The 142,032-nt window shown below is 48.8% G+C and overlaps 2 protein-coding genes across 5 annotated transcripts; one reads left to right on the forward strand and one right to left on the reverse strand.

Moving 5' to 3' along the window:
- Positions 1-4,778: 4,778 nt before the first annotated feature.
- Positions 4,779-74,020, forward strand: SH3PXD2B (SH3 and PX domains 2B). Of its 4 annotated transcripts, XM_064671755.1 has the most exons (14): positions 4,779-4,955; positions 16,427-16,507; positions 34,642-34,717; positions 42,496-42,572; positions 46,696-46,787; positions 56,246-56,271; positions 61,920-62,054; positions 63,540-63,644; positions 64,331-64,414; positions 65,676-65,793; positions 66,963-67,189; positions 68,013-68,062; positions 68,275-68,400; positions 69,281-74,020. In XM_064671755.1, exons 1-14 carry the CDS (start codon positions 4,884-4,886, stop codon positions 70,775-70,777), a joined length of 2,766 nt encoding a protein of 921 aa, XP_064527825.1. In that variant the 5' UTR covers positions 4,779-4,883; the 3' UTR covers positions 70,778-74,020. The 4 variants fall into 4 exon arrangements, with proteins under 4 accessions (XP_064527825.1, XP_064527826.1, XP_064527827.1 ...); XM_064671756.1 differs by lacking the exon at positions 64,331-64,414 and having other exon boundaries at positions 4,797-4,955; positions 69,281-70,893; XM_064671757.1 differs by lacking the exon at positions 61,920-62,054 and having other exon boundaries at positions 4,797-4,955; positions 69,281-70,893.
- Positions 74,021-74,966: 946 nt separating this feature from the next.
- On the reverse strand, positions 74,967-108,086 carry NEURL1B (neuralized E3 ubiquitin protein ligase 1B). The gene is made up of 5 exons (XM_064671759.1): positions 107,966-108,086; positions 84,193-84,753; positions 80,703-81,410; positions 79,679-79,804; positions 74,967-78,816 (listed from the first exon to the last, which is right to left on the reverse strand). The coding sequence occupies exons 1-5, from the start codon at positions 107,994-107,996 to the stop codon at positions 78,572-78,574; spliced, it is 1,671 nt and encodes a 556-aa protein (XP_064527829.1). The 5' UTR covers positions 107,997-108,086; the 3' UTR covers positions 74,967-78,571.
- Positions 108,087-142,032: the final 33,946 nt, after the last annotated feature.

The raw sequence follows: 142,032 nt of genomic DNA on the forward strand, positions 1-142,032 counted from the left end.
TAGGCGTGGATTTTTCTTCCTATTTAATTAGCTTGCCTGGCTTTAGCAAGAGATTTCAGACAAATGCCTCAGCTCCCTTCTTTGGTGGGACAAGGAAGTCTCAGGGATGCCTCTTTGTCTCTTCCCACGTTGACCTCTGCTGGGGAGTGCTTGGGAAGCATTATAGGACCAGGATGCAAACCATGTCTTCTCCTGTCAGCACAGGGGCAGACCTCTGCCTCCTCCCTCAGGTTGTTCAGAAAAGCTCCCACCACCTGTGTAACCAACCACAGGGCCTGTGTGGCCTTTGTTCTCTGCTCAGAGATTTTTACCTGCCAGTTTAATTATGATTTCTTTCAAGGACACACAGTGTGCAAGGGCAGATTTTACATGAGCCCATGGAGCAGGCGTGGGTTTCCCCTCACTTTTGGAAGGTTGCTCCAGAGTCTGCCAACTTTTACCTTGGATTTCATGCAGGAAATGACCCTGCTACCAGTGTCCACCATGGTAAGTAAAACTGCAGGATGTGAATTCAGGTGAGATGCTGAAAGGGAGATGGAGTTGGTACTGTAAGTTGTTCATGGTGGGGTTTTAAATAGGCAGCACTGTGGTGAGAGGACAAGCAAAGCCCGAGGGTGCCTGTCTCCTTGCTTCACAAGATTGTAAGAAATGGAATAGCTGAGGACACATAATTAGTCATCTTTGTTTATGTGTACCAGGACTGCACTGTCTCCTGGGACACACTGGCCTCACTCGGTGTATCCCAGTGAAGCAGAGGATCTCATGGGAATATTTAACTTCATCTGCATGTCCTTGGCAGTGCCTGAGGGGAACTTCAACCATGAGAATTCAACATATATTTTTAAGTACCATGTATTCCAGAAATAACTGTTAGCTACCAATCTGTCCTGGTGCAATGCTGAAAACAGAGCAAAAATAAAAATATGTCTTATTTTTTAAAAATAGAGATGACAGCCCTGAAAACTTACTGGTGCTGCAGCAGATGTAGCATTCCCTGTGGTTATACCCTGTTACATCTGGGCTCCAGACTCCTCTGAGCTGCCCAAGGGCTTTTGCAGCATTCATGCTGTGATTGGGATGATAAAACTCTCTAGGGAGAGGAAAATCAGGGCAGGCAGGGAGAGTCATGGAGCTGGAGCTTGTACCTAACTCCCTTCCTCCTGTGACTGCATATGGGCTCCCTCCATTGCTGCAGGAGGGCAGCTGGAGGTGAGCAGTGCCATAGGCATGTCCTGCAAAAGTCACCTGCACCCTGTTAAACCAAATGCTGTTGAGTGTTCTCCTGCTGCACTGGCTGCTGGTTTAATTCTCCAAATGCCAAACTACCCAGTGCTCGAGGGAGCCCAGCCTCTCCAGAGGCTGTGGCTCTGCCTTGCTGACGGGGTTTGTCGTTGCTCCTCTCCTGGATGGGATGGGGCTGGGTGCCAGGGGCGTGTTGCCCTGCCACCCCACCTAGGACTCCCCTGGACTTGATTTCCAGACTTGCAAGGGATGGAGGGGAGATGTCTGCTGCTCTTTCTCTTGCTCACTAGGTGGCATGACACTGAAGTGCTGGAGCTGAGCTGTCCCGTTGCACCAAAAGGATCACTTGCTCTTTTCCCTGGATTTGTCACTCTCTATGACATCCCTTTCACCAGATCTCTGCTTCTCAGAGCTTCAGTATTTTGTCTCCTGCTCCAGCATTAGCCTTAGGAGTTATCCAGGTTTCCCCTGCCCACTGTGTGCCAGGAAAACCTTCTAATTTGAAGGCTGAACATCCCTTCCATGGGGTCTGCTTCTCCCTGCTGCCATACCCCTGTGCAGGGTGGGTACAACCTGCTGCCAGGCGTGCTGTCATGGGTGGCATCCACACCACGCACCTAAAACCTGCAATAGAGGGGTCACAGCAGTGGAAAATTGTTCCTGGTGACAGCTAAGAATCAGTGAGATCCAGCCCCAGTGAAATGGTGGGAAACTACTGCTCTGATGGGCTTTAGCTGCAGAGATTTGCCCTCTGTTGGGGTAGGAGCATAATTTTTGACTAATCTTTGTGAGGAAGCTCAGGAAACATGGATGCATTTGTTCTGCACACAGGGAGGACCAGGACCATTTAACCACCTGGCACACACTCTTAATTTTCAGATTTAAAAGCAAGCAGTAGTAGTGGGCTCTCCATGTCAGGATGACTGCAAATAGCGTTTCCTCTGCAATTTGGGGCTGACAACAGGGCACTGCTTTCTCATTCTATTCCATCTCTGACACCAAGGAAATGTCATGGACCACACAGCTGTGCCCAAACAACTGGAGTCTGCTTAGAGCCATGCAGAAACCCATTTGCACATCTGAGCTGATGGCTGGCTCTTCAGAAGTCATTTGCCTTCTTGCTTTACATTGCTTAGCTGATCCTGCCAGAGAGAAGGGAGAGTGCACATGCTTGACCCTGGAGTAGGTGGTGAATTCTCCTGTACAGTTATTTTATTTGGCTTAACAACACTTCAGCCTCTGGTTAGGCAGCAAGAGGCGACTTGTTTCTCCTAAAACTCCACTCAGTTGCACCTGTACCACCCAGCTTTATTGTGGGACATGCTGCTGCCAGACCTCTGCTGCTCCTGAAGCCATATCAGCAGAGGTGTGGGCCAAGCATGACACTCCCAGGTCATTCACAAGCCCCTCATTTGGGCTCCCTTAGCAAATGCTTGGCAGTTTCCTTGACAAATTATCGAGGCACACTAGAGCCCAAGCATCTCTACAGTCGCTTCCCAGTGTGCCTCCCTTGGGAGGTGATCTGGTCAGCATGCAAAGCCACTCTGCACTCATCTCAACAGCTCTCATCAGACTTGTTAATTAAACACAGGAGCCATTTTTCAGCATTAGCTGTGGCTGTCTCTGCTTGTTCCTGGGTGCTCATTAGCTGTCAGGCTGCAGCCGCTGCCTGGTGCTGTTGGGGCCCAGGAGCAATGGAGTCCCTTCACAGGTCACAGTGCTGGGAAAGGCCATGCAGATGTTTAAGTACTTCTGTGACTTAGTTTATCCTTTTAGCACGTGAAGACCAGTAACTGTTTCATTCCTCTCTCAATCTGCTGCCTCTGATGTTCCACATCTCAGTGTGCACTCCTTCTCTTACCAGCCTGAGACATAGCTGCTTTGGATGTTTTCCTCACCATCCTTTGGAGGACCTCTGCATTTTTCAGGGCTTTTAAAACGAGTATAACTCTCTCTGCTCCAGCCTGGGCAGTCCACACAAGGTCAGAAGCTGCAGTTCTGCTGCCTGTTGGTGCTATTCCAGGTTGTTGATTAGCCTCAGCACCCCTCCTGAATGTCAGGGCTTTCCTGAGAGGAGAAGGAAGGGAGGACTCTACAGGTCCTATCTATGGCCTCCTGCCTGCCTACCTTCACCACATGTCTGACTGAGGAGTGATGACTGAGACAAGGATGGGAGCAATGTGCAGCTGGTCCACATGTAAACCAGCCCTGAGTCTTCACACCAGGAAGCACTAGGGAGGTCATCAGTGGCATGATGTCCCCTTCAGGCAGCCTAGCAACCTTCCTGCAGCCAGCCCTGCAGGGGCACCGTGGGCTAGGGCTTTGCTGAGGGGGAGCAGGATGAAGATGAGCCCTTTGGGAGGGGCAATAAAGCACTGGCAACCTGCCTGCACCTCCATTAATTCTCTAGGGTGGTTGTAGCAAAGTTAATAGTGTTTAAAAAGAGCCACATTTAAGGAGCCGCTAAGGAGTGGGATGAGTTGTTTATGATTAAATTAAATTCATATGAAAACTAATGACCTGCCAGTGTAAGCCTTGAGTAACTTTATAATGTAATTAAAAGCCCAACAGGGAAGAGAGCTGTGGTTATGCCACGTGTTGAGGAGCCACTGGGAAAACGGGGGCCGGGGGTAGTGCTGATGCAGAGAAGCGTCTGGTCACTGCCTTGTCTCCTTTGCTGGCCCAAGGACAGAGCTGGGCACGGAGCATGTCAGGAGGGGTGAGCTGCCTGGGAGGAGAGGTGGATGTGGTGGCTCAGCTCCTGACTCCCGGGGTAGAACCACAGGATGGTTTGAGCTGGAAGGGACCTTAAAGATTATCTAGTTCCAATCCCTCTGCCATGGGCAGGGACACCTTCCACTAAAACAGGTTACTCCAAGCCATCTAACCCGGCCTTTAACACTTCCAAAGATGGGCCATTTACAACTTCTCTGGGCAACCTGTGCCAGGGCCTCACCACCCTCACAGTCAAGACTTTCTTCCTAATAGCTAATCTCAGCCTACTCTCTGTCAGCTTGAAGCCATCCCCCCTTGTCCTGTCACTACATGCTCTTGCAAGTAGTCTCTCTATGCAGGTATGTGGGTTGTCCTGGGCAAGGCAGTTCTGCTGATTTGACCACACCAAAAGCCAAGACAGACTTCTTCCTGCTCATTGCCTGGATCCTTTAGGGTTGTGGTTATTGGTAGCCAAGCCGGAGCCACCTTGGGGGCCGCTGTGATGGGACACGAGCGCGGTGAAGAAACAAGAGCTGGTGATGGAGCGCACGCACAGGCAAGCGGGGCAAGACCGGACCCCTCCAGCCCCTCCAACCACGTCCCCGCGAGGGACAGCACTGTGCGCTCCGGCACCGCTGGGCTCCGAGACGGAGCGGGGGCACCGCGGGGCTGGACGGTCCCTGCCGGCGGAGACGCGCGGGGCGGGCGCTGCCGGCAGCCCCTTTAAGCGGGCGGCGGTGGGGCCGCCCCGCCGGCCGGGATAGGCCGGGGCGGGCCGGGGCCGCCTCCCGCCCCCGGCAGCGGGCGGCGCGGCGGGGCTCGGCTGGGCTCGGCTCGGCGCTGCAGGCTCCGGTCCCGGCTGCGAGCGCCAGTGCCTCCCCCGCGCCTCCGCCGCTCCCGCGGGCTGCGAGGGGCCGAGCAGCGGCATGCCCAGGCGGAGCATCGCGGAGGTGAAGGTGCTGGACGTGCAGAAGCGGCGCATCCCCAACAAGCACTATGTGAGTGGCGCGGCTCCGGGCGCCCGCTCCGCCGAGCCCGGCCCTGGGCAAACAAAGGCCGGGCGCTGCCGGCCCGCGGGCGGCCCCGCTCCCGCACGGAGCTCCGGGAAGGGAGGAAGGAGGAGGAGGAGGAGGGCGGCAGCGCTGCCGGGTCTGCCGCTCCCACCCCGGCGTCTCCCGTGCGGGTCAGTCGGTGTCCCCCGCCAGCGTGGGGATGTGCCGCCTCTTCCCCCCAGACCCCGCTCCCGGGGCAGCGCCGGTGCCGACCCTGCGCGGGACCCGCCGGGGGACTCCCGGGGGCTTCGGGCGGGGGTCGCTGGAGGCGCTCCCGGGGCACCGCGCACCGAGGAGGCGGCTCCGGGCACCGCCGCCGAGCGCCTCCGCTTCGGTGCGGGAGCAGCGCTTGGCAGAGGGGGCATGGGACCTGTTGGCCGCGCAGTCCTGGGGCGAAGGACCACCTGGCTCCTGCATTCTGCGTCCTGGAAATGCTCTATCCCTGTGAGGGATCCCTCGTGTCCCCTGCACCCCTGCTGCGTGAGCTGCCCAGGCAGCGCCTTCCTGCGTGCTCCAGGGCATCTTCCAAAGTGCTGTGGGTTTGTCTGTTTTTGAAAGTGGTTTTCTTTTTTTTTATTATTTAAACTTTGGTGTGTTTCCAGGCATCCGTGGAGAGCTGTGGGTGAATCCTGGCAACAACCGTAAAACAAAGACCAAAATGTTCTTTCTGCCCCATTTGCCCTAGACCAGGGTGACCCAGTGACACGCTGTTCATGGTGCATTTTGGTTGTGCAGATGTGGTGTTCACTCTGACTGGAGTGTGTTGCGTCAGAAGAGCCGGGGTCTCAAAGTTTTTGGGAGATCAGGGGCTTCTCAAGCTCTCCTCAGCTGGTTTGTGTCAATGAGCAACAGCTGGAGGAAAGCTGAGGGCAGGTCACCTCTAGGAGGGGAGAGTAAAGGGGGCTGTTACCCCCTCTTTGCATTTGGGGATGTAGTGTGGCTGCTGCTGCCTCAACCCCTTATCACCCCTTCTTCCTCTCCTGCCCTGCCTGTAGCTTTATCTGGCCCCAGCTCCAGATGTGCCCCTTTTCCTGCTCTGTCCATCCCAGCCTTACTCATTGTGGCTGTGTTAGGCACCCGATCTGGAGGAGCATGTACGTGAGGAGGTTTGTGAGCTGCGTATGCTTCTGTTTGTCTTGGCGGATCTGTTGCATCGCTGTCAGGTCCCGGAACAGGGCTCAAACGGGATCGCCTGCAGCTGCTCCTCTGCTTTCCCTTTAGACCCTCTTGTACCCTTGCTAGGCCTGGAGTCTCTCTGCACCCCTCCAGGGCAGTGTCCCCACATTTGGGACATGCACCCCAAGTGCTGGACACAATTTGTTTTGTGTACTGTCCCTGCTCACTCTCCACCCGCAGTGTGAGTCAGGTGGAGTTGGGCATAGCACAAATAATCCCTGTGAGGCTGGAAAACTGGGACAGAAATGTTTTCTGAGAAGGGAGCTGTATGGTGGGGCAGCTGGGTGGGGACACTGGAGCAGAAGCTGCTGGGGTGGTGGGCGAAGGCGGCTGTGTGCAGCTCATGACAGCCAGCTGTGCAGTCCGGCCATTCGGCCTCCGCTCCCTCCTCAGCTGTGTCCTCTGCCTCTAACCTTTCCCTGTACTCGTCTTGGACCAAAATCCAGCAGCATGAGCCAGCGTGGCTCACAGCAGGGCTGAGCCCAGGGAGGGGCCAGCAGCTTGCAGGCAGCTGCCTCCCGGCGCAGCGCTGGAGTGAATGGGAGCACTCGCCTTGTTTGAGGAATCGATAGGAACCAGACACATTCACAAAACCAGTTAATTATATGAAACCAAAACCTTTTTTTTTTTTCCTCCTCCTGCAAAGAGGGAAAGGAGGGGCAGCAAATCACGGCTGAGTCATCTTTAGGCTGTGTTTGCTGGCACACTGCAAATCCGAGTCAACCACAAAGTGTCTGTGTTAAACCTTTGCTCTCTGGCTTCTTCTTATTGAGCATAGATGTGCTCTGCTCCATCCCCTGAGGCAGTGCTCACTGTCCCTGGAGAGGCTGGAGGACCATGCTGGCTTTTCCTCCTGTTGCTTCTGTGCTAGCCTGAGCAGTGACTGACCTGCACTGCTCGGGCTCCTCTCTGTATCGACGAGGGCTTTTCTTTGCTGGACAAAGGTGCAGTTGTGTTGCTTGTAGTGAGGCCACAGCAGAAAGTTGTGAATTCCACTTTCCCAGAAAAGAGAGATCAAAGCAGTGTTTCAAAGTCCTTATTGATGGCTGTGATGGGGAGGGCTGTAGGAGAGGCTGGGTCTATTCAGGCTAGTGTGGTTTGCCTTTCACCTCGATAATTGATGCAAAAAGAATTGTGTTGCCTGAGACAAAAACTTGTTCTATTTTGCACAACAGGAGGCACAATATTCCACCAAACTGCGGGGCTTGGGCTGGGCCAGGATGCAGCAAGGTCCAGGGCGGGGTTTGAGTAGCTGGATACCAGCTTGAATGTGCAATGAGCTGTGTCAGGGTTCAGCTGGGAACCCAAACACAGCCCTGTGCCCTCAAACTGCATTTGTGCCACTTGTGTCTTTAGGCTTTTTTTCATGGGCAGTACCTGGAAGGGGCAGCAAGAAATGATCCTTGTGCAGGTGTTTGTTGCAGGATGCTCTGGGTAGAGGCAGCCCATCGTCCGAGTGAAGAAGGGGACTCCGTCCTTCAGGCAGTGGCTGGAGGGTCACCCTGCAGTAACATTTTCCATATAATCATATATTAAGTGATCACAGCTTTTGCCCCTCAGGAACACTGCTGGCAAGGGCTCTGGGGCTATATTGCAAATCTGAAAAGGCCAAGTCCAAGAGTAAAGTTTAAAAATAATCATTCTGAGTGACAGAATAGCAGACTGCCATTTCTATGGTCTGGCCAAGTCTCTGATAAATGAATGTTTATTCAGAAAAGACCCAAAACAAAGGCATAGTCGAAACAGACTAAATTTTCCTTTAAAGGACTTCACGTAGAATCTTTTTATAGTATTGTGTTTGTTATTCTCTAGTAGAAGCCCTAAAATAAAGCTTTTCCCTACTAAATCCAGATTTTGGTTGTTTTCTTTCCCTTGGGCAAGCTTCAGGATGTTTCGTTTTCATGCAGCTGCAATGTCTGTGTTGTTCTATGTGTTAATAGCAGAGCTGTTGAATCACATCTTCATTTCTACATCCTGCCCACCAAGAACATTTCCATAGTTCATATAGTTTTAAGTGGTTGTTCTAGAGCACAAAGCAAAATTATATGTATATGTTTGACAGGAAAGAGAGAGCAGCATGCTTTAGGTTGTGTTAGTTTATTGGGAAACCTGGACTATGGTCTTGCAGGACTTCCATTCCCAGCCTCCTTGCACACACATATTGCTTTGAAAAGGGAAACTTAAACAGTGAGCAGCATAGTTTTATTTTGCAAGCTCAGTTTACAAGATGGCAAACTTTAAACAAGGTGAACACCTCATTTGTGGCAGCTGCCTTGCAAAAGTAATTAACAGTGCATGTTGGAATCTGGTTGATAGCATCTATAAATATTTTAAAACCTGTTTGAGGGGAAAACTACATTCAAAAAGTATATATATTATATATTTGATGTGGAATTTGTGACGTGGTGGTAGGTGTCTTCTGTGTTCCTGTTCCTTGTAGTGGTGAGGCCGTTTGTGGTTTCATGGGTTGTCCAACCCAACCCAACTGCTTATCTGGAATTGATTATGGAGTGTTCAGGGAAGAGCATTTGAATGGGCAAGTGAGGCAGGAGATCTGCCAATCTACACATTCAGTGGTTCTTCAGTGCCTTATATGTATAGAACAGAAGGTGCCTTCTGACAAACCTGTGTCCCATGGACTGTGTGTCATGGTCCTCTGGTCCTGGCTTGCCTGGCTGGAGCAGAGTTCTGTGGGGACCTGGCACAGTGTCACCTTGCGTTATTTCTGCCGTTGTGAATCATACTGATCGTGTGGCTTAAAAAGGGCATCAGGGGATGACTCCCCCTGTGCTGTGCTCTCTGGGAAGGGTGACCATGCTCTTGGTATGGTGGGAATGTCCTGTGGGGAACCAAAGGAACTGGGTACATTTAGATCTAGGAAGCAGGAGGTTACAATGAATAGTGTGAAATCTATGCAGGAGCCGTTAACCAAACTAGGAATGAAAGAGAGCAAATGTATGAAGCAAGAGTGAGCCCAGGAAGCTGGAGTCTGAGTATTGGTGGCCTCTAGAAGTTTGAGGGCTGTCTCAGCATCCTTAGTGATGTTTTGCTGTTATATCCTGTGGTTCTGCCATGTCTCATCCCATTTCCTGCTGGCTGGTTAATGCTCTCCCACTCCAGGCAGGCCACAGGGCATTTGGAGCCTGTAGCTGGTAGAAATTTTGACCTGTCCTCATGCATCATCCAGCATTACAGAGCCAACAGTCCTTGCCACCTCACCTCTCAATAGAGTTGGGGTTTAAGGGAGCCCCGTTAGCCTTGTGGATGAAAACCAGCACTCAAATGCAAATTCTGCTTTGTTTTTCTTCCCTAATCATGTCAGTCAAGGCTGCTGAGAACCTTGAATGTCGCAGTTCAGTGGAAGGGCCAAATCCTGCCTGTCACACGGCCACTGAGGCGGGTGCAGCTCTGTGTGGAAAGCTGATGCTCATCCTCAATTCCAGCAGTGAACTTCAGCACTGGGGGCCATCCACTGCCTCTGCCTGCTCAGAGCTCTGGTGACCTTGATCCCTCACAGCTTTGCTTTGGAGGGTATCCCTGTCTTCCGGCCGTTTCATGTAGCAGTGGGAAATAGGAAACAAAAGAATCCATATGTTTGACCTTCAGTGTGACTCAGAGCAAACGAGCGGGTGCATATGTGGTGTGACTGAGAGGTCTGAGCAGGGCTCAGTGGGTTGCCCTTGGGGTTCCTGTGCTTGGCATAGCCTTGTGTCATCCCAGCAGCGTTGGCTGGTGTGCTCAGGCAGTGCTGTGCCCTGGTAAACTGTACAACAGTAGAGTGGGAAGAGGGTACGGTCAAAGGGATGAATCGGAGCGAGGGGAGGTGGCTGCTTTGTAGTCCCGATATCTGGGCAGGCTGGCTTGGGGAATATGCTGTGGTGGGGAGGATATGCCTGTCTTGATGCTGCCTGCAGCCCTGTTGCCCAGCTCCCTGTAGCTCTGACTTGTTGCTTCTGCCTGTCTCCTTTGCTAGAGGGACCACAGCAGCATCCCTGATAACCTGCAGTTGCTGCTGGAATACCTTCTCCGTGCCTTTCCCAGTGCTGTCTGAGCCAGCATGACCCTTCTCCCAGTTCTCTCTGTGCACAAAGCAGGAGTGAGGGGGTGACAAGTTGTCTGGGGACGGAGCTAGGGGTCAGCTCTCCCGCTCCAAGCTTTGGCATCCCATGGCACAAGAGCCCCTTCCCCAGCTCCACACGCCTGAAGCAGCAAAGGCTGATGGAGAGAGGCCAAGCACAGCAGCTTGATGCCAAGAACTTTCTTTGTTTCTAGCCACCTCCTTCCTTTTTTTTCTTTTCCTCTTACAATTTCCCACTCCCTTTTCTATATTAAACCCGCTCTGGTTTGGCTCAGCTGTGGTCCCTCAGCTGCTTTGGTTTCTCTGCCCCTTTGGATTTCTCGGCACTCCTTTCTCATGTGGTGGCTGAAGGGAGGGTGCGAGGCTCTCACACCACTTCCCTGTGTTTCAGGGTCGGAGTTAGCATGAGTGGAATAGAAAGACTGATGCTTTTGACTGATGCTTTTCCCCTTCGCTGGCGAGAGATGCTTTAAATATGTGGAGTTTTCCACAGAGAGGTTTATTGTACAGTCTCCCTGGACCCGAGACCACACAGGCTCCAACCCTTTGGAAACAGCTCTGCAGACAGCTCTGCCTCCACTGGAGGCTGTTATGTCTGGCTCTGCTGTAGGAGCTCTGCTGGAGGTTGGGGACCTACACTGGTGCCCATCGGGCAGAGCTGCGTGTGCCTGCATCCCTGTGGAGGTGTCTTTCCAAGTGACAGTGGTGTTGCTTTCCACTCTGGCATTGTCCACGTGCCTCCAGTGTGGGAACAATAGGGTGTCGGTGTGTGGGAGCTCTGGGCACAGGGATGCTGGAGAAGCTGTGGGGTTTTTGCAGAGCCACACAGGGAGGGCTGTGCCATGCCAGGGGAGCTGCTGTTGTTATGGCTGTGCTGCTCTTGGGCTTGAACTGGCATAGCTGGATGGTGCTGAGTTTGGGCTGGGCTTACTGCCTGGTTCAGCTGTGCCAGGCAGAGAGTTCCCAGGCCAGCCAGCAGCTGCCCCCTCCCAAAGCTTCACCTGTGGGCTTTATGGGTGCCCATCCCCAGCCAGGATGCCTTGCAAGTCTCCATGCAAAACTTAGGAAAACTGCTCCTGTGGAAGGAGATAGGCTGAAAATGTAGGTCTAGGTTTTCCTGTAGCTTCATTCTGCCTTCTTCCTACTCAGACTTAAGCAGTCCAGGCTGCTTCCCAGCTTGTCCATGGTGTGTTTATGCAAGGAGCCCAGATCTCTTCTAAGAGGTCACACAGCCTCGCGTTTCAAGAACGGGAAACTGTTTCTGGTTTGTTTTTTTTTTTCAGTGTCTGTTCTTAATTCTGTTGCCTCAAGTCACCCGCTTGAATCATCTCCTCTCTCTACGCACGTTGTTGTATGGGACGTGCCTCCTGGGGAAGGTGCAAGACCAAGGGCTTGTGAAGGGCTCTGGAGTTCTCGGTCCCTTTGAGCAGTGGAAGTCACCAGGAGCCACTGCTGTCTGCAACACCGATGCTCTTCAGCAGTCCCTGGAAAAATATTTCTGGTGTTTGGTTGCTCCCATGGCTTATGCTACTTTGTTTCTTCAAGAGGAAAAGAAAAAAAATAATTAAGTCTCTGGCTGCCCTTTCAGATAGAGATGATTTGCACTGGCTTGTCTTCCCCTCTGTTCCGCGCTCTGGTCCCCGTGACTCTGACTGCTCTGGATGTGGATCTGAGCTGGCTCCTGCAGCCTCCCTGCTCTTCTGGTGATGCCCAGCACTGGAGCTTGCTCCCTGCCTGGGCTGCCATCCTGCCCAGGAGGATCTCCCTCCAGCTTTCTCCTGCTGTGAGTTGCTGGTGTGTTTCCCCCAGGGCTGCAGAGCCCTTGCTGCCATCCAAGCTGACTGGCAGCTCCCTTTGACAGCTCTGTTACGGTTGGCCAGGTGCCATTTGCATTTATTTTAGCAAACTGTCATTTTTTGACAGTTCCCTTCTGAGGGTTTTCAGTCCCATTTTCCACTGTCCTGTTCTCCCTCTGAGCTGCCTCTCCAGAGGTGCTGGGGAGGGGAGAGCAGTGACAGATGCTGGGTCATGCCAGGGAGGACCGAGCTCATGGTGTCCACTGGGTGGACTGCAAGATTCCCTGGGCCTTTTTCTATGTTATGTTTCCATTTAGGGCACTTGGTTTCTAATGTGACCAAGGAGAATCTTGGGCAGTGCTGGTCCTGATGTTACACTTCTCAACTGGTAATTTTTAAGCAGTTGGCGTGTGACCAGTTACTTGTAATTTAGGGAGTTTGGAGATCCCAGGGAGTTTGGGAGCCAAATGCCCATGGAGTTTGTCATAATTCCGCCTTTGAATCTGCAAGTTTCCATTTTCTTTGAAGGATCTCTTCCATTTCTGCCCTCCAAGGGATGGGAGCATGGAGAGCTTTTGGTGTTTGTGTGAAATGCTCCTTTCATCTGGCATTAAACAAGATCCACCTGCACCTCCAGAATTGTCCCTGTGGCCCCAGGATTGGAGGGCAGGCCTTGCTTCTTTGCTTTGGCCTTTGCTGAGGTTCTGACAAGGTTGTCCTGCCAGGAATGCCTCCATAACATGCTGTGATGGAACCGTAGTTTCATGGTGCAAGGGCAGGGAAGCTGGAGACTGGGAGATGAGTGATGGGAGATGGAGGGCCTGTGTGTGGCTCCTTTAAACCTGAAAGCAGGATTTTGAGTGTGTTTGAGTGGCCCTGAAAGCTCTGTACCTCTCCTCTGGCCTTGGTCTAGGCGGACAAATGCCGTGAGCTGCACCTCTAGGATTTTGGGACCGCCGACATGAATTTCAGCTATTCCTCCCAACCCATGACTGAAGTGAAGCTGAGGAGGGTTCAATCCTGGTGGTTTCTGCCTCTTCCAAAGCTCAACTTGACCCACTGCCTTCAGGCATCAGCCCTTGCTGCACAGTTTGGCGTGACACATGTGCAGTGATGGAGGCTGGAAAGGAGGGATGAAGGCTTTCAGGGTTGGGAGGGGGGGCAGGGCAGGGTGTCCTTTCCAGAGGGAGGGAGAGGAGGTGATGGTTTCTAAGTTTCACCAAGTCAGCTAGTTCCCTTCCCTGGTGCAGACCCTGCTGCTGGCCTGGAAAAGGCTGTAAATATTTAGATAGCTCTGCCTGTTGGTTTTGGCCAGGGGCCCATCCCACGGGATGGGGTTGCAGAGCCCCCTTCCTGGATCCGCCCGCCCGCCCGCTGCCTCCTCGCCATCTGCTTGGCTCTCCCCAGTCTGCGAGGAAATGTTGGAGAGGGATCCAAGTGGCAGCCCCCCCATTCCCAGCAGTGCTCCCTATGGGTTAATGTCCCAGAGGCAGTGCCAGCTGCAGCCCTGGGAGATCCCCTCGCTCTTTCCACGGAAAAGGCCTGCTGGTGGTTTCTCTGTGTTATTTCTTTGAAGGACCGTAGAAATCGGAGCTGGAGAAGACCCATGAAATAACTGTTTCCACATGCTCTCACCCACACAGCCAGGCTGAGAAAAGCCTGTCCTCAGAGCAGCCTCTCCAGGACTGGGGGTTGAGGGAGCAGCTGAAGGGGTGGCTCCTCTCAGTACAAAATTTGGATTTTTTGGGCTGCTACTTCATGGTGGCTGTTCCTGGCAGGACGTGGTGCAGTGCCAGGCCAGGAGGGAAAACTTTAGACCAAGTGCAATGTTTTCAAAACTGTCTTGATTGTTGCAAGTGTCTTCCAAAAGCATCTGAGAAAGCGATGTGTAGGTGCTTGTGTGAGCCCTCTGCCTCATCATCTCCAGTCCCTCTGGAAACCATTGCTGGGTGGCCCAGGGCACTGTTCATACCTTTCCAAATCTGCACTCTCGTTGTTAGTTGAGGAGAGCACCTGAGCTGTGTTTTCTGGTGTCTTTTTTTATCCCTAGGACAGCACAGACTGGATTAGGTATTGGCAGAGACCAAGATCTGTGATGGTTCTGGTCAACAGAATCCCTTGGATGGAACCGTTGGAAGGACAAGGGATATTCCCAGCTTTACTGAGGCAGTGATTTTGTAGATACTGTGGAGGTCCCATTCCTGTGGGCTTCCCCATCTTTTCTGCTTTCCATAAGTAGGTGAGGAGATACCCCTGGAGACCTTTCTGCTGTTCAAATGGGATGTGCAAGAAAATGTAACCCTGACTCCTGGGAGATGTGCATTTCAGCAAAATAGGAGTGAGCTCAGTGCGTAGGAGAAGTATTACTTCCCTCAGTAGCAAAGGGTACAATAAAGTGTGGTGTGCCCTCAAATCTCATGGCTTTATTACCCTTAAGAGCTCTGAATACATTTTGGCTTGAGTAAATCCACATCCTGATTAAAATCCCAGTCTAATAAGCTGTTGACTCCAAATAAAGGCAGGATAGGAATAAACAATGAAGAAAAGTTGGCTCTTCCTGCTGCCCCAGTGGAAGGCTTTCTCCAGGCAGGCAGCCAGCGGTGATATAACCCCATGAAGTGCTGTAGACTGGTAAGAGAGCTGGGATATCAGCTGAGCTTCCAACCCAAATGAGCTCATGCTGGCCTGCCGGCAAGGCCTGGGGTGAGGGCAAAGGCAGCTTGGACGCTTACTTAGCATCAAGTTAACGCTTAGTTTGCTGATGCTGTGGTGCCTCCCTCATAGCAGAACGTGGTCTATCCGGGTCTCCACAGCTGGCACAGATGTTGTCTTGCAGGAGCTTTCTGTCTTCCTTGTGTTAATGTGTAGAAAGCGCAGGTCTTTTGGCTCAGAACAAAGAGTTTGTGAATGAAAGAGATTCAGATTTTGTCTGGGAGAGGTTACTGGTGCTGTGACACCCAGCCAGCTCACAGCTGTGTTTGGACTCATCATCTGGTTTAACAAAAGTGGATGTTGAATTGCTGGGTTGAAAGTAGGGAAGTTCTTTATTTTAGCAATAAGAACTTGCTTCATCTTTCTGCCTCATTTTCTATCTTAATTTGGAAGTGATTCCACTGGGAAGAGTTTGACATTCCTCAGGAGTCTCCTCACCTCAGTGGGTCATGCTGAGTCAGCCCTCTGAGCAGCAGAGTGAGGTTTTGGTTAGAGTTTTAGTACAGCATTTGAGTAGGTTTGATGAGCTCAAATGGTTGAGTGTTGTGTTATCCATGTGATCTCCTGGTTTTTGAGTTTCGATATTGGGCTGGGATGTTGGTCACATTCTGGAATCTGGAAAAATGGGCATTTCAGTGGGAAAACTTGTGAAACTCTTGAGGGATTCTGTTTTAAATACCAAAGCATCAGCATTCTAAGAGCCTTCATGCCTTATTGTGTTAGCTGAAGTTCTAGCAGGTCCCTTCACCTGGGCTTTTTAATGTTTTGTTCCTGTTACAGTGAGTCGATACTTGAATTTCTGGTGGAAATGAGGACATGAGTTAGGAGAAAAAAATGACTGTGCCCTCATTCTGCTCAGTCAATCTGTTATAAATTTGAGATTTGCATCACTTGAGTGTTACACTGGCACCTCATCAAGGGTTATCTTTGATTTCTGTGAACAACAAGTGAGGACATTAGATAAGGCGTTGTCTCATTCTTCTATTTCCTTGTTGTCTTTCATAGAAGAACAAATGATGAAATGGGCTGGGTTTTGGTTTTTTGTTTTGCATTTGTCACCAGTAAAAGCCTGGTCATATCGTCTGTGAATAACCTGCAATTACGAGGATTGATTGTATATCATTTTAAGGATCAGGAGGGTAGTTTGCACCCCAGAAAGAACCCAGAACCTCAGAGCTGCTTATGGCAGAACAGACGGAGTTTCAAACTTTGGGGGCTTGAGCTCTTGCAAACCCCAGCCCCAGGAGCCAGGCTGGTGTGGGGGCTGCTCTGGGATCTTGACATCAAACTTGATGCTGCAGCTGTAGATGGGATGGCAAAGCTCAGTTATTAACTCATAATGTGTCTGGAGGGACTTAAACTGTGTTTTTACATGGAGGTGCCCTTTCATGTTTGGTGTGTGCCCTTATTTAGGGCTGGGGAGCTATCTCAGTTCACAACCATAAGCATTTAGTAAACAGTTCAGTTACAGCAGTGGAGCTTAACAATTGAAACTTATGTATGTTCTGGTATCTCTGAAATGACTTTAAGGGCTCCTGTGAACTCCCTGGTTGACACCCAGCCTTGGGGGCTGTGCTGGCAGCTTTAGCAGCGTTTGGGTTGTGGTGTGGGTTGTTGAGTCACTCCTCTCTGATTCCTTCCTCTGTTCCCTACAGGTGTACATCATCAAGGTCACCTGGTCCAATGGATCCACAGAGGTCATATACCGACGGTACAGCAAGTTCTTCGACCTGCAGGTAAGAATTTATCCAGTTCTTGGGGTTTTAACTTAGGAAAGTCTGTTGAGCTGTGTGGTTTCTGCCTTATGCTGTGATCTACCAGTAAATGCTTTGATTTGAGGCAACCTAACCACAATTTTGGGCATCCTTGAGAAAGCAAGAAAAAAGCAACCTCAAAAACTGGATAGACTCTTCGCTCCAGTGCCTCTTGCACATCAGTGAGAACATCCTGGGTCTTTTGCAAGTCCCAGCTTTAATGTTCTGTTGTCAGTTTCTGGGCTAAGTGTGCCCAGGGCTGCTTCTGTGTGTTTGAGTTTCTGCAGCAAAAATCTGTGCAATTGGTGGGGGTTTTATTGGGGACTTTCTGTTTGCTTTGGGGGAGGATTTTGTTAAAGTTAGGCCCAAATTCCTTTCCTGTGGAGCTCATACCATGCCTTTCCCAGCAGCTGTCACAGCAAACCAGGGCTGCTGCTGAAAAGTGCCAATTCCCTGGGTTGGTGTCCCACTGACATTCTGGGGAGGGCCAATGCCAGCCCAGAGGGCAGCTGGCAACATCTGCTTTAGTACCTGAAGGGAGCCTAAAGACAGATGGAGAGGGACTTTTTACAAGAGCATGTAGTGGCAGGACAAGGGGGAATGGCTTCAAACTGACAGAGAGTAGTTTAGACTAGATATTAGGAAAAAATTCTTCCCTGTAAAGGTGGTGAGGCACTTGCACAGGTTGCCCAGAGAAGTTGTGGCTGCCCCATCCCTGGAAGTGTTTAGAGCCAGGTTGGATGGAGCTCTGAGCAACCTGGTCTACTGGGAGGTGCCCCGGTCCACAGCATAGGGGGTTGGAACTAAAAGATCTGTAAGGTCCCTTCCAACCCAGGCCATTCTATGATTCATTTACCTCCTGGTGCAGGGAGGAGCCAGGAGGAAAATGGAGCTGGGAGGGAGGAGGCTGGAAAGGCAGTTGGGACAGGCTGGGTTGCAGAAAACCGAAGCCAGTGTTCTGGGTGAGCAGGCAAAGGGTGTTTTCCACCCCCTCCTTGGTGGAGATGAGCCAAGGGGTCTGGCTGAGCTTTATGAGCCAAAACACAGACTGAGCTGCTGGAACAGGCTCTGTGCAGAGGAGAAAAGAAAATGCATGAAGTGATCTATGGAGAGGCAGCAGCTGCCAGAAGGGCCACTGGCATGACCCTCCTGGGCTGTGTGTGGGACTAGGAGAGGAGCTGGGCATCTTCTGCCTCCAGCATCCTACTCACATGAGGCTGAGCATTGCTATAGGTTGTATTTCAAAGGGTGCAGTGCTTGCCTGGGAATGAGGATGTCTTTCCTGAAGTCGCTGCATCCAGACACTGCTAAAATTACAGCCTGCCCAGCAAAGCAAGCCCCTGGGAATCCAGATGGCTTTCCCAGGTTCAGCCTGGCTTTAGGTCAGCCTGTGGAGCCTGGGATTGTGTGAGATGCTGCTCACGTCAGTGGTGCCCTGTCCCCTGCCCAACAGGGCACTCTCTGCAGAGCTGTGGATCTGACCATGTAGAGGCCACGGTCCAGTGAGAGCCCAGCTTTGGCAAGACCCTGGGTGTCCATCCCCTGCCCTGTGGTGCTGCCCTGCACCATCTTGCTGGGCAAGGCCAGGTAGGGTGGCATGGGCAGCTTCTGGTGCAGGCAGGGGTTAAGCTGTGTGCAGCTGCTTGTGTAACCAAGGAAATATTAAAGTAAATAAACAGGGAACAGCTGTTGGGCAGCAGCCAGGGCTGGAAGGAAATGGAACTCGCGCTTCCTTCTCCACAGCATCTTATCTTCACTGGTGCTCCAAGGTGGTGGCCAAGCTCATTCCGTTGTTTGCTGCAAGGAGGGCACAATCTTTTGGGGTTTATTCAATAAAATAGTGCCTCCCGCCGTGTTGTTTCCCTGGGCTGCCTTGCTCCTCGTGAGGAAGGAATGTAGGGAATAGTGGCCATTCTTCCTGTCTCCATCCCCTTCCATCTTGGCTGGATCTGTGCACGCTCCTAAATGGAAAGTGTCATCACTGGAGGCTGTCTGGAGTCAGAGCCTCAAACTGGCTCTGCAAAATACCCTGGAGCACCTTTAGAGTCAGAGGTACATATATATATATATATATATATAATTGTGCAGATGGGAAAGTTTAAGGCAAACATCTCCCCCCTTCCCGGTTCCCTGCAGCTTTTTCTTAAAAAATAAAAAGTAACCACTCCTTTTCGGCTCTGTTGAAAGAATGAAAGAATCTGTGGGTTTTCCCTTCCTTCCCCCTTATCACACATGCTTCCTGGTGTCCTTATTTTAAACTTGTGGTGCAGTACAGTGGAAATTGGATTGAAAGGCGAGGAGTGAAACAGATCCTCCTAGCACAGTGGAAAAAAATGCTCTAGGTAGGCTTGGTAGCACTGACTGTTGCCATTGCTGGAGGGCTTTATTGTGTGACTGTTGGATGATTCTATGCCAGTTTTAGCTCTTTAGGCAGAAATTTTCCATGCTGGAAATTATTCGTGCCTCTGGTTATTAAAAGGAAAAAAATCCCCAAAACCCCCACAGAAAACCCTGATTGACTAAAATGGTTCAGCTGCTTCTGAAAACAGTAAGAGAGGAAAATATTTTTCCCGGGTCCAGGTCTGATGATCTTTTGGTGCGTTGGAGGAAGAATTGGAAACTTGAGTCGCAGGTGATTTCTGTGTCAAGAATCTGTCTTTCATGTTATCCAGTGAAAATCCATCCAAATTTATTCATCCTTACAGCCTTGAGCAATTGCAGTACATGCATGTTTGGGTAGAGATATTTGTTAATTTAATATCAGTGTTCCCAGTGATTCTGGCTGAGCTTTTCATGCTCCTGTCAGAAGCTGAGCAGGGTTTTGTTTTTTCAAGAGCAGCTCTGGCCACATTCGGGTGAAGGTTGGTGCACCCTCTTTTGCTCTCAGTGACTCTTCCTTGTCAGTGAGACGGAAGCCATTTGATCCAAAAGGAGAACTTGGTGGGACAGGAGTGAGGGCTGGCGGGGGCTGACCCTGGGCTGATGTGATGCTGCAGTTCAGAGCAGCACAGCCACAGATGTGTGAGTGGTTGGGGATTTTCTCCTGATATTCCCTGTGGGGCCACAGCTGATTTGCTTGTCACCTTCCATTGTGGCCAAACAATTATTTTAGGAGTAGGGCCAAGTAAAACACGTGCACACTTAATACTGACAGCCTCGCCGGCTCCCACTGCAGCCGGAGGGCAGTGTCCTTCCCTCCCCAGCCAGGCAGGAATGACACTCAAAACAAACCGTCTGCTGAGCCAAAACAGGAGTGAAGCCTGGAGTTTACTGATCTCTGACTCCATGGAATCATTTTAGTTTGGAAAAGACCTCCAAGATCGAGTCCAACATTTGACCGATCATCACCTTGTCAACCAGACCAGAGCACTGAGTGCCACGTCCAGTTGTTCCTTGAACACCTTCAGGGAACGGTGACTTCTGACTCCCTGGGCAGCCCATTCCAATGCCTGACAACCCTTCCCGTGAAAAAATCCTTCCTGCATCTGTCTGGATGCAGAGATGTCAGACCAGTTGTGTTCCCCCTGCTGAAATGGGGAATGTCTAAAGCCACCTTGCTGGTCGCAGCAATGCCCCAAAGGCTGTGCTGTTACCAGCTGGGAGCATTCAAGGTTTGGCCCAAGTACTGTGGATTTGCAGAGCTCTTCCCTTTGGTGCCCAAGCCCAAACCTGGCTCTCTCTCCAGGTTTACATCTCACTGCTGCAGCAGCCTTTCCAAGCACCACCCTGCATTTCCCTTCCAAGGCTGGCAAAACATCCTCTTTCTGCCTAATTACCTATTTCCATTCCACTGACCACACCAAGGGCCATTCACTGTCACGCAGGAGGTTGTCACCTTCTCTTTAAGGGCTGGTGACCAACACTTCTTCCCCAACTGATCTCTTGTATCCCAGCACAAGGTACAAGCTGCTGCTTCCTCCTAGTCCCAGGCCAGTGTTTTAAGCAGATGAGGTGGTGGCTCTCATCCCTTGGGAATTGTGCCCTTTTCTGCTCTGGGGTCACCCCAGGGAGGCTCAGTGTACCATATCAGGTGGTGAAATTGGGAAAAGAATGATGAAACCAAGGATCAACTCTATCTCCCACACTACTCATTGCAGAAGAAAGCTCTCAGTGACCTGGGCAGTGCTCAGGAGCATTTTTCCTGTGTAGATCCTCTGTCCTCAGGTTCCTTCTGCCTCTCCTCCTTGTTTTCTCCGTAAGTGTTTTCCATCATGTGGCAATTTACGTGAGGGCAACTTTTTAGGGATTAAGAAAGATAAAATTGTAATTCTAAAGCTTGCAACTGCCTGTAACTGTATGATTTGTAGTAAATTTGTATCTGCAAACACCAAACTCAGTTCTGCGTGAATCTCTTGGCTGGAGGAATAATTTCCTTCAAATAGGATTGAGGCTCTTGAATAACACTCACTATGCCAGATGTGAGCTATTGGGAGCAGATGGATGCTGTTCCTAAGAAATAAAGGCAGTAAGATTGATGCTTGCAAGGATGCCAGTTGTATCCAGGACACTAATTGGGGCTGGCAGGTATGCTGGGAGTGTTTGCTGGCATGGAAGTTGGCGATCAGACATCTGAGTGGCTTCTCTGGTGGACAGAGATAAAGGACCAGGGTCTGGTGTGCCTGAGAGATGCTTCCAGCCGTGCTGGCAGGGGAAGAGCTGTACAGTGACTGCAGGGCTCCATTGGATCACGTTGGATGCATCACTCAGCAGGAGGTTAACAAGTTTCTTGGAAGGATTCTGTTGGTTAGAGAACAGATTCTGGCTTGTCTTTTGTGTTTTTTTATGGAAACCCCCAAAAAGAAACATTTTTTCCCCACTCTGTAATTATGAGCTCATCAGCCACGATGGTAGTCATTTCAAGTATTCATGTGACCAAGAGCCGCTGGTGTCTTGATACCCTCCTAAAACATCCTTACATCCAAACCTAACCCTTTTATACCTTTCCTGATATTACCAGTCCCCTGTGCCATCCCTGGGCAGGAGCCTTGCCATGTCCTTGTCATCTCTGCGTTTCAGCTGCAGCCACCTTCTCAGAATCATTGAGGTTGGAAAAGACCTCCAAGACCATCAAGTCCAACCTGTGACTGATCCCCACCTTGTCAACCAGACCAGAGCACTGAGTGCCACGTCCAGTCGTTCCTTGAACACCTCCAGCAACGGGGACTCCACCACATCCCTGGGCAGCCCCTTCCAATGCCCAACAACCCTTTCCATGAAGGAATTCTTCCTGATGTCCAACCTTAACTTCCCCTGGCACAGCTTGAATCCAATTCCTCTTGTCCTGTCACTGGCTGGTTGGTAGCAGAGCTCAGCCCCCACCTGGCTACAGCCTCCTTTCAGGCAGCTGTAGAGAGTGAGGTCTCCCCTGAACCTCCTTTATTGAGTGAGCTGAACATCCCCAGCTCCCTCAGCCGCTCCTCATATGACTTATGACTTCTTGACCAGCCTGGCTCTTTCCATTCCTGCCTTGTTTTCCATCCTGTCATGTTTCAGGGGTGCTCTTCTTGGGGGCAGGTTACCCCAGGGCTTTTCCCCTTGCAGTCAGAAACATTTCCTTCAGTCCTTGTCCCAGCTGAAGGCTGTAGGAGCAGGCAATGCTCTGTGGCTGCTTCTCTGCACAGAGGTTTAATTTTGAGCCCAGGGTTGGACACTTGACATAGGCTGGAGTAAGGGCGCTTGCAGCATGATTCAGGGACAGAAAAACTGAGGATTTTAAGCAACATTAAAATTTACTCTGGCTCTCTCTCCCACTCCAGTCTGCCTGTGCATTGAGTGTGTTTCCCAAATTGTCCATATGTTTAACAAATCCTTCAGGTTCTTAGCTGGAAGCTTTCAGCTTTGACCCACCTGGAACCATGTCATCTTGGACAGTCATGCAGCCCTCAGGCCAACAGCTTTCTGTGTAACACCAAAAAATAAATTGTCTGTTGAAGTGGTGCCTACTTCTGTGAGAAAATTGGCAAAAGGCAATGGTCTGTGCCTGCTGTCTCGATGTGGAAGACAGATTAGGCCTTCTGGAGGGGGTTCCTCACCTGTTGTGTGAGGCGCCAGGCAAAGGCAGGGAGGGGGGGGAAAGTCTGTATCTTAGTGATTCAGACTGTTTTTAAATAAAACAACACATTAAAATTGGCTCAGATGACTGTAGCTGGCACAAAAAGATGAATTGTTCTCATCAGCTTGTTTCAGGCTGTTGGACTCTTGAAAAATGAAAATGAACCTCTTGCATTTCTTCCAGTGCTGTGAGCCCTGTGCTTGCTTTCCTCTGCCTGTGCTTCACCTTCTCCTCCTCCTCCTCATCTGCTCTTTAACCTGGGCTTCTGGCAGGGCACACAGTTCACAGAGGTGAAGTGTGTGTTATCTTAATTCAGATGTGGAAAACAAGGGGCAGGCGTGCTGAATAATGTGTCCCAAACAGCACAAGGCTCCTTCAGGTGGGAACACCAGCCAAGGAACTCCTTGGATTTCACCCTTTTCCTGGGTGCTGCCTGGTCTGGGCGGCCTCTTTGAAGGAAAAGCCCTAAGGCAGCTCTGCCAGGCTGTGGCTTCAGGAGATGGATGCCTTTTTGTGTCCAGGGATTGTAAACAGGGCTCTTTCAATAGCTATTTCGTAACAGGAATCTTATTTCAACACTCTGGGGATTTCTTTTTTCTCCGGGGTTTGTGGAGTTCAGCAGAATTCTGTGCAGTTGCGTGTGCAATGTACTCTGTGGTTTCACCCCGCCACAAAAATAAATCACCAGGATCTCACTCTTAGGCAGCTGGATCACAAAAGACAGGCCCTTGCGTGACCAAGGACAAGAAAAAACCCACAGCTTCCTATGGTGAGGTTTCTGCTACAAAGCACTAGCAACTGCTTTTTCCTCTGTGCCCAGACTGCACTGAGAGCCAGCAGCCTAAACACCACAGCAGAAGTGTAGAAATAGTGAATTCCCATAATGGGACTCAAGAGAAGGAGAAACACTTTCCATTAAATAAGGAATACCTCTGTCTGTATAAGAAACCACCAGTATTTTTCCAGCAGTGCATCTAAGATCTTCATCGTTCTCCTCCTCTCTCCCTCCACAAAGAACATGTACAGGCCAATGCACTTCAGCCTAGTTAAATGTTGGCTCCTCAATGTTTTCTCTTTCCAAATGTCTCCCATTTATAGCTTTCCAGCATTTGGCAGCAGGAGTCGGCGTGTTCCCGTGCGTGCTAGTGCCGAGGCAGGTCACTGAGTTATAATTGGCTCGGGCTGGCACCCTGACTCGCTTTGAATTCCATGCCTGGCGGGAGAGCAGGGCTGCCGAAAGCTGTGCCTGCCCCTGGGAATCAGCAGCTTGTCCTCCCTGAGTGTCGGTGCTGGTGGAGGGTTCCCAGGCCAGAGTACACCTGGGGCGTGCGCGTCTGCAGGAGAAATAATTTTCAGTTCTCGTAGCTAAAGCCTTTCTTGAGCAGCTGCTGAGAACAGCACTCAGTGGCTCTTGGTTTATTCCAAGGTGATTGCCCTTCCCTTTTTCTCCAAGCGTGCAGCTCCACGCACTCCCACTTTGAGCCCATCTCCGCCTGCTCCCATCAGATTGTCCCTTGTTCCCAGACACGTCACCTGGCGCTGCCATGATGGACCGATGGCTCCTGAGCCTGTTCTCTGTTCATTCATCCCTGTTGGCACCCCTGGTCTCCTTCCCTCTGGAAACTTGGCAGAGCAGCTGGAGGAGACAGCATTCACAGCCTTTGCTTCCGAGCCCCAGGGGAAGTACATCTCAGGAGAAGCATTGCAGGATGAGAGATGGGGAGGATAAAAGTTCCATCCCTTGGGGATGGAGCTATGGTCTCTTGCTGACAATCCAGTGTTGTTTTATTTGGTGAGTCTTTCGATAATGTAATGTTTCAAGGTTGTGGTGTAACGTGAGGCGAGGGGTTACACCCCTCTCCCTGAGTCAGGGGTGAGCTGATGCCCTTCCACTCCCCAGCTACTTATTGAAAAAACTCTGGAAATTCAGCTGCCTCATTCCTGGGAGGGCTGAGTAGGATCCCAGGAGGGATGGTGGTCCCTCTCCTCCTCACTGCCCACAGGGTCTGTCTCTGGGGAGGTGCCCAGGGCCCTGCTGCAGGTGCCTGTCTGTGACTGGGGTTTTTGGTGAGGTTTTGTGGGTCTGGGCTGATGCAAGACCCAGTGTCTCCGCCTGCTTTTAATCAATCTAACACAGCCCACTTTTCTGGTGGAAAGACCTGCAATTTATATCATGTGGCAGCAGCCCTGGATCCAAAATGAACCACTTTCAAGCTGATTGATGCTGCCTGGGGAGAAGCTGAGGATGGATAGCAGTAAATCAGTGTAAAGGAGTGCTGCATCTCAGAGTAGTGGATTTTTAGTAAAATGGTTAGGACCTGTTTATTTTGCTAAATCTATATGATATAGTACAGACAGTAGCGTGCACCACCCACGTATCATGGGCATCAAAAAGTGGAAGCAGTTTTATGGTGAGTGGAAGATGGAAATAAGAGCTGGGAGATGGTGGTTCTGGGCCTGTCCTTGTAGAGGAAGGTGATAAAGCTGAAGAGACAACGTGTTTTTCTGCAGTCCTGATTTCTCACTCTTTTCCATGCCTTTCAGTGGATTACATCAGGCTGTCACAGGTCTACCACAGTGCTGTAAATCACTGCTCCAGCACTGCCTGTTGGAAGTGCTTTTGCTGGAGGATGTCTTGCAGTCTTGGAGTCCCCTGGCAAAGCAAGGTGTGAACCTCTGCAGTGATCTCCTGGGGTCCTGATGGGCCTGGGCACAAGTGAAGGATTTAACCACTTCCTCGCCCTTCCCAGCACTCTGCTCCATCCAAGTGATGCTCCTTTTTTCTTACTTTCCTGCATGTTTTTTGCCCTTCTCCTACACGCTCTCTGCCCCGAGGCTTGTCTGTCTCCAGATTCCCATCACCGGGATCCAGCACAGAATTTTCCTGGGTGTGTGGCAGGCACCCTGTGGCAGGGACGAGGAAGGCAGGTCTGTGCCAGCTGCAGAGGCTGCTCCATTGGCTGGACTGGTGGAGGCCATGTGGGTGAGCAAGGCTGGGTGTGCAGGATCTGCCCTTCCTCCGTGACTCAGGGCTTCCAGGCAGCAGGGAGGGGGACCTTGTTAGCCAGAAACTGGAGAGGGAAAAACGTGACCTGATGCCAGTGGGTGGATGCAGCAGGGCTCTGGCAGCCAGCCTGTCCACTCTGTGGTGCCATGCTGACTCCATGGTTTTCCTGCCAGTGGCTGAGGCTTTGCTCCTCCACTGCCACGGGGGTGTTGCAGTGCTGTTGTATTCGTGGCACCACTTCTGCTCATCTTCCCATTGCCTTGTGGCTCCCACACATCCCTGGGATATGGGGTGCTGCTCTACACTCTCTTCTGTTGTAACTTCTGTGTTCTGTTGTTACCTGGGATTGCAGTGTGAGCAGTAACCTATGGGGAAAATGGTCTCTGGGGGCAGTAGGACAGCCAGCATTTTCCCTGTCATAATTCCCCTTCCCTGAACCTTTCTGCCTTACTGGTACCATATCTCGAGGCCTTTGCAGTAGGGGTGAGTCACTGAGTAGTGAATTATAAATGATGTTTATGGCTGTCTTTACCTGGCAGTGTGGAAATTAGATCTTGGAGATTTGGGAGGTATAATTAAGGGAGGTGAATTTATTGTTTTAATACTGCCTTTGACAGAACATTTAGGGTTTGGGCAAGAAGCAGCTTTCATTTGTATGTCATTTTTCAGTGCTGATACCATATTACCTTAGCCAAAGCAGGTATTTTTCAATACAAAAGGTGCTGTTGTGCACCTTATGGAGAATTCCTTGCACTCCCATTTTCCTCTGCAAGCTGATCATTTAGCATCAACCATGGTCTGGTACTTGACCTTTTTGGAGAGGAAGAGGATATTTTGTTGTAGCAGACTTTGAGAAATACCTCCCTCAGCGAGTGGTTTGGATGCAAAGAGGTTTGAGACCCTTCTGGGACTGATCCCTCTCCCCAGGTTGGTAGAAAAACAGCTCTACAAGCTTGAAGTGGCTCCTGGAGAGCCAGGAATGAGGAGGAGGATGGAGGTGAGACCTGTCCCTGTCTTGTGCTGCAGGCTAAAGTTCTCTTGGTTTTTCACTATTAATTTTCTTTAAAAGGCTTTCCCCTTGATGAGTCACTTAAAACATTTAAAAAAAGCCTTTTAATATTAGCAGTTAGGTTTTAGTGTTTCAAATTGAAACATTGATTGTAATGGATACTCATCTGGTGATTTTCTTCTTGGCAAATCAGCATTTTCCAGTTCTCCTCCTCGCTCCAGGAAATAAAAAAGTCCCCTTGGAAAGTTCCCAGGAGCTCCAAGTTTTCCATTCAGGGGTCAACTGCTTTCCATGTGCCAACAGGTGGCTGCTTTAAGCCCCAAAACTGGGGTGGTTTTTTGCCAGTCAGTGCATTTGGCCAGAGGTTTTCCACAATTTCTCTCTTTGTGTCTCTGTGGTGAGATGACACTTTGAGAAGAGCTCTCAAAGGTGCTGCCAGGGCTCATGCTCCTTAGTGGTTTTGTGCTGGAAAACCTTGGCATTGCTTGGTCCTGGTTGTATCCTAAAAAGGCAGGTGCAGTTCAGGTAGACAGTTTGGGCTGAATTTTGTGTGAACTCTGCATTCTTGTGTTTAAATGCACAGAAAGCAGCAGGGTTGCTGCACTTTGCCTGCTGCTGGGGTTCCTCCATGGTGCCTCTGTGTTTGCTGGCTCTGGGCCCTGGCAGAGGGCGAAAATCCTGGGTTAGGATGGCATTTCCCCTGGAGTTGTGCTGCATGTGCTTTATGCAGTCCCGAGGGCTCCCTGCAGGGCTCCCCATTCCCCAGCTGCTTGGCACTGCTCAACCCTCCCTGGTAAGTGCATTAACTCCTCTGTAAGCCGTGGGCGCCGGTCTCCTCCACCAGACAGCGCTTAGCAGTCTGGGTTTGCAATAAGTGGAGTTTCTTGGTGAGCTCTGGCCTTCTGGAAGGGACTGTCTGAACCCAGAAGTGCTCCCAGTCCTGTCCTGCTGTCATGTGGGTGGTGGCAGTGCCCAGCTCCTGCCCCAGCACTTCCCCACAGTGGGAATGCACTATTTGCAGAGGCTTCCTGCCCAAGCTGGAGTTCTTGGGCATTTCTGAGCTTGGCGTCTTTCAATCCCACCCTTTCTGGAAATGAAGGAATACAAGGACGGGTAGTGCAGGTGTGGTGGGGATGCTGGTGGGTTCACAGAGGAGCTGGACTGATCTGTGAGGCTTCAGGGCTCCAGAGCTCCATCAGCTCCTGTCTCTGCTAGACAGAGAGTTTTATTGACAGCTGGGAGAGGGCACAAATGAGCATGGTCATGCTGAGGACTAAGGTGTATCTATCTTCATATGGAGACCCTGGTTTTGAGCAGTTATGCCTCAGGGAGCTGCAGGACCTCTTTTTCCACTTGTGTAATGGTCCCAGCTGCTGTGGAGCTGCTCTCGATGACACCACCATGAGCCCAAGTGGAATGAAATCCTCCCTTGTGTGGAGACAAAAACTCTCCATATTGGCTTTTCTGCTGACTGTGTTCATTTGGAAAACGGGGTTTGTGTTTAGGGAAGGAACAACAGGGAAAATAGAGGGTTAGCAAGAAGTCTGATGCAAGAAGAGGGTCACGAGGCTGGTGTTGCTGACCAACAGTGCTCTCCCAAGGGGCTGGCCTGTAGTTTTGCAGCCCTACCTGTAGCTCAGATGCTGCCTCCTCCTTTGTCTCATCATGTTCGGGCCTGCCACAGATTGAAGATTTTGCATTAATTTCGGAGAAGGAATGTGCACTGCTCTGCTTCCCCTCATCTTGAGTGGGGAAGGTTTTTGTGAAGGGAGGGGTCAAACAGAAATCAGATTATGAGCTATTTGGGGGAGGAGCTGGGGCAGGTCATCCTGAGGTTCTGGCAAGCGTGCAGCTCGGAGTGGGGTGGTATGTGCATGGAGCTGCTCTGTGACCCATTGCTGAAACAATTGACTGGGGTTGGCAGTTGGTGTGAAGCACCATGCCAGGTGTGACACTAACTCTGGTTGGAGTATGTGAGCACAGCCCTGCCCCCTGCTCCGCCCCGGCTGCTCAACACGTGAAATAGGGCAAATGTGTTGGCTTTTCTCCACTGTTGTTTCCATTTCCACAACAGAAACTAAATCTTATGACTTCCTGCTCTTCCGAGCATGTCTGCTTTGGGATGCTAGAGAGGAGGATGTGGGTGAACACAGATTGCCTGTGCAGCCTTCCCTGCAGCATTGACAGCGCCGGCGACAGTTGTGGTGGTGGTTCTGTGGTCTTTGGCACTGGGCTGTGCCAGCTCTTCCCTGCTCCCATGCTCCTTCCAGGGGTACTTCCTGTGTGACACAGCCCCAGATGTGCTGGAGGGATGTTCCCATGGATGGGATGGGGAAGAGGAAGCGGCGCAGACCGGCATCACCCCCGGGTATTCCTGTTCTGTTCCCAAGCACATCTGCCGGCAGGAGTCACTTCCCACAGCTGGGTCAATGTGGTGAATCATGGATGCAGGGTTGGTGCTTTGAGGGTGTTAATGCTCTGTTGCTGGTGCCCACATGGAGTGCTGCCACTTTCTGTGCTCATCTCTGCAGCCTGGGACCTGCCTACCCAAATGCCATCTAGAGGCTGCAATGACCAGGAATTAAGTGGAAAATGGATTAGTAAAGTACTGTAACAAGAATGGTGACTTCCAGGACTTGGTACCAATGGACTGAATGGAAAAAGCAATATATTTTAAACACCCAAAAAGCAGACAGAGGGATCAGCAGCTCTGTGAGGGGGCTGTGTAAATGGAGATCACTCAGCGCTCTTCTCCAAATACGAGGTTGTTTTTTTTTAAAACTACACTCTCTCCTTAGTCTCTCCCAAATATATTCTTTAGGGGCTTGCAAAAGGAGGGAAAGCAGACAGGAGTTGTTTCAGCCTTCCAAAAATCATAGAATCATAAAATCACAGAATGATTTGGATTGGAAGGGACTTTAAAGATCATCTCATTCCACCACCCTGCCATGGGCAGGGACACCTTCCACTAGATCACGTTGCTCAGCACCCCATCCCTGCTCATGGCACGGGGTTGGAATGAGATGATCTTTAAGGTCCCTTCCAACCCAAACCATTCTGTGATTCTATGAAATACTGGGTGCTCAGGATGGAAACATATCCTGCCCTGGGCAGTGGAAGCTTTTTGCCCGGTTGCTTTTGGAGGACCATTGCACTTGGACCAAACTACGCGAAGCTGCCACATCCTCCGAGCCCCCACATGCAGGGAAACCCACATCCCTGAGTTTGATCCATGTGGTTATGGGCCAGCACCTGCTGGGGTAACACAGACCTGGCTGTGGCTTGGTCCTGAGGGTACCTGGGGGGCAGCATGAGCACAGAGCTCCGTCCTGGCCCAGCCCTGTGCCCACTGCTCCCTGTGCCAGGGAGCTCTTCACAGGCACCAGTGTCTGTCTAATGCTTCCTGTGATTTAATAGGAAATTTCTCTTGCAGTGGCAGCTGCTGCCAATTTGTGTGGCCCTTTTTTTCTCTGACCTCAGTTAATTCTTTTTTTGTCTATTGCTGAGCGATGCTTAAAGTTTTCCATCAGGTTTTCACAATCCAGCCTCTGTGATGCCATTTCCTAGTGCTGAGGAGGCCAGCTTTGCCTCTGCCTCATAATGTGTAAAATGCACTTGAATTCGTCACACTGCTTGGTTGTTCTGCCTTTCAGCTCCCATTCCTGTCTGTGAACACCCAACTCTCCTTGGCCATGGAACAGCTGTTACGTGGTGCTGCAACCCTGGAGCCCTTCCCCGGGACTGACCTCCTGAGCTCTGCTTGGGAGCTGAGCTTGCTCTGTGTTAGTCCTTCTGTCTTCTGGGTGGTTGTATTTTTCACCCCCTTTTTTTTCACGGGCAGTCCTTAAAGATGCAGGGAAGGTGCCTCTCATAGGATCGCAAAAGATTAAACAACAGTAGCCTGTGAGCTGCTGCCAGATGTTGTTCTCTTCCCCAGACTATCTCCTTGGCAGAGATTTCCCAAACCAGTTGATTCCAGGGCTCAAGAGCACTTTGATCTGCAGGAACACGTTTACAAAGTCTCTGGTTCTCAGCATGCAACTGTGTCCTTCATCATGTCCCATGGGGACGGGTGCTCCCATCATGGCAGGCGATCGCTGGACCTGCGTCCCTTTCCCACTGCATCTGAGGATCAGTGAGGTGCTGTCCTTTGGTGAATCACATTTGGAGGAGGACTCTTCTTCCTGTAAGAAGAGACGTGGCTAATGGCCAGCTGAGCACGTGGAAGTCAGGGTGAGCAGTGCATGGGAATGTCCTCATCTGAAGTTCACCACCGCAGGGACGTCGGGACATGTGGTGTGCCTGGCTGCCTGTGGCATTCCCCAGCTCATGAGGGATGGGGCTGATGGGGAGTTTGGGAGTGTGGGATGAGAGCAGGCTTGGCTCAGACTCATCTTTTCCCCATGGCAAGCTGCTGCCTTCTCTCAGCAGGGATGCTGTTGCTCTCACAAAGAGTCTCTTGTGATTCTGCCACCGCACTCAACCAGACTATGAAGCTTTTTGTTGAACTCTTTTTAATTTTTTTTCCCTTCGGGTGATGTCAAAAGCTGGCTTCTCTGCTCTGGATAACAGGCATGTCTGCTGGAGGCATGGATTAGGTCAGCTCTCTCTTGCTAGACCACAAAGGGGAATGTGGTTTTACGCCTAACCTCTGTCAAGCAGGCAGAGCAAATCCCGGAATCACAGGATGGGTCAGGTTGGAAGGGACCACAGAGGCTCATCTGGTCCCACCCTCCTGCTCAGGCAGGGTCATCCCAGAGCACATGGCACAGGACTGTGTCCAGATGGTTCTGGAATATCCCCAGTGAGGGAGACTCCACACCCTCTCTGGACAATCTGTTGCACAGTAAAGAAGCTCTTCCTCATGTTCATATGAAATTTCCTGGGCATCAGTTCCTGCCCGTTGCCTCTTGTCTTAATAAAAAATCCTCTTGATAAGAGGGGGGAACTTCCTTCACCCCATGCCTGCAACTGTGGCTCATGGCCTGGCTCTGACATCAGCTCCTGGAGTAGTGCAAGAGTGGAAGAGTTTGTTCTCCTTGCTGGATATTTCATCACCCCCCAGCCTGTGGCAGTATAACTTGTTCAGGGATATGAGCCACCATCCCCTGCAGAAGCTGGCACAGACTGGCTTCCTCTTCCATAGCCCTGGTACGTGCCACACAAGCCCTGATGATCAGTGATGGAGAACCTGGGCTTTAGAGCAGCTTTGCAAAAGCAAATCCTCCAGTCCCCCTGCTGCCCAGGACTTGCTGCAAGAGTAATTCTGTACCCTTCTGGTTCGTTGTTCTTGGGAGAATCAGGACCTCTGTGTTCACCATTTTGCCCTGACATTTTACTTTAAACCAGATTTAAATGAAAACCTTTTTTTTTTCCCTGTAACCTCTATATTGTAGAGGGAAAACTCTTCCACTATATTGTGGAAAGCAGAGAAGAAGCAAAGTGATGACATACCTTATTACCTACTGGCACTTGACTTGAGGTTGTGATTTTTTGGCAGCAATTTCTCCAAGGTTATTCCAGCTGGGAAATGATATGGCCTGCTTGCAGGCTGTTAGACCTGGGGCCCTGCTCCTTCAGCAGACATATCTCTGGGTTTATGCCATCTGCGTGGTGTAGCCCTCTGGCAACTGCACCATCAGCTCTGATTTGGGCAAAGCCCTCTGCTTCCCGGGAATACTGCTGAGCCTGTCCATTCCCCTCTCCCTGGGATCCCCTGCAGCCTGCAGCACTCTTAATTGATTCAATTAGGATATTATCTTACGAGTTTCCTGTTGATGAAGGAGCTGTCTGCCAACGTGTTGGCTGTTGACACAAAGCTGCTTTTCAAAGGCTCCCCATCCCCAGCGGTGTTATCGCCTGCCCTGTTAATGGACAGCTCGGGATGGGGACAGTGGGATCCCACAGTGTGCACAGACCTCCGGCTCCTCCAGACACACTCACTGCCCAGACATTCCTGGGTTAATAGGAAAAACGGCTAATTGATAAGATAAATTGGTAGTGGAGATAAATGTGGATAAACATGGGCTGTCCTGATGTTCTGTTGTGGGGAGCCTGGCTGTGTACTGGATATATCACTTGGACTTCCCTGCCCCAGTCCTGGATCTGGGAGCCACAGTCTGGCAGCCTGTGATCCCCCTCCTTTTTGCCAAGGGATCATTGAAGAGTATGATATAACAGCTTCCCACGTAATAAAAGCAGACCAAAATGCTTTAAACTACATCCACTCCAATCTTTTTTTGCTATTTTCTCGTCTGTCACAAATATTTAAAAATAGTCCTGGAAGGGTAGAAACAATGGAATTATTGTTTGAGGTTCTTTCCCTTTAATTTTTCTTCCCAACCTGGCTGAGTGCATTGTTGAGAGCAAGACTTGGCCTCTCTGTGCTCTCGTGTGCTCGGCAGGGAAAGCACTGCTCTAGAGGGCTGTGTGTCTGTCTGCCTCTTGTCTGCCCATCTCCCCAGGATCTTGCATGGCCCCTTCTGGGAATGTGATGTAAGCAGTGTTGTTTGGAGTTTGGATGGAAACCCTCCCGCAAAGAAGATTTGTGGGATCTCTCCATGCCAACCACCTCCCTTCTACAGTTTTTGCCTGGTGGGGACTGTGTTTCCCTGCCACAACTGGGGAGGAGGGTGTTCTCCCAGTAAACCTGCCTTGGTGCTGGAGTCTGCAGACCATCTCCTGATGCCTCTCTGTGTATCCCCCCCCAGGCCTGGTGGAGTTGCTGCACCTTTACCCTTTTCCCATCCCTTTTTCAGAGCTGGGCCTGCTTCCTTTGGCTTTTCTGGGCAAGACCAGTGCAACAACCTGTGCTGTAGTCCCCATCCTGCAAAGTCAACAGGAGTAAGACAGGCCAGAAAAGACACAGGGGACCTCAAAACCTGGAGATCTGCCAGCTTTCTGGAGACTTTCCGTGTCTCTGGGGCATCTCTCAGGTCTGGAGCTGATATTTTCTGGTCACAGTTTCGTGCTTTTGTGTGTGTGTGTAGCACTACAGAAAAACCATCAGCCACAGGCTGCGTTTCTGCAGATGTGTGCTCCTGTGTCTGCTATCCCAAACTGCCTGCAGTGCTTACAGCCAGTGCTGGGCTTGTTTTCTTTGGAGTGAGTGTTTTAGCTGTTCTTCCCACAGGCTCATGCGTAGGAGAACTGGTGAACTAGTATTTGCTGCTGCCTCCTCCAGAGCTGCGTGATGTGGCAGCCAGGCTGTGTGGGATCCATGGGACTGAGCCCCTGCCTTGCCACTTCCCCACCTTCTCCTCTTCCTGTACGTGCTGGAGGGTTCTCCAGGCACCTCACAACCTCTTTTCCTCCTCCAGCAAGAGAAGAGAGATAGAGCTTGTGGCTGACAGGCATAATGGTGCCAACCCACACAAGCCCTGGTGTGGGCTCTGGTCTGGCTGGGGTGTTACTGGTGGCACTGGGCTGGGCTGGAGCAAGACGGGGGGGGCTGCAATGAGAGGGTCCCCACGCTGAGCAGCTGCTGCAAGAGGCACTTTCTGTCAAGTAAAAGGAAATGGAGATGATCTGGGCTGAAGTTCTGGATGGGTTTGGTGGGATCACATGGTTGGGAACAGATCTGGCCAGAGGGTCAGCCCAGGCACGTGCTAATGGGAGAAAACACAGCTTGCACCGTTCGTGCCTTGGAGGCTCACAGTGCTCCGGGGGCGAGAGATCCTCAGCTCAGTTCAAACAGAGGCGGGGAAAGCTTCCAGTGACTCAGGGATTGCGTTGCTTAACAGCAGTCAGATGTGTGACTTGTTTTCCTCGCCCTTCGCCTGTCACAAGCTTTCCCAAGCTCTTCCCCCCAGGCAGAGCAGAGCCAGAGGCACCTCTCCACCATAACGCAACACAGGTGTTTTATGGGGTATCAGGGATGTGGTGTCCTCCTGTATTTTCATGGATTGATGGAAGAGCAGGTGATCTTGGCTTGCCAGGGAGGCTGGGGAAGGAGCGCTGCCCTGGGAGCCTGCAGTGCCTGGGGGAGGCAGGTCCTCCTCGGGCTCGTTTGTGGCTGCTGGTAACCTGTCTTTTATTTCCTTTTCTAGATGCAAATGCTGGACAAATTTCCGATGGAAGGAGGGCAGAAGGACCCCAAGCAAAGGATCATCCCCTTTCTGCCAGGTAGGAGAGTGGTTTTGCTCCAGCAAAAACCATGTTGGTTTTGGCATGGCAGGAGCTTTTTCCCATGGCAGGAGCCATCTGAGCAATAGCAAGTTCTTGGCCTGCACTGTGTCCATTAAAACATCTGTATTAAACTCCTCAGTATTTCTCTTTCCCTCCAGAAGTCACTAGTGGAAGACCTCAACTAAGCAACCCCCCTAGCACAGCTTCTGCCATGGCACAGGGCTGAGGATGGTGTGAGGCTCCCCAGGAACTGCTCATACACTGTTTTTCCTGTCCCGTGCAACTCAAAGAGCCATCCAGAGAGAAGGAAATAACAATGGCATTCAAGCCAATTGACAGCCTTGGCTTCCTCCTGTGATGTTTGGGGCTGATTGCTCAAAGACAGGATTTCTGTGGCATGATGTGTGCCCTGTCAGCCCAACGTGCAGCTGAGCAGATGCAATGGGCCGTGGCACTTTGTGGTGTGTGGGATTGCTGGTGGCTGCTGCTATGGGGAATAAAAAGAACTCTAATATGCCTTGTGAAAATAACCAGCCTGAGGGGAGTTTTTCATGCACCCATAGCTAATGGCTTTGACCACAGAGTTGTCTTACCTCTACCCCCAAGTAGCTAATGAGCATATTTAGAAATGTCACAGTGCCATAATCACTTCCAGTGACTGTCAGGTCTGTTTAGTGCAGCCCTTTGTGCTGTACTTTGCCTCCTGGCTCTTCTAGAAATGTAAAGGCATTTGTGAGCTTTGCTTTTCTCTGACTGGTGTGAAGAAAATAATTTACACCCCTTTTTAAATAAGAGAATCTTGTCTGGGTTTTCCATAGAAGAGTTTCTGATTCTAGCTTGTTGTGGCATTGTAACATCAGCAAAAGCAAAGCACACCTGATGTGAATACAACAGAAAAGCCCTTGCTGTACAAGTACTCTTGCCAGCAAGGGAAAGTGGAAGCCAAATTGGCAAAGGGCATAACTTGGAAAAATTGGATATATGCTTTGGCTGTGCTGCACTTGAAGAAAATTCCCACCAAAATGCTACTATTTTCAGAAGGCCATGGCTTGGGAAGCCCGGTCGGAGCAGTGCTCCTTGCAGCACGCTCGTCAATTCTTGTTTCTCCTTCTTGGTGTTGAAATAGTTTCCCTTTGCTGGGAAACATGTCACTGGGATTTCCACTGGAGGAAAAAGGGGGTTGAAGTTGCTGGAAAAGAAAGCCTGGCTCTTGTGTAAGCAAGCAGTTTTGGGGAGTTATGATGACCTTCTTCTAGAGAAGCGCGTGCATTTGTGTGTGTCCTCTGCAGAGATATTTGCCCTTTTGCTTTTGTTCCCTTTCTGCAACAGGCTTAAATAATATCATTTCAGAGGGAGTCACATGTTGACTTGGAAAACTGCTAGTCCATGCTTCTCCCAGAAATATTTCTTGGCATTTCATTTTTGCTGTGGCTTGTGATGGCTCGGGAGACTATTGATGCCTGACAGCTGGTACCTGCAGCTTTACCACGAGTGCTTTGAGGTGCCAGCACAGGATAAAGGATGGTGTAGTGTGAAGATTCCAGCAGGGGATGCTGTCCCGCCTCCAAGTAGGAGGTGGCCACTGCAAATCTTGCACCTTGCCTGTCCTCATGGGACAACTTCAGAAGTCCTCTTGCTTGAGGGAAGTTATGGTATTAGAAGTGGCAATTATGTCACCTTTGCCCTCCTGCCTTTGCTGCTCATTATGGAGTGATCAGGAGCTGGTGGCTTTTCCTGGAGCAAGACAGTGAGCCATAACCTCCCTAGTGAGATGGCCTGCAAGCTCTATCTGCTTATGAAAGAGGACTTTACTTGGGAGTAAGGCCCTTTTAATAGTTGCTGGATATATTAGAGCATTTCCTCTATCGAGCAGCTCTTTGCCTTCCCAGTTTGGGATGACAAGTTTTGCTACTTACAGCTGAACCCAAACTTCGTCTCTCTCAGCCTAGAGGTGCTGTCCAGGTAAGCTCAGTGCCAACAGCCTGGGTCTGTTTCTCTGCAAAACGTGGTTCTAGTGTGCTTAGACTTGCTGGGCTTTGATTGTGTTCAGCTTCTGTTAGTACTGTAGTTTGCTCCCAGTCCCATTTTGAGCAACATTTTTAGCATCTGAATTTCATTACCAGGGGAGATTTGGCTCCAGTGGTTTACTGCAAGTACACTGCTTTCTGAGAAGTCTGTTGTAGAGCAACATTAGACATTGTGGCCACTGCAGTTCTCAAAAATGTCTCCTGTGACCCTGTGCCTCTAGAACAGCTCTGGCTTTCTTAGCAAACCCTGAAGCCCCCTAAACCCAGGGTCACCACCACAACCTGACAAGGTGCCATCTGGGTTTGTCTGTCAGACTGGTTTCCTGGAATGGGAAGAGTGTTCCATGATTACTCCATAGTTACAACACCCAGCCCACAGGAACTCTGCTTTGTGTTACTTCGTTTTGTTAATGCCTGCTTTGAGGGTTCAACTTATGGGAAATTTCTACAGACTTTGGTCTTTTGAAGTAGATCTTTGATAGTATTCAGAAGAGGCTTTTGTAAGTGCAAGTCCTTCAGCCTACTCAGGTCTTCTGAAGTGGAGTCATAAAGGTGGGTCCTCTGAAGTGGAGTAGATCAATTACACTTGAAGTTTGGGACCAGGGCTTGTCCCTTGCTGGGTGGTGGCACCACACTGATCCCGTAGCTCAGCTTGGTGGGATCTGGTATTGCCTGGTGGGACGTTGCAGTGCTCCTGCACTGTGCCTGAAAAGCTCTGCTGCCACAAAGGGGAATTTGAAGTGGACTCTTGGATCCTTCAGCTGGCTCTGAGCCACTGGCACAGCCTGCTCAGCTTCGTGTGGTGCTGGGATGGCTCCTCGGAACAGCTCTGGCAGCACCCAGCCCTTGCATGGCATCGACTCTGCTCCCTGGAGCAGAGTTGGGAACAGCTGGTGGGAGAGCAGAGACCTGTCACTGCCCAGCTGGGGAATGTCCTCGCCCGCAGGAGTCCACACCAAGGGTTACACACTTGTTGGCTGGGAGATGACGGTATGGAGACCCCAGGAAAGAATGAACTAAGAAAACAAATGAGCTCAGTTGGGCCTGCTGTGTAAGGGCCGTGCCAGATCTTTCAGGAAACAGCTTTTATAAGGAGAGTGGAGCCTTCCAAACTCTGTACAGCCCCACTGGCCTGGAGCAGATCCTGGCCAGTCTGCTTCACTGGAAACGTGAGCCTCGGCAAGGAGGGGTTGCCTGAGGCTGAGCTAACCTTGGCTGTAAAATTGCTTTTTAGGAAGCTTTAGCTACAGACAATAGTGAACTCCCAAGAAGGGAGGAAGAGAAAGGGGGGTTTGGTGAGATCATTTTAGAAAGAAGAATTATACCTCCTTTCTACTCCTTTCCCAGCCCACCAGCCTGCTCGATATGGGCATCAGTGCCACCCACAAACTTTGGGGCTTTTTTCCCAGAACAACTGTGGGGATGCTCATAGCTCCCCACAAAGGCCCTGTGAAGGAGGTGGAGGACAGCTCATCTGTTTTCTAGCTATGGTGCCTGACTTGCCCCAGTCCTGTTCCATCTTCATCTGAGCTGGAGATGGCATCCTAATTACTACTTTCTGCTCTAGTAAGATGGACATCACTCCTGTAGCATGGTTGGGTGGACAGTCCCAGGCTGTCTTGCAACCCCTGTGCAGGACTTGGCCAAACAGATGTAAGGGTAGGACTCCTGGAAACACTGCCTGATCCCCCATCCCAGGAATAGCCCACGTAGCTGGCTGCTCCATGGGCTGGGATTAATTATGTGTACATTTGGGGCTGCCTTTTTTTGAAGTGAGTTTGGAACCTGTGCCAGGGAAAATCTGGATGTGATTTGAAAGGTGCAGAGAAGTGAATTCTTTCCGAGGCAGTGGGGCGGGGGCAGAGGGGGGGGAGTCCTTCAGGGTAAAGCAAGAGGCACAGCTGGTTTTCCACTCTTGAAATATCTGGCTGGGTTCACAGCCATGGTGGGCAGGGTGATGTGTTTCAGGTTCTCTGCCCCTCCAGCTTGCTGGAGATCCAGTAACAGCCTTTGGCTCAAGAGAGGTCTCCACCATTTTCCTTGTTGAAGTCCCTCTGCCTTGTGTTTTTTGGCTCCTTGCTCCCCAGTATAACTTCAGCTCTTCATGAAGAATTCCCACAGGAGGGAATAATTTGCAGAGCCCTGTTACCCTGTTTGTTTGTTTGGAGAGATTAACCCCTCCCGTGGCCTGCCTGCTCTCATACTGCTGGAGACACAAATTCCTTATCAGTCCTTTCCCCAGGCTTTCCTGGCACTTTTCAGTCCTGATGAAGGGCTGGGGCAGCAGGGGCCACACTACATTTCTTTGCAGCCCCCTCCCCCCCCTTCAGAGCTGCTTCAGCACTCTTTGCTCTGATTAGCCATAGAGGAGTTTGGTTCCTCCAGTCCTGGGAGAATGGAACCTTTCTGGCACCAGAGGAGTTTTCACGGCCAGACAGAATATTTCTAGCGGAGCGTCTCTTTTTCTTTGTAGGTATAAACAGGTTTTTAAGATCCAGCAAAAGCAGGCATAATGTCCTGGAGTCTGAGTGCTTGCACAGGGAGATGTGCCAGGGCAGCCATTCTGTATTAGTGCCTTATCTCAGCCCTCTGTTTCCAAAATCAACTTGCTTGACACATTCCCAGGTGATAAATGTTCAGTCCACTCACAGCTTTGTTTGTGTGTATAAAGGACAGTGTATTTTACCACGCTTCCTTTTGCAATGACTTTCTTGTGCTAGTAGGGCTGGAGGAGACTCACTGCTCTGATTGCTCATGCATAACATTATGTATGTAAAAAAAAAATCTAATCATCTCTGAGTCCTGGATTTGTGACAAGAGTGAGAAGCTGGTGAAGTGGAGTCTGCAGCAGCACTGACCTTTCAGGCTGATGGAATGCTCCACTATCAGCAGGATGTGCAGAGTTGCCTCCCCTCACATGTCTTCCCCTTGGTATTCCTCGTGCTGATGTTGGGGTTGAGGCAGGAGCACTGCTGGGAGGCTGTTAGGAGGAAAGTGAGTCTCTGAGGATGTTAGAAACATGGAATGACAGAATGATTTGGGTTGGAAGGGACCTTAAAGATCATCTCATTCCAACCTCTTGCCATGGTCAGGGACACTTTCCATTAGACCATGTTGCTCAGAGCTCCATCCAACCTGGCCTTGAACACTTCCAGGGATGGGGCAGCCACAGCTACTTCTGGAGCTACAGTGCTACGTGTTGCAGAGACCAAATGAATAATGCAATGTGTTTCTCTTGTGTTATATAGTCCTTGGCTATGTGAAAAGCCCTGGTGGACAGCACTGTTATTCCCATTTTTAGGTATGGTCTAAGGAAAACATGCCCAGGAAAATGTTGCATCTCACTGACCCAGCAAGTTGCCCATCTTTCCCTTCCAGGAGGGAAGTGGTTTCCTGTGCTCTCTTGCCTTTCAAGTTGAGGATTTATACAGCTGTATTTGGCAGCACTGAAGGGTCTGCAATTATGTTAATTAGGCATTTTGATTAAAATCAGCTTTTTGTTAGAAAATAAACTTCCTTGTTGAAAAATACTAGATTGAGAGCAAATGAAGAGAGGAGCTGGATTTCCTGCTGGTTCATATGCTCCATGCCTGGGCTAATTTAAGATCACTTCAGTTGTGGTGATGTATTTATTCCCCAAACCTATATTATTTTTATTATTATTATTCACTAGCATATGTTTGTTAAACATTTAAATATTCCCACACCCAGAACTTATTTTTTCAGACATTTATAACATACCCACCCATCAGTGATTTCATTCTGGCAGACATAAAACCAAAACAGCTATTCCTTACTACTGCCAACAGAACTAGTGTGATCCATTCATCTTTTTTAAAATCATCATTCAAATAGAATCCTCTGCAGCAAATATGCTGTGATTGCTGATGGAAAGAGAAAACTGTTGATCATTTGCTTGTCTGATGGAAAATAATTGCTAAGGGCAATGAATGGAGCTCTGACCTGGTGGTTGTTCCCAGTCTTTCCAGACAAATTCTGTGTTCCCAGGCTATTCACCATCAAACTCTAAAAGACAGATTGAATAGAGGGGTGATTTTTTTCACTGTATCATAAGAACTGCCAGACTTGGCTCTCGCAGGCTTTGAGAAGGAATGCACTTCAGAGCAGAGCATTTCCCACCATGAATGTCTCAGCCCCTCGCTGTCAACAGGACATAAATGAGGAGCAATCCTTCTGGTATGAGTTGGTCTGACCCCATGCCTGTCACTGGAGGGCAAGGATAGACCTAGCACTGAGTAGGTTTGCTGTGTGCTCCCTTGGACAGTCCAGTTTCAAAGGCATTCTGCATTAACTGAGCCTAGCAGGAGACTTGGCTCCTCCGAAAAGTTCTTGTTCGTTTTCTTTGCCAGCTGAAGTTGGGTTGGCTTAGTTCATCTCTGCTTAAAAAATGCACTGGCAGGCTGCACAAGTCATGCGTGGTTCAGATCCTGGCCAAGTCAGGGAGAAGCAGAGGAGGGTGACCCAGCCTTGGATTTAAAATTGCGATAAGCATGTGGCCATTTTCCCATGTCCTGTTCTTGGGTAGCTTGCTAAGATCCAGCTTCTGGCTTGAGCAATGCCACAGCTCCTGTGAAGACTCACAGTAAGGGCTGAAGCCATGGTGTGACTCTCCAGAGTGCTTTTCCCTGTTCTCATGTTGCTTGCAAAGAGGGTGTGCTGGTATTTGGTTATGATGGGAGTTTGGGTTCTGGTTTGCCCCTTGGTGACCTCTTTGATACATGAAGGGGTTGCATGGATGGGCACGTTGCTTTCCCTGCATTCAGGGGTGGGATTGGAAACCCAAGCAGGGACAAAAAGAGATGAGAGTTTCCTGTGATATTGGAGAACTGTCAGGAAGAACTTGAGGGGACTCCATTATCACCCATCTCCCCAAAGAGGAGTTTTCCGGGTGATTGTGTCGCAAAGCAGTGCCAGTTCCTGGTGCTCTGGGAAGTGGTCTGAAATCCTACCACATACCAAGCCTTTTGATCACGAGTCTCTACCTGTATCTGTTTCACTGTCTGCTAATGGCTTTTGTCTCCTTAAATGCCTGAGAATCTGTTCCCTCTGAGAGCAGCTTGAAGCATTTAGGACTCATTAGACTTCAAAGGCAAGAGGCCCGTACCACAAGCCAGAGGGAAGGAAACAGAGTGGCAAGAGGATCCCATTAATGGAGAACAAAAATAAACCCCAGACAGGAAGGAAAATTCTATAGGTCTGACTCAGAGCTGCAGTCCCGACACAGTGGCTTTGATGACCAGTTTGTCACAGGAGTGACACAGAGAGAAACCCTCTGGTTTGGCTGCTGCCCACACTAGACCTGGATGCCCTGAGCAAGCTGGGAGCCTTCAGCAAGGGTCCCACCTGCACTGGTAGCTGCAGGGATGTCATTTGCCAGGAATATTGTTCTCCCAGTACTTGCATGCCAGCAAGTTGTGAGGTATCAGGCATGTGCTTGGATGGGGGCTACTCCTGCATCATCACCACACTGGCAAGAGACCATGGGGATGCAGTTTGCTGGTAGTTGTTTCCTCCTCTCTCTCCTTGAACATGCTTGCCACTTTAAATGTGCTTTATTCTGACAAGGTGTTTAATCTGTGGGAGGGAATAGGCTTTTTTTTTTTTGAGCTACGGTGCTTTTGTCAAGAAGAGGACACACAGGAAATAGATCCTGACAGAGTGATTCAAGAGAGTTGTGCGTGGGTGTTGTGCTGACCTGCTCTTCTCTCTCCATCTCTCCTGTTTCAGGGAAGATCCTCTTCCGCCGGAGTCACATCCGTGATGTTGCAGTCAAGCGCCTGATACCTATTGATGAATATTGCAAGGTAAGGGCAGGTTCCTTATATCCACCAAAGATAAACCCAACCTGATCGAGCTCGATCCTGATTGACTGATACCATATAATGGTGTGCCAGTGCTGGGAGAACAGGGAGTGTGGGTTATCCACTGCTATCAAACCCTTCCTTTGATGAAAACCCACATGAAAACATTCACTTTTCACTCCTCATGAAATGCAGAGGGCTTGCACATGCTGCTGGGCTTTCCCTTTCTCTTCTCCTTTCCTAAGATGTGTTGGTATTTGTCTGGTATAAGCCAGAACCAGCTTTCCAGATGGGCTGGAAAGGACCTGGCTGTGTCCTGTCTGGTACAGGCGGTTTGGAGCGAAATTCTTGTGCGCAGGACTAGGCTTGTAGGACTCAGTTCCTCAGGGAGCCTTTCCCATCTATTGGGAACATACCTCCTGTTTTATGTAGAAGACAGCACTTTCTTGGTGGGATGGTTCCAAACTGGGATGTAAACTCCTGTTACTGGTTACATAAACCAGTTATTTACGCAGGAGTGAGATGAGTTGTACCTGAAGAAAATTATTGGGAGCCAACAGAGATAAGGCTGAGACAATTTGTTCCATACTCTTAAAGAATATAAAACTAGACTTAAATTTAAGGGGAATTGTGATTTTAGGGCATTTTTTTTGGTGGGGGGAAACAAAATACCAAAGTCCATGAAAAATTATTTTTCCACAAATAAAGTATGCCAGATCTCATCATGCCGAAGAAGGACATTAGTACTTGCAGCAGCTATGAAATGGCCTGAAGGTAGGACTGGTACCTCCAAAATCCAGTCTGAATGCTGTTGAAAATATATACAAAGACTGCAAAACCTAAGGGAGGAGATGAGAAAATGGTGAAATATCCATTGCATTCCTTAGACACAGGAGGTGTGGAAGTGACTGTGTCCTGGGACTTTGCATGGTGGGAGAGGCTGTGGGTTTTGGGACTTGGCCAGACCTATGGAAGGGATTTCGTGGCTGGAATAACAAGTACAAGGATAAAGGTGAATTAGTAAATGCATCTTGACAGCTCTGCAGTGGGGCTGCAGATGAAAAACCACTGCAGGCCAGGAGAGCAGGTGAGAGCGGAGTGATGGAGATGTACAAGGTGTGCTTGGAGCTGTCGGGGGGGAAGCTGATGGTGCAAGTAACTGCTTGATTCCATCCAGGCATGATCAGCCCCTTGTCTTGTGAGTCACTGAAATGTGTCAGCTGCATAGAGACGCACACAACCGTAAATTTAATTTTTGGGAAGAAAAAGTCCCTAAGTGATAAGATGCTGCTGCTGACTCTTTCAGAACGATGCCATTAATGGCATAAAATATAATGAATCCATTTGACTTAACAACTGGAACATAATGGCTGATGTTATATGACCCACTTAGGGAGCTGTGCCTCCTCCTGTTAATGCATTACCAAGGAATACTGTGCTCGCCATGGCCTTCCAGTTGCTGCTGCTTAACCGTAAAGCAGCTGAGCTGAGGGTGGGTGTGGGACCAAGGAAAGGCTGCAGAGATGCAGAATGAGCAAGGAATTATCAGGAGCAGGAAGATGTCCCTGCTTGGGCACGTCATGCTGCAGATCGCAGGGGCAGTGTCCCAGTCCCTTGCTGCCATGTCTGTCATTGGAGGTGGATGTTGCTCTTGCTTGGAGGGTGGTGGCACAGAACAGAAATACAAAATGTCTCCTCCAGCTTTAGCCCTGCTGAGGGAGAGTTGAGGCTCAGGAGCATATGTTGAGAACATGTTCCCACAGAAAAAATTTTTGCTTTGTTGCCATCTGCTGCCAGGGAAGTAGTGTCTTTGTTCTCTGGGAGAGCCCTGGACAGGTGGGTGAAATCTAGGGTAGAAGCAGGGAAAAGGAGCAAGGGAGAGAACCATTGATTCCCAAGGCAGTGTTTTTGCTGGAGGGCTCTGTTTCAGGTCCCACCATACTAAAAGTTGTGCAATTTAAGATAAGGTGCAGGAAAAGCAGCAAAAGAATCAGAGCAACTGGTAAGAGCAGTCATTTGCTAAATGAGACTTCAAACATCCATAGGGATAACAAGGAGGGGGACTGAGGGTCTGTCCCATTTCTCCGGTTTGTTCTCTTTGTGTTCTACATCTATTGGTCTTTTTCCTGGTGTGGGAACTGCCTTCCTTCTGTCTCAAGGATTTTGAGAAAGTGTTATTGGAGAGTTGAGGAAGGAGCTGCAATGCTGTGGTGCTCTACCCCAAAGAGACAGGGTGGACCACTAAAAATATCACTGCCAGAGAATAACCTTTTCTCACTCTCTGGAAAATGGATTTTGATGCAACAAGGATTTTCTGTCTTTGGTCAGTAGCCTCTCTCCTCAGGCTTGCAGGCAACAGTGTGGGTGAGGTGACTTGCTGTGCCTCCAACACCATGGACTGAAGCCATGTTCTGATGGCCTTCCATAGTTCACTCCTTTGGGTGGCAGAGCCAGAGGTGGGACAGACATCATGCTATTTGTGCCACTGATTTAGTGGCCGTAGCTGCTGTAGACCATGGCCAGCTGGATTGCAGGGTGGCCTGCTTGACTCAGCCAGCACTGTACCAGCAGAGTCAGCTCGGGGTGGGCTTCCTTCAGAATGTCCTGGGAAACAAGCTATGGGTCTTGTCTTTCCTCCTTCCAGCACAAGGTGTTTTCTGTGATAATCCCCTGCTTTCAGAGGACATGGAGCCTTCTCTAGGCCACAAAATGGGAGTGATTTTGGCGTGGGAGAATTGCATAGATCATGGGATGCTGGAACTGGGGAGTGGTACCATGTGGGTATGGTGAGCGATACCACATGGGAATGGCATCCATGCAAAACTTGATCTTTGAATAGCCCTTCCCTGGACCCAAAAGCCGTGGAGTGAGTAGTTTTCTCTCTCCTGTCTCTCACATGATCTTGTTCGCATCTGGCCCGTGATTAGTGGTCTGACTGTCTGCTGTGCTGGCAGTGAGTGACTGTCTGCTGAATGGCTGGAAGGGCTTTTAGGGGCCAGCAGTTAGGTCAATATGTAGCCACATCTGATCTGTGTGGTAACCCTGGGGCTCTGCAGATGTGGCTTCGTCTCCAATGCAGCAATGAGTGGAGGTTTGGTTGCCCACACTGCTGTCACGAGACTGCTGTGACAGCATGTAGAGGGGAGTGGGAATTATACAGAAAATTGGTTAAACATCTGCTCCAGTTTGGGCTGCAGCACTGCTCCCTGATTTCAAATGGTCCCTATTTTAATTGCATCGGGTTCTTTTACTTATTGCAGTTGCCATCATCTGTGACTCCATTCCCTTGCACGAGCAGAGGGCAGGCAGGGCTCTCTGCCAGGCAGCTGCCGTCCTGCAAAGCCCTCATTGCAGCCCACGTTGGAAAGGACCTGCAAGAGCTCTGGCCAAGGCAAATATTGCTGCCCCAGCCTCTGCCCCCAGCCCCCCCAGCCAGACCCACTTTCATTCTGCAAGTCCCACTGTTGAATCTTTTTTGCAACAGGCTTCCTCAGAGGGAAGGGAGAAAAGTAGAGGCAGTTTGTATCTCCTGCCATTCCACAGCAGCATAGTGGCCTTCCAGCCCTTGCCCTGATGAGCTGGTGTCCGTGCTTTTGCCTCCTGTTGCTTCTCTACCTGCCTCTTCCCAAGCTGCCATTGCCCAGCGGAGCATTTTTGGGATGTGCTGGTCAGGGCTGATGGCACTGGGAGTTTGCCACATGTAAACTGCCCAACCTTTCCCAAGAATAACAGCTCCATGCCCCCAGCATGGCTGGGAAACTGAGCTCTGCCACAGTCAGAAGGCTGGATGCCAGGATGGACATCCCTGTGGCTCTTACCCTGCAAGGGAACATCTGCCCAAAAGGCTGGAGCTGGGCTAGGCAGGGCCTGAGCAGTCTCTGCTTATTCTCCTTTAGTCTTGTTTGTGGTGAGTGTAACTGGGGGGGCTCCCTGGGTCTTGCTCCACTTTGGTGTGTGTTTGCTGTAGCTCTCCCCAGCCTGGCTCTGTGCTCCTGTGTGCAGGAACCATGTGGGTGCCAAGCTGGATGCCATGTCCCAGGCCCCTGTGCCCCGAGGGCCTGTCCTCACCCAGCCTCTTGCACAGCCTTGATGCTTCCCATCACTGTTGTCTCTGTTTCCTCCTCAGGCTCTGATCCAGCTGCCTCCCTACATCTCCCAGTGTGAGGAGGTTCTCCAATTCTTTGAGACGCGACCTGATGACTTGACACCCCCCAAAGAGTAAGTTGGTTGGGCAGCTGCTACCTCTGGGATGGTGAGGAAACACAAACTGCCTTGAACTTGTTGATATCTGTGAGTCTGACGTTCATCAACTATTCCCCCACAAGTCACAGATCTGGGATTAGGAGACTTTCTTGGAGAGGGAGCATGGGCTGTGCAGCTCAAGGTGGACACCTCTGACCAGTCAGACAACTCCTGTCTTAGCCTTCTCCAGTGGGGAAGTGGAAACACTTCTCTGGGACCCCATGAAGTGCTGGTCTCCTCCTGAGCCACTTCCTACCTGCAAGTACCTGTTTCAGAAACATGGTCAATCTGAAAAGCCTCATTTCACATGGTTACTAAGAACCTCTGCCTCGTTTGAAGGGCTCTTTCCCTTAGCCAGGTCCATGAGCCCCATCCATATCAACGCTCCGGAGCCTTTCCATGCAAACCGAGGAACATTTGCAGGGAATTTTGCGTCCCTTACGCAACTCTGTGTGGTTATAAGTCTTGTGACTATGAGCTGCTTTGGCCAGGAGCCACCCATCTCTTACTAATCACAAGCAGCATAAATCTGAGCAGCCGCCTCCATCTCCTGCTATGCTGCTCTCTTTTTATGCTGCATGTGACACGGTGCATGGCTGTACCAGGGCTTGAGCAATGGAAGAGGCCTGATTAATTGTGAGAGAAAAGGCAGTAAATTGATTTGACAGCACTCTGTATTGGGTGTGGAGGTAGATAAAGGCATTTTGTTTTTGTCTTCTGAGAAGCGACTGAGCCTGTCAGGTCTCCAGCTAAGTATCATGCTTGTGTGGACTGTATCTTCTCTCTGGGTTTTTGATTATTTTTGTTCCTTTTCACAATTCCCCCTTCCCCCACCCCTACTTTCCTCCTTTGGCTCCTGTTACTTTTTGCCTGGCCTGTCATCATTCCTCCTGCAGCTCGTGGTCACTGATGAGATTGGTCTGAGGGCCCCAGAGCCCATTAACTAATTGCTTGCTGTCAGCTGACGCTGTCATCCATCCTGCCCAGCCATTGCTGACCACTTAACCTTCCACCCCATTGGTCATCCCTCAGGGAAGGCGTCACCTCAGGGACAAGTGAGAGACACAGGAGAAAGATGAGTTTGCCAAGGACATCGGGGGGGGGGGTGGGTATCATGGGGGTTAACAGCCCCTGGGGCTGTTTTGGGATGTGGGGTGCTGCCTGTGCATGGGTCTTTGAGCCCTGAGTGAGGGTGGTGAGCTGCTTTGCAATAGGAGTCAGCTTTGGAACCTGCCTGTAGCTGAGGCACCTTCAACCATAGTGGAATGAAGGGCTGCTTCAGTTTTGCACCCACTTTCCTCACCTTTATTTTGTCTAATAGGCTGAGCCAGAAACCAGGCAGGGTGTGGGCTGTGGCCAGAACAAGGAGCGTATTCCAATGTGGAGGGAGATGTATGGGTGCTGAGCAGCAGCCCCAGAGTGGTGCAGCTCTGTGCCTGGCTGTGTTTGAAGCTGTAGCTTTCAGCCCTCCGTCCTTGCAGCAATCAGTGCCATGTCCCTCATCACCTCCCTGGTTTGGGTCTGAGAAACAAGGGGAGCCAGATGCACCAGCCCGAAACCAAATCCCAAGCACATGCTTGTATTGTGGGATCCATCCTCAGGGACATCCCACAGCATCCTGTAGCACCACTTGGCAGCTCCTGGGTGCAGAACTACTCTGTGTTGTATGAGCGTTTGGCCTTTGCAGTTCTGGGTGGGCGAGCAGGTGATGCACCACTGAATCCAGTGGTAGGCATGCCTCCCCCTTGCCTGCTCCTCTCCAGGGAGGGCAGGCAAGCTTGCAGCACACAGAAGGACTTACTGGGTGGCTCTTTTCCATCTGCCTCCAGCAGCAAAACGCTACAGCATCTCAAGGACATCTCTATTGTGTTCCCCATCCCCTTCTGAATGCCAGAGGGGTATTTATTAGCTACAATACAAAATGCTAATTAATAAAAGTCCTTGACTCTCTCTCCTCTGGAGAGATTGGTGGGAGCCTGTTCCTGAGCCCCGAGTGCTGGCAGGTCGCCAGGTTACCAATAACGAGATGGGAGCTGTGATAGACGGCTGGGCTGGATCAGACGTGATGGCGTGTCTGGGGTTTGGCCGGATGTCATCATTCATCCAGCAGATAAATACTTTTCTCCGGGAATTTGAAAGGGAGCCAGGCCATGAACGGAGTGGAAAAAAAAAAAAAAAAAAAAAAAGGGAAGATTTTTTTATGTTGGGTGGTTGAAAGGCGGGAATGAGGGAGGGTAAAAGGACTGGTCAGCACGCTCGGTGCCAAGCCAAGCAGCCATTCTCAGGGCTCTCAGGGCTCCGTGGATGGGAGCCTTCCTGCTCTCTGTCCTCTCCCTTGGCTTCCCTGGTTGACACCTCTGGTCCCAGCATGCCCACAAGAGTGGCAGCTGGTGGCACTGAAGGGGATGTGCCTTTGAGTGCTGATGGATGTGCCTTTGAATGCTGTTTTGTCTGGGATGCAGGTGAGGGTCCCCCTAACTTGCATCACCCCAGGATGTCAAACCCCTTTCAGGGGCCACAGCTGACTGCAGTCTGTGGAGCTCTGATTTAGCTGCAAAGGGTGAATTTAGTCCTTGGATCTGGCAGTGTCTGGGAAAGGAAAGAGGAGGTTGGACAGCCCATGCATTTGCCTCCAGGCCCCTGTGGTGTCTGCTTTCCCCAGCACTGGAGCTCTCTCTGGGCCGAGCCAGGGCTCTCTGCTTTCCTGCAGTGCAGCTCCCTTCGGTGTCCCTGTGCTGGTGTTGGGAGCACCAACACAAACAGGTCACTGCTGGATCCCATCCCTGTAAGCTGAGTTCCTCACCCCTTCTCAGTCTCTTGCTTGCTCTGCAAGCTCCAGCCTGTCCTGTGGAGAGGGAAAGGGTCAAATACTGACTTTGTGCCTCCTTCTTCCGCCATCACTTCCAATTGTGTGGGACATTACAGCCAAAAGTGGAGTTGAGACAGGAGTCTCCAGCAGTTGGAGGGTGAAAGAGGGAGGTGAAGCCCTTCCTCTATCCCCTCTTTCCTCATCCCCAACTTTCCTGTGTACTCCTGCCCGGACAGACCACTTCAAACAGGAAAGCAGATGGAGATTGCAGTTTTTCCACTGGCAGTGACAACTGGTGGCTTTTGTGATGTGGATCCCTGTCCAGCAAGCTCTGGACTGGGATAACTCAACAGCTTCTGCCCAGTGGTTTGTCAGTGAGGCTGAATTTGGAGGAAATTTGGAAGAGCTGACTCTACTGAGCAATGCAAAGGGGGCAGGGGAAGGAGAAGAGAAATGGTTATAGAAAAAGAAATCTCCAGAAAGTTGCAGTCTGGGGGGATGTGGGATTTTTCTCCTCAGTGTTGGATGGAATCCCTATATTTTCAAAGAAGAGGAGTCATCAAATTCCTGCTCCCCACATATCTCAGCAGGTCTGACCAGCAGCAGGATGTCCGGCTGTTGAGGTGGGAAGTTGCTGTGCATACCCCCCTTACCTCCCACCCACCCTTTTTCAATTTGAAGCTGTTTTTAACCGCAGCAGAGAGTTTCTGGAATAAGGCTGGGGAAGTCTGAATGGCTGGGCACAAAGCCACTGCTGAGTCAAGGCATTCAGCTGCTCACTCTCCTCGCCAGCTGAATTTCGGCTGTGCAACATGAGGGAGCCCAGGTTAACTCTGTAGTAAACAATACAATAGTAGTTATTAATAAGTTATTAATATTCCTGAGTAGTTTTTTAACCATTCCCCACAGTTACAAGTGGGATTTGGTGGGGAAGGAGCCGTCTTGGTGGAGCTTCCCAGAGGCTGGTGACAGGAGAAACCTCTCGAATTTAAAGCATCTTTCATTATTTTCTTTTTGGTAGTTGAGCAGCCCATCAGGTATAAGACACTTAAAGTTACTGGTTTGAACCTTTTGGATTGTGAACCCCCTTTTTTTTTTTTCCAGTGGGGGCACAGGCACAGCTTTTAAAAACTATTTTCTTCCTTTCTGTATGCCTGGGTATCCTCTGAGCTCACATCCACAACTCGCCTTCCTGCTCTTTCTGCCAAGCAGCCCGTGGCTGGAGGGAGAGGATTTTGGGGCGTTTCAAGGGCAGTTCAGCTCTGCTGCTGTGTATATTTTCTTTGCTGGGGTGGAGGACCAAGTGCAGAGGGAGTAACCCTGCTCCTCCCTGCCAGGGAAAGCATCACTGGAGGGAGCAGGGGATGGGCAGGACCCAGGGTTCAGCTGAATCCCAGCTGCTGCTGAATCAGCAAAGGGCTCTCAGTGCCGGGGGCTGCCTGTGCCATCCGGGCTGGAAGGTGCCTGGAAATGAGGTGAGAGCTGACCAGATGAGGAAAGGGTGTGCTGCTAATGAGGTTATTCCTGCAGCAGCCTCACTTTGTCAGTAACCCCTCGAAGCCCTGGTGCTGTGCAGTGATGTGGGGGTGGCACTGGCAGTCACAGTAGTAGATTGCTTCCCACATGGAGACTGACAGGGAATCCAGGCAGGCACCAGCCCCAATAAATCAGGGAAGGGAGAACTGGGCTAAAAGGAGTCTCAGGCCTGATGTGATCTGACTGGGCCAACTTGTCTCTCGTACAGGGAAGGATATTGATCTGTTGGAGCTAGTCCAGAGGAAACCACCAAGATGTTTAGAGGGATGGAGCACCTCTCCTATGAGGAAAGGCTGAGAGAACTGTGTTTGTTCAGCCTGGAAAAGAGAAGGAAGGCTTCAGGCTGACCTAATTGTGGCCTCCCAGTACCTGAAGGGAGCCTACAGGAAGGATGGAGAGAGACTATTTACAAGGGCCTGGAATGACAGGACAGGGGGGAATGGCTTCAAACTGACAAGAGAGTTGGGTTAGATTGGATATTAGGAAGAAGTTTTTTCCTGTGAGGGTGGTGAGGCCCTGGCACAGGTTGCCCAGAGAAGCTGTGGCTGCCCCATCCCTGGAAGTGTCCAAGGCCAGGTTGGATGGGGCTTGGAGCAACCTGGTCTAGTGGAAGGTGTCCCTGCCCATGGCAGAGGGTTGGAATGAGATGATCCTTAAGGTCCCTTCGAACCCAAACCATTTTGTGATTCTATGAAAGGTCCTGCTTAGGACCATAGTACTGGCAGCCATTGTGGGTAAAAGATTTGTGTTTGGTCCAAAGTGTCAGAAGAGGATGATTGACAAAAGCATATTTCCATCATTAAACCAGGGAGAAAATCTGTTCCTTTCCCTCGTTTCCATAAATTGGAAGTGTAGACTTGTAGCCAGTATCTTCCTTAAGCAAATCTCTTTTCTTCCTGCTTCCCTGTAGCTTTTTGTGTGCTTACCTTTCCTTGTAGTTGAGCTGTGCCAGGAGCAAAAGTTTTCCTTGTCACCTTTGTGTGGTGTTTGGGGAGTAATAGGGGCATGAACTAGAAAAAGGGGAGGCTCAGGTCCCTACTCCAGGATGGAGTGACTGCCCCATGGAGGAAGCCATTCCAGGAGTTTTTGCTGGTCAACTAGAGATCCATGCATTGATGGCTTTTGGTTTGGATACTTGCTGGCTTGTGGCTTTTGGGTCGTGCCCTGCTATCCAGACAAATTACAGCTTGTGTACTGAACTGTTTGTTTCACAGTTCTCCTGATGCCTACGTGCAGATTCACCAGGATCTCAGCTCCAAAATAGCCATCTCCTTCCCTTTCTGCTGAGAACTATCTTTCCTAGATGACAACAGACAGAAATACCAGAGGGGTTGAATTCATTCTGCAAAAATACGCTTTGTGCCAGTTGCATGGGCAGAGCACTTGGTTTTCTGTGCTAACAGAGCAGGTTTCTGAGCCTGAGGGCTCAGCTTGGCTGATTCTCCAGTGGTTAAACACAGGGGCAGCCCTGGCACTGGAGTGTGGGGACAGGGGCTCCATTCAGAGCTCACTGGAGCGTTTGCTAAACATCAGTTCTCCCAAACTGAGAACAGCTCTGTTGTACCCCCATTTCTCAGTCTCTCTTGCCTGCATAAATTTTTCTAATATCTCCAAGCTTGCTGAATACTTAGAAGATGAACTACCTCCTGATAGCTATTTTGGTGACCTTACTGTATTCCAGAAGGAATTTTTTCTTTACTAAGAGAGGTTTTTTTTATGCGGGAGATGTTTTCTGGGAATGCTGACCTCAGATCCATCTCATCTTGATGTGGCTCCTGTGTGGTTTTGCAGCAGCTGGAGTTATTTTCCTTCTGTTAGTGTTCCACTGTCCTTCACCTATTCCATGAGCTCACTGAGGCCAGGGCTGTGGGGCAGCAGGGATGGTGCTGAAGTCCCTGAGCCACATGTTGGGGCACCTTCCTCTCATGAGTCCCACTGCAAGGCAGGCTTTTCTACATGGCAGCCTCAGGGCCACCTGCAGCTCAGGGCCCTGCCTGGCCTAGCAGCCACCAAACATGCCTTAAGAAAGAGTTTAAAGCCAAGCAAGCCTGTAACAACTCTTCTTCATCACTGTTCTAGCCTTTAGGGTTTACCTGGTTTTATAATTAATGACTTAACTAACATTTCTTGCCTGAATTATGACCCTGTAAGACCATGCAGACTTTCAGTGTCCCCAGCATCTTGCAGTAAATAGTTTAACAGTTCACTTACATATTGTTGAAGAACAAAATCTTTGTGTTTGTTCTCAACCTGCCTCCCAAGCTCTCCACTTTGCCTCACACCCTTGCTGAACCCTTGTGCTCCCCACCTCACTCCTTCCCATCACTGGATCCAGAGGGATGCTGTCTGATACACTAGAGAAAATGGTTGAGAAACCTGACCCTCTTTTTCTAAAAAGAAAAAAAAAGTGCCATGGAGATTATTAATTGGTGCTAAGAATTCTCCATGTGGAGAAGTTTCCTTTCAGGATTGCTCCAGGGGATTATTAGGTTCTTGAAGAACACTGAACTGAGCCCACTGAGACTGTCCTGTTGGCTCAGAGCTTTAAGTGAGACTCCAGACACATAGGAACCCTTGCCATCAGTGGCAGTGTTATGGGAAGCAGCTGGAGAACCATTCCTGAGTTTTAGCACCTGGGAAGCTCTGTGGGGCTGGTTGGTGGCACACAGCCATAGCTGTGTATTGGTGCCTTGTAATTGTGCTGTGGCTGCTGATTCATCTGCACAGCCTGGCTGGTGTGGGGGTTGGAGCTAAATGAGTTTTACAGTGGAAGGCAAAGTGGCCTTTCCTTCCCTTCTTCTGGAGCCTCCAGTTTCCAGGAAGCCGTGCCTGCAAGCTCTGGTGCGTGACTTTCTCTGGTCCACTGGGATCGGAGGAGGAGGAGATGCTGCCGGGAGTTTATTGCTGTTTCCTGTCTTGTCTGAGCTCTTGTCCTCTCTGAGGTGGTGGGCTGAGGCTGCTGGTCTTCAGACCTGCAGCTCTTTGTAACCCTGCCAGGAACAACCCAGCAGCAAAGTGAAATTGCAGCTCCTTCCTTGCCCCCTCACTCAGACGGAGCAGCCGGTGAAAGGAAACAGGGGGATGAGTTACAGTAATAGGTTTAGCAGAAGGCAGGGGAAAAACAACAGTTATTTCCATCAGCACCCTGCAGTCAGCATGAGGGTGCCATGCCCACCTGCTGATCTCCAGTGGGTTCATCTGGCCTTGCTTTGCCTCCCTTCCCTGCTGTACCATTGAACTGGGATGAATTTAATGGGGCTTATTAATAAACTTTAATTTAGTTCTGCAATGCAGTCTCTCTATAGAAATAGAGAGTCTTTGGGATACTCTGTCCAGTAGATTCCTCCATTGGTCTCTGTACCTGGGACATGGCATTCAGGTCTTTGCACAGTCTGTGATCTCTGAACTCAACAGTCTACAGTTTCTAGGTAACGATGTCCCATTTGTTTCTGGTCCAACTTCATTGCATTTTGTTTAATTTTATTGATACCTCCATGGATGAGTACCAGAGGTTTAAGGTGCAGAGGGAGAGAGGGACTGGGAGGAGAAGGCATTGCCAACAGAACATATTCCCAGGATGGGTGGGCCCTAAAGGCAGCCAAGTCCCCACATCACCCCGTGGCTCTAGGGGAATAAAATGACTACAGCTAATTACAGTCTGAAAATGCAGATAAGCTTGAAAGAGAATGAAGCATAGCCCAGCTCTGGCTTTCTCACTGAGCATGGAGGGATTTCTCTGCATAGCCTGAAAACAGGGAGGGAGGGAGAGTTTTGCCAGTGGACATGATAAGCAGATGAAGGGGCTCCTGCGGTCCATCTGGGTTGGTCCAACCAATTTTGGAAGCAGTGGTCAGGCAGCTCAAAGTCTGAGGAGAGTCCTCTTACCACCAGGTGAATGTTTTCCTCCTTGGAAGCTCTAGTCCCTGCTCTGTGCTTGTTATTGCTCCTGGAAGTAACAAGAATCAATGTATTATCTCCTGGTACCAGAATATTTTGCCTTGGTCAGATGGTCTTGACCAGTCGCACGTGTGAGTCTGAGGAGTGGGGAAAGCAATGTCTTCTGTAAGTGAAGAGGGAAATGGTTACCATCAGCCCATGCTACCACAGCATTTTGAGGCCAGAGTGGTGAATTATGTGAAAGTACTGAGAGCCCTTTTGTGGCAGCATGGACTGCTGTGGCTGAGCTGGGAACAGGGCTGGTGCATTTGTTTGGATTTCAGGCTGGTTGGGTGTCTTAGTCTGTTACTCGGAGGTTTTTTAGGTTTTTCTGGGCCCATATTTTCCTTGGTTTGGATTTCATTGTGCCTGCAGAGTTGTGTTTGTGCCCTGGGTTTGAGGCTGTTCAGCAACCATGTTTCTTGGCAACATTCAGATCAGAGAAGGGACCCAGGACCAGTAGTTTCTAAGCCATCTCATCAGTGGTGCGGTCAGCGGGCCAGCCAAAGTGAGAGGACTTGGGCTCAAGCTCCCCCATTGCCTCCTCACAACCACCAATAGCTCCTGCTTGCTCTGTCCTGAAGGCTGCACAGCCCTGGTGTTCATCCTTTCAACAACACTTTAATGACTTGTCCTGTTTTGGGGTATAAATGATTTCCCCTTTCCCTCCACTCCCCAACCTTGTCCCTGAGAGAAGCATGAGACATGGAGGAACTCTAGTATTTCCCTCTTTGTCTGTTTTCAAACTGGCACCCACTTCTGTGGGAGCTGTGGTTTGTGCTGGGAGCAGTTTTGGGGGTTTTGGCTTCCCTAGCTCCTGACTGCTGCCTTATCATCCCTATCCACCCACCTTCACCAAGTGACATGGTGGGAGTTGTAGCTGTCAGACCAAGCCACCAAGGAGGCCAGGCCAGAAACTCAGACTTCCCCTGGGAAAGACAAAACATTAAATTACTAAATGAAAGGAGGGGAGAGATGGGCTGTTTGCAGGGTGGGTGGTGCCCCATGTCACCTGTGGAGACATTAGCTGGTTGAGGGAGGTCAGTGGCCCCACCAGGGCCAAGCACTGCTGTGCTTTCCTGGGTGGTTTGTCACTTGACCAACAACCCAATTGCCCCATCCCTCTGCTGATGCTCTTCCTTCTCTTTTTCAGGGAGCCCATTGGAAAGAAGAGGTCTGGTAAGGACTCCTTTCCTCTCTGCTGGTTACACCAACTCCTCCTTTCACCCACAGCTGTGGTCTCCTGGAGCAGGGCAAGGGCCTGGCCCCATGGCAAGACAAACCCCTGCTTTGCTCCCCTGTGGGGCTTCCCAGCACAGTGTGTCCCCTCCATCCACCTGGGATTTCACTGCAGCCTCCAAGTCCTGATCCCATGTCCCCTGCGCCTCCCGTGGCGCTCCCAAAGGTGGGTCAGATGCCCACAGCTCTCCACACTGTGCTGGCCTCCCCCTTCAACCATTAATTGAGCTGTTGCCACCATTGCTGCCGCCCCCAGGTTCATTTCCCTCCCCGCCTCATGCCTTGTCTCCCGTTCGTTTTGTTCCTCATCAGGGTTTATCCAGAGAACGGCCTCTTTCCTGCAGAGAGGTACTAACAGCTGCTCGCTGCCCGGCCCTTGCTCCTGCTTTGCCTTTCTCTGGGGGGACACCTGCTCAGACTGGGTGGGCAAGACCCTTGCAAGAGGCTGTCACATCCCTGGTAGCTTTCTGTGGTGGCTGGTGGACACGGGGCAGTAGTGGAGCCGAGGTCCGGCGGGCTGGGGCTGGGGCTGGGGCTTGGCTCTTGGTGCAGGGGATGTACCACAGGTCCTGGGTGAAGGTCTGCAGGGATGGGGATGCAAAATTTCAAAAATCCAGAGGAATGTCTGAGCTGCCTGGTGGTCAGTGTGAGGTGGAAAGTCTCCCAATGCAGCAATAGGTCCTGCTTTGTGATGGCACTGGCTTTGGGAAGACAGTTGGGGCTGGGATACTTTACCCCTGCTCCTCATAGAGGGAAGCATCTCTGAAGTAAACCCTAGTTGGTGTGTTTTAGCCTATAGAGAGGAGAAGGAGAGAGGAGTGGAAGAGCCTTTGATCTGTGGATTAAGGAGGCATCTTTTAGCTACTGAAGCTGCAGATTTAAAAATAGTGTGAGGTTCTTTGGGAAGGAAGTTCTGTGCCTTGGCTGGATGGAGATTCTTCTGAAATAGGTGGTGGAAAGGATTTTGGCCAGAGAGTTGGCACTGCTATAAGCTGTGTAAGCAAATTCACCTGTAGATGAGTGGGTTCCTCTTGGAGGAGAGAGAAGAAGTACAGGGGAGACTCAAAGACTTGTTTCCGCTTTTTTTCCACTGGAGCTGCAGGTCATCCCTCCTTCAAGAGCTTATGGTGTCCCAGTGTCTTAACTGAGACTAGCTGTAGGAGGATGCACGTGGAAAGCCCTGATGTTGTTGACTTGAACAGTGGCTCCTGGTTTTGGTCTGTTCTCACAGGCAGGTCATAGTTGGGTGCTCTCCTGATGGACTAACGGGGTTTTACGAATGTGGTTAAATCTTTGGACAACATTTTCTCCTCAAACTCTGACTGCTCTCTGTCAAAGCAGGACATTGGGATGGTCATTTTAAAGCTCTCATGGGCCATTTGCAAGCACAGACTGCAGTACTGGCTTTCTTGTTCTGAAGTGAATCTTCACCTAGCTTTGGAGGCAGAGAGAAGCATCTGGCTGTGGGTGGGAACAAAAAAAGACTGCAAATATTTTCCTTCTCCTGTTTTGATGAAACAAATGTAAAACAAAGATACAATCTCCCTCATCCTGAAACCTTCTCTTGTGTGCTGCCTCAGCAGGAACATTTGGTGAGTAAGGGAAGAGTGTTGTGTTTCCCTATGAGATCAGTATGTGCTTAGATCACTTTTACTTCTGTTCACTTACATAGGCAAGAGAAGAGAAGGCCTCTCTAGGGTTGAGAAGAAGAGGAAGAAAATTTCTGCTGCATAACTCAGTTCTTTGAGGGCAAAATTCAATTTAGGAACACTGGCTGTTAAAGAAGCAGGAACTTTTCTCCTGCTCATGTAAACAGCTTCATCCTGCCTTCCCACTGCATTCATAGACAGCTTCACTCTGCCATCCCTTTGGCATGGTGAGTTTACAGGGGTCACAGGGATGTTGCTGAGGTCAAAGAGAAAACACTCTTTGGGATGCTGTTCACTTGACAATATTGAGAGGGAGAGAATGGTAAGAGTTCGGGTAACAACCAAGCCAGAGCCTGCTCTGGCAGGGCAGGATGTGAAGTTCTGCCCATGGCAGCTGGCATATGTGCAGGAGCCACAGGGAAAGGTGTTTGCTTGCAGCAACGGTTGATGCCTCATGCCAGACATGTTCAGAGACTCCTGTCACTCTCTTGCATTTTCTGGCAGCAGAAACAGAGTTTGGTTCTGCTGCTGTCACCCCAGTTCCTCGTATACCTTGAGGAGATTCATCAGGTCCTCAAGCCAGCCCTGCTCCGAGGTGACAAATATGCAGCAAGGCACAAAAGAGTGCTAATCCAGGATCTCCCTGAGGAGGGGTCATCCAATAGCTGCTAACAAACAAAAGTCATGAGAATTTTCTAATAAGCAGTTTCCCAATTGCTTATTTCTCCCAGCATTGCCAGAGAAGGGGTGAACTGCTCTTGAGGAGAGCGTTGGAGAGAACTCTGAGCTCCTGCCAGCAGCAAGCCCTGGATTTAAGCAAACACTGGGATGCGAAGTGGGTTAGAGTGCTGCCTGCCCTCAGCCTCCTGTGGTGACCAAGAGACTCAGGTGACATTTGCTGTGTAGAGGAGGGTACGGTGATGTGAGCATTGGTAATAATATCTGCTTTCTTTGGTGAGGTTTTTTACCAGTGTTTGTAATCCCACATGTCTGTGAGCCTCAGGCGTGGGCCTGGGCTCTGTTCAGCCTGCAGCTTGAGAGGGGTGGATTATCCCTCAGTCTCTGGGATTCTGAAGACTGACTTGGCCACTGATTTAGGTACATCTAAAAGTAGTCATCATATCAGTCCCCAAGGCGTTTCTGTTCTCTCCTCATCTCACAGTTGAACAGAAAGCACAGATGGAGAGTCATGGGTTTGTTGCAGCACTGATTTAGTGCAGGGGATCCTGAAACTGTCTCCAGAGTTTATATTTTGTTGGAGCTGCTCAAGGAGGCTGGCAGAGACCTCAAATACCCTGCTGCCAGTTTTGTGTTAGATGCTTTCTTATGTGGCCATAGTAGTAGTGTGGCTGCAATGGCAGAGGGACCCCAAACCACAGTATTCAGTCTGTTGAGAAGCAGTGAAAACACAGCCCTCAAATCCTACAGCAGCCATAAGGGACCTTTCTGAAAATCCACTGGTGAATGATATTCCCATGTTATTATTTTCCAGTTCTGGAAAAATCCCCGAAGAAATGAGAGGGTTTGCAAAGAGTACAGTGCAGCATCCAGTGCCCATTTCACATGAGAGCAGTGAGAAAGTCACTTGTGGTACTGATCTTCACAAACTCCTCAGGTCTGAGAGAAGAGGGGCTGTCCTGAGAGCTCTGGGTCTGATCAGCACAGGCAGAGGAGTGGGAAGAAACTTTATCCAAAGTATGACATCTTTGGAAGATGAATTAGGCAAGGGCTGGAGTGTACAGCAAGGGCAGGTTTCAAAACCAAATACCTGTGCCCCCTGATTTCAGTCCTGAGCTTTTTTTTCCCCTCTGGAGGCACCAGTGTCCAAGCTCTCAAAGTCCTCACTTTTGGCCCTTGCAAAGCCAGAAAGTGGAAAATCTGGAAATGTCACAAGCAACCCCATATCTGTGAAATTTCCTGCTGCCTTTGTACATATCAACACTTGGATGAATGACCAAGTCTCTGGTCAAACAAAACCTGCAACAATTTTTGGGCTGACCCATCTGCAACATGCCTTGAGAGCAAGGTCACTGCACTGAGCAGCCCTTGGGTTGGTTCTGGGATGTGCTGAGCATCTCCCCAGTAGCTCTGCTGCATCCGCAGCAAGCATCAGTTCTGCAAGTCCAGTCCAGGGGCCTCAGTGGTCTTTTGGCACATCCCTTCTCTAGCCACGTTTGTGTCAGTCTCACAAGTGGAGAGTGTTGAGGATGCACAGTCTGTACCCCTGCCTGAGCTGTCTGCAAAACTCACTCTCCTTTGGGACTTTACTAATCCTTCCTCCCCTCCCCAGGTGCAGAGCTTTAGTGCTGTCTCCCATCGTAGCTGGGAAGCTTTACACCACTGCTATTTTTGAGAAACCCAAGTCTGTCCATATACAGGATGTTGTTGTTAACTGTAGTGTGTATTTTTGTGGTCGAGGACGATTATGCCAGGTGAAGATGCTCCTGAAATTACCACCTACTTCTTCCTCCAAGCTCAGTTTACCACTTTTGTTGCTGGTTTAATAGGTACATTGGAGGATCCAGAATTGGCTGCTGAAACTACAAATAGCCTCAGAGCAATGGGTGTAATTACAGCAAAGGAGGCAGAAAGGAGAGTACTTATCTCTTCCTATAGCTGTTATTCTTCTCTCAAGGGCTGGGTAGATCCTCAGATCACTTTAAATACAAACCTTTAATTGAGCTAGTAGAACAGATAGTCCTAGCATCCACCATTCACTTTAGAGGGCTATTTTTAATTCTGTCTGGTGCCCCACCTCTGGGGTTTGGTATGGAGGAAGCTTTCTTTAGCAGTAGCAGATCCTCTGCACTTGGCCAGCTCACCTGGAGCTCTGCAGAGTGCTGTTTATAGCAGATTAACACAGACAATTTGCCTCCTCTTCCTTTAAATAGGAAGATGTCTCGAAAACACATTGTTCATTTAAATCTTGGTTGTGGTCTCTTTCTCAGAACCAGTTGAAGAGGTTGTGACCTTGTGCACAGAAGAACTTCTCTGTGAGGCAGCATCCTAGGAACCCTGAAGACTTGCTAGGTCTTGTCCATCTCTACTCATACCCTTTTGGGATGAGTATGGCCCCATAGGTTTCCTATGGAGGAACCTATGCCCCGCAATAGGTTCCCCCATAGGAAAGATCTTTCACCGTATCCCGCGGCGTACCCGTTATCCCAGGGTTATCCCGCAGTGCTGCCCGTGTCCCGCCATATCCCGCAGTGCTCCCGGTATCCCGATCTTATCCCGCAGTGCCACCTGCCGCCGGCCCGGCTCCGCACCCGGCGATCCGGCCGCCCCCGACTCTCCCCCGGCTCTCCTCCGGTGTCGGCCTCCTGGACACAGGAAGGCTTTGTTCCCGGTGCGTCCTACCAGTTCGCTCCTCCTTGGCCTATTTTTTTTCTTTTTCTGACACGAAATTTGGATCTGCAGCAGGAGGAGCCGGGCAGAGAGCAGAGCAAACCAAGGTGTCTGAATACCCCAGGGCGATGAGGACAGAGGATGCTGCTCTGCCCTACACACACCTTCTACCTTCTACTCTTTAGCCCAGCAGAACCCACTGCAGTTTGAGTGTTTTGAGCTGGGGTCAGAGCTGGTCCATGCACTGGGGCAGCTGGTGCTAGTGCACAGGAAGGTCCCCCAAACCCCCTCAGTCTCTGAAAGCAGGTCCAGGCTGCTGTGAGCATCTCTGGTGGTGGTGAGGTTGCTTGGATGGCTCTGTTGGTGAGCAGGAAGGTGGGCAGCGAGCAAAAGGTCTCACCTGGCTGTACCCATCTCACCTGGCTGCTGGTTTGATCTCTCTCCTCCTCACTGTGCCCAAGCCTCTGGCTCACGTCTCTCACGCTGGGGTCCCCAGGGTGTCCTGGAGCTGCTCGCAGGCCAGCAGGTGCTCGGGAGCGGTGGCCTGTGCTGACCCTGGCACACGGGTCGGTTCTTGTCCCCCCTGTGCAGGAGCTGACTCTGCCTCGGTCGACCCCTTGGTGCTGGAGCAGTATGTCGTGGTGGCGGACTACCAGAAGCAGGAGAGCTCCGAGATCAGCTTGTGCGTGGGCCAGTTGGTGGATATCATTGAGAAGAACGAATCAGGTACAGAGAGTTTGGCTTGGCAGAGGGCTTTGGGTCTGCTCTGTGTCACAGAGCAGGGGTAGGAATAGCAATCCTGTATTCTCAGTGTTTTCCTAATAGGGCCTTAAACGAAAACAGCCTCCAGGCTCCTCACAGGGGTGTCCTTGGATGATGAGCTGAGGTGGGATGTGGAGGAAGAAGCTTTGGTCTGTAGGAGTGTGGACAAGACTTCAGAGCTGTCTCTAAGGGAAGGGTCTGACTATCCATGTGCTGAGCACCAGGCACCGTCCATCTTCTTCAGTCTCTACTTTATGCTTCTTTGTGCTGAAAAACTTGGCTGATGGGTCCTGAGGACAAAAAGCCATTCCCGAACTTGGCAGGCTTGTTTTATTGACAGAGGGGGACACTCTCATGGTGCCCATGAAAGCCCCCATTGTGCATTCACAATTCCTGCCTCCGAACACAGCAGGGCAGGCAGCCGAGCTATTCGCTTGCTTCAAAACTTAAACTTGCTCTTAACCTCTGCAAAGGGATCTAGTCAGGTCATGGGCCCAAATTCCGTAGTTTGTTGAAAAGGGGAATTCATTCCCTGAAGTTTACAGAAGTTGCTTGGGCGGGGGGGGGGAGTTAAATCATGAAAATAGATTTTTAAATTCTAGAAAACTGGTCCCTGGAGGATCAGTTGCACCAGCAGCTGTGTTTGAGAATGAGAAAAATAAAAGCTACCCTCAAGCAAATGAAACCTATTAGCACAGCCAGTTCAAAAACAATGAAAAATAATTTATTTATCAAAGGTCAGCCCTGATTTTCCCTCCCATGCAGGTAGCTGATTCCCTCCCCAACAATCTAGTTGTTTTTCTAAATGACTCACTGGTGAGGTTCTGAGGATGATACTCAGTCTTTATTTTTTTCCCCTGAAGACACAAATAGCTTGTGCTTTTAATAACTGAGGAGCACATACTTATTTTGATTGGGCACACAGGGTGGCCCAGAATTGCTTGTGGCCACTGTGGAGCTGGCTGGGTTTCCACTGGGAGAGCTCATGTTTTAATCCTGCAGTTGCTCGTGGCTTTTCAATTTTGCTGTTTCCACAAATGTAAAGAAGGCGAGCACAGCAGGAGTCAGCTATCGATTCACAGACAGGGTATTCATCTCTGCTAATTAGCCTGGACTTGCTGACCCAGACTGAGGGAAAATGAACCATGAAGGGGGAAAAAAAGGTAGAGCAAATGTGGTGGCTGGAGACATTAATCTCTGAGAGCCTCTCCTGTTTTTCCTGGGGAGAGAATTGTACATTTCCATGTCATTCAGCTGCAGTTGTCCCATGCTCCTGTCTGTGGTCCCTTTCAGATAGTGCTTGGCTCTGTTGCTTTGGGGCCACCCCAGCTTCCCATGCAGGCAGCAAGGAGAGGTCACAGCCCCCCAGACTCATGGTTTGAAGAGGGGAGAGATTTTCTGGCTGGTGTGAGCCCTTGGCTGAGCCACCTGCTGTTTTTTTATTCTCAGGGTGGTGGTTTGTGAGCACATTGGAAGAGCAAGGCTGGGTGCCGGCGACCTGCCTGGAGGCTCAGGATGGAGTCCAGGATGAGTTCTCAATGCAGCCTGATGAAGGTAAGAAGCTACTGGAGGCATCTACCCCAGCTTCTTCCTGCTCAACTACTTAGAGCTCCTGGCAGTACTGCATCACCCTCCCTGAATTGGGCAGGGAAAGGACAAACCCACATGTGCTGCCTGGAATGGTCCTGCCTGCTCAGCAGCTCCAGTGCTGCAGCAGGAGTGGGACAGCTGGGTACTGGCAGTGTGACTGATGGCATCCCTGCTCCCCCACAGAAGGGGCTGAAGGTGGCACCTCCAGGGAATGCTCACTCCTGCCACCTCAGTGCCTCCTTTAGGCCCCAGGGAGCTTTTACCTGCACTGGATGAGGAGCAAAGCCCAGGTCCTTGGGCAAATCATGTGTCTTCAACACATGCAGAACAAAGAGCACGCCTGAGCTCATGTTATGGGAATAGCAAGGTTGCAGCCTTTGCTTAAAGCAAATCTGAAATGTCCCTGGAGAGCACATCCTTTGTGGTGATCACTGTGTGCTCAAAGCAGTGCAGTAGCTGGCTCAGCCCCTCCTCTGGGCAGGCAGAGGTGGGAGGGGGGCTCAGACTGGGGAAGGGCCCCAGAGGGCTCCAGGTGAGAACAGTCTCTGTACCACTCTCTGGTGCCAGCCCTGTCTCTTCTTGGACCTGAAGTGTTGCCTCCTCATATCCTCTCTTGTCCTTCTCCTGCTTCCCCAACATGCTCTTCCCAGTCCCATGGAGATACTGGTCTCTGCCCAGGCACGTTGGCCGCCGTCGGACTCTTGGGGACTTGTACACCAGTGGATGGGGTCAAGGTGGACTTCACAGAGACTTTCTTGGCTGCCCATGTTTTCTGCTTGGAGCCTTGTTGTGTGCATGTTTGTTTGCTTTGCATGTGATGAGCCCTGCTTGTGTCAGTCCACAGTGTGTGCCATACCTGCTCCTCATCCTTCCATGAGACCTACTCGTGTCCACATCCCTTTCCTCTATCAGCTGTTCCTTCTCACAATTTGAGTCTTGTTTTGGATTCAGAGACTGGAGTTTTTGCTTTCCCCCAGCACATGTACACAGACTTCTTCCAACTGCTGCCTCAGTTCCTGTAAAAGTAACTTTGAGCCCTGGCCCGGGATTGGTGCCTCAGGTGGGGTCAGGAGGAGAAGAACTAGCTTGGTCTTGCTGGATGTGACAGGACATTCTCCTCTTTGACTCCTTCATATGAAGTGGGTGGGAAATCAGGCCCTTCTAGAGCTGTGGCTCCTCACAGAAGAAAAATCCAGGAAACCTGCATGGTGGGGATATATGAATGTCCAGGTGTGGATTTTGGAAGCAAATTTTTCCCCAGATGGCCTCCACCCTATTGTGGCACAGCTTAAGCACAGGCAGTTATTTTCCTGTGTTTCTTCCGGAGAGGACAGGACAAGGTGAGGGAGAGGAGTGGATGGATGGTTCTGTTTGTCTGACATATTGTCTGCATGGTTGTTAGAATGTTTTCCCTTCCTCCTGAAGAAAAGAACATCCATATCCCTGCTTAACATCCTTTGGTCTGATGGACAGAACATCAGACTCTTCTCCAGCCTCCACACATGGCTTTGACCAATGTCTTGGAGATGGAGCTGTTGAACAGGGAAATTCCTGTAGACCTGCTGCTGTAGACTGGTTTGAGAGCTGTGTGTGAGGAGTTACTCCCTGATGCCCATGGGATTTCTTTCCCCTTATAGGGGACAGTTTTTCTTTAAAAGTTTTGTGAAAGAAATTTGAACTGAAATGGACGCATGGAAGAGCTTCTGTGACAAGCTGTAAAAAGACAGTCTTTAGTCCTAAGGGAGAGGAGGAACTGTTAGACAACTTCTTGGGCCAGAGTAGCTCTCCAAAGTTTACATTTCCAAATGCAGCTGTGTTTGTTTTGAAGTATATTTCACTGTCATTTCTCTTAAGAATGGTTGTGTATCTCTGTGTGTTTGCACGTAAATTACAACAAGAATTATCATTTATTAAAGCACTTTATAACCATTTTTCAACTGAGCCCAGGTTTCCATGAAACAGTATCTCCATGAAACTGTGCTTTCTTTCCAACAGAGGAGAAGTACACTGTTATTTACCCCTACACTGCAAGGGACCAGGATGAAATGAACCTGGACAAGGGAGCTGTGGTGGTGGTGATCCAGAAGAACCTGGAGGGCTGGTGGAAAATCAGGTACTGTCCCTACCTCTTGCTCTTCCCTGGCACTGCAGCTGGGGCTGTGCAAAGCAGAGACCCAATCCGTGTGGGATGTACCCAAGGGCAAGTCTGGGGTGCTGGGGAGGGCAGAGTACCAGAACTTATTTCTCTCCATCCCTACAAAGACCAGTTGATATTCAAGCACAGCTTTGGTTGAGAATCTTTAAAATCCCCTGATTTCCTGTGCTGGGAGGTGGACTGTGTCACAGCATCACATGCCCCAGCAATGCAAGGGGAACTGGTGTGAGAATGTTACATCACGTCCTGCTGATGGGAAAACCAGCGAGTGTCCCAGAGGCAGGCTGGATCCTCTGGCTCTGTTCAGATGCTCCTGCAGAGAAGGGCCATTATCTGAGCCAGGTCTGCTGTGTGCAGGGTATGCTGAGGCCAAAGGCTCCAGACCATCCTGAGCTGATAGTTGTTTTCTGCTGGAAGCTCATTTTCTCATCTGTGGTCCAGCAAATGGCTGGACTTGATCGGAGTGGGAGCACTGCTGCAATTTTCTTAACCTTACATTGAACCTGTGGTCTTGGCAGCAGCACAGCCCCAGAAACACATCCATTGACTATTTAAGCAGAGGAGAGCTGCCACAAGAGCTCTAAAGGCTATTACAAGCTCAGTAGTTGGTGCCATCGGAACGTAGTGGCTGCAGTGCAGCCAGCGGGGAGAGTCTCCAGCATGGCAGGGAGACTCTGCGGATGTGGTTTTTTGATCAGGTCACGGGGCTGGTGTCTCTCCTAAACGGATTTAGAGCAGGGAAGGGATCCAGGCTGCTGGTGCTCAGGCAGAGGGCTTGTGCTTTCTCCAAAGACCAGGTACATCAATCCAGCAGCAGCCCTCTGCTTTTTCCCTCTGCTTCCCCTGCCAGTGCGCTTCATTCCTTAACTGCTGTCATTGCTGAGGTGAAAAGAAAATGGGGTTTTGCACTGTTCCCAGCCCTTGTCCTGCTGGCTGTGGCCAGCTTGTGTGGGAGCATTAGTCATGACTGGAACTCTCCAGGTGCCCATGTGCCACTGAGCACCCAGTGAGCTCGTACTGCCCAGGACAGATGGTACATTCAGTCAACATGTGAGCTCTGGCTCCGGGGATGTCCAATGGCTCCACACCACTTGGGTGCAGTGATGTTGCCATTCTTGCCCCGACAGGTACCAGGGCCAGGAAGGCTGGGCCCCTGCCTCCTATCTCAAAAAGGGGAATGGAGACATGTTCTCACAGAAGCTGGGGCCAGGCTCCTCCGCTCATTCCTGTGCCTTGGATCTGGATGGCATCTCCCGGCAGCAGGTGCTGGCGAGCCGAGAGAAGGATGGGCTCGCTGGGCAGAGGGATGGGAGGTTCGACAGCCGCCCCCTGCCCAACGCCGACATCCGACGCAGTAAGTGGCCGGTCAGGGGCAGGTGGGTGGTGGCTGCAGCTTTCAAGTGAGGTAATGGGGCGTCAGGCAGAGGCTTGCAGGGGCTGTGAGTTCTGCAGCCGGGTCTCCTCTCATTGCACACATGGGTGGGGCACAAGCACAGAACTTCCCAGGGACCTGCTGAGGGTCAGCAAATGGAGCGAGGATCACCTCCCAGGCTGCAGATTCATCTGGAGATACTCTCCTCTCAGAAGCCAGGGTATCTGAAGGGAGCCTACAAGAAAGAGGGAGAGGGACTTTTTACAAGAGCATGTTGTGACAAGGACAAGCAGAAATGGCTTCAAACTGACAGAGAGTAGGTTTAGATTGGATATTAGGAAGAAATTCTTTATTTGTGAGGGTGGTGAGGCAAGGTTGGACAAGGCTTGGAGCAACCTGGTCTAGTGGAAGGTGTCCCCATGGCAGGGGACACCTTCCACACCTTCCAGAACCACCTTCCAACCCAGGTGGTTCTGTGATTCTGTGGTTCTATGATTGTAACCCCTCTGCAGGCCAGGTCTTCTGGGTCAGTCCTGCAATGCAAAAGCAGTTTTATGTAGTCACCTCAGATGCATTTCCCAGCAACAACTGAAAGCTGGTTTCCTTTCCCTTCCTTTCCCTTACCTTCCCTTGAAACCTGGGTGACCTCTGCTACTCAGAGTGCCAGGGAGACAGATTCTTCCTTTGTGTTTTTTTCCCCTGGGGCAGGTTTGGTCCTTGCCTGTCTGTTTTGTCTTGTCTTTTGCAAACACACATGTGACCAAAAGCCAGGAACTCAACAGCATCTGGAATTCTTCTTCCACAGAGTCACCAAAGATGAGGCAGAGGCCACCTCCTCGCCGAGACCTCACCATAGTAAGTGCCAGCTGATGTAGGAGAGTAGCAATGGCAAAGGGAGTGGGAGAAGAGCACTAAAAGGAGCTCTGGTCACTGGTTATTCTTTGCCTGAGATCTTGCCCCTGTCCCTGGCCGTGCTGGTGTCTCTGTGTAGGCTGGTGGGCTGTGGGGATGTTGTGTCACACCTGCTGTAGAAACACACTGATGGGTTTCCTTTTTTCTGGTCACAGCCACGTGGTTTGAACCTGCCTAAACCTCCTGTCCCTCCTCAAGTGGAAGAGGAATATTACACCATTGCTGATTTCCAGACTACCATTCCTGATGGCATCAGCTTCCAGGCAGGAATGAAAGTAGAGGTGAGACTGTCATCTCCCCTTCACACATCTTCACATCAATGCGGTGCTCCTGACTCCCATTGCCCTGGGACCTGTTTCAGGCAGGAGCTCCCCTTCCAGGCAGGGAGGATCTGCTCACCATGATATTCTGGATGAAAAATGGGCATGGTGATACATGTGATTGCCTCTGTGTAATGTTGACATCAGAGTGGGAGAGAAACCTGTATGAGCTCACCAGACTTTGGAGCCCAAGATGCTCTTGGTGGCCTCCCGTCCCCCAGTCATGGGTGCTGTGTTAGAGCTAATGGAAAATAAAGCCAAACCACAAATCAGGTTAGAGATGGTAGTTTTTTCCTTGGTTAGGCTAGGTGTAAAGTTAAAAGCACTTCCAGAACTGCTTTCCTGGCACACCCTCTTTGCTGGCAGAATCCCTCCTGCAGATGGGATTTTGCTTTCTCCATGTGCTGATGTGATTTATCCCTCGCTAAGAGGATTTTCCTTTAGGGCTGCCCCAGTCAGCCCCTCCCAGGCCTCAGCCCCGCTCCCGGAGCTGCAGAGACTGGACGGTGTCGGATCCGTGCAGCATTGCTGCCGGTTGATCGCTCCAACAGTGCCACGCAGTGGCCACCGCCAGCACCCGGCATCCCGCTCCCGGGGACAGCTCGGAAACAGCTCCTTGCCGCGGCTGTTCCGTTCCTCAGCTCCATGGCACGCAGCTCTCCTTCCCTGGCAGAGGTCATGACCGGGTTCCCTTCCCATTAGATGCCAGTGCTGTGATTCCATGTTTTTTGGCTGTAGAGGCGCCCAAGGCCATGTGTCTGCCTGACATCATTTTGGAGACACCCTTTTGTGCAGAGAGGGATCCCACATGGATGTCTGAGGTTTCCTTTCCCCTCGGCAGGTTATTGAGAAGAACCTGAGCGGCTGGTGGTACATCCAGATCGAGGAGAAGGAAGGCTGGGCCCCTGCCACCTTCATCGATAAGTACAAGAAAACCAGCAATGCATCCCGGCCGAATTTCCTGGCTCCGCTCCCCAACGAGATGGCCCAGCTCCGGCTCGGTGACGCCACGGCCGATGGCAACAGCAGCGAGGAGGCGACAGGGCCGTGCCGTCCTCTGCCAGAGGCTCCTCCTAACGGTACGGACTGCAGTGGGAGGTGGGCCAAAGACTGGAAGGGGCGGGAAGGTCCCGAAAGTGGGGACCTTTCCTTTGCCGGGGGCTATGAGGAGATCTCGGACCGTGACACAGAGGAGAAGCCCAGCCTGCCGCCCAGGAAGGAGTCCATCATTAAATCAGAAGGCGAGTTACTGGAGAGGCAGAGACCTCCCCCCAAGCCCCCAGGCATGATTTTGCCCATGATCCCACCCAAGCAGTCGGCAGCCCCAAAGGACAGCAAGAAGCCAGAGCTCAAACCAGAGAAGGGCAAACTCTTCCAGCTGAAAAACGAAATGGGACTGGAATGTGGACATAAGGTGTCAGCCAAGGAGGTGAAGAAGCCAAACCTCCGGCCCATTGTCAAGCCAACCAAGCCAAAAGCTGAGCCTGTGGAGGACAAACCTGAGCCCATCACCCAGAATCCGTTCTTGAAGTCTAGACCTCAGATCAAGCCAAAGCCTGCTGCATCCCCCCGGACAGACCCACCTCCAGCTGATGATAAACTGGACATTTGCAGCCTGCGGAGCAAGCTTAGACCTGCCAAGTGCCCAGAGAAGCCCTCCGAGCAGGACACTGCTGCCGGTGAAATCTCCTTCAGTAGTGCTGTGGTCTCTTCGGAGGCTCCTGGAAGGTTTCCAGAGCGACCAAGCATGGAGAGCAAGCCCCTGCCCAAGCTGGACAGCTATACCACAAAAGAGGCACTGCCCAAATCTCCCCTGGGCCCAGCAAACACCCCATGTGCCAGGGACGCCCCACCACAGCGCCCCATTGTGCCACCTCGCAGACCACCCCCCCCCAAGAAAATAGGGGGTCCTGCCCCTGGCCCCGCAGTGGAGCTGAGGGCCCCAGCACGGGAAGCGCCTGAAATCAGGTCATCTGCAGTGCCAGGGAGGCCCATGCTGGTTCCTCCAAAAGCCAAGCCCTTCCTCTCTGCCTCCATCCAAGATGAAGCCAAAGCAAAAAGCAGCATAAGCCCAAAGGTCATTTCCAAACCAGTGGAGAGAGGGGAGCCCAGGGAGAGGACCTCAGCCCCTGTCTCCGGCCTGGATATTACCAGGGAAGCTCTCTATGTGGCAGTGGCAGATTTTGAAGGTGACGAGGAGACCAACAGCTTTAAAGAAGGGACTTTGTTTGAAGTTCGTGAGAAGAACAGCAGTGGCTGGTGGTTTTGCAAGGTCCTGACGGGGGGGCCATGCTGGGAGGGCTGGATCCCTTCCAATTACCTGCGGAAGAAGCCGTAGCCACTCCTCTGCTTGCACGGCTGGAGGTTCCCTGGTCTCTCACCTGAGTATTTAATTAGCAGATTAATTTATAGTTTTCTGTGAGGCTGGCTCTAAAAGGAAAGATAATAATTGAGATCCCAAGCATCCCAGCTGGTGCCTGTTGGCGGCAGCGTGGAGGAAGCAGCTTGGCCTCCCCTCCCCACCCATTTGCTCCCACCCACCCTCCTCCCCACATTCTCCCAAGGACTTGGCTCCTGTGCCATCCTGGCAGCCCAGACATGCAGCTGGAGCTGTCCTGGCCAAGCTTCATGGTGTATGATGGCTCCCATGGTTCTCTGTGCTCAGGAGATGTTTATCAAACATTTTGCCACCTGTACCATGAATGGTACCAACAAAGATTTATGGGTGGAATGGTACCAACAAAGGAAATCTGGCTGCACAAAAGAATTTGCCTTTCCCTGAAGCTCAGGGTCACAGTTAAATGTTGTAGGTCACCTTGCTTAGTCCAGGTGTGTGCCAGAGCCATAGGGAATGTGGCCAAAAGGAGGAATGATTGCTGAGAACAGGGTCCCTATAGCTCTGTCTGCACGTGCAGGCACAGGCATTGCCCAGTTAAGGGCTGGGCCTTGCTCCACCCACAAATGCCACAGGACCCTCCCTGCTCTGTGACAAGTGTTAACTTAAACATCCTCCTGATGGAAAAAAATGGAGAGAAATACACACACACTCGTCCAACAGGTCCTCTCCGTGCTGATCCAGGACACCATGCAGGCTTCTCCCCTGCAGTACCACAACCAAACGTCAGAGGGGTTTTGCTGAAGAATACTATGCAAGGCACAGAGGACCAAAATGAACCCAAAAGCCCTGGAAAAGGGATGCTTTGCTTTCCTTCCCACACCGACTGCCCAGCTTGTTGGACTAATAGGGGACCACCCCTTCCCACGACCCACTGAGCTTCCCCGGGCTGGCGGGCAGCAGCCAGGAGGTGGGTCCTTCCATAGGTGCTGATATTATCAAGTGCAATCCAGAATGTGGGAGTTCAGCTCCTCATCACAACCAGTTGTGAGGTGTGTCTGGTGCTCAGGGGCTGCTTACCTTGTTTGTCACCCCACCTGCCTGTCTTCCAGGTCCTTTCATTTCACGCTGTGTGACAGGTTGCTTGGGGAGCTTCAGGTCAAGCAGAGCCTGGGATTTTTCAGTGCTGACATCCTTGCCTGCCAAGCCTAATCTTGCCCACAGTGTTGCTTATCCCAGCAGGAGGATGAGCATGGATGAGCTGTCATTCCCCAGTGCCAATTTCTTTCCCTCTGTCCTTGTCTAACTTGCAGGTTCAGGGCTGCATTTCTCTCCAGAAGAGCTTTAAACCTGGCTCTTGGTGGGTTTCACAGAATCACAGAATAGTTCGGGTTGGAAGAGACATCTGGAGGTTATCCAGTCCCACCCCCCAGCCAAGGCAGGGTTAGGTTTTGTGTTGACCAAGCCCTGTTGCCCTCTCTGGTCTAATTGCAAGTGTGATTACTGCAGCCACATTATTTTGCTGCTGAAAATAATTGCAGTTTTCCCTCTAATTTGAGGCTGGCAGAATTGAAGCAGTGTTCTCCACTCCCCAAAATGCTTGCTTCCTTCTCTGTCCCCTATTTTCTAGCCTGAAAATGTAGAGTTGAAGATCCCCTCTGTCTGCATATAGAATGAAAATGGTGGTGCCTGTGGCCAGAATTGTTCTGGGACAGTGATGGAGCAGTTTGTCCCAGCGCTGGTTTGATCTAATAGAGAAGTCCTGACCATCCCAGTACGGCCTAAAATCCAGAAGCCCCAAGATTCAATTTTAGCCATGGGAATTCATGCACCCCATTCTCCCCTTGATACCTCTTGCTCTCACCTGCAATTTTTTCTGGTGGCACATCAGCCTCTGATCAGAGTGACTCACCTGAGCTGGCAATAAGTGATCCATTTGCAACCCAATCCAGTAACAAAGCTCCTTGTGTGGCACATTTCGAGTTGTTGATGTGCTCCCAGGAGAGTTGCAGGGTGGGTTGGGGGAGCAACGCTGCCTTCACTCTGCACATCACTTGCTCCAGTAAAGCCCTTCTGCTTTGGAAAGGAGTGGGGACAGGATGAGTTAAGCCAGAGCTGCTTGTCAGCCAAATCCAGCCCTCTCCGTATCTGAGGAAGGGGCTGGACCTGTATCCCCCTGTCCGCTCTGGTAGTTTCATGCAGGGGTGAAGGGGCTGTGTGTCCTTTTCTCAGGCATTGTGTCCTTGCTCTGTCTTTGCTGAACAGCCTTTTAATCTCAGAATTGCCTCTTATTGCTCTCTCTGAGACCTCACTGCCCTGGCTTTCCTCAGAGAGGACTGTGTTGTTTGTGTGACCTCCGCACTAAATGAGGGCTATTCCCGCTTCCCTCCCAGACTGAACCTCAGAACTGGTAGTGCTTCATTTTGCTAACACAAGTACTGTATTTGGCTCATTGAGCACGTGACAGGATCACTCCCTTGTTCCCAAAGAGCTTCCAAGAGGGCAGGGATCACTCAGTATGTGCTGACACCTGCAGCCTTACCCCTTCCTACCACTCTTCTGTCTGCGAAGGGACTGCAGGCTGGACAACTCCAGTCGGGAAGATGCCAAGAGCCATTGGGCTGGCAGGGCTCTGCCCCCCATCTGATACCTGTCCCTCAGTTCAGCCATGTGTGCCCCAAGCCAGGCTGTGCCTCTCTGTACTTTGCACGTCACATGCGGCCGAGCTCCCCGACTACCTCGTGAGGAGGAGGAGGGCAACCACGAGTACCCCGAGCTTGGCCACGGGGTGCATCACCCCATCAGCCAATGCCCAACCACCCAGTGCAGTGCCAGGGTCAGGGTTTGTGACAAAGGGGGGGCATTGCCATGGCTTGGGGCCCACGAGCCAGGTGTTGGGGACACGCCATGGTTTGGCACATCCCCAGCAGGCTGTCGGCCCTGCTGTGCCCTGCTCCTCACAGGCTCCCTAAACCTCCCAAAACCCATTTGTTTGTCCGTGTCTCGCTATATTATTATGTAAGTGCATATAAATCTACATTACTGTGGGTGGGTGGGGGGCAGCAGAAGGTAGATGTAGCTGTGTACATGCCTATCTATACTTTCACCTTTATGGGATGGATTTTTTTTTTTTTATTTTATTTGGTGGGTTTAGGATTTTTTTTTTTGGGGGGGTAGGGAGGGTTGTTTTCTTTTTTTTAAGAAATAAAAAGAAACTGCTTGACTGGTTTCAAGCACCTTAGTGAACCCGTGTGTGGCTGGTGTAATTCTGGGGTGCAACATGGTGTGCTGCTCTCCTGTCCTGGCAGCTGTGGCTGTGCTCCCACATACAGCAGTGCCTGGGAGTGGTGAGGGTTATGGGTACCCTGGCAGATCCTTGGGTCTTGGAGCTGCTCCATGGCCTGAGACTGGCAGCATTGGCCTGTTGGCATCTCAGAAGGATCAGCTCTGTGGATAAAGTGGGGCAACAGAGTGTATAAAAAAGGCATTTTAGTATAAATAGCCACTGTCGGGCTCCCTCACCACCTGTGGTGAGTGAAGGGTTTCGTGTGAACACTTAACTCTGGCCGTGTGCTTGCCAGGGCAGAGTTATGAATGAATTTTTCCACTCCACATTAAACCACATCTGAGGCTGCCTGACTGGTATCTGGCTTCAGCAGGCCACATTTCGGGATATAAACAATTTACAGAGCAGCCTTCTGTTGGCCTCTGCTTGTGAAATAAAGAGCCAGACCAGCCCTTCTGCTGTGTTTGCATCACCCCTCTCTGGCCACCCACAGTCCCCAGGCTGCCACAGCCCCAGCACAGTCACAGGAGCAGGATCAGGCTGGCAGCTGCCTTGCTTGAGATTGGGTAAGAAATTCGGGGCACTTCCTGGTGGCATCTACCACTGAACCCTTTCACCTCTGTAGCCCTAAAATACACACTGCCCGCCAAACTTGCAAGTGTTCGCAAAGTTAAGGTAGCCAGAAAACCCTCTTACGCTTCCCAGCCCATCAAGGGACTGAGCAGCCACTGGGCTGTGACTCCCAGAAGCAAAACACAGCTCATGAGAGGTATGTAAAGTGTCTTTTTTTTTTTTTTTTAAGCAGATGAAGAGAGCTGCCCTGACCCTTCCTCTCTGGATCAGTATTGCCATGCTTTGCAAATCATTCCCCGGCTCAAGCTCTTTTAAACATTCTGGAGCACTCTGTACAAGCCAAAGTTTTATTTGTTTCATAAACAAGTAAAATTATATTAATGTAAAACAGGTAAATGGACAAAAGTAAAACACACAGCACTGAACACAACGCTATAGAGTACTGACATGTAGAAGTGCAGTTCCCCCCCTCGTGCGATGCCCTCCCTCCCCCGGTCCCCCAGATGATTTGCTTGAAAAGCCTAATACAGAGGTCCAAAATCTGATTCAGCTTAAACAAGATGTACAGGTCACAGTATTGAATCATAAAGGTAACGACAAGAGAGTAACTGTCTCAGAAAGGGGGAAGGTAAAAGAGTTCCCCAATCTCATCTCTTTCTTCCTTCCTTTCTTCCTTTTTTTAAATTTTTAAACAAAGAGGTTAAGGAGGAGAGGGGGAAAAAATCCATGGAAATAAACACTTTTTCACTCCAGTATATATATATATATATATACACACATATATATATATATAAAGCAGGATTCTCAGTGAACACAAAATTCTAAAAAACTACCATTGATCTGTGCTGTTTTCTCCCCCCATCTTTTTTTTTTTCTTTTTAAAAGTTGCTTTAAAAAGGATAAAAAGTGCACAGACACCCTTATAAGGCACAAACAGATCTTCTGTACAAATAATATATCATTGGACTGTTTAAAAAAAATAGCAATACGAATACTAACAATTAAATCTGAAAGAGGCTACCTTTTCCCGGACATTTTTTTTTTGAGGCCTATTTTGGAAAATTCCCATTGCTCTCAGATAGGCAGGGTGATACATCCACTGCTCTCACGTCCTGTTTGCTGCTCAGCCGTGCTCCAGATGCTGTCTGAGCTGGTTCCCTTGCTGGCATCACTGGGTGCTGCCCTTCTGGAAACTGGTCTTCACTGCTACAGCAAAAATTCAGCCTCTGCAATGTGTCCTGAACAGCTCAGGCCCAGCCTGGGGTGGATTTGGTATTTCTCCTTGCTGGCTTAAAAATACAAAAGAGAGCTAAACCAAAATAAACCCCACCCCAGGCGTGCACCAATCCTGCTCACTGAGGACCTGAGGTGTCGGCCAAGCAAACGGACTCTGCTGTGCTGGTGTGGCTGTGCAGTGACCAAAGGGACTGGGCACCCCTGAAACCGGGACAGCAGCCCTGGGAATGGCCACTGGTGCTCACAAGCCCAGATCTGATCCAGGCTGGCATCGCTCGCAGTGAGTGGATTCTGACAGCTTTCCTTGAATTCCTCAAGATGCAAAGGCTTCCCACTGCAGCCTGTCCCCAGGCAGGCACTGACCTGCCTGGCCCTTCATCCCATGCTGACATACCCTGCCATCATCGTGCCTTTGGTGCTGTGCCCACCCACTGCAGCCAGACCCTGATCTGCCAGTGTGGCACCCAGGAGGTCTCTAGGAAGGCAATGCCTGGGCAGAGGGCAGCCAGGAGGTCCAGGCAAGGCTCCAAACGCAGGGAAGCTGCCCTTGCTACCTCCTTCAGTAAAGGTGTGAGTGAACTCGTGCCACAGTCGCAGTGCGAGTGGCTCTGCTGAGGGCTGAGCACACTCAGCAGTGGCACAGCCAGCGCCATCAGCCAGGTTTCCAAAAAGGGCTCTGCAAAGTCAGTGGGCCCTTGTGCTGATGCAGCAGGGCAATGGCTGAGAGATCTCACTCTAGAGCAGCCTCTCATTTATACACTTAATTAAAATGTTCATCAGTTCTGAAAATTAAAAACAAAAGGTTTCCCCGTGCTCTGTGAACTGGCAGGCACAGCCCGCTGCAGGAGGAGAATGAACTGCTCTCCTGGGTGTGCTCTCCACAATGGCAGCACAGGGCTGGCTGCTGGTCAGTAACCAAACACAGCTCTCCTGGCACAGCCAAACCACCACCTGGGCAGCAGCACCAGGAGAGGGCTGTGCACCCACAGCTACCTGCACCTTGGAGGAGAGAGGAAATGGCCAGGCGAGATGACAGGCACTGACAACCTCAGGCTGCCCCTCTGTGCCCAGAAGCCCTGAAATGTACAGGAGTTGCTATTCTGCTTTTTCTTTTTCAGACTAAAATTGCACCTTTCTGAAAAAGCCATTCTTATGCACTTGGTAGCACACGGTCACCGAGCTGCAATACCAGCCCCTCTCTCATCCTCCCATTTGCATCCTCTCTCTTTTTCCCTCTTGGACCAGCTGGAAGCTGGTCAGGCTCAGGCTGAAGGACTGGACAGGGGCTGTGCAAGTGGGCAGAGGACAGAGAATGGAGGGTAGCTCCTGCTGGAGCAGCAGGGAGGAGGACACTAAGCTCCTCACATCAGTCCCGTTGCTGCACACTCAAATGCTGCTCAGCTCATCCAGCTGCTGCCTGTAGCTGTAACATCACACCTGAAACCCATTTACCTTTTAAGTCCCAACATCTACTAATAGCCCCAGAGCCTTTTTCTTTCCTACTCCTAAGTAAAGCCAAGTGAGATAGATCCCTGTTTTTCTCAACAAGTTCTCATCTACCGTTGAGACCCAGCTGTGCTGGAAAACTGGGAAAGGCAGGAGAAAGAGCAGGTAAGATCAGCACATACACAGTCCTCAGAAAAAAGGTGAGCCTGCTGGGACTGGGTCAGAAATTAATTTCTCACCACAGGCTCCAAAAAGTCCCCATGGTGGGGCAGGAGGAAAGCTGAGCCCTGCCATGGCACTGGCTGCGGGGGAAGGTCTAGGACAGGTCTAGCCAGGCAGGATGGGGTAACATGGCAGCTGTGCCACCTGCCAAGAGGGCAGAGCAAAATGCAGGTGTGTGTGCCTGGAGATGGCAAACACCATCACAGCCAGGATTGCAGTGTTCCCATCCAAACACTCCTCTCATCCACGGGCTGGAAATTATGGCTTCATCAGGCCTGAGTCGCCCCTCATAGCTGCCCACTGCTGGGGCTGGCTGGGCTCTCAGTGGGCTTGTGCTCCTCACTGCTACCCCATGGCAGCTCTCCAGGTCTCAGCCTCCCTGGCCAAAAGTCTCTGCTCTGCCACAGAAAGCAAAAGCTGCTTTATCTATGTCCAGACTGGCTTCTCCATGTACCCCAGAAACCTGTTCACGGGGACAGAACCCAAACAAGTGAGAATCTGGCTGTGCTACTATTTGGCTTTAGCTAGTTCTCCTTACACAGATAAGCAGGACATTTCCAGATCAGTTTTGTCCACTTTGAACCCTCCCGCTGGGCCTTATCCTAATTTTGTTCCACCACAGCACAAGCATCTGGCAGCATCCCAGAGCTGTTCAGGTTTTGGGGTCAGGAAGCCCAGTGGCACCTGGCATTGACCAAATGGCAACCTCCCCTTGCAGGCCCACACCATAGCAAGCCTCCTCCGGAGCAGGAAGAGGGAAAAAAGAACCTTTGCAGGGGAAATTTCTCATTTGCAGCTGGGTGCAGACCGTGATTCCCCGGATTCGCCTGTGGGCACACAGCCTGGCCATGCCTTTGGGCCCTACATGATCCTCAGCTCAATTTTATCCCTGAATTGTGCCCTACCTGTCAAATAAGGAAACACAGATAACGAGCCACTTGATAACGACTGACCAGCACGATAACCCATAAGCAGGGACGGAAAGGCGTGGTTACTGCTAGCGGCGTTCCCCTTCCTACAGCCCGAGGCGGGCGCTAAGGGCGGTATATTTTAATAACATCTTTGATGACCCGTCGGCAGATTGGGCAGCAGGCGTTGAGCTGCTTCTTCAGCTTAAGACCGCAGGTGTTGCAGAGGCACATGTGTCCGCAGGTGTAGATCACCGTGTCCACCTCGCTGTCGAAGCAAACGGTGCATTCCCCGTTCTTGCTGCTGGATGGCTCCGGAGGGGGGAAGACAGGAGAGATGGGGGGGCTCAAGGGGGAGCTTGGAGCAGTCACTGCAAAAGAGGAGGAAGGAATGAGATAATTCAGTCGCCACAGCGGCGCAAACCTGACACTGATCAACACACACGCTCAAGTCAGTTTTTAAGGCTCTTCCTGCCTTAGTCACTGCCTGGTTTGTTTGGCCAAGCAACCCCGGTGTATTCCAACCAGTAGCACAGTTACAGTTCCAGGCAGAGCCTGCTATCCCTTTTTTACACATCCGTACATTTTTTGAACAGTTCTAGGGATGGTGATTCCACCACTTCCCTGGGCAGCCTGTTCAATACCTGACCACCCTTTCAGTGAATAAATTTTTCCTAATATCCAGTCTAAAACACTCTTGGTGCAATTTGAGGCCATTTCCTCTTGTTATTTGATACTTACAAGACAGACCAACCCCCACGTGGCTCCACCCTTCCGTCAGGGAGTTGTAGAAAGTGAGAAGGTCCCCTCTGAGCCTCCTTTTCTCCAGGCTGAGCCCCCCCATCTCCCTTAGCTGCTCCTTGTGCTCCAGATCCTTCCCCAGCTCCGTTGCCCTTCTCTGGACATGCTCCAGCACCTCAATGACTTTCTTGTCATGAGGGGACCAGAACTGAACCCAGGATTTGAGGTGTGGCCTTACCAGTGCACAGTACAGGGGGACAGTCACTGCCCTGGTCCTGCTGGCCATGCTATTGCTGATACAAGCAACATGCAGACTTTCTTTAGGCCATGAAAATCTTTCCACCACTTGGTGTTTTCCTACAGTTCCTTCTGTCAGCCTGGGAAGAAATGTAACATCTCCCCCTAACCTTGCCCTGCTGTCTTGCACAGCCCCAGCCCCATCCTGGATTCCTGTCTTGCTGTGGTGGGAGCTGAGGGCCAGCCTGTCCTTACCCAGCGATGACTCTGAAGCCGATGACGACCTGTTCACGCTGAAGGCCATGTCCGAGTCACTGTCGTACTGGGAGCCACCGGGGGATCCTGAGGGCGAGACGGTCACTGGGCTGGACTGCACCGTGCCTGAGAACACAGGAGAGAGCTGAGTTGAGCCCACCATGGGCAAGAGACACCCCAACCCCAGCTAAACACCTGCTGAGCTGCTCCCACCCCCCACACACAGGGTGCTGCAGGGTAAAGCCCAGCTTCTGAGTTAAGTGCTGCCCCTTAGTAATGATATGTAGTGACTTTGGAGGTGCATGATTTTGGATGTGACCTCCAGGGTCTGGACCTCATTATGCAACTGTACGATGCCTGTTCAGTGCTTCAGTGAAGAACCAGGTTATCTGACATTTGGGGTATAAAGTCACTTCCCCACAGTCCCAATCTCTCCAGCAGCAGTGGCCTCAAGCTGTCGCTGTCTCACTGTCAGCTGGGTCAGGGCTTTGCTTTGGATGAGGAAAACCTGCTTTACAAAGTCATCAGTCTGATTTTCTGATAGAATCCCTTCTGATAGATCCAGCAATGGATCAAAAGTGCCAGCTGATACCCGAGCTGTGGCAGTGCCTGAGGAGGGATTACTGTCCAATACATGTGCTTAAACTAGAGCTGTGCTCACAAACATCATCATCCTTACCAAGGCAGGAATTTAACACCTTTTGGCTGGAATAGGGAGTTTATAAAGAATCCCTTTAAAAACAAAGCCACTGAAATACAGCTGCCTCCCCCCACAGCCATCCTTGCCTGCTGCTTATTTTATGTCTCGAGTCTCATCCATTTCTGGGGGACTTATATAGGCTGCACACATCTAGGTGACAGCCAACATGTCTCACTCACTTTTATTTGCAAACACAAGGTGAGATCAGGAGCTGCTTCCTCACATCAGTGAACACTGTGAGTGCAAACCTGTAGCTCTGGTTCTGGACCAGGGAACTGCACAAGCCAGGTGCTCCCCGATATCCTTTCTTTTGGCTGCACTTACCCAGTATCTTGAGCTGGTTGATTACACCATGGATTGTAAAAAACACCCAGAGAGACTGTGAGGTGTCCACACACATCAGCATTCCTCGGCTGGCTCCATTCACCCCGTGGTGCACCTCTCCATTCGGCAAGACCATGAAGCTGAGAATGTCGCCGTTGTTGAGGACCGGGAACGCTCGGTAAACCACCCAGTACTCCTTGCGGTCCAAGAGAAAGTCCGGATCTGCCGGGAGCTCATTTGTCCGTAAAGTACTCGGATCACAAGAAGTGATGCCAAATGAAAGGGCCCCGTAGTATGGCAACCCAAGGTGTCCTACTTCCACAAAGAGGCTTTCACCGATGTGCAAAGGCCGGTCAGAAAACACCAAAGTCCTACTGCTTTCTTGCCAATTGGTGCACGCAACCATCCGGTCCTGAGAAAAGGTGATGTCAGGGCCGCGGGTGGGGTGGAACCGCAGGTCTGTGTCCAGGAAGGCCGGGACCCCCTGCGCGTGATGCCGCCGGTTTGGGCAGCAGGGGATGATGTGGTTGTCTGTCGCAAGTCCTGGTACCCGGCTTAGGTTTAGGTTTGCAATTTTAGCCACCACTTGGTTGTTCTCTAGCTCATTGTTGTTGAAGTTGGCTGAGTCGTGGTTGCTCTGTGGAAGGCAGGTGCTGAGCCGGGCAGTGCTGAGCCGGGCAGTGGTCATGGTCTCTGCGAACATGCTATCTGTGAGATAAACCCAGTGACACAGGCATTAGGGTCAAGATACAACTTCCTACTTCTATGGTTCTAATTATTATTTCAGCCTACAGATTCAGTCCCTCTGAATGGAAAAAATCAGCCAGAGGTCAACCAGTAATTGGTGGAGAGTCAGGTGTGGAGCAGGCAGAAGGCAGACAAATAGCTGCATCTTGGCACAAGCCAAGGAAAAACAAGTGTTTCAAAGTACCCATGTGATCTGGGAGTTCCCTGCACTGGTGAACTGGAAAAAGCTGTAAACCAGTGTGGTCTTAACAGCTTTCTCAGTGGAGAGGTCTAATAGCTTTGAGATCACTCTGTAAAAGAAGGAAACATCTCAATATCTTGTTGTCCAAAGCTCTTGTGCCAGTCAAATCCACAACACAGCGGTGGGCAAAGGAACACAAGCACAATATTCTTTCCACACTCTTTGTCATTGCCTTATAACTGTGTCCAGACCAGGTGTGTCTGAGAGGTCATTTTAAGGAAGATTTCAAGTTTTGTATCTCAGGGGTGTTCTCAGCCCTGCAGAGATTTTGAATGGAGAGCTGGTCACAAAAGCTACTTCCTGCAGGTGTTAGAATGATTTTTATGGCAGAGAATTGTTTTCCCTTTTCACAGCAAAGGGAAAGTCAGGATGTTGATCCTTAATTCATTTTCCAGACTTTCACTTCGGCCATACCAGGCTGGGGGAACGATGTAAAGGTGTGGAGAAGCTTGGGAGTGTCCTTCCTTCTACCTCCAGCCCTGCCCAGGGCAGCCTGGACACTTGACTCTGAAGGCAAGGCCTCAACCCACTGAGCAAAGTCAAAGCATGTGGAAGTAAAGAGTCTGTGTGAATGAAGCAGGCTCCTGGTCTTCCCAGAGATGGGGGTGAAGAAGCCCAGCACCAACACTGCCTGCTCCTTGAAGGAGAAAATCACCAGGCTTTTACCAAAGAAGGAAAAACACTCAAATCCAGCCAGCACCTGCAAAGCAGAGGCTGCCTCACTCAGCAGCAGGAGAGGCTACTGGGATAGACTGATGCCTGGACCAGCTCCTTCTAGCAAGGACAGGGTGTCTGGCAAGAAAGAGGAGTAAGACATCCAAGCTTCATGATGGATATGCCCCATCCCTGGAAGTGTTCGAGGCCAGGTTGGATGGGGCTTGGAGCAACCTGGTCGAGTGGAAGGTGTGCCTGCCCAAGGCAGAAGGTTGGAACTGGATGATCGTTAAGGTCCCTTCCAATACAAACCATTCTGTGATTCTACAATTCATAATGCTGAAAGATGCATTTTGTGCATCAGAACTGGAGTTATATTTTACAGCTTTCTCAACTCACAAAATTTTGGGAGGAAGAGACAGAGAAAAGCACATCCTCTAAGACACGACCACTGTAGCAAGGAGTTTGGGTCCCCTGTGCTCCAGATCATCGCCCTGATCATCGTGCTGAACGTTGCCCTGATTCCCAAGGCAGTGTGCGGGGTTTGGTATTTTAATAAAAAAAAAGAAAACATCAGAGTACAGGTGCTCCCAGGCTGAGTCTTTCACTCTGCACACTTGGATGCTGCAGGCATGATGGGAGGTGGGGGGGGGCAGAAAGATGCAGCATTTTATTTTTCTAACTCCAATCTAATGAGGAAGAAGGAGTGCTCTGGTGAAGCAGCTGCCCTGGCCAATACAGCAAACACTTCTGCTCTGTGATGAGCACCAGAGGCTGGAGTGCATCGCAATTGCAATTACAGGATAAGCTACTGGTAAGGTTTAATTACACATCTGAGGCACAGCAGACAGGGAAAAGTGTTGTTTATGTGTAGCCTTCTCGCCTGTAAAATAATTGGCACCATTCAGAAGAATATGTGATGTAGCTGCCTGCCCACTGGACTAACCATTTCACAGTTTATCACTGGTGTCTGCTCTGTGCCAGGACAGCAGCACCATCCCCTCAAGCAGGTGCAGCTGAGTTTGGCTGTTAAAACTCAAATCAGCTCCTAGGAGCCTCTGGGAAAGGGCAACACTTGTATTTTAAAAGGATTCCCTGTGGTGTGGCCCAGTTCAAAACCTTCCATCTAACACTGAATTCATTTGAAATTTCAGTGCCATAAAAGTCACAAAAGGAAAGTCATTCCATGGCAATCAGCTTGGTTTGCTAATGGGAACAAATTCCTCCCCTCTTTCAGCCCTCCCCAAGGATGATGCCTTTAAATCAGCCAGACACCACCTGAATGCAGTGATCTGTGTGATGCCCATGTGTAAGGGAAGGGTGAATCAGGTCATGTCTGCAAATCCAGCCCCTTAAACTGCCAGCCTGGGTGGGACCAAGGCCAAGAGAGAGAGGCTGGAGAAGGGCTCCAGGAAACTCTTGGGCCGTTGGTGGTAGTTTTCAATGGACTGGCAGTAACTGGTAGCTGGGAAAGAATGAAGTCAGCACTGGTCATCTTTGTCTGCTCAGTCCCTGGGACTTTGCTGTAAGCAGCACCATGTTTTTCCATGCCACAGCAGCACATCCAGCTCAGAGAAAGCTGGGTGAAATCACAGGTAAAGATTTCCATTTATCCCTTCACATGGCTGCTATAACGTGCAGCCTTAGGGCTTTCCATCACATCTCTAAATATATTGCTTTCTGGATCCCTAGTGCTGGCAAAAGGAAAATGGTTAATTTGAGGTACAAAACTAACAGCAAATCAATTTTCTTAAGTGTCCCATAGAAATGATCAACAAGATCATGCATCATTTCTACCTGATTATGCCTCTGTGGAAAGAGCAACCAGAAGAACAAGCACACACTTACCTAGTATCTGCACTTCATGGGTAATTCCGTAGACGTCTATGAGTGCCCAAAGAGGACCAGAAACTTTAATACCACAGTGAAACAGTATTGGCTCCTCGTCATTAATACTGTAGAAGACTCTCCCGTGACGATCAACCCAGAAGGCCAAGATATTGTCCCTCACAGCAAACCTCTCTGGCAAAGCTTTGGCCCAGTATCCGGGACGGGTCACCAGGTCAGGACAGGCGTACTTTGGTATCTCGTCAGAGCTCATCTGCGACGGGTCGTGGATGGTGAAGCCGAAGCGCAGGGCCCCGCTCCAGCCGTGGTGCACAGCCACCAGCTTCAGCCGCACCTTCTCGTAGAGGTGGATGGGCCGGTTGGTGAAGGTGACCCCGTTGCAGAAACTGTTCCTCCGCGTGGCCTTGCGGGAGTGAACGTCCAGGCGCACGTTCTTGCCTTTGGCTTGGGAGTGGAAACGCGGCGGCTCCGTGATGGCGAGGACCGAGCGCCTCTCATGGCTGCTGTTGGGCAGGCTGTAGTAGGGGCGGCTGGAGACGGAGCGGGTCTGGTGGCTTGTGTCTGCAAAAGGAGAAACCAGTGGCTCTGTCAGAAGTGCTTGACCCGGGCCACGTGCTGGCTCAGCCCTGCCTTGCGGGGGGTGCCTTGCACTCCTCCCTAGGACCCGCTATTTAATCTTACAACATTGTGCTTATCCACAATCTGCTCATTGTTGTCCCAGTTTGGCCCTCAGCTTTATGCAAATACAAGGCAAATGTAGCTCTCAGGGCAAAGGTTAGGCAGCTTCCCTTCTACGCCCTGCAAAGCTGGATGGAAAGGAACATCCTTTGTTCCCATCAGATGCATCCTACTGCACTCGGAAAGGCTTAACACCTGTGCCTGTGGCTCCGGGTTTCCTATTTGCAATGCCTGTGTTGTTAACTCACATGGTGGCCAGAGACACATCAGCCCTGAGAATGGTCACATGTCAGAGATGCTCGAGATGAACACAGATGTAGGACACTGATTTTTGTGGACATGAAAGCACTGGCTCCTCTGGGCCCTAATTTTGTAGCAATGAACAGGCACTTTTGAACAACACAAATAAAGCAACACATTTAGCAGCTGGAGCACTACACTACCTCTGCATCACCAGGCTGTTCTTCCAAAACTTTCAACCCAGCCACTGGTTCAGATATCAGATGCAACTGACACATTAAGGAGCATTTCATCCTGCAAAGCCTTGACTTTACATAGAACCTTCCATTTGAGCTCAAAGCACTTTATAAATGGTGATTGTTTTCAGCTTCACAGCACCGCAGATGGCACAGAAATCCTGCCATCCTCGTTTTACAGATGGGAGAAGGAGAATTTATGGGTGAGATCTTTCAGCATTTTAAGTCAATAGCAATTTTGAGACCAATTTCAAGAAAAGCAGATTTGGGGCCTAAAATGAAGTTCACACAAGCACGAAGCAGAAATGAAAAAAGCTCAACTTTTAATCTTAAGCCTTAGCTATGAGCTCCCTGAGGTGGAGACAATCTCTTTTGCATATCCTTGAATACATGGGGTTTTGCTCCAGGACCTGGGATCCCATCACACCACCACCACCATGGTGCTCCAGGCAATTCGGTCTCCCCATTTCCCACCCACTCCACCTCTCCTCTTCTCTGCACCTGGCTTTGTAGATTTTTTAAGCAAAAATGGAATGTATCCTGAGTGCTCCAAGCCATCCTGTTAAATATAAAACTGCATCACATGCTCACATTCATTTTGAAATATTTTGCCATATCTGAAGCTTTAGAAGCTGCCTGCCTGGTCCTTCCTTCACGCTGCTTCCTCCCTGTGTGTAACCCCAGGCTTTGCTTCGTGACAAGGGATGGATTTTCTGACACTTTCCTCTCCTGGAAAAAAACACCAGAAGATGCTGGGAACGCAGCTGGGAGAGCTGGCAGGAGGCTGCAGTTGTGACACCTTTTTCTGCAAGCAAAACCATAGCAGACAGGGCAGCAAGAGGCTGGGACCTGCATTTGTGTCTGAATTAACAGAGCCACTAAGCAACCACTGCCTTTGCAAATGAAAGAGAAGAGGGGTCACAGACAAGATCTGAACACAGGATTAGCCCTTGCAATCAGGCATCTGTGACAGAAGTCAAAGAGCTACAAAGGCAAAAAGCTTCTGTTTGCAGCAAGACAAAAAGGGCAATCCTAAATCGTGACAGGCAAGTGCAGCAGCTGAACAAAAGGTGGGTTTATGTTTTTTCCTTCTGTACATGATAGTCGCTGTGTAGCACCAGGTAATGGTTAATCCTGTCCTACACTGGTGTAAATAAATACATCCTCGCTCTTACACAGTGGGAGGGGGTTGCTGTTTCCATGGCAGGGCCATGAAGGCAGAGTCTGGGGAAGACGGGGAGAAGACCCCCCCCGCCCCAACCTGTGAAAGCAAGTGCCCTGGCCTCAATGCCCTGTGTTGGCCAGGAGATGGAAGGAGGGAAGAGAGCTTTCGTTCTCCTCTCCACTATCCCAAGAATACCCTGCTTTCCACTCCCAGTGCAGCACCAGCCTTCCTCCCACATCGACCTGCAGGAGAAAAGACACGTGTAAAGAAAGAGCACGGCAGGACGTGATTCCTCCAGCACTGCTCCAGGGCAGGTTCTTCTCACGCCACTTTCGGAAGGCACAGAGGACTGAGGTGGCAGTGACAGTGCCAGCAGCACAAGTGACAGGAGAGCGATGACACAGGCACCCACTTCAAACGCAGCTTCAGGTCCACCCCGCCAGAGAGGAACTTGGGGCCAGGGTCTGGCACTTTTTGTTTTGTTTTTTTAAAAACAGGAAAGCATATTGTGACTAAACAATAGGAAAGTCCCCCTAAGGAAATGAACGGATAATTTATTTATAACATCGTCCCCTCCTCGCATGAACACCTGCCGGTTGCCACCGGGAATAAAGCCTGACATAACCCGAGGCAGGGGAGGCAGAGCTTTCCCACTGAAACACGCCTGAAGCTGAGCTGGGGCATGTGCTTTACTCATTATGTACCGACGGGGACTGGGCAAGCTCAACAGGATGTTTGTGCCTTTGAACTGCCCGAATTTGCAGCTCAGCTTCCATGGTTTGGATCACATTTCAGTCCCTCTGCTATTTCTCCAAATCCTCTCCTCTCCTGACTGTGCTTTCCTACCCAAAAGCCGGTCGGTGGGGATAATGACAACCAAGCTCATGGCAGAAGTGCCACCCTACCCAAGGGTGCCTGACAGGCAGCAAAGAGCTATGCCAACTCTTTTTTTCAGCTGTGAGATCCCTACAACGCTTTGAGCAAGTAATCTCTTCTCTTTCTGCCTCACTTCCCTGTCTGAAAGAGAGTAACACTATTCCTCCACCCCACAGGAAGCTAATGGATTAAAAAATATAAGGTTCTCAAACCCTTCAATCCGTGAGCCCTGTAAGCATGTTGGCAGGCTGGCTACATCATCACATGGGACCAACTGAGTCCCCCGAGGGATGTCTTGAAGTTCCAACCAACATTTTCCTTATTTTTATTCCAGAGTTTTCCATTTTTCATCCCTAGTCTCACTAACTGCAAACATGATGCTTACAGCATGTCCTTTAAACACACAAGAGAGACTTCAGCACATATAAATTAAGGCAGGAAAATGGAAGAAAAAGCTGAAATGAAGGATGAAGAATGGTCTAAGGCTCCTCACTGTAACGTGCAGAAGAAACCCTTTTGGCAAGGCAGCATTTCCATCTACATCCTTATGGTGTCAGACAACACTGAAACAGATTTGGGTTATGGGGCCCCATGCTCTCAACTGCACATCTGAAGCTTCACCTGCTTTCCAAAAGGCCAGCGCATTCATTTCGGAGGTTATGCTGACCTTTGGAGAGGTATTTTAACAGACGTGCACTTTGCATTTCAAAAAGGTACAGCAGGCAGACCATGGACAAATTCCACATATTTATCATGGTTCCAGTTCTAAAAATAAACATTTTTTTCACCCATTTGTTCACAGCATCGGGTTTGCAGCAGCACTGTAATCCCCCTGACAGCAGCAGACAAAATTCAGCACAAGAGCCCTCTCCAAGGCTGGTGCTCTCCAGGGTGTGGGACGGAGGAGGCTGCTCAGCTGGGGAGTGACCTTAAGCCAGATCAATCCTGTCTTCACTTGCCTGGACAAGCCAGGCAGGAATAATACCCCTAAATTGAGGGAGAAGGGAATAACGTTCAAGGAGACCAGAGCTACAGCAGTCACAGTGAGGGCAGCCTGATAGGAGGAGGAGGAGAGCATTGCCCCTCCAGTAAATCCATGGTCTGCATCAAAAGACATTCCCTGTGCCCCACAGCCCTTTCCTGAGGACCCCCTCCAAGTAAATCCATGACAAGAGATGCACAGGATCACAGGGGGCAGCTTGGTGCCAAACAGGGATGTGTCCTGGATACAGTGAGGATGTCAAGGGAACAGAAATTACTGGGACCATCACCCAGCTCGCAGCAGATACGGCTCATCAGCATGGTCTCCTTGGGCTGTTCAGAGAAAGGCTGAGAGGTTCAGAGGAGAGGATGAAAAGCTCAGAGGAGAGGCTGAGAGGCAGCAGAGTGTGGCCTGAAATCTGTCTATCAAGCCTCGTTGCACAGGTGAAAGGGAATCCACCCAACACACCCACACCTTATCTTTATGGCTGCTGCTTTATCTGTAACATGAGAACTTTTTCCTATTACAGTAGAGTTGGGTCGGTGCTGCTGCAACACCCCTGTTGAACATTAAACAAGGTGTCTGGAGAGAGAGGGCAGGTGGCTTTTGCTTTGTGATAGGAAAATCCCACCAGGTGGGGACAAGAAGGCCAAGTTCACTGCATGACTGCGAGCTTAGAAACAGCCCTCCTGGACTGAAGTCAATCCCAGTGTGGTCCAGTCAAAGCATGGTCCTCACCACACTTGTCCCGCAGCATCTCGACTGCCAGAGATGATGCAGCCGGACACTGGAAGGCTGGGAGAGACATATTGGGCAGTTACTGCAGATAACAAACATTAACAGTAACACAAGACAGGATTCTGCTCCAGCGAGATCTTATCTTCTGAGAACAGGAGATAAATATCTTTTCACATAAAAATTAAGTGCACTGCCTAGACATTTTTTTTTTAATACAGAAAATGTGTTGGGGAGCTCTGTGGGAAACACTGGTGTCGCCTATTCCACAGTCACCACTGTGAATTTGTAAAGTTAGGCAACTAAATCCACTATAAGGCTGCTACAAAAAACCCCTGGCCTCATTCCTGAATATCCTGCTGGCTCAGACACTGGAAAACTCAACAATTAATAAATATCCCCCATGTAAATTCCTGTGGTTTGCATAACTAGCCCAGAGCCCTGCTTTGATGGAAGGTCGCCCTGCCTGGTCCTCTAACCTGAAACAAACTTCCAGGGAGTTAAAAAATGGTTCACTTGCAGTGGAATGATAAAGAAATTGAGGTGTTAAGGGACACTGAAGAGCCTGTTATGAATTACAGGAAATGTGACATTTTTGAAGAAACATTTGTGAAGGAGGGGAGGAGAAAAGACAGAAGTTGTTTTTTCATTAGAAAACAGTGTGTTGTGGGACTGAGGTGACTCTTGATGCAAATATCTAATGGATATATAATTTTTCACTGGAGAACAGTTCAGAAAAATCCCCGGCAGAGAACGGGGATTGATTTTAGCTTGCAAAAATTGAGTTTTGCCTGTCTTCATGAGAAAACCCTCTTGCTCTGTGGCTAATGTTTGAGACCAAACATTTTACAGGGAATTTAAAAAAAATGCTAAAATCAATTTTTTTTCTAGGCAGAGGCTAATGACACATTTACTCTTGGCTTCTAGGTGTTCCTCCACAAAAACAGAGAGGTATTTCTCCAACAGCATTTTGCCAAATCCTTTTGTTCCGATCCTTTTTCTCAAACCAGCAAACACAGGCAACTCCAGCAACTCCAGGCTTCTCCATCTCCTTTCTCCCACCATGTCCTCAGGAAATGAGCTCTTGCATTTCTGCTTTCAGCTTTAGCTCTTTCCTTGCAGTGGGGAGCTCATATCAAAGTTCAACCACATCCTGGAAAAGAATGTTTGCCTTGACAGGAAAGCCAATGCCAAGCCTTAGCTCTCCTGGTTATCTGAGCATCTCCTCATGACAACAGCACCGGAGCCAAAAGATGGCAAGTGCAGCTGAAACACCGATGTCTCCCTCCCAGAAACCACCAGCTGGCTCCAAGCAGAAAATAAAACATGACAGAAGTTCTGCTCCAAGGATGGAAAGTGCTGATGGCAAATCCTCCACGACCTAGAAGTTATCACAGAGCCCCAAAGACTGAGGAGAGCCAGCACTCTCCCAGATCAGGCAGGAATACTCTCCCAGCCCACTTCCAAACCTTCTGCTTGACTTTGCTTTTGGTGGTGAAGGAAATCAAATGTGACACAAAGAAAGCCAGTGCATGACTTCAACGGTGAAGCATTTTCAGAGCAAAGTGGGGAGCCCTGAGCTAAATCATTATGGACTGGTGGATCAGGCTGTAGAGCAGGGTCTGCTATCAAAAAACCTACTGCTGGGCCTGCAAGTAAAAGTACAACCACCCACGCTTGCCTCCATCTCCCCATTCCCCTGTTTCTCTCCTGTTGTGCCTCTCACTGTCAGCATGCAGGAATTTTGCTGCAAAGTTGGCTCCATCTTTATTACAGGCTTTTAGTTCTCCTGCATATAAATAGCACTAAGTATACACAGAAGCCAGCGATTAAGCATGGAAAAAAATCTCCTCTTCCCCGTATTATTAGCGAATCTGGGTCAATGAGTCTGCAACTCTAGTAACAAATTCTTAGAGTTGGTTAATGAGAGACAGAGCGAGAGTGAGCGGGATGGAGAAAAGGCAGGGTTCATGCCATAATCCCTGCTTAAGTCTTTCAGTGCAAGCAATGAAAGCAGCTGCATGACAGATGAGGAGCCTTGGAAATGGCACAGCTTATTGTAATCTGTTATACGGGCTCGACACCCAAGTCCACTGGCTCGTGTCAGTCCAGAGGCCACGCTCACGAGCCGAAGAGCTTTGAAAGATGTCATGGATTTGAAAGTCATCAAGTAAGGGATGCAGAACTAGATGAAATTTTTGGCTACTGGCTAAAGATAAAAACATCTTGTCAAAAATAATCAGTCGGCCACTCTTACCGTAGCTCTTATTGGGAATTTTTGGACTATGTTCTCACTAATATGCTGCATATGCGTAAGAGTTCATACACCGTGAGAGCAAACCCATGCCCCTCACTTGATGTATTATGGTTTTGCAAAATTGTTACCTTCTTTAGAAAGTGAAGTTTAACTTGAGGAGAGCAGAGGGCTGCTCAGCTCACTTTATCTTCTAGTCCTAAGCTCAGAGTCTGTTGCACAGTTTTGAGAGGTGATCAAGAGTAATGAGAAGTGAGCAGCTGATGTCTTTTAAAGCAACTCCACAAATGGTTTCTGAGGAGTGCAAGGTTGGAAGACTAAATATTTTCCAAATCTAAATGCTCAGCTTGTCAGTCAGTGATTAGAATATTTGTTTTTGTGATTTATTATTGTTTTCTAGAAACAGACAATGTGTACCATAACACAGAGAGCATTAAAAGATGCAACACTTCAGGCTGGAAAGACTGGTCTGGAGGAATGAACACAGCTGGAGACCCAAAGATGGGAGGAGAGGAGCAGAGATGTGAACAAACCCCTCATATTCTCTGGGGTGACTGCATTCTGCTCAGGTTTACTGAATTCATACTGAAATGGGGTCCAAGTTCCAGAGACTGACAATGCTAAACTATTTTTTCTCAATGGCTGTTACTTTGGGGAAGTCTGAAGCCCAATACCAACTTCTGATGCATCAAATCAAGTGCACTGTCCTCACTGCAAGTTATCCCAGCTTAGGAGGCCAACAGCCAAGGACCTCAACAGTGGCTTTGCTGTTCTGTCACACACCACTTTCTTTGTGCATTCCCTTTTTCCACAGCCTGACCAAGAACAGCCCCACAGCACGTGTGTCAGGGCACCTTTTTCTGTAATGAGAGCACCTGCAGTTATCAGAGGAGAAAGATTCTGTTTTCAGTGTTTTCAGTGCTGTACAGAATGGCTCAAATATAGATTTTCACGGCAACAAGACAGACACAGAGATATTTTAATTTTATAGGATATTGTGCCAGTGGGATCTGTCTCAGAGACCCCTTTCCCTTCCTCCCTGCTCCAGGCATCCACTGCTGCAGCAGGGACTGCAGACACCACCTAAGAGCAACCCAAGAGATGCCAAAAACCTGCTGTACTCGTAAGTGCTGATGGTCCCTCTTGCTTTGAGGTGGGAACACACCCTGTCATTGGGTCTGCAGGAGACCCATCACATACTCCTGATTAGTCCCTCTGCACAGCAAAGATCTTTGAGTATTTTTCACAGGTTAAAAAAAAAAAAAAAGGGTTGGTCTCCTCGCCCCCAATTCCTATCCATTCATTCTTCACTTCCAAGACAACTTTTCCCCTACAGACAGTACAAACAGCTCAGGACTGGTTTACAGAGCAACATGTTATGTTTCAAAAGCATTGCTCTGAACCAGTGTTTTCATTTTCCAATCACGACTGGGATTTGTTGAAGAGTTACAAGAACTTGTGCATGGCATAATCACTGACATTGAAATGGTCCATGCCCTCACTCTCTCCTCTTGCTGCCAGGGCAGCACGTAACAACCATTAATGCAAATAGACTCCCTGCTTCCATTGAGCCTTTTCTTCAGACCAGCTGTACCAAGTCATCTGCACCGGGGATTTATAAATAGTGACCATGTCATTCCAATGTTAACGGCTTTTAATGAAATTGAAGAATGACATGCATTCCCTTTTAATATCCCCGGAGCTGCAATTTCATTCCATCCCATGGTTTCAATACAGCGCTCATGGAAAGAGTGCTGGAGCTTGGCACATCCTTCCCACAGCCCATCAATGTGTTGCTTCCAGCACAGACAGGAACAAAAAAGAGGGAAATAATTTTGTTGTCTCTCTGATGCAGGAAACCCACCCATCCCCTACAGACAGGCAGCGTCATGGTACCGCATCACGAGGGCAGCTTGTGACACAGGGAGAAAAAAAGATTTGAACAGGAATAGTGGTAATTTAGATTCACTTTCGACGCATTGTTCTCTGAAACCCCCCAAAAAGCCAGTGTTTACGTTATCTTCATCCCTCAGGATTCGAGCTGTAAACAATTTACACTTACGCCTTTCCCACCTCCAAAAAGCATGTTTGGACAAAGGCCAGTACATAAGATGTGCTGTCAGAGCCCTCCCTGGTCTGTGCATGTACCGTGGGTGACTCAGGTGGGGTGTGTGATGCTCGAGCCGAGGGCGTTACGAGCAGAGTGTGATTTCCACACTCACTAAAAACACGTGAAAACTTTCCCCTAAGCACAGGAATTGTCCAGCACCAGGACTACAGAGGAAGAAAAGCTGCAGATGATGGAGCTCTGAGCAGCCTGGTCTAGTGGAAGGTGTCCTTGTGCATGGCAGGGGGGTGGAACAAGATGAGCTTTCTTTAAGGTCCCTTCCAACCCAAAGCAGTCTGTGATTCTATGAAGGGCAAGATCAGCACTCAGAGCGATGCTGTAAGTACAGAAAGTAGAGCCCAGCCATTCATTCCTGCCTTCAACTTTTTCTAAGACAACCTTATGATAAAAGGAACAAACCTGCTATTTTTCTTTGCTTCATAATTTTTACAGAAGCCTCTTTTGTCTGTATCTCCTTCCTTCATACTGGTTCTAAGGGTCTCTTTTTTTCTCCTCCTAATTACAACTTCTCTATACTCCAAGGACAGGAAAGAATTCAGTTTAAAAGTAGAGCTATTTCAGCCCAAACAGGGATAGACAACCAGAGAGCCATTAGACTTAACAGTGTCACCCATACAGAGCTTCTGATCTGTCCTAAGGGAGCCACAAAACCATGGGACAAGGGGGAAAAAGGCCTCTAGGAAGGTCTTCCTCCCAGTAAGCCCTGCCTCCAACATGGTACAGCATTTTTAAACTGTATCCACAGTTCCTTTTATATTTACATACAGTTTAAACAGTGATCTGGCAGCAGGAGGGGAAAATGCTTTGGGAGGAACGCATGGCTGAGGAAGCTAAATAAAGAAGTGGCCAGGTCTTCAATCATCCTATATTTTATATATACAAAGGCTGCGATTCCACTAAGCTTTTCCAAAACAATATGTAAAGAATCCAAAACAGGGCAAAAGGATGGTAATAACTGGTTATAATTAAATCAGGGGGAAAGTACAGCTCTTCCAGTGTGCCAGGCTTGTTTCCTTGGAGGCATGGCCAAGCACGAAGGGACTGGTGGTGGAAACCAGTGGGACTGGTGGGACTGGGAGCTCTAATGGGTTACAGGTAACTGCAAAGGGCTGAGCCCAGCCTGTGCTGGTGGGCTGGTGCCTCAGGCCAACACTGTCCCAAAAGGGTGATTTCAAATAAATTTAACACTGGCAAACTCTCTTTCCAAGCCATCCAAAGAGCTGATGACTTCACTCAACTCATGTACATTCCAACCTGTACAACAGTATCACATTTTTTTGTTGGTTGTTTTAGTTAATGTTCAGACAAACAAGCTAGAGTTTTTTCTAAATACAGGACATCTTGGGAAACAAATTCAAACATTTTTAATAGAAAAAAAAAAGTAGAGTTCTGGTCCAGAAACGTAGGAAAACATTCAACTAAAAAAAGATGCATCCTTTTTTCCTTAGTTGAAATTTTTTAAAATGCATAGTTTTCTGCTAAGCTATGAAGCCAATCTGAGAGGCGAGTGGTTGTGCAACACTTGGCTGCTGCATGGCTGAGATCCTTTTCCATGATATTTGCAGGACTTAATAAGAGGAAACAAGACCCACTTCAAGACATTAAACTGTCCAAACTAAAGAAAATACAGTCATACCATTACTGGACACACCATGACCTCAGCCCATTCCTTCATCTCAAATGTCTTCAATTATTTCAACACAAAAAGGATTTGAGCAAGAGAGGTTTACTTTTAAGCTTTCATGTCAATCTTAATTCCAGTGGGATTTGATCCCAGCACACCTAAGTCAGTATCAACATTTTTCTCCCTTTACTCTCCCTTTGTGGTACCACAGCCAAGAGATGATAGAGGCAGGTGAAACAAAGAAATCTGGAGATAAGAGGACAGTTCCATGCCTTGTTGAAGATTAAATGCCCACTTTTTTTGGCCAGAAAATGTCCAAAGCCTCTTTATGCTCCCTCCTCTAGAGGAAAGAATCACTCCCAAAAGATGGGGTAAAGGTGTGAATTATAGAGCAAACAGCACTGCAATTGCCCAGGTATCAAGTACTAGTTTACACCCTGTTTTCTCACCTTTTTAAGGTGGATCTTGGACCGTTGTTCAGCACAGCACACTCAGTCAATACCTTCTCAACAGTTCACTGCAGAGCTGCATGTTGTTGTTATTATTATAGCTGTATTTTGGGGGGGGGGTGTTTTCTTTATAGATTGTTTACACCTATAAACCCCCACTGTACTGTCAAGGCACACTCCTTGGTAACTATGGAATTGGAAATTTTAGAAATCCCACATAAAACAATATAAACAGCTGCCTAAACCCTCCCATTTCCACCCAGATGGCTCTCGTTTCAATTGACAGAATCAAACTAATTCAGAGTCACCCACTGGCCTTGTTTGGATTTGCTTAGAAAAACACACCTATAAATCACATCTGAAAAACTGTGGGGAGAAAGACTGTGTTTCTCTTTGGGTGCTTCTTTGGGTTCTTTTTTTTTTTTTTGCAGAACAAAATTTTACTACCAAACAAAAAATACACAATTATGTGTTGACAGCTTAGAGCTTCTGTGGTTTTGGCCACAATAAAACACTGGCAGCAGCACAACTACAAGTTGTCCCTCTGCTTCTCCGAAATAGATGGCACCAAGTGTCTCCCACGTGCATCATCTCCCTGGGACTTCTGAGCTGGAAACATGCTGAAAAAAGGGATGCCAAAGCCTAAAGTCATCAAAACAGACCCACACAGGGGCTTTCCCTCGTCCCAAATCCATCAGACAGTGGGTGCTACGGGTGTCACCCGGCCCCTTGTCTGCCAGCACATCGAGGAATTGGCCTCAGCTGAAGGGGACTGCATTCAGGAAGTCTAAAAATAAACCTGAAAATCATCTGAATGGTAGTGGCCAATGTCCATCCTGGCACAGCTCCGACCATCGGCTCAAATCCATGGAGGACGTGCTGCGTGTGCCACAGCAAGGTGTGTCTGCCCTCTGGTATGTGCCTGACCACAGAATCACAAAATCCTTTAGGCTGAAAAAGACCTCCAAGATCAGCAAGTCCAACCTGTGACTGATCACCACCTTGTCAACCAGACCAGAGCACTGAGTGCCACATCAGTTGTTCCTTGAACACCTCCAAGGATGGGGTCTCCACCACCTGCCTGGGCAGCCCCTTCCAATGCCTGACAACTATTTCCATGAAGAAATTCTTGAACCTCCCCTGGTACAGCTTGAGGCCATTTCCTCTCATCCTGTCACTGGTTACCTGGGAGAAGGGGTTGACCCCAACCCCTCCATCACCAACCAAGCTCCACCCAAACAACTCTCCCAGCAATGGTCACTTCCCTGAAGAAAGAGCATTTCCAAACCCCACAGCCCTCCAAGGCAACAGAATGTTGAGCTACAAGGCAGCATCGCTCCCTTCAGCTACTCTTTCATTGCCACAGAGAGAAACAAGTCACAACCAGTGCTCCCAGTACCGCTGTTAGCCCCAGGGGAAAAGATTACGAAAAAGACAGGGAGAGCTTTGGGAAAGCGTTCATTGGGTAGGGCAGAGATCTGAGGTGGTGAGCCTAAGGTGATGAATGACAGCTGGAGAGGCACAGCAGCAACACTCCAAAGTGATGCCTGGGCTCAGCGCAGGAATAGACACAGAAAGGGGAAATACAGGAATGTTAAGCACAGGAATGTACTCAGCACTGTCCTACCCAACATTTCTGCCCATCACCTTTAGTCCACAGGAAAAAAAGGAAACAAGGAGTGCTTGACACAGGGCTGTGTTCAGGACACAAGGAGCAGGGAGCAAACCAGGGAGGGAGAAAATATGGTCAAGATCCAGAGGCACACAGGGAAGGCTTCTCCCTCCTTCTGGGACTGTCTAATGAGGTCATACCATTAATCTCATCTCAAAGGAAAATCTGAGCAACCAGCTAAGGGCTGCTTGATGTGGTTTGGAGACTGATTCTACCAGTGTGACCATAGACTTTGGTATTTACAGGAGTGTAGTTAATTCACACGGGTGTATAAACATTTACTAAATAGGAATGCATACAAAAAAATGGTTTGAAAATAGTTTGGTTTAAAATGAGGAGCAGTTTTGACCTCTCTGGGAGGAATGTACCTCTGCCCTCTGCTTGGAGATGGCCAGCTGAGTGCTCAGAGAGGGTGGGAGAAACAAGGAACACATCCAGGGAGCTGGGAAGCCAATTTTTATTTTTGTTTTGCTTCTGAAACTATCCTTTAATATTTCCAAGACCAAGAGGCATTTCGAACAAAATGTGATCCCTTGAAACACAATTTTGAAAAGGGGCTAGTTTTGAATCAAAAGAAATTTTAAAGAAGAAAAATGCAAACACTCCTATTAAGTGATAAACTCTGGCTGTTCCACTTAGGGCTGGAATTTCAGGGACAAATGTCTTCACAGAGAATTTTAGTAACTGACCATCAGTGTCCTTGTAAGGCAGATGAACCAGTGGCAGAGCTGGGAACCCTGAGCTGTGGGGAGACCCCCACCCTGGCACCCACAGAAGGGAAATAATCTGCACTGCTATTAGGAAGTGCTGGAAACCATCACACTGAGGGAGGAAAGGACTGTTTTAATCAATTCATTAATTATGAATGTTAAACAAATCCAGCTTTGAAGTTTAGTTCGTAACGAGTCAAACTTCCACTATTGTTCTGCTTGGTAAAATCAGGCTCTCCAGACAGCATCTGTCAATCTGATTATTATGTAGTTAAATGAGGGAGAAAAAAAATTGTTCTCTCTCACCTGCAAAAAGCTATCTGTGCCTTGTAATTATTTGCCTTGATAAATTTAATTTACTTGAGTTTTCCCTTCTAGATTTGACTGGTCAAGTTAAACTATAAAGATTATTCATGGAAAAGCAACCACAGTTGGTTACTAGGATACAAAAAAATCACTTAGTACATTCCTCCAATGAATAATCCCAGCAGAACACACACAAATTCAATAAATTATGAATTTCTCTTTCTCTCTTACATAAACACTGGGGTTGCAGAGGCATTTCTTGGAACCCTTAAATATAAATTCATCTCTTAATTACTATGCAATATCAAAACAAACAGAGGGGATAGATGAGCCTTGCAGGTGAGCTGCATCCTTTGTCTAGACATGAAAGTTCTTCTGGAAGCAGGCAGGGTGCAAACAGACAGCAGATTCATTATTGCCAGTATCTCTGTGCAGACACTGGTATTTGGCATGCTCACATCCCTTTTCAAAGTGGATGACGTCAGCAGCAGGACAAGCTAATTTGGAAGAAGGCATTCTTATTTCAGAAAAAAATCTCCCTTCCTGCACAATTCCATGGATATGAAAGGTCTTACAATAAAGCACTTGTTGTCAGACCTCTGAATCCACAAGACAGAATCCCAGCATCATTTAGGCTGGAAAAGATCTCTAAGATCATTGAGTCCAACCTTTGAGACTATCAAGCCCAACCTTTGACGAAGACCAAGAAGGAGGAGCTTTCCTGCATTGGTGGCAGCTGTTGGTCAGTCCATACAAAGCCAGCACTCTCAGCCCAGCACAACCCATCCTGCTGATGGGCAAAGCAACCTGCAATCAAAGTCTGCCCTGAGCCACTCAGACATTTTTGGAAACAACATTCAGACTCAGGAGATTGATTTTTTTATACTTAACAGCATTTGGTCTTTGTGTGTCTGTGGTTGTATATTGCACTGTCTCTTCCTATCCCTCATAATATCCCTGGATAACAGCAATCCCCAGGCATGACCCAGACTGCTGTTCAAGGCTGGGATATTTAAAGACACACTATAGGGTCTGTTGGCTGAGATCAGTTTTTATAAACTTTAACTGAGATGGATTTCCTTGAAATTCTGCCTTGTGAAGCATCTGTCCTTCTCACCCTCTCCCTTTGATCACATCAGCAGCACAAGCGTTGCTGTTCTGCTGCTGCCAAATCACCAGTAATTGCTATGTAAGACTCAAATCAGATGCCAGTGTGAAGATCTGCCTTGAACTCTGCAGAGGACATCTCCTTTCCAGGAGAGATCAACCAAAATGCCTGGCATACTGAAATATCTGTAAGCCTTCCACGTGCATGGAACATGCTCTTTATCACTACAAGTGAAGCAACAGCCAGTTATTAAATTATTTCAGTTTTCATATTTAGAAACTCTTTCACTCTGCAGGACAAAGTCATCAAGAGTTTTTGATGGTGTCCTGAGGAAAGGACTGCCATGGAACAGCCCCTAAAGAGGTGTTTCTCCAGGACACACCGCTGTGCCAGGAGCCCACAGGGATTATCTAGCCCACCTTTACCCATAATGGGACCAGCTCTACTAATTCCATTCCTAGCTGATGAATAACAAACTTGTCCTTTAAGATCTCCAGTGATAGAAATATTTCAATGTACTGTTCTCCACCAAGGCTTGGCATTGGCGATAACCTGCCTGGCTGCATTCTGGAGAGCATGTACTCAGAGATCCTGGTCCTGTCTTCTCCCCAAAAAAACGTAATTCGCTGCAGCCTCTTAGCTGCTCCTCTTAACAGCAATTTTGGCCACTATCGGGACGCTAGAACAGACAGATCCCAAGCAGCAAGTGTTTTCTGTTGCCAGAAGAAAAGCTCTATCCAACTATGTCGAGTTTAAGACCCCAAGCAATAGCAACTTTCCCTCATTAGGAATTATGCTTTCAACCTCAGCATCACACCGAGGAGATAATTTTGAACTGCACTCCATAAATTACAGAACATACTAAGCTGAGAAGCCAGTGTCCCTATGAGACCAAACCAGATAACAGCCTGAGAAAAGCTGTTGCCACAGTGCCAGTTATCGCTGAGCAAAGAAAGATAAACTTCAGTGAAATTATTTCATTTGTGCTGCCAAATGGGATAGTGTATCTTTTATCTTTGGCTTCTTAAGGCAGGACTTGGGAGGATTTAATGTTTGAGTAATGGAGGAGTGCAAAAATCAAACAACTTTTTTCCCTGGCATTTGGAAACCTGATGGAAAACTTTTGCTCAAGGAAATTCTTTCTTGACTGTCTTCCATGTTGCCACACGAGCAACGAAAATCAGAGCTTTGCTTTTATGTGGTCTTTTCTCCCATGTAACCATTAGACATTATGCCATCAGGAGTGCAACGACAGGAAAACAGTTAAAATAGGAGAATTCCTAAAGGACAGAAGTCTCATTATTATGTAAATATCCACAGCGAAACAAGAAAACTTCAAAAATGAAACCTGTTAAGTGCAACTATCTGGCCAACAACTCTATAAACACAACTCCATCCATTTTTCTCCCTTCAAAGCATCAGCAGCTCTTAAAAAAAATCCTAAATGTGATTTCCCTGCTGCACTGGGAAGCTTTGAAGTGCAGTTAAATATTTTTTTCTTTAAAGAATATTCCTGTGTAATTCCAGCAGCAAGCAAGAAGTAATTTCTTATGTTCTGATTTGCTTTCTTTACACTGGTCCTGTTGGTGCAGAAAGGAAAAAAAGACATGGTTTTGCTGGAGCAGGGGAAGGAATGGGGTCTGATCCTCTCAGTAGGAGATCTCTGAGCTACTCCACTGCCAGAGGTCTGAAAGAGCTGAGAGAGCAAAAGCTCCTGGATGGAAAGCAAGCTCTGCTTACACAAAACAGAGGAAGATATCTCCCCGGACACAGAGGGGAAAACAAAACTAACAAGCAAGAAATCACTTTCTCCTCCCTCACTCCTCCACAAAGCCCCACTTCAACTGTTCAGATACCAGGAATTTAATGTTCCAGCACTCAATAATTGAGACAACAGGGCATCCAGGTCTGAAGGGAAAAGCTGGCACAGGTACACTGAAATAAAACTTTCAACCAGACATCTCAGTGCCAATGATTCATGTTTTTTAACATATACAGGGAAAACAAATACAGCTGTCATCAGAACATGGAACAACTCAGAGTAAACAGCACCTCCTTCCCACCAAAAAAGTCCTCCCATGGGCACATATCTTATCTAAGGGTCCCTTGGGAAGGGACTGCTCCTGCTGATGCCTCTGGACAGTTCTGCTGTATTTGCAGCATGCAAAGAGGTGGGATGGAGAGCTCTTCAGTGAAGTGGCAGGACTTTGCAAGCTAAGGGCACTGGGGCCACCAAACAGACATGGACCATTAGCACAGGGTCTGTCCCCTCCAGGACACAGCAGAGCAGTGACACTGAGGGCAAGGGTCAGAAGTTGCCTAAATGAGAAGACAGAACAAAGTATGGAAATCCTCCTACAGCAAAACTTCCTCCAGCTGTCCCAAGAAAAGCTTCCCCAAGATACGACATGGAGCCAAATCCTTTCCAACAGCCCTTCGGGCTCCCATCTGTTTCTGCACTTGTTGGTATGTGAGCACACCTTTGCCCTCTGGGTAAATCTGAAGAACAGTGTATTTTGATTCCAGAAAGCCCCAAAAGTGTGGTTCAGGAGCCCACGAGGAGCAGGGAAGGTGGAGGTCATGAGTCAGTCCCGTGGTTTGGCTGCCACAGGAAGAACCAGCGGCAGGCACAGGACACCAAACTGCTCCGGGCAGGGGAAAGAAGACCAGCATAAGAGATAAGATGCATGGAAATACAAAGAGAAGAGATAGAGGAGATTGCACACACCTTCTCCATAAGGAAACTCAGATGGGATCTGCCACGTGTTTCAGGGAATCACACCTGGCCTCGTCCCATCTTGCAGCCCATGCAGCCGCCCCAGCAAGAGAGGGGTTCTCACTCGCTCTACCCCAGCCTGGTTCAGCAGGTTTGCTTCCCTGCTTCTCTCCTGAACCCACCACATCCATCACAGTGACGTGCACGCTCCACCTTAGGAAAGCCTGCTCTTAATTTAGCTTCCAAGCCGCACAGATAGGCTCTGTAAACAGTGGGATGCTGATGAGAAAGAAAATGTTTCCTTTCAAGGCAAACTGTGCAGCAGGACACTGACTGCCCGAAAGTGCAACTCCAAAACTCAATGAGCTTGAATGCTAAATCCACTGGAGCTAACGAGGACTGAGGTGCTTATTTGCATTCCTAATTGAAAAGCCATTGAATATGACATGCAAAGAGGATTCTTACTAGAACAGGAAGAGAAGCAGAGCATAAGCTTCAAGGTGACTCATCCCTTTCATGTCAAGCAAACATTAATGCCCGTACATTTAAACTTCACTGCCTAAACACCTTAAACACACCTAAGCATTTCCATAGGTTGTCAAATTATAATGCACTGGGAAGCAGCAATTTCCTTTGCCTGCGGTGAGGGCTCTCTAAGGGTTTTGCCTACACACATAGGCTTAGGGGCGTGATTTTCAGCATCTACATGAGGGTGAGATGGTGACACAAAGGTCCTCCTGACCTGCAGCAATTATCTAAAGAAATAAAAGGGGGAAAATGCCGTTTGCCAGATATCCTACCTCTGAGTAAAGCAATTCCTTTCTACAGCATAAGCAGTAACAGAGAGGGCACCTGCCCAGCATTACCCAGCGTGACAGTGGAGAGAACAAAAAGCTGTTGCTTTAATGACACACTTGGCAACATCCCGTGTGTGTCTGACAGCCCATCGGCCATGGGGCATGACACACAGCTCCATTTAACGCCGTCCTGATAGGTGGTGCCTTCCTGGATTCGAGTACAGTTGTGTCTCCAGTCTCAGCAGCCAAGATACCAATGGCAGTGCTGAATTAACTGTGCCAGTTGGCTGCAGCACAGTTTTGGGTATGTACTGTGCAAGGCTGGTTAAAGATAGTCCTCAGCATACGATCAACCTGTTCCAGCTCTAAATCACAGTGAGGGCTGAGCAGCTTCACAGGTTTCCTTTTCAAGAGTGGAAAAGCAGAAAGCTACTAAGGAAGCACCGAATTAATTTATTTTTTGCACTTCTCTGACCTTCTTCATGAAGATTCTTCATAATTAATTAACTCTTGTATACCCATGTGAGCCAAACAGCGTTTTCTACTTTCCTTACATTCAAAGCAAGATTACAACAAAGTCACTTGCTCAAAGGTCACACTGGGAGTCATCAAAATCAAGACAAGACTCTAGAAACTTCAACTCACAGCATAAAAGATGTGGAAAAACAGGCAGAATAGCAGTGGATTAACACCTGCAGTTAGTGTTGATCAGAGTTGAACCAAACCCAAACCAAAAACTGGTCTGAACAGGTACCTTTTGCACTCAAACCAGAACAACCTGAAGTGTTATTTTGTAGTTTTCTTGAAGTCAGACTGGAGCCAAAGCAAACAATTTACTGAACTCCTCACAATACCAAGAACTCATCACTAGCACCTAAAGGGGGAGGAGGGACCAGAAGACAAATCTAAACAAAAGTGCTCCTTGAAGCCAAGATTTTAGCCCCTGGAAAAGGCAGAGATATCATTTCCCACCACGTGGTCTTTGCTCCTCATTTCTTACAAAAGAAGTGAACCAGTTTTTTGAAAAGGGATACATGGAAACATCATCTTTTACTCACAAGCTGTAAATTCCTGTTGCTCTGCTGTAACCAGGACCCTACAACCATCACTGTTTCACAAAGCCTGGCAGATGGGAGCATCAGTCTGGCGAAGGTCTAAAATTGGGATTTCTGACTCCCTGAGAAAGGGTTAGTTATTAAAAGCCTTTTTCTTAAGAATACAAAATAATTTCTTGAAACTAAGTCACTTCTGCCAGAACAAGCCCCATTCTCCCTTGTGTTTACCAGACACAAATGCCACTCATACTTGGTATTCCTCGCAGTTGTGAGGAAGGCTGTGGGAGAAGCACTGCAATCAGATCCCAGCCAGATTCTAAATAGGGAATTTGGCTCCTTTGTCAAATACCAATGACCCTATTTGGGTCAGGATCAACAACTGGATCCCAAATGGAAAGTCCTTCACTTGTGTCTTGGCCAGTGAGTGCCTCCCGCCTGCCCTGCCTGCCCCAGCAGCTGTCCACCTTCACCCTGTCACAATGAGCTGCCATGCACCACAGGGACACTTGCTGCCTGTTCCAGTCTCCCAGACATAGCTCCTCACAGCTGCATACAAGGGCTCTGCCGGGTCAGGGGAATTTCCAACTCTCCCAGTCTGCCAGTCCTGAAGCCCCACTGAGCTCCCGGCACCTTCGTGCCCCCACCGGCTATTAACCATTTTCTGAACCCTGTTCAAAGTCTCTGCCAAGGACAGCAATTAGCACGGAACAATTAGTCCCATCGACAATGCTGGGGTGTGCTGCTTGCTGCCTCTCTCACCTGTGAGTTAACTCAGAGCAACCCTCTGCAGAGCACCGCAGGTAACCAGCCACAAAGCCACAAAGCCCATGTCCATATGCGACCCACCCACCACCACCACCACACGGCCTCCCAGCCCACCCTGCAGGCCAGGCCAGGTTCTGCCCATCGGCTGCAATGCTGCACTCCTACTTTATCACCTGCAGGAGACAGGAAAACGCCATGCCTCAATAATAAAGAATTCACTCTTGCCTAACCACCTGCCTGCAAATCACCTCAAACAATGGGCAGTGAGTGGTGAGGGGAGGGAGGCGAGAAAATATCGACATCCAAGTGTAAATTCCCACAGTGTGCTGGGGATGCAGTGGAAGATCCTCCCACTGGAGATGCAGGAGGGTCGGCAATGGGCTGGCGCCAGGAGCCACAGAGGAGCCCGAAGGTTGTGCTCAGCCCTCCGGGTCAGGCCAGCTGCAGGAGCAATGTGTCCTGTGTCATTTAGCTGTCACCCAGATAAGAGCAATTTCCACCACCACCTCAGGCCCGTTGTTAAGCGTATCTGACACATCTCAGCTCTTTTCCATTCAAATGCCTCCTCAACCCGTTCAAATATAGAAGCTGCCTTTCATTAGCCACAGCCTATTACTCATTTCAATAGCACTCTGGTTAGAACCTCGCTGTTAATTTGACAAAGCCTTCACCCATTGTGCGTTAACCATCAGATACCAGGCAAACACAAGTTTCCCAAGCTCCCAACACAAATTTCTCCAGCACCGATAGCGTGTGCCCTCGTATCATTACATGGAAATGTGGAGAGAAAGGATGAAGCTGTGCAAGAATTTAAAGATGCAACAAGCACAGAAAACATTTGAACAAATTTAGGGATAAAAATGAGCTGAAATACGTTCAATAGGATTTAAAATTGAATTCCACTGTTTGAAAAAAGTATTTCTATATAAAATCGGAATTGTTGATTGTTTGGCTTTTCCAGGAGCCAGAAAATCCTTTTTCCACCTTAAGCTATTTATGGTGAACAACAAAAATTATTCTACAGTGAATCAATTTAACACAAGTAAGCAAATTTTAGTTTGGGGATGTTTGGTTTGGTTGTTTGGTTTTTATTAATAAGTTACTTCAGCCTATGGATCAGGGGAGAGCAATTTCTCTGTTAGTCAAAATGAGAGTGAAAGTGCTTTGCTCAGTCTGCCAGGGTGAAGAAAGAGGTGCATTTTGGACCAAGAAGAGGAAAGATGTAATTCTGACTGATTATCTTTGAGTAATTTTAAACAGCTCTAGCATTTATAAATAGAATTTCATCCAACAATCCAGTCTTCCGGAAAAACTTTATCATTTTCAAAAAGTCTGTTCCAAGAAGAGTTCTAAACCTGCTTCCCTCCGTATTGACATTTGGATAACAAAAGCCAAACAATTCATCTGAGCACATCAATGTGAAAAATTGCTGAATTGGGTCCAACTCGACAAAATACATTTATAAATTTCAAAAATACAAACATCCAAAAGCTCTTCTGCAGCCACAGGTTAACAGCTGCTTCTGACAGTCGTTACTCTGTAAAAACAGAACGCAGCTGAATTTGGGGAAAAGACACATTTTCAGCATCATCCAGCACATTAGCAAAGGCGTTCAAGTGTCCTGCATAGCTTTGCCTTGCGCAATTTGACAAATGTTTGCAAATGGACTATCCCCAGCGAAGAGATCCTTACAGACAGTCTCCACCTGGCAGGACAGGACAGAGATTTTATTTTCTAGGCCACTAGAACAAATGTTTGAGCTGGGAGGTCTACATAAATCAAGCCTTCATTTTTCTCCATCAAACTTTTCCTCTTTTTTAGGAAGTTCTTTTGAAAGCACCGCGAGGAACTCCTGAATCACAGAGCTGCGGTGCAGCTGATGTCATCCCTTTTTTTAAATTCACGTGTGTAAGGCTGAGCATGTGAAGGCTGCTCAGGAGAGACTGTTCTAGCACTAGGCAGAACGGCTGATACAACTCTCAGCCTTCTGGAACAGAGCTCACAGCTAGATCCCACGTCCCAGCAGGTACAGATATTTTTTCTTTGGGAAGTTCTAGCCCTATCGAGGTAACCTCTCCTGACCCAAAGATATTTCCCTGGCTTTTTTTTTTTTTTTTTTTTTCCCCCAGGTTTTTAGCATGTGCCCTTTACTGTTGCCTATAGCTGAAAAGCCAAGCCACAAAATGAATTTTCTCCAAGGTCATGCACTCCTTACAATGCCTTTATTTGCCAGTTGGTGAAGTATTTAATAAAATGAAAACTTCCTTATTGTGAAAGGAGCTAATGTCCCATTTAAATGTATTAAAGAATGAGAGGAGATGCAACTAGAAATCTAATCACTGGTTCATAGCTAAACCACAAGCTTAGCAGCTTTCTTTTGTGCCCTGAAGGTCCCAGGCACCTTCTCTTTGCAAAGACAATATATGGCACATCCAAATGCAAATCTATTCCTCTCTTTATTTCTATATTCAGCTCCCTGGCTGATTGCAGGGAGGCATGTGTATGTGTTCAATAGGTCCTCCTGCTTCTTTAAATAAGTTTAATAATACCCTTTTTATTTATGGGAGCCCGAAGTACAAAGGATGCAATGCAGGAGCTCTGCAAGAGCAGAAAAGAAAAGCAAACTAGCTGAAGATACAGCCTGGCAAGGGCTCAGTAATTCAACACTGTTGATTCTATAGAGACCAACTGCTTTTATTATGCACAGATTCTCTGAGAGGGGGAAAAAGCTCCACAGTTATGAAATTGCAAAGGAAAAGAATCTGTAAATCTCTCGCGTAAGAGCAGAATTCACTAAAAGGCAGTTTAAAAACCAGGGCAGCCCAACAAACATTTCAGACCTCATTTCAAACAGTTTTCTTCTGGCGACTCCGAACGACTAAGGTCTCTCCACATTAAAAAGTTCCATTAAAAAAAAAAAAAAAAAGGGATGGGAAAATGAAACAGAAAGCCCCTCAGAGGATTCGGCCAAAGGGCTGGGGATCGCCGCTTCAGCTGCGGGATCAGCCCCACTTCGCCCGCGTCCGTGGCTCCCCCGTGGGCGCAGCCGTGCCCCGCGCTCAGCATCACCCCCAGTGCCCGCCGCGGGTCATTGAAAACAATCAGATTCGAAAAAACCCTTGAAATTTTCGACTTCGCCCGGGCCGCTCCGCAGGGTCGCGGGGGGCTCGGACCGGGGGCTCGGCACAGCCCGCCCGCCCCGGCTCGGCTCCCCCCGCCCGCCCGCAGCATCCCCCGGGGCAGGACGCGCCCCCCGCCCCGCGGCCCCCGCCGGTACCTGCCAGGGTCTTGTGCACCGTGTTGCCCATCGCTCGCTCGCTCGGCGGCGCGGCGGAGCCCGGGGCCGCCCGGAGCTCCGCAGGGCCATGGACAGCGCCCGCCTCCCGCCGCCGCTCCGCGCCCGCCCCCGACCCGCCCCGCGGTCCCTCCCCGCCCGCCCCGCCCGAGTCGCGGCCGAGCCCGGGATGCCGCTGCCCTTCTGCTCTGCCTGCCCCGCTGCCTCTCCGGGGTGCCCGGGGACTGCGGGAACCCGCCCTGCGCGGGGCGGTGACGGGGGTGCGGCGCTCCGGCGAACACCCGCTGGCATCTGTTGGAGCAGCTGCCAGCCGGGGTTTGGGCAAACACGGGCCCGGCTGTTCTCCAGAGCGATCGCTGACCCCCAGACAGACCTTTTGCTTCTCCCTCTTAGGAAAAAAAAAAAATCTTCTTCCCCCCGTAGCAAAACCAGTGGTTTGGAGAGCATCCAGCGGTACCCTCAGGGCACACCTGTCCATCAGCAACACTTTCCCGAGGGGTACCAGCTGCAGTGGGAAACCGTAGGAGTCGGTAAGCCCGAGCTCTCTCTCCCTCCGTGTCATTTCCTTACGGGTGACCTTGGATAAGCCACTTTGCATCTCAGTGACACGACTTCCCCACCTGGGAATTGAGGGAATTAGCAGGAGTGTTGTGTTGGCAAATGCGTGATTAGTTTGAAGCACGGCAATGGCACGGTGACGAAAGACACCTCAGCCCACAGCCTCCAGTGCAGTATTGACAATATTGGCTTCACAATTTCTCTCCCTTCTGATCTCAGACAGAAAAATACGTTTATAGCCCCATTAGAAAAGAGCAAGGGTTTCCTTCCTCCTCCTGGCCACACTTATGCTGCCAAGGGGTGATGATGCTGAGGAGCGATGCTGCCAAGCCTTTCCTCTCTGAGGCAGCTTCCATAGTTCTAAGACTGGAGAACTGGGAGCCTCAGGGCTACAAAACGTGCTGCAACCAACACATTGGGCTGATGCCACAGTGCACAGTGATTAGAAAAAGCCACTGTGTCACTTAGCAGAAGTCACATCCATGGACTATCACAAGTCCTGGGACACACACACACACACAAAAAAAAAAAGCTAGAAAGAAGTGGAGAGTCAAAGAACAGTCAAGGCTCAATATCCTGGCAGAGTTCAGACTCTGATCTATTGTAGAGGAGCTAAAATAACAAGCCTTTAATCCCTAGATCATGTTGAACAGGTCAAGTGTGGCTCAAGAGATGAGAGAGGACAGAAAAACCTAATTTCCAGTATTTTTTGCTATCATATGGATTTGTTAAAAATGGGATTATTGAATGAGACACCAGCAGCTGTTCTTAAAACCTCTTGCACCCATCTGCTGTCTCCTTGGGTTAGCACATCTCCCACTGCCTTTGGTGCCCTGAGCTGTAAACCATGGGCAGGAGCTGTCAGAGGGCAGGAGGAGAGCGCTGGAGCACAGAGCTCCCCTTCAGGGAGAAGGGGAGGGCAGCAATGTCACCCTATTTACATAGAGGGGAAAGTCCTTGTTTCACTAGACAGCGGGGAATGGGAGGCTTCAGCTAATCCCCGGCTGGTTTCCCTCAGCAGGGAGTGGCAGTTGTTATTTTAGGGCTTAAACGAGCCTTCAAAAGCCGGAGGCAGCAGCAGGGGTTCTTCACAGCTGGATCCCTGCGGCTGCCCAGGGGCTGTCAGGGCAGCTCATGTGTGTGCCACGTGTGGGCTGGGTGCCACCTCCCCAGGATCTGCCCGTGTCCCTCCTTCCACACTGCGGCCACACCATCCCACAGACAGTCACTGCCTGTCCCAAGGGTGTTCCAGCCCTTCCTCCTCCCCAAAATGAGGTAAAAATAGAAGACAATAAAATGGAAATGCACATCCTTGGGACATGGAGGCAGCCTCCAGGAATGCAATCAACGCTCCTACTTCTTGGCATTGTAAAAATTTAGAGTTTGTTAAAATAACCCGCTCCACACAATGCAAAATGATACGCATGAGAAACAGTTCAGCAAGGATGATTTCACTCTCTCTAGAAACCACACTGAGAAAGTACAAGAAAGCCAGAACTGGACACCAAGCCGGAACTGAAAGGCAGTGCAAAGTCAGCCTGGAGAAATGCAGAAAGGAAACCAACTGGCCCAACCAAGGCTCCACAAATGAAACCTCATTAGCATTTTAAAATTCTTTCCGCTCCAGCAAGTTTTGATAACTATTGATAACACACTTCAGTAATTTATTCTGTAAGCCTGGCAGATGGCTGCTCCTTAAGAAATCCCCTTCCCTCTCTCCCCCTCAAGGGACAGAATGACCTGCACACGAGTGTAATTTGCTTTGGTATCTGCATTCTCATAGATATAAAATAGTAATATCACCTAAGCTCCTTCCTGGTATTTTTTATTACTGGATCTTAAACCATTTTGCAGACAAGGTGAGTGACATTATCCTTATTTCATAAGTGATGGAACCGAGCCACAAGGAACCCAGGAAACATGTACAAGGTCATCTGTCAGCCATCAGCCGACTCCGGAGCAAAGCTATGGAACAGAGGAGCCACAAAACACTGACTGTGTTGGATCCAACTCACAGGACTGGACACATGCAGCCACTGTTCTGCAGCTCTGCATTTTCTAGTGGCCCCCATAACAAATTCATCTCAGTGAGATTAGTGGAGTATGATCAGGATACTTTTTCCCATGCAAGGGAAAAAGTCTCTGGGAGGCATTGTGTACTACACTGATGTCAGACATCTGCTTCCCAGATCACTATAATCACCTCTAAATCTTACTGTGCATGGATGTGTACCCAGGCCTTTAAAATATGGGACCAACAAAATAAAAAAAGAGAGACAAATTTCTTTCAGAATCAAAAATGTGATGAATTTCACCTGAGGTTCATCACAACAGGTATCTGATACAAGCCTTCCTATAAGCACCTGCACAGGCCAGACCTCTCACGAGAGGTTTTGGGCTGTGCTGCCTGTTAGCGGTCATATGAACACATTTGTATAAATGTAATGTTCCCAGAGATGCAAATAGTTTACAAGGAACAGCTAAATTTCCACTGATTGATACCAGCCTAAGGAGAAACTCTTCTTATGGAATCAGATTGGTTGCATTGTCTTTGTAAATCCCTTGGGGGCTCGAGTTTTGGGGGATGAAAGACATTATGAGATGTAAGGTATCACTGTTAGCAGCTGCCATTTTTGTCTCTCTAACAGATGGCAATAAATAATGACAGACTCAGCTTTTGCAGCAACAGTGAGATAAAACAGTGAAAAACCTGTCTGTCTTTCCCATCAGGGCAGGGAGCCCTCCTGGGCTTAAGCAGAGCTGTCTCCTCTGATCCCTGATCCCAGCTCAGGGTGGGATGCACCTTCCCTGGCCCGCAGAGTCACCCTTGCTCCTGGCTGCCTCCCAGCAAGCACCAGTTTTACTCCTCTGCTCTCAAACTGGCCAGTTCCGTCTTGTTCACAGCTGAGCTCCATTGAAAACCTGTGGACTTCCCAGATTTATCTGTCTTTTACCAAAGACCAGATTGCTGCTTGCAGACATTTCCCTCTAGAGCTGTGTCTAACCCTGCTCCACAGCCTAGGGCTGTCAGCTCTTGCTCCCATTTCACACCCCTGCACCTTCAGATCTGCTTTTTTTCCTTTCCCTGTGACTCTAAATCTGAGTAGATGCTTAGAGCATCCATTTCTCTTTCAGCTCCATCTGTCTGGAGCTCTGAAACTGTCCAAACCTTTTTCCCCTCCATCATATCTCACCTTGAAACCTCCCTTTCCCTCCCCTACTTAGCTGGAGCTCCCTTGGAATTCTCAGAGACTGCAGTTCTAAAACTCACTGAAAAAAGGCTCTTCCAGCATCCAAATACCGTGTCCAACAGAGTGCAGTTACTCTGACATGGACATCAGTGATATAGAACTCATTTTCTTCAACAGGTACTTATCCAGCATGGATGCATCAAGCAGCGTCACAGAAATAATTCCTTCCTACTGACACAAGTTCATTTCCATAGCTGTGCTGAACAGTATTATGTGCTTCCCCTATAGCAGCCATGCCTCTGACAGCACCTTGTATTCCTTTGCTTGTATTTCTGGCTGAAATGAGTGTCCAGGAGAGAGCAGATTTGACTGATAAAAGCAAATGTTACTTGTCTCACAACTTCCCAGCCTCCGCACCTTGCCTATGGAAGGAGAGTACTAATAAGCCTCTCTCCTACTTGGAGTAAGGAAAAAAAAAAAAGCTGTTCCCTGAATCGCCATAATACACATTTAAAGAGGTATTTGTTTAGGAGGGATGCATGTACGGAGCGTCCTCCAGCACCGCGCAAAGCCATCCTGCCACCCACGCCTCCCAACTGCTGAAAGCAATTACTTCCCTCCCCTGCTCTCAGCACTAGCACAGGATGCTCAGGGTCTCCGCAGGTCACGCACAGAAACTGGTTCTTACTTTTTTTTTGTCTCTAAGAAATGAAGGGAAGCAGGAGCTTCCAGCACAACAGTAGGAAAATCTTCCAAAGAGCTTCTTGAACTGGCCTTGACTACGCAGCAATTGAAGCTGTTTCCTGATCCAAGTCCTTACTGCCTGCTGGAGATTTGGCTGCTGAGGCTTATTTACCCAAAGCTGGGGAGATTAAACTACATTTTCTGGAATATAGGCCAGGATGATGTTGGGCCAGAGGTGACCCATGGGATCTGAGGCAGACAGGGAAGGGAAGTCTGCAGAGATGGACATGTCCAATGGTCAAACAAGCCCTTTGTGGCTTCAAAAGAAGCAGTGACCATCTGCCCTGACAGCCTTCTCTATTCAAAGTGCAGCAAGTGGCTATGACATGTGCCAGCCATGCAGGGTATGGAAAAGCAATCTCTGACAAGATGCCAGAACAACTCTCAGCTGAAGAACATGTGGGCATTCCTGGCAAAAAGGATTTTGCAACCAGTTCCTCAGCCACGGGAATTAAAGCCCCGGCAGAAAGACGAAAAGGAAATGGTGAAACCACAGCGCAGCAAAACACAGCTCAGTGTCGCTCGCACAAGCCACATCCCAAATGGCTTTGGGAAGTGTAATAACACAGTCCCCAAACAGCAGCAGAGGCCATCATGAGGGGCAGAAGCCAGGGTGGCAGTGAGGAGGAGGATGATGCAGGGAGGAGCAAGGAGAGCAGAGCCAACAGAGAGAAGAAAGGCATCAACGGGGAGATTCGGTGAAAGCATCTTTTCCTGGGAAGAGTGTAGTTGGGCTGATTGTTGTGCCATGTTATTAACTGCTTTAGATAAGCTGTGCTTTCTCTGCCCCCTTTCCATAGGTATGGGGAGAACAGGGGCTTCTGGCAGTGACTAAGCACAGGGCCAGCCCTGCAGCCCAGAGGCACCAGCTCTGCTGGGAGATGCTCCATCTGCCAGTCCCAGACGAATGCCCTTTCCTTTGACGGGGGTGGAGGGTGGGTTGGGCCCATGTAAGGAAGAATTTCCAATTTAGAAACAAACAGAGGCAGTTCCTATTATTGTTAGTGGAATGTCAGCATCTCTGGTCCCAAGCACCACTGTCAACAAACAGGCTCACAAATGCTCCTTCAGCATCAGCCAAAATAAAATCCATGAAAGCATCTATAACTCAGCATTCACAACATACACAACAAGCTCTCCTTTTTCTTTTTAAATCCAGTCTTGTCCACGTAATTTTAACATAAAGGAACTGGTTGTGGGCTGTGTTAGCAAATGAGTCATCATTTTATGTGACAGCGTAATATGATTTAGAGAATTCTTGGCACACCAGTATGGATTATGCATTATAATCTCTTAATTTGGACTGTTAGTGCCGTGCAGCAGTGCCTGGAGCAGGAGGGAAAGAGCAGTTCTGTGAATTACAGTCTGAGCTCTGCTCCTGCTTTGCTGTGTGACCTTCTGCCTTCCTTCCTTCATCTGCAGAGCAGAAACTTGTCTGTGTCTTACAGCAGGGTCAGCTAATGTTCACCCAGGAGATGTGAAGAACATTACATAAGTGCAAATTATTATTTTAATAAGGGAAGGGAATCAGAAGGACTTTCTTTCCGATGCAACAGGCTGATCTTGAGAAGTACTGTCAGAACTACCAGGATACAGTCTCTGGGTGCTGGATACCAATCACAGGCTAATTTGGGATAATGAAAAACATGATAGACAGGAAGTGCCATGGGAAACTTAGAGATTTGTAAACTGGGGTTCTTTGGAAAATGAGCATAATTTCTGATAAACATTGATGTGCACAAGATAAATAAGAACCCTCAGGAAAAATTCTCTACCCTTCCCCTTCTTCTTGGGGAATCTCCCTCTGTCCTTGAGGAAACTCCCAGAATGCACATGGTGATGAGCAGCCACCATGGAGGAAGTGGAAGTGTGTGTGAATCAGGAGCTGTGGATACTTGTCACTTCAGGCTGGACTAAAATACCGGAATCAGTTTACCCAGTCCCACTCGTCAGAGCGGAAAAGTTTGGGATCAGAGTGTGCTCGGGAGATCCAAATAAACAAACCCAGAGCCTAACATCTGCAACAGTTACTCCTGACCCCCCCCCCAAGGATTCCATTCTCTCTGCTTCTGGTAAATATAAAGTGACCCATATTTAGCAGAGGGTCACTGGGCAGGGAGCAGAGCTGGTACCCATTTCCAGATCTATCCCACTCCCTTCAGCTTGCTGAGTCTGACTTTGTCAGCACCGTTCCCACAGTCACTGGTTTGGGATTAGCAGGGAGCAGTATTTCTACAGGCAAGGAGGATGCATTTTATGGAACACAAATACCGCATGACAGATTTTTGGAGACTGAGAAATTCTCTCCACAAAGAAAAAGAAACTTCTCCAGAAGAAATGAAAAAAGCACTACCTACATTTGCTGGCAGGAGGGTTTCTTCTGAGCTCTTTGAAAAGGAGCATGCTGCTGCCAAGGCAAATCTGGGGTAGATAACTGGCCTTTCCTGGGGCTGACTAAAGACCAACTTTTTTCCTAGTGAAGGAAGAGAGGTCTCTGTAACAGAGAAAGCAGGCAGACAGAATTGGTTGACTTCTGGGAGCTCTTTGGGGAACAGATGACAAGTGAGAAACACAAACAGAGGAGGACGTCTGCCTGTGCTTCGAGCTCTCTCACCTGTTACTGATTTCCCCAGACAGGACAATGACTGAAAGGCCACTTTTAAATGCAGTAGTTGATAATATTTTACATCTTAGGAGCTCATGGGAAAACCAAACCAAAACAAAACAAATCCCATGTATACTGCCTCTGTGACCTTCTAAATATGGGACCAGCTTCTTAAGTTTCTACTTAGGAGTTATTCTCTTGAAATGAAGAGGAAGAGGAGGCACAGGGATACTGGACAGTGCAGAAAACTATTAAAGAAAAAGCATCTTTCACTTCTTGCTTGACCTTCTCAATTTTTTCATGCCTAATATAGCAAAAGGGAGTTGACCCTTGATGGCTTGTAGTTAATTTATAAGCAAGAAGCTCTATGCCCAGGGGATGCCCATGCTGCAGTGCCAGCTATCCAGGCACAAAGCTATTGCCTGGTGGGCTGTGGGAGAGCATTTCATGGGCTGGGGCAGAGCAGAGCCCACCAAAACCCTGCACCTCTGCTCACCTGGACCTGCCATGCCAGGGCCACACAGGGGACTGTATTCAGCCATCCCCAGTGCGTCATCTCAGAGGAAAGACGCACACAGCGGCCGGCGAGGCGGATGGAGCATCCACGTAGAAACGAGCAAAGCCTTTTGTTCTGCACACCTCCTGCATTCCATTCAGTGCACCCAGCGCAGGCCAGGCGAGGGATGAGTCAAAGCTCTCATGTGTCTCTCCAAAGGTGCTCCTGGTTGCGGTGAGATCAGTGCCTGCCTCACTGCCACAGACCCACACCGATGCCACCCATTCGCCCCCGCTGCCCACACGCCATGCTCAGCAAAGGAGTCACATCCCACCTGCTTCACCCAGGGACACAGAGTCACTGTGGCATTTGCCTACATCACAGAACTGCCCATAGGGATTCGTGGACAGAACCCAAACTGGCACGAGAGCAGGCTCAGGATGTCCCACAGCCTCCTCTTGGCCTGGGGTTCACATTTACTCACACGGGCACCGTAGGGATTGCTATGTGGTCTAACAACTCTTCTCTGGGGGCCTTCCTAGAAGAGATGCCCCCCAGGCACAGCCTCAGCTGGCAGAAAACAGGTCTTTGGCTGAGGGGTTCAGGTTTGCCCCTGCTGTAGGCTCCCCCTCCAACTTGCTCCAACGAGGGACCCCTGAAGAGCATCATTTCTACTGGTACCCCTGTGCTTCATGAAGGCCACTGGCTTGGGTAACAGGAGAGCTCTCTGGGGGACAAATGTGGTAGTTCCTCAGGGCAACTGGCTACTGAACCCTCCCCTCCCTGCTCAGAGCATCTGCCAGAGGACCCCTGGTCACGGCACAGGTACTTGCAGGGCCCTTCTACAGCGCCTCTCTCAGCTCTAAAGTTGGTACCAACTCTCACCACCAGCACCCCCCACTCCAAAACTCGCCAGTGGGGCAAAGCCTGGCCAAAAATCCAGCCAAATCAGCACAAACACAGCAGAGCATCCCTGAGCAGAAGGGCAGGAAGAGGCAACAATGGGCATGGTAGTGCAGGGACTGGGATGGACAGCAACAACTTACAGCAGCAGTGCCACCAAACACCCAGGGTTTCAAACAAGAACCTGTGCATTGCTTGGAAAAAAACCCCATTGGAATAGAAGAGAACCCAAAAGAGAGACACTAACCAAACTTTCCCTTAACTGTGAACCCATCAGAGCAGCATGAATGTTGTTATTCCCTTTGTGAGCTCTAGCTCTCACAATAAATGTTATCTCCCCTTTTCCACAGATTGTCCTTCCGGAGCTGCAGCATCGAATCCTGACCCCATGTGTGAAACACTACTGCCTTTATCCCTAGCCCTGAGAACATGAAATCAAGTGACAAAGAATACAGTCTCAGCTGTCCTCTTTGGGGCAGAACAAGACATGATTTATAGATTTATATACACACATGCCCATCTATTCATCCTCTTAGCAAACAGTTCATGAAGTGTGCCTTAAGCCTTTCTGAATCGAGCAATTCTCTGTTTAGACAATCAATTCCTAACTGAAACTGTGCAGGGAAAGACATCATGTTGCAGGAATGCTGCAGAAGCTGTTGCATATACTGTTTCCTTTGTTGAGAATAGCATCTTTGCCTTGGATATATTTTTTTCCTCCTTAGCCATTTAATTTCATGAAATGGGGCCCAGTTCCAGCAGGCAAGAAGAACATAGCTAGATTTTGCTTCTCCTTTCCTGAAAGGCTGAGAAACCAGATTTAAAAAATGTGCTTAGTGGGCGTTTGGTGGGACGAATTCTCTCCCAGAGTTCGGCATTTTTGAGATAGAGCAAGCAAGAGTTACATTGCATATGGTGCCTGGTTTTTCTTCTGCAGCAGGTAGCCTAGAGAGTTCCTGCTTCCCCTGCCATGAAAAAAATCATAGTAGCTGGTTTAATTGAAAAAAATCCTGCAAGAGGCTTCGGGTTAGACCTTTTGTCAAAAAGGCTCGATGCAGAAATTTGTAGAAGTGCTCATGTGTAATGAAAAACAAATTATACCTTGACAGGAACCTAAAGGGCAGGCAGCTTTCTGGGGCAGGGCCTGTCTTGTTCTCTAAAGCCCAGCACCAAACTCAGCAGGGATTTACAGTACGTGTCTGGGACTGTGTGCTCACCTATAACCATAGTAACAATAATAACCCTTCTGAGAAACAACTGATTCATCTCTCAGAAGGACTGTAAAACCAGATATAGCTCCCTTGGACATAACATGGATGACAGCAGGATCAAAGTTTCTGCACACATTCAGGTCTAAGGGCACCATTTAATACTGCTCACCTTGCAGACCTGGCAGAAAGGCAGAAATGGGACAAGTTTCAGTCCTTCCCTTTCCTCTGATGCTGCCTATGGGTCCAGCCAAGCCTTTCCTCTGCATCCCCGTTATGGGGAAAAGGTGCTGGAGCTTGGGTGGAGCTTGGGTGGAGAGATCATAAAACCCAAAGGTGGTTCCACTGTAACCAGTAACCTTTAACCACTGCAGAATGACTGGTGGGAAGGCCTGGCTGATTCACCACAGTGGGTACTGCACACTCAGCATGCAGGAACGGACAGGTGGAGATCTCCATGTGCTTTTGGGAGAGGGTTAGGAGACCACATAATGAAAAAAGCAGAAAGTTCTAATAAATGACCCTCTTGTGTTCTTATTAGCAAAATAAAAAGGGGGGAAAACAATTGCCAAGATCTGCTACATCTGCACAATTGTCTTCAAATTAAATGTATATCTGTGTTCTATAAATATCAGTAATTCTTCTATAAAGCATCAGTAATTCCTAAATTCTACTGGGTTTTCTTAGCTGCCAATTTTAGAGACTTCCCAGGAGATACTGGCCTGAACGTGCTATCTCAGCTATTAAATAAAGACAGGATACTTTTATTAAAAAAACCAAAGCAACCACTCGAGACTCAACAATTCGGACTGGAGATAACAACCCTTGAATCATGTAACATGAATGTAAAGAGACTCCAGTAAAACACAGAAACACAGAATTATTTGGGTTGGAAGGGACCTTAAAGACCATCTAATTCCAGCCACACCACCATGAGCAGGGAAATAGCTGCAATTACTGAATCTTGCCCCAGTGTTGCAAGTTTCTGATGGCAGAGCATTCATCCACCTCTGTGCAGGATTGTGCAGAAAGGAACCTGTCTGAAGGTTCAGGTTCCTCGTGGTACCATCAGGATGCACCCCCCTCATAGGACTGTGTCCCAGCGAGGACTCCAGACTGAGCTTGCACTAATTAAGACTCTACACCTGTGTCTCAATTTTTTTTCCCATATACAAATCTGAGGTCTGAATTTCTATGTCTTTTCCTCTGGGACTTGGAGTGGGATACAGGATTTGTCTCTTCCCTTGAGAGGCATTTTGAGATAGGCAGCTGAAAGACAACTACTACAGCACCACGTGGTTTTGGGGATGTTTACAAAACCGCAGAAATCAGAGCTGTCTAATAGAGGGAGAACGCTGAATTCATTACGCCTCCAAGTTGGGCTTGGCCTCAAAGAAATTTCAGATGACGAGGATGTTACAAAACTCAGTAGGACATTAAAGCTTTTCTTCTGTGGCACCAGAGAACCAGAATTTTGGGTTGACATTCAATCTTTCCCTTTGAAAAGGCTGAATCTCATCACAGGCTTTGCATGCTCACAAACGAGGACCACACCGGCACGTCACAGCACAAGGCAAGAGGTAGCACAGTGACCTGGCTTTTCCAAAGCAGTCAACACGTGCCCAAGCTGACATGCAATCCTGGCAGCTGACTTTCTCAGGAGAAGGGCCCAGCAAGGTCTGGAAAACAGATTTTCAAAGTATCTCACACAGAGTTATGAGGAAAATGAGACCTGCCCAAGAAGCAATATCTATAAAATATTTCTGTCAGTTTTTTTATAAGTTCTCCCATTGCAGTGGCAGCACATCCAGAGCAGGGAGGTGAGCCACAGCTTCCCGAGGAGGCTGGTGACATTGGCCAGGGAGGGACATGGACTCAGGGCACAGCTTCCTGGGCTGATGTATGGGGTGATGCTGGGACACCTCAGCTGTGTGCACATGTGGTGGGATGGATCCAGGAGAGATGCTGCTGCCCCTGGATGTGCTAAGGCATGGGGAGGTACATGTAAGTGAACTGGCACCAGGCTCTGCGTGGCTTGGCCAGCTCAGAGATCTCAGAGGTTGTGGCAGAAGCTCTGCAGTTATCAGCTCCAGCAGCTTCTCAAAGGAAAGCTGTGCTGACGGACAGAGCATGGGAGCGGCATTCAATCCCTGTATCTTCCAGCTAGTTCATCTTTTCCCTTTGGGCCAGCTTCATGCTGGCAAGCAAATATGTGGCTCCAAGTCCCTTGGTTAGTGCAGACAGCTTTCTTCATCATGCACCTATTCTAGCTTGTCTCACTGGGGGGATTCCTTGGCCTGAGTTTTACTAGTGTAATAATTGCACTGAGTTTTGAGATAAAATCAACTGAAAACCTGTCATTGATTTTCCTGTGAACAGGAATTCACTTTGTGTATTTTAAAACCCCATCTATCCTGAATGAAAGGACCCATTCTTGCAGTGCACTTTGTTACTGAAGAGCTTTATGTGAAGAAAAGAGAAAGCAGCATCTTTTATACATCTTTGTGCAATGAAAAGGAGTCGATGTCTCACAATACTTGTGATACCTCTTGGTATTAAGGACAACAGTTTGCAAGACATCATCTCCACTGCCTGGCAAGGACTGCCTGCTGCCTTCACTATGCTCTTGGCTTACACCAGCCCATCCATCACCTGCCTTTTTAACTGGCAATGATGAGGAAATTATGCATGCGAGCAGCCATGTGCACCACAGGGTGTAATTTCTAACGTCCCATAGCAAACATTTTTCCTGGTGCTAGCAGGTGTTTCAATCCTTCATCTGGACTTTTATGAGCAGTGCTGCTGGGTATCTCCTTCCAGCTGCTCCCACTATCTCCCTGTCAGATGTGTGCCAGCTGAAAAAAAGCAAACTCAAATAGGGAAGGTTTCTGGGTCATCTGGAGCAGTTTGGTGGGCACTGCCATCACCCTGGAGCTTGGCCTTGAAGGCTGATAGAGGAAAAGGCACGAGGGTGACAATAAGACCAGCTGCTGGCTCCTCAACCTCCCTCAGACTCGGTGGGTTGTGTTTGTGCCACAGCAACCAGAACAGCACAAAAAACCTCACCATGGCCAGGCAGAGGACCCTAAGCCATAGGGAGGGGTGGGGGAGGACTGGACAAGGGGGTCACTCAGCTGCTGTCCCTCCAAGTTCGTACTGGCCTAAGCTCTACCCAAAATAGGAAGGCAGTGGCCTCCCCTTCCTGCCTCCAAGCAGAGTTGCCCACAGCAGGTAACATCGCCTGCAAGGCTTGTCCCTGCAGCTCAGAAACAGCAGTCACAAGTGCTCAGGCTCTGCCTTCTCAGGAGGGGTGTTCGTGACACATTTTTCCCACACATCTCAGTGCTTCATAAAATACAAGCAGCCTCTGAGCACTCCGAGGAGGTGGTGGCTGTTGTGTTGCATTCTACACTGAGAAACCAAGGCACAGAGGTGTCACAGAGCTGGCTGCAGCCCGCTGAAGTCACTGGGAAAGTCTCCTACTGCTTCAGTGGGAATGTGGGTTGGGGCCTCTAGCCTTCTCCAGGCAGGGAAGCCCCTGGCAGGGATAGGCAGAGTTTGCTGTTGCACAACCAGGGGAATGGCACCTCATTGAACAGCTCTCCAGGGGGTGAGAGAACTCCACCTTAGGAAAGAACAGTGGGGCTGACTGACAGCAGCACCACTTCACACGTTCTGCACCAGTGCTGGCCAAGTCCCTTTCCACTCACCATCCAGCCTGGTAGAAGATGTTTATTCCTAGAATCAGGGGGGCTTTATCAGCCAACTTGGACCTGCAGCATCTCCCAACATATTTCTGGGCCACACACAGCCCTGTTCAGCCTGCTCTGGTCCTGGAAAGGACTCAGAGTTGGACTCTCTAAGGAAAGGGCTCTGGGCTGCCACGAAGCTTCACACCAGTCTCCAAAATAAGCCTCATTTCTGAGCTGTGTCAGTCCCAGAAGCCACTCTCAAAAAAATAAAAGGTCATACCCCGTAGTGCCTTCAGCACCACTGTCATCACAGCAATCTGTAGTGGATGGTATTTTGGGGTCTGCAGCCATTTAAAGTCCCCTGCAATTACAGACACAGAGTCCTGAGTCTCCCTCTGAAACGAGGCAAATCCCTGATTTACAAGAAATGGAATACGGAATAACAGGACGTGGGTTTACTTTCCTTATTTCTTTTGCTGTAAATGTTCCAGATCTGTCCAAGGAAAGTATCCCTCAGGGTTTATCAGAGCAGCCACCACAAAGGAGAACAAAGGAAACACCAATCATTTCCAGTAAATCAAAAAATGACAAGCTTTAACCTTCAGAAGAGAGCAGATTCCTGCAAAGGGTTTGGCTGCTCTGTCTTTGAATTTCCTTTTCCCCAGTCCCAGTTTCCTAGCAAAAGTTTCCTCAAACAATAGAGACTGGCATCAAAAGAAGACAGGAAAAAAAATGAAAAGAGCCCTCCTTTTACAAATAGGCTTAAAATGGAAAGACAGGGCTTGTCACTTGGGAGCAATTGGTCACTCTTGGCAGAGCTGGGGACTCAGGTCAAGCACCACCGCCCTGCTGTGCCCCAGGGACAGAAAGATGCTTCTTGGCTCTGTCTCCCTTCCTTTCTATGAGTAGGAGAGATGTTAGGGAACTGGGAAGAGGTTGTTCATACCATATAGAGTATGAGGTATTCATACCTCATAGAGCTGTTGCAGAGAATGACTGCACACTGCAGCAGCCACCGCAAGGCTGGTGAGCCACCAGGAGGGTCTGGGGGGGGGTAAACACAGCCCAGGCAGCACATTCCAGGTGCTCAAAGGAAGGCATTGCCTTCCTCAGATATGTATTGTAGTCAGGCACAAGCTCAGGACGATGGGGTGGTCCATGAACAGGTCTGGCAACTGGGCACAACCTCATTCTGCTCATCTCTGGAAATAATTCCCTCTGCAGTTTTGCCCAGTTCACGTACATCACCATCTTCAGATGTAAAACAGATTTAGAGAGGTCTCCAGAGACAAAACCAGCTAAATAGAGATATCCTAGAAATGAGGGATTGGCCCAGACACCATGCTGACCCTCCTTTCAAAAAAATGCTGAGGAGCACATGCCTCTTATCCAGCAAAAATCTATGGGAATTCAGTCCAACCTGAGGATACACTGGTTTAAAAAACAGCATCACCTAAAGCAAGAGGAGTAAATAAACCACACAGCTGCACACACAGCTGTGAATGTCAGAAAAGACAACATGCAAGGGTATGGAAGCAAGAGATTCCTTGAGAGCTGCAGATATTAGGTACAGCTCCATAATTGCTTGGATTGCTGTAAATCTAAACTCAAGGCCCTCTTTCACAGAGGAGGCTTTTCAAAACCACACAGGAAACAATGAAATCTTTCCTATTTTACCCACACATTTTTACCCCACCTAGGAAGAAAATATGTATCTCAAACCTTCTTTTCTGGGAAATGAGACACCACCAGAGAGTCACAGAGTCATTTAGGTTGGAAAAGACCTCCGAGATCATCGAGTCCAACCAGTGACCCATCCCCACCTTGTCAACCAGACCAGAGCACAGAGTGCCATGTCCAATTGTTCCTTGAACACCTCCAGGGATGATCATTCCACCATCCACATGGAATCACATCCAGGGAGAGCACAGGTATGTGATGGGTTGGTGCTGTGGGCTGGCTGCTCTGGTGACTCTCTCCTGTTGTGTTCAGCCTGGCTGAGCACAGAGGGGCTGCAGCACAGCCCCTTCCTGCCCCATGACCCTCCACCACTGAGTAGTGAATCAACTCAGGCCAACCAGCTGTGTCTAAACACCTGCCAGAAATCAGCTTAGCCCTGGAGGACACAGCAGACATCCGCGGGAGCTGATGGGCAGTGTGTGCAATGGCAGTAATGTGCATTCACCCAGACCTGCAGTGCAGCAAATGACTTCACCTGTGGCTGCTCCCACCAGAGCTCATCTGCTGTTCTCCACAGTCACTACTCCCACCCCTCCAGTGGGTCACCATGGCTGGGGTGAGCTCTCAACAGGCTCATACCATGCACATGTCTCTACCTTCCTCTTGTCCCAACTAAGACCCTGTTGTTTTACCATCTTTTAATCTAACTGGGCAGTTAATGATATAGAAAAAGTTTGTTCTGAAGTGTCACTGGGGAAAATGCCATAGCAGACCACAGCTGAGGCAGGAGCTGTAAAAGGGTAAGTAAGTGCTGCTCCCAGGAATGTGCACCAGCCTGAATAACAGGGTGTGCAGAACACACTGCTTAGACCTTTGCTGGAGCCAGAATTTGAGCAGCAGGGACAGGACAGACAGAGATTCTTGGCAGCTCATACAAATGACTGTTCTGGGTCTGTGCAAAACCCTGTGTGCCTCAGACAGGGGTTATCTGCTCTAGGTGAACCTGCTCAAGCAAGGGGCTTGGACCAGATGTTCTCCCGAGATCCCTTCAACACCACCCCTTCTGTGGTTATAGCAAAGTGAAACTTCAGGGATTTTCCCAGTTACCACAAATCTTCACTCAAGCATTTATTTAACAGAGGGGAGAACTGGTTTGCTGAAGTGGAAGAAGGTAATAAAAGCTACAAGAAAATCATCAGGAGAACACCTCAGCCACAAATGCTCCTGCTGAACTGAATTGCTGTGAGGGTAAATGAGCCAAGGACACCAAAGGCTCATATTTGCTTCCCCAGAGAGGCCATGGATGTGTCCCTGGGACGATTAGACTGTACTGACACTTCCTTATAAATAATCATGCATTTGCCCCCCTTCAACAAGCCAGGCCATCATAATTACGATATCCTGAGCACTGATGAGCCCTCGTGCAGCCTGTTTCACCAGTTCTGTGTTTGAGAAGTGACTCATGGGCACATTATCAGCTTGTGGATTGTGGCCGCTGCTGCTGCCAAACACCCCAGGGGAGAAATCCTTCCCTGTTGCTCTGGCACGGGCCCTTCCAGCATACATAGAGGTGTTTTCAGAATATTTTTGCTGTAGAGAGGAAAAATATTATGGGTTTACATCTGTGCCATGCTCATTGCAACCATTGGGAGAATGAGGACAACACACTAGTCAGGGTCACTGTTATGTAGGAGCATCTCCTTCTCCCCCACATCTCCAGGAGGAGAGTATTCAAGGACAACTTGCATCTACCCAGCATCATGCTTTGAGGGATGGTTTCCAAAGACACCTGAGCTTTCCTGACCCATTTGCTATCTGTGTTGACTGTTGAGTGCCAGGGTCAAACTGCTGGAGGGTGATTTCTGTGCTGTGGAGCCATTAGCAGTGATCCATCCCCCCCAGCTTCTCCATAGATGGGGCAGTGACCACTTCATTAATGTCAGGTTTCCAGAAGGCCCAACAGCTACAGAGAAAAGCTCTTCCCAGTGTTACAGGTGCTGCAGCAGGTTGCAGGTTATTTGCAGGAGAGTAGGAAAAAACAGGAAAGGAACTTGGACTTCCTTTGGGTGATTGACCTGAACACAGCACCCCTATCTCTGGGGTCTGCTCTGATAACACTCTCCGAGATCACAGCTGTAGGAAGAAAATGTTGTGCAAAAGCTCCCATCCTTTGCTTTGCAGATTTTCCCAGTATAAAATTCAAATTGCACATCCTTCAAGCTCCGTCGCCCAAAAAAATCTGCCACACACCCATTATATGTTGCTCTGGATCCACTAACCTTAAGAGAGTCCCACTGCAATGACATTACTCACACAAACCAATGCTACTCACTGAGCAGTCTGCAACAGTGGGCTGCCAAATCTCTCCTACACTTGCCTCCTTATTCAAGTGGAGTTTGTGCCCAGGGTCAGTGTGGAATTAAACTAACTGAAGTAAAATAAAATCTCAGGAATAAGCCAGGCTTATAGAGATAATTTGTTAAAGCACTAAAGCAAAGAGGCACTTGCTCACTACACACTTTGGCTTTTCTCAGTAAATCTGCTGGAGTTAGTCATGCTTCTTTACCTAGCCCTGCCTCTCTGCTTCAGTGAGTCCTCACTGAGAAAATGCTGACTTTTCCCCTGCCAAAAAATTAATGAAAATGAGGTGAATTCTCTGTCTAAATGTTCAACTACAAGAAAAAAAATCCATCCTACAAAAAAGCTTTTGTTCAAAAACTCAGAACCACTGTGTAAAGGAAAGGCTTTTCTTCAGCATTTCACGTGCTCCAATATCAGTTTCACTGTTGTTAAATCACTTTTGCTTTGAAGATGGTCAACTTGTTGATGTTTCAGTTGACTCAGAGCAGAGTTAATTACATTAATGAGAATGAGGGTACACCAACAAGCCTTTTCATCAGGTCCACACTGAAAATCTGTGCAGCTTTGAGTTTTTGCACAATGTGCTTGCCCTGCCATTCCATCAGCTGTTTAATTAATTAAGATGACTTAAAAAACAAAACGAAGAGAGGGAAGAACATGCAGCCCTTTGATTATGGAGCCCCAGGTATGTGCATCACTTGGTTAATGCTCCTGTGGGTCCTGCTGCGAGTGCTGCTGCTGACCCAAGGTCTCACAGGCTGCAGCTCTTGTGAGTGTTCACAGGCAATAAAGCCCAACACTGGTGACATCAATTCATTGTTCTTTTAATCTTATCATTCTTTCCCTCCAGGTTAGCTGTAACCCAGGTCACTTATATAATCAGTTCACGTACTTACACATGTGGGAGGAGCTGGTGGGAGGGCAGGAGGGTCGGAGAGATTGCAGCTTCCCATGGAAGGGGTGGCTTTTGACCCTCAAAGTGTAGGTAAAACCCTGACCCTTAAGTGTTCTCTATGCTAGCAAAGGTGTCTACCACGACCAATGTGAGTGAAAAGTAACTGCTTTCATTGCACCACTGCTTTGCTGTGTGGAACACACCCTGAGCCGATTTGAATGGTGTGAAAATAAATAGTAATTTTTAAAATTAACAAACTAACTTTTCTCCAAACAAGACAAATTCTCAATGAATGTGTACAGGTAGACCCAAAGTGATGCCCCTGAAGTGACTGGACCACATTTTCCTTTGCCTCTAGCCAGGTTCATGGCCATGGCTGTGCACTGTCTCCAGGTGTCCAGTGACATACCTTGGAGCAGGACACAACCTCCAGCTACCCCAGCTCACCTTTCCTGCAGAGGCATTGTCTCTTTCTTAATCTTTAAAATGGCTGGTGTGGAGAAAGGATTTCTACTAAGGAAATGCTAATGGGGGTAAACCAAAAAAAACCTCTTAAAATTATAAACAACAACAAAAAAAAATTACCGCACACGCAGCTGTCATTTTATATAGATGGAACTCAGAGCTGTGGGAGTCTTTCAAATCCCACCCTTAGAGCTACTAGTTCTACAACCTGATTTCTCCTATCCATATATATATATAGGAGATATATAGGAGAACACGCTGATGTTGTTCCCTACGATTTATCCTAGCCTGACACTATTTTTCATATATTTCCTTTCACAAATGCAAGGCTTTTGGTCATGGGGCTGCAATAAAAAGGGACTGAGCAGCAAGAGCAGAAGCTGTGAGTAGCTCAGTATGTGAGGACAGGACACTTGTGTCCTCAATAGAGAGCAGACCCTTCGGGAGCCCGTGTTGGCTCCTTTGATGTGCCATGAGCATTTCAGATAGGGCCACATCCAAGAAGAGAGGGCCAGGGTAGCTGCCAGGTTTATGATTTCTAGGATGAGGACTGTCTCCAAGAATAGTCCCCTTGTTCTCCAAAGACCATCAGATGAAGTCACAGGACGTGAGGGGCAAGGGGAGACATAGAACAACACACAGAATATTTATATGTAATCAAAGGCACAAAGATGTGCTCCAGCCTCTGCTCATGACTCCAGGGAAGGGCAGAAATTCTGACATCTGGTTATTTACTTTGTGCCTGCCATGCCCTTCAGACTGAAAACTGACTGGAATTAATGGGCTGAGAGTCACCACTCAGAGACATCAAAGATCTCTCCTCATGGGGATGGAGAAAGCTGCAGACCAACCTGTTCCCTCTGTCCCAGCCAAGGACTTTCCACTGTTTGCTCACCTTGCCACCAAAAAGGAAAACTAAGACGGCATTTAACCCAGGCAGCTGCTAATTAGGAACCATTGTCTTACATATTCCTCATCTCTGATGACTTTAATTACAAGGTGGGGCCCTCAGCTCCATTTGCCTCCTCCCAGGATAAGGAAAAGTTGGAGAGAGTTAAAACATCTCACCTGGGACAGGCTTCCTTGCATGACTGAGTACTATACGGACAGCACACCAAGTACAGATCCACATCTCCCTGCTCTGCTGTGCCTGCACTTGTGCTGCCCCTGCATACCAGGCCTGGGTTAACTTTGCTCCAGTTTGCCCCTTTCAATACAAGGATGTGGCTGGAATGCCAGGACTGGAGACACACAGCAGCGCTGGTATGTGGCATCTCCCAGCTTCTGTGTCCCCTGCCAGCTCTCTGCCCTCACCCTGATCCAGGCTCCTGAGCACAGGGTACAAAGCACTCAGCAGTGCAAGGTTCAGATGCCTGCAATCCTTGCTGCTCGTTCCCACCCTTGTGCCCTTCCAAAATGTGCCTATAGCCCTCATTTCCTACTTGTTTTGATAAAACTGCCCTGGGAGTCCTGTAAACTAGAGAAAGAAACTGGTCCAGCTTTCAGAAAAGAAGCCTCTACTCCAGTTTACAGTCAAGCCTTGGCACAGGACTAGGAATAGTATAGTGCTTCCAGCAAACAGTTTATGACATAAATCTATTGTTTTAAATCAATCTGCAGGGCAGCTCGTTGTGGCTGAGCGTGGTCTGATCAGGGACTAAATAAAATGCTCCCTGTGCCAACGAGACACTTTGCACAAGCATCACCAGCCCTTGAAATAAAAAACCCTGACCAGAGCACCTGTGCTATAGACCCCGGGCAGTTCAAGAAAAACACATTTCCAAACCAAAACCTAAAGATAGAAAGCATGCACTTGAAAAAGGGAGCCCTAAACATATCCTTCTGTGGAAGGCAGGATGTGGACATAACCCACAATCGTCAGTCCTTGTTCTTAACACAAGGCATTCATGCAACTTAGAACTGGTCCTTGGTATTAAACTGAAGTCTGAGTTAGGGTTAAGACAAGACCAGCAACCATGCCAGATCTTGATTTTATCATATTGAGAACTAAACACATGTAATTATTCTATTCCTAACTAAATACTAGGCTAGGCAGACTGGCTGCTCTCATTCCGAGCAGTAAGTGTGGATGTAACCCTGTCCCACAGACAGATTAATATGGGTGGTTCTAGGGGGTCAGGTATTTTCCAGAAAACAGCCTTGCCCTCATCTGCATGAGATTTAAGTTGGATCACAGAGTTAACTTCATATACCTTATATACATATCTGTAGTCTGAGAATGTGACATGAGTCCCACAACAAAGGGCTTTTCCTCCAAAGCTTCCCATTTTTAGTGGAATTCAGAAGACCATCTTCTCAGCCAGTTCAACCCACCTTGGGATGGCTGATGTCCAGCAGGACAGTGGTGAATATCAGCCATTCTTCAGATGCTCAGGCCAGTTTTTGCTGGGGGAGCAAAGGCAGCGCCGCTCTGAGCGGGGCTGAGCCAGACCAGAGCACCTGGGTGGGGAGAAGGATCTCGGTGCTTCTGTGCATCCAGACCAGCATTTTGCAGAGTTGCTTTTCAGACTTACTAAAGGTACAATGTTAAGGTAGTCAAACATTCAAAAGATGGGTGGGTGAGCTAAAACACGTGAAAAAGTAAGAGCTGCTCTCATTTCTGAAAACAAGGCACCTTGTATTTGGCAGGAATATGCACCCAGTGTTTCGGATGTTTTCCCTATGGTCATGGATTACAAAAAAATCCATGCTGGCTATAGAGTTTTAATCTTCCCTCTAGAGAAGACCCACCAACTCACTACAAAAATTCCCATGCCATACAATCTTTCTTTCATGTTGCTTTTCCTGTTCAGAAACAGAATTTTCCATCTGCCACTGCTAACAAATCCTAACGTACCTTCCCCATACTAAAAGCTAAAACAAGGACAAGTACCTTTGACCTTACCCTCTCCCTACACTATTCAAGCCTTTGCATTGACCAGCAAACAAAACTGTCTTCTGGATGCCTGGGTCACCTTTGCCCTTTGGGAGATCTATCAGAACAGAGAACAGCAGCTTGCAAGGGACACATCTGCACAGCTGTGAGAGGGCAAGAGCACAGGGATCATCAACTTCAGCTGTAGGTGAGGGTTTGCTGTAAGTCACATGCATCAGGGTAGAAACTCCACCAAAGTTCACAACTCTTCGCATAATGGCAAGAAGTGGTTCTGTGATACTGAAATAGTGTATCTATCTGGGTTTTCAACAGGAAATCTATTTTGGGACCTAGAAGGAGGACTCCTTAACCTTCCCTCTTGGAAAGAATTGTTGATGATCTCACTGCATGGCTATCAGTGTCCTGGGCCAAATACTCCTTATGCTCTTGGACTTCTGATCAGCTAACAAAGCAGATGCATGAACTAATTAAAGAAGCAGAGTCTGTGTTTTCTGCCTCTTAGAGCTCTATATTCAGTAGCTGGTACATGACACCTCGTGAGCTGATGCTTGTCTGTCTGTGATCTAAGATGAAAGAAGCATTCACCAAATAATTCAGGGGGATGGGAGACTGAACACCCTTTGCTAAGGCTGTTCCAACATATGGAGAAACAAAATCAATTGCAGAATCCCAGATGATGGGCACTAGTTCTCAGGAATGCTATTAGGAAAATAACCCGATCTCTTCTGGCTGGAAGTATTTCATACCTGAGATGACATCACCTGGAATTTGTAATCTGATTTTGCAAGAGGACAGACTCTGCCAGCAAGTTCCATAGGCCTTTTCAATCTTTATTTACGGCAGCATATTTAATCCTATAACATATTTCATAGGAGGCAAGAGACTAAAACAAAGTTGCCTTGGCCTAACACAGAAAAAAGAGCATAAGTAATTGCCATGCCACTGGCCTTTCACCAATTTACACTCTCCATAAACTTTACAAGGCACACGCGAGGAACATCATTAAAAATAAAGCAAACTAACCTGCAATTTAGAAAAGAAATCTTCTCTAAGTCATTTATTAACCAGTTAAGAGCATGTCAAGGCCTTCTTAACTATTAACAAACAGTTGTTGAGACTGGGACAGAATCCCAGACCAAACTGCACAATTTAATGACATGAGAGCCTGAAATTTATTGCTCTCCTTGTGCAAACATTGATCTGCAGCTGCACACAACCACCTATCCCCCAAATCTCCAGGAGGAGCTCAGAGCTTGAGGTCCTGCTCTCTACAAACACTCTGCAGGGGCTATTCCCAACACACCAAGGTAACGCAGGAATAAGGTGGCCATAGAAACTTCAGGCAGATAAACACCCAATGAGAATGACATTCCCATACACCCAGTATTGAGAAACATATTTGACTGAAAAAAACTATAGCATCATGGAATGGTTTGGGTTGGAAGGGAGCTTAAAGATCATTTCATTCCAACTTCCCTGCTGTGGGCAGGGACACCTTCCACTACCTCAGGTTGCTCCAAGACCCATCCAACCTGGCCTTGAACACTTCCAGAGATGGGGCAGCCACAGCTTCTCTGGGCAACCTGTGCCAGGGCCTCACCACCTTCACAGGGAATACTTTTTTTTCCAATATCTAATCTGAACCTGCTCCCTTGTCCATTCAATATAGAAAAGATACAACTTATCTAGTAGGAAGCCAACAGAAATTACATGCAAGGTAGAGCAAGTGCTGGGAGAAATAATGACCAGGAAAGCAAACCCCTCAGCCTTAAGTGGTGAGAAATGCTTATGGTTGTGGAAGAAAAATAACAAATGGCAACTGAGAGCACTGACTCTCCCACACCAGGTGTGCAGCCACCTTCTCCATCTCAGCGTGGCTCTCAAATCTGCTTGGGAGCAGCAAGTTTTCCACAACTACTCCAGAGGCTGGGAAAAAAAGGGTTGCCTGAAGCAGACGTTGAGGGTATAAAAAAAATACAGTGGGATAAAATAAAGTCTAAACAAAATAAATAAAATACTGTTAGGGTTGGATAAGATATAGTCTACACGAAAAGCAGGCATGTGAGTTGGTATCACAGCTTCTAGAGAGGTGAGTGTTCCTGCTTGTCCCTGCTCCCTGCAGATGCTTTTGAACCTTGTGTCTCATTTCTTTCCATATTCTCTAGACCTCCCTCACATCAGAATATTGGAGTCTTTAGGAGAAGACCACCTCTGGGTACACATATCTTGCTAAATTTTCCCTGTGGCTACAATTTGATTCTGATTCTGTCTCTTACGGCTTCCCTCTGTAACAGTCCTTGCAACCAGAGCTTAACTCCACTTAGAGGTGAGACTCTGGGTCTATTTAAGAAGTTCTACAGATGAATCTTAGTAGCCACTTGGAGCTCTTTGTGCAAAGACTTCAGAAATTGTGAGGATTAAACTCCCCTACTAAACCTTGCTTTTAACATTTTAGGTGGATGTCCAGCTGTGCTCTATGGAACACCCCCATGGGCAGCATCTACAGAGATGGAACAATCTGAGAACCTGACAATGCAACCAGCTGGCCCAGTTTCATGTCATGTACAATAATTGCTTGTGTGAGTGGAAATAAAAACTAAGTGCAATTTGTTTATTGCCAGACATATGTCTCTATCAAATAAAAGGACTCAGTTCAATACAAGACTCCTTTGGGCAAGGACATGGCATTTAAGTTATGTCTGTGGGCACAAAGCACATCTCTGATGTACCATAAAAATAAAGATGTTCTTTTAACCATTATCTACAAAATGCAAAAGAATCAGCATTGCTGGAAAACTGTATTTTGACATTTCCTTCCCCCTACCACTCTCATGGGTATCCTTTGGGCTGGTCCCAAATTAAAGATGAAAAACATTCTCTGCCTCTTCCTTTTCAACTTGGTCTCAGGATTTGGAAGTTTCTGTCCTCCCTGGCAGGGCATAAATTATCTTTGACATGCACACCCTCTTCAAAGCCTGTGTTAGGGCAAGGATAACCACTGTACTGGCTGGTAAAAATCTGGTTTACTTTGTCTTGGCCCAAGAAATTTCAAGCAATACTGTATTTTGGTCACTGAGAATGTCTGTGGCAGAAAGCTGAATTTTCATGCAGATCCAGCTGTATCTGAAAACTAATGACAACAATGTGGAAGGAAACCTTGCTGCAAGCATTACTGGAAGGATCTCAAGCAAACTGGATCTTTCAACACAATAAAAACAAGCCAACTCCCAGCTGCAGGTGGAGATCAGATAAGTTAAAAAACACTGTGGGTAGAAAAAGCCTTTACATCATCATGATTTTTTTAGTGTGGTTATCTTAGATTTCACCTCCACGTGGACATAACCAATTGTGTCTACTTTCAGATCCTTCAGCTGAAAAATGCCCAGCCACACTCCTCTTGGAAAATAGGTTTTCCTCCCCACCGTCTGGAACGTGCTCTTCTGAACTAGGAACAATTACTCTTTTCCCCATTGATTTCATCCCTTTCCACTTGAAAAATATCAGCTTGTGCAACTTCCTCTCTTGCTTAGGGGCCACATGCCAGAACAGCTCTGCCTTGTTCATCTCCTTTTCCAAAATCAGCATCAGTACTTCCCATCAACACTAAGGACACCCTGGAAACATGACTTCTTCATCGGTAAGGCATGCTCTGCTCTGCTTACAGAGGGGAGTGCGAGTCCCAGAGGGTCCCAGTGACACCTTTTTGGACTGCAGTGATGGTCAGGATAGAGCCCACCAGGTCAGGATGCTCTCCTGCCCTGTTTAAACTACAGATCCTATAGATTGCTGAAATCACCCAGTTTTATTTTTCCTATATTTTGGATCGTTCCCTGGAATAGAGAGTCAGCGACTGGGACGTAGCTGCTGTGGAGGCACAAGGTGATATGAAATCCAGCTGACAATTTTTGATAGTTTGGTAAACACGTGCAGTGTGTCAACCCAGACAAAAGGAAGGGAGCAATTGGGAAACAAAGCAGTTGCAATTGTTTTTACAGTTATTTTCTTAACAGTAGCCACATCTCCCATGTGCAGTGTCCTCCCGGCTCTTTACTGTCGCTCCCTGGTTGCCACCGTCTCTCACACAAATACCCACATGAGAACACTTTTCTACCTCCCTCTCTCTCCTTCATAAATGCCTTCAGAAAACAAATTTCTTTTTCATTTACATTTTGCTTATGGGTAGTGAACAGAGACATTTGTCTTGTACTCCTGCCTCTCAGCATCCACAGTCATGCCTGGGGCCACTGGTGGATTTTGCACTCTGGTTTGTCTGGTGTAGAGCCCACCTACCCCTTACCACAGCAAAAAGAGAATTCATCATTACATTCAGTGAAATAAATTGCCCCATTGACCCCAGGTGCCTACACAGACTATGCAGCTGGCTACACTATCTACAGCTGGAAATATGGATGGACAGGTAAAAGGCACAAAACTCCAAGGAATATTAAAAATAACCATCAACTTGTATGGTTCTTCTCCTTCGCTAGAGTTTGTTTGCCTCATGGTCATAAGTGTTAAAAATGTCATCTCCCTCTTACAGAAAGTCTTTCAGAGAGGAGAATGCCAGTTGAACACACATGGAAAGGCCAAAGTTTCAATTGCCAAAGTCTCATGATTCCTGAGGACAGAGTTTAAAACCAGCTGGAGCCCACATCCTGCTCCCATTCCATCAGGATTAACCCCAAGAGCTGTTCTACTCATTGGAACTACCTTTTGTTTTGTTAACAGGATGAAAAATGAAAAGCAGGATGAATGTCAGTGAATTTCCACTATTTTCCTGGATGCTGTTAGAGGTTAATTCATGGACGTGGGATTCAAGAATACCATATCAATCCCAAATACAATCTGCGGGGTGAGATTGGAAGGGAAGGTCTAATTTACAAAGCTGGCTGCATCTGGGATCTGACCTCTCATTTGGAGATCTGAGAGCTACGTTAGCGGGCAGCAGACCCAGCCTTTCTTTGGTCTGATAGCACAGCAAGTAAGCATGAAGGCAAAGAAAGCTCACAGCTGTTGTTACAGAGCAGGAAGAATCTGGAAAAGCAAGAAATATCCCCCCCGCCCCCATCCAAGAGGACTTTGTGCTCATTAAATCAGAATTTGCTGACAATTTCCACAAGCACGGGGTGACCTGGGGGACACCAGGCAGCGATAGTGATCACCTTGCTGCCTTAGTCACATCTGACTCTGCCTATGAACCACAGGATTTTACAAGGCAATGAGCCCTAGTGCAAGATGATCTCAGACCATTCCCAACGTCTTCACTAAGACAAATCTTTTTGTGATGGTACTGATATCCCTGTACAGGATGTTTGAATGGCTGTGCAGCCCAATGAACTGCTGACCCTACCTTCTATTTTCATGAGCCTTAGTCACTTTATTTGCAAGAATTATTTACAAGAACCGGTTCAGTTCACAGATCTGTACAATTGTGCAAAGCAGTCAGGAAGGTTTGCCTGAAACTATGTTTTATTTATAATTACATCAGGCACTCTACAATATCACCCTCCACCAAGGACCCGAAGCAATGATGTTCCTATTTCAGCCCTACAAACACCTGTACATTCATAGAATCACAGAATGGTTTGGATTGGAAGGGACCTTAAAGATCATCTCGTTCCAACTCCCTGCCATGGGCAGGGACTCCTTCCACTAGACCAGGTTGCTCCAAGCCCTGTCCAACCTGGCCTTGGACACTTCCAGGGATGGGGCAGCCACAGCTTCTCTGGGCAACCTGTGCCAGGGCCTCACCACCCTCACAGGGAAGAATTTCTTCTGTTGCAACTCTAGTTCATCTGTTCAGGGTTATTTTCTATGATTTGAGAATGGGTCATCTCAGTGATCTTGGTATTTTTATGCCCCTCTCTGCCTGGTACACCATAAACTTCTGGCCTCACAATGCACCTCACAATGTTAGCCTGTTGTTGAGACCTCTCCTACATACACTACACTCCATCCTGCTCCATATTTCACTCTACACTTAAGGTGTTCAAGCCAGATTTGGGTTGGAAACCACTAAACAAGAATCTATGATCAGGAAAACTACTTCAAATCACCTTAAAGCACCAAACACATGAAAAAAATCCTATTCTGTCTCAAAAGCAAACTAACAGCAATGAAATCATGGAGGCCCATGAATACAATTAACTTGCATTTAACTTGCACATGCATTTGCCAGAGTCACACAGCCATGAAAAGCTGACATACCTTTTAGACCCTCTGTTGAGAGTCTAAAAATCCAGACCTTAATTCAGAGAGCAGATTGCAGGCTATTCTCTGTGTTGTTTTTACTTGCTTTCTAGTAAGAGAGATCTTCATCCATCAAAAGAATACCCTTTTCTGTACATATTTATCCCTAATCCCCTGCCAGGGCTTCAGAAAGCGTTGCTGTGGAGACTGGAGAATGGTCATAAGCTCCGGCATGGCACAAAGAAAAGGACTGAGGTTGTGCTGGCCTCCATTCCAACTGTAAAAAGCTCTGCCTGTGGGGAAGGAGGTTCTGGGCTGATAAGTGGAATCTGGGGACCTACCAACTGCTCTCAGATGGCCCCAGCAGAGGCCCAGAGCCCAGGGTTCATGGTGGGATAAAACCTGCACAGCTGCAGCGGTCTGAGCTAACCCCACGTGGCAGGGGGTTGGAACTGGATGATCTTTAAGGTCCCTTTCAACCCGAACTATTCCATGATTCTGTGATTCTGTGATTCAAACATCCCTTGAAGATAATCCCAGACTTTACACTGGTTTCACTGTGCTTTGAATGACAGCAAAAGGCAGGTCTTCTCCTCCACTCCAGTGCTTAAAATTACTGAATTTTTCTCAGGGGAAGAAGAAACCTGATTAAATTCCCTGTTAGGAAAGACACCAAAGCAAACATGGGTTTTGAAACCCTCTCAGTCTTTCGTGTGAAGATACATGGCTTTACCTGTGTGGTGGTGTTCAGATCTGGAAAAGGAAAGGGTGGAAAAAAGATCTTTTAAAATCTGATTTCAAATCAAGACCCATGATCTTGTTACCAAGGTATTTAGGATGTTAAAAAAGACAGACTTCTGTGGGTGGAAACGAGCAAAAAGATCAACCAGTTTCATGTAGCTGTCTTCAGCAGAAGATAGCATGAGAGGGGAAAAAATTCTCCATGCAGGAAATACAGAAAATGAAAGCAAGCTGGCTGGGGAAGAGAATGATCCTGACCCCAGAAGATCATCTGCTCCTTAACAGTAGGCTGAAGGCTGTACAGTAGGCTGAAGGCTGTACCACTTCTTTTTAGGAATTGCCATAGACTAGGAAGTGTCTAGAATGACCTAAAAAGATATGTAAGTATATATGCATATAAAAAATATATATACACACATATATATACATAGAGAGAGGCTATATATAAGGACAGATCCCTGCAGCCTTTAAGGCTTAAAGCCAACTCACTTCCTGCTGTGTTCAGTCATTGAAGCTCCCCAGCACTCAGGACTCCAGACTTGCTTAAATTAGGTAGTTCCAGATCACCATTTTAACTAAATCCTATTTTCTGAAGAAGCAGAATGCATCTGGGGACCCAGCTGAAGAGCCGCCTCTTCTCTTGGCACACAAAAGTAGCTCATGGGAACCACAGGTCCCATCTTGGATGTTCCTAGATAAAGGATGCAGTCTACAAAATGGGATCTGTTGCTTAGGTGAAAGTCAAATTCACATTAAAAGCAGAAGCAGCTGTCTTGTATAAGAGGAACTTGTGGGCCCCCCTGCAAACTCCGTGATGCAGCCCTGCCTCACGTGAGTTTGGGGTGTCCCTAGCTCAGATCATGCACATGTTAAAAGACTGGAGTGGCATAAGCACCAGGCTGCATCCTGAGGCAGCTGCAAAAGGCCAAAATATGATCAGGTAAAACCACACCCAGTCACAGACTCATTTTCAGTGATGGACCTGCTGGTTGATCCTTTCTTCTCCAACATAACCCTGTCCCACCCAACTCTATCCCACCATGAGCAGGAGGCTCTTTTTTTCCCTCACTCATTTCCAAGTTTTGTGCATGGCCTTTCTTTCTCTGCATTTGTCTCACAGGTGCAGCTGCTCCAGACACACAGAGATCCTACTGCTGTGATTTCTTCCTCTCAGACAGCAGATATTGTGGATCTGAGAGGGGAACCCTCCAAGCCTGCAAGCCAACACCTCCACCCCCATGAGACTCTTCCTCAGCAACAGCCAGGCAGGTGCATCCCCTCATGCCTCTGTACTGCATGGCAGTGTCCTTGCAAGGATGAAACCCCATTACTGCTCTCCACAGAGCACAAAGCCAGGCTTTTCAGCTCTGAGGGACACCCTCGCCTCGATCCCAGGGAGATGCTGCAAGAAGGAGTGAGGACTAGGGAAGACACATGAAGGACATACGACTTCACTGGTTTTCAACCCGCAAATTCCCAGGTCTGACAGGAAGGAGAATCTCTCGTTCCATTAGCTCCCAACCTGACAATAACACTGACGTATTTCCCCCCCTTTACTTGGCGGCCACAATACCTGGCACTAATGTGTGCTGTCAGCAGTAGCTCTGTTACACAGCAGAACAGTGGGAATATCGAGTTCTCCTCTATTTGGTTTTTTTTTTTCCCCTCTTCCCTCCTCTCCAAAACACTCACGTAATTTCTTGCAACATAATCTTTTCTCCCTCCTGGGCAATGCTATCAGCTGTCATCCTGCATCATGTGCTTCTGCCTTAGCTGGATCACTTACACACCCCACACCACTTTCCCCAGGTCTGTCACAGTTATTAAAACCTCATAACAAGCTGCTTTGCATTTAATCCCATCTGTCATCAGATCCTGTTTAAACACCAAGAATTACCACTTTAATGCGACTATTTCCTAAGATATGACAGCTTTCTTCCACTTATCTCAAAGAATTCTGCAAGAGACCCTGAGCATCCCTGAGCCCCTTTCTCTGTACGATAATTGATGCAAGATGAAATAGGGCAGCCCAAGCAAAATTAACAACCCAGGATAACAGCACACAAATCTGAAAAGTCCACAGTTCCAAGTCTGAATGCATGCACCAGTAAGAAGAAATCCCCTTTTCCCCAGCACAGGAAGGACATGGACCCGTTGGAGCGAGCCCAGAGAAGGCCACCAAGGTGATCAGAGGGATGGAGCACCTCTGCTATGAGGAAAGAGTGAGAGAATTGGGATTGTTCAGACTGGAAAAGAGAAGGCTCTGGGATGACCTGATTGTGGCCTTCCAGTAACTGAAGGGAGCTGACAAGAAAGATGGAGAGAGACTATTTACAAGGGCCTGGAGTGACAGGACAAGGGAGAATGGCTTCAAACTGACAGAGAGTAGGTTTAGATTAGATGTTAGGAAGAAATTCATTCCTGTGAGGGTGGTGAGGTACTGGAATAGGTTGCCCAAAGAAGTTGTTCCCATCCCTGGAAGTGTTCAAGGCCAGGTTGGATGGGGTTCTGAGCAACCTGGTCAAGTGGAAGGTGTCCCTGCCCATGGCAGGGGGTTGGAACGAGATGATCTTTATGGTTTCTTTCAGCCCAAACCATTCTGTGATCCTTTTCATGCCCACAGAGAAGTGGTGTCAGCCCACATGAGCACCCCCACACTGTGCCTGCAACAAAGCCTGCAGGGGCTAAGCCCATTCAGGCCCCCCATCCCTAGGGCAGAGCGTAGGGCAGGTTGCTGAGCAAGACAACAGCACGTCATTTCGTAAGAGAGGATGAAGAAAAAATAATTGGGAAAGTGCATTTGTTATTATTCATTAAATGTACTGGAGCTGCCTTATGTGCTAAATGTTCTTACCCTGATGATCTTACTACCTAATTAAAGAAGACTGATGAAGTATGGCAGAAGCAATGTGTTAGTACATCCAAACTACTACTAAATTGAGGCAAAGGGAGCACACATTTATATTACCTACATGAAATACAGACAGCACACACAGTTCTGTCGGAAAGCCAGCCCTGTCCCTGCAGATCAAAACACTTCTTCCTCTCTTTGAAACTCTGTGCCTGGATGACACATTAGCAATGTCTTCTTTGCCAAACTAATTACCTGCAGTGCAGTGCAGGCCAACAGATTTGTAGAGTCCAAGACTGCTGATCAGTAAAACTGGTATCTGACAAGTACTAAAGCTGGAGAGGTTTCGGTAGGAGTTGTCCCAACAGAAATGCTGGCCTGGGGACACTTCTGGAATTGAACTTGAATCAAGCTTTCTGGAAGGGCTTATTTATATTTACATGGGACGATGACAGCAAACATTGGGATACCACAAGAGAGCTGGTTCTCATGGAGTTTTCCATCCTACTTTTAGGATATTCAGATTGTCCAATGGTCTAAAGTCCTTCGAAGGAACTCAAACTCTGTAGCTTTTGGGTTTCCTCCAGAAATCAGCAGGAAAAATGGGGACAGTTCAAGTTACAACTCCAGTTCCCAATACTCCCTCCAGATGAAAATATCCAGGTTATGTACTTAGAAGACTAAGTCAGAACCTGTGTTTCATAACTTCAGCCAAGGAAAGGAGTTCAGATTCATGTTTGGCTGTTCAGTCCCTACCCTACTTATGTTGGTGTATTAATTACTAGGCATACTCAAAATGCTAGGCATGTAAGTGTTAGATACTACTGCAATGAAATCCTTGGCATCCGTACCACTGGCCATAAATCTTGTGAACAAATTCCTTGCGATTTAGGTTCTACTTCCAGCCTGACTGGAGTTCCCAAAGGACAGTGTCTGTCAGGAGCTTGACATCAGAAATTGCAGACGGTTATGAAAATGGAAACAACTTTGAGAAAAGCCAGCCTAGTTTGTTGTTTGTTTTTTTTATTATTCAGGCTTCTCAAGAAATTCAGATTAAGGCCAATTCATAGGTCTGGGCTGGTTCCTGCTTTATCCAAATCTCCTTGCCCTAACCATGGTAGAGGGGCTGGACCCTACTTTCATTCACTTCAGAAGACAGAAGATTAAGTCCAACAGTCACATTAAAAACCACAAAACATGTTAGATCTTTGGAGTCTGGTTCATCAGCCACATCCTAAACAAGAGTCCATCCAGCTTCAACGGTGTTTGGACAAGCCAAATCACTGTTTGATATTTAAGCAAACTATTTGATGGTTCAACAGCAAAATTCCTCTGATTGCAAGCAATGCTGAGTTGCCAAGTTTTACACAAAAGAGAGCTGTGTACGACTCGTCTGACACAGAGATGGGATGGGACACCACCTGGTCCTCACCACGCAGCTTTTTGCACATGGGAGGGAAAGACCCTCTCCCCTTATGAAAGGCAGGGAATGAGGTGGCAGGAGAAGGATTTGGCGGAGAGGCTGCAGGGCAGGTTCGATCAGCTTGATGCTGAAAGACAGACAGAAAGACGACCAGCTGGCAAGCGCGCGTAGGTGGGGAGAGTCATGTCGTCCGTGTTTGCCAAAGGGGCAGAGAATAACACATGTTCCTGTGTCTCAGTGGAAGGGGAAGTTCCCAGAAGCTTGCCTCATCTGTCTTTCTATTCTTAACCCTTCTCTGGCACCCTCTCAAGTCTGGGTATTGGTAGAAGATCTGCTCTGCAGAAACACAATTCGGAAAAGCAGCCCTCCCGAGCCTGGCAGCGAGCATGCCCTTTTGTCTCTCCAGCACCAGAAGGGTGATGGCTGAAATGGTTTTACCAGTATGATGGCACATGAACCAGCCCCAAAAGCCTTGTTTATAGAGAAATGGGTTACAGATGTAAACAAGGCACAACTGCTTTGAGCGGGGTCCTCACCTCGGCCAGTGCTCTCTCCCCTCCATCATCTGGGTAATGCTCCAGTTGCTGGTCCCTGGATCAGTGAGTTGTCTCACACATTTTAAAGAACAATACAGTGTTACAAAGAATGGAATGACTCAGATAAATATCTACAAAACCAAAGGAAGGTGCACTGGCTTGGTGCTTCATCTGATCCAGTGCAGCATTGTTAAATGGAAGATGTTAAACTGTGTCCAGCAGCGTCTTGTGTGTGAAAATATATCCATCCCCTGGTCAGAACTACCATCTAAAGGTCTGATTAAATGTGTCCATGCCCTAAAAGTCCTTCTGGCAGCATGAATCCCACTTCTCATCGTGCTTGTTCCTGTCCCCTGGGCTAGGGGCAGCTTTTATCCCACAAGCAGAGGCAGCTTTTATCCCACAAGCACAGGTCTTGCTGACCTGGCTTTGAGCAGAGGTAGGACTGGAAGGTCTCCAGAGGTCTGCCAAATTTGGCGACTCTCTGCTGCTATGAATAACCTCCAGGTACTGACTTGCATCAGTGCTAGAGGGATGCAAACCCTCAGGTCTCAGGTAAAAAAATCCTAAAACCCATTTAAAATTCTCAGGGCAAGAAAGAGGCTTTCAAAGCAA

This window comes from Pseudopipra pipra, chromosome 15, assembly GCF_036250125.1.
Source record: "Pseudopipra pipra isolate bDixPip1 chromosome 15, bDixPip1.hap1, whole genome shotgun sequence".
Taxonomy (NCBI): domain Eukaryota; kingdom Metazoa; phylum Chordata; class Aves; order Passeriformes; family Pipridae; genus Pseudopipra; species Pseudopipra pipra.

Bases quoted from the DNA above. Each gene is read 5' to 3' on its own strand.
- SH3PXD2B (XM_064671755.1), top strand. From the start codon at position 4,884: ATGCCCAGGCGGAGCATCGCGGAGGTGAAGGTGCTGGACGTGCAGAAG. The intron at 46,788-56,245 runs GTAAGTTGGTTG...TCTCTTTTTCAG, and splicing joins GACTTGACACCCCCCAAAGA to GGAGCCCATTGGAAAGAAGA. The intron at 56,272-61,919 runs GTAAGGACTCCT...CCCCCTGTGCAG, and splicing joins CATTGGAAAGAAGAGGTCTG to GAGCTGACTCTGCCTCGGTC.
- NEURL1B (XM_064671759.1), bottom strand. From the start codon at position 107,996: ATGGGCAACACGGTGCACAAGACCCTGGCAG. The intron at 81,411-84,192 runs GTAAGTGTGTGC...TTTATCTCACAG, and splicing joins CCATGAAGTGCAGATACTAG to ATAGCATGTTCGCAGAGACC. The intron at 79,805-80,702 runs GTAAGTGCAGCC...CTGTGTTCTCAG, and splicing joins CAACCAGCTCAAGATACTGG to GCACGGTGCAGTCCAGCCCA.